Source organism: Aulostomus chinensis, chromosome 19 (genome assembly GCF_037954235.1).
Source record: "Aulostomus chinensis isolate RoL2024-O1b breed Wild chromosome 19, RoL_Achi_v1.0, whole genome shotgun sequence".
Lineage (NCBI taxonomy): Eukaryota > Metazoa > Chordata > Actinopteri > Syngnathiformes > Aulostomidae > Aulostomus > Aulostomus chinensis.
The window spans coordinates 3,739,198-3,855,170 of NC_141338.1; the positions used below are offsets into that span (position 1 = coordinate 3,739,198).

The 115,973-nt window shown below is 44.2% G+C and overlaps 7 protein-coding genes across 9 annotated transcripts; 4 read left to right on the plus strand and 3 right to left on the minus strand.

Annotated features, from left to right (window-relative positions):
• The first annotated feature begins 17,454 nt into the window (after positions 1–17,454).
• On the plus strand, positions 17,455–27,334 carry LOC147243696 (aquaporin-3-like). Its single transcript, XM_086188233.1, has 6 exons — positions 17,455–17,562; positions 20,161–20,287; positions 21,987–22,124; positions 24,515–24,633; positions 26,727–26,944; positions 27,148–27,334. Exons 1-6 carry the CDS (start codon positions 17,455–17,457, stop codon positions 27,332–27,334), a joined length of 897 nt encoding a protein of 298 aa, XP_086044359.1.
• Positions 27,335–41,488: 14,154 nt separating this feature from the next.
• On the plus strand, positions 41,489–47,162 carry arid6 (AT-rich interaction domain 6). Of its 2 annotated transcripts, none has more exons than XM_086188020.1 (6): positions 41,489–41,662; positions 42,640–42,796; positions 43,317–43,369; positions 43,561–43,658; positions 43,738–43,894; positions 45,640–47,162. In XM_086188020.1, exons 1-6 carry the CDS (start codon positions 41,585–41,587, stop codon positions 46,927–46,929), a joined length of 1,833 nt encoding a protein of 610 aa, XP_086044146.1. In that variant the 5' UTR covers positions 41,489–41,584; the 3' UTR covers positions 46,930–47,162. The 2 variants fall into 2 exon arrangements, with proteins under 2 accessions (XP_086044146.1, XP_086044147.1); XM_086188021.1 differs by having other exon boundaries at positions 41,490–41,662; positions 45,643–47,162.
• Positions 47,163–47,289: 127 nt separating this feature from the next.
• Positions 47,290–62,167, minus strand: LOC147243698 (rhotekin-like). The gene is made up of 12 exons (XM_086187556.1): positions 62,082–62,167; positions 60,360–60,559; positions 57,999–58,045; positions 57,861–57,914; positions 57,634–57,751; positions 57,139–57,476; positions 56,957–57,063; positions 56,736–56,864; positions 55,550–55,715; positions 52,775–52,873; positions 50,964–51,051; positions 47,290–48,825 (listed from the first exon to the last, which is right to left on the minus strand). The coding sequence occupies exons 1-12, from the start codon at positions 62,097–62,099 to the stop codon at positions 48,819–48,821; spliced, it is 1,371 nt and encodes a 456-aa protein (XP_086043682.1). The 5' UTR covers positions 62,100–62,167; the 3' UTR covers positions 47,290–48,818.
• A 104-nt stretch (positions 62,168–62,271) lies between these two features.
• On the minus strand, positions 62,272–67,544 carry nsa2 (NSA2 ribosome biogenesis homolog (S. cerevisiae)). The gene is made up of 6 exons (XM_086187557.1): positions 67,393–67,544; positions 64,978–65,165; positions 64,728–64,878; positions 63,858–64,037; positions 63,574–63,766; positions 62,272–62,824 (listed from the first exon to the last, which is right to left on the minus strand). The coding sequence occupies exons 1-6, from the start codon at positions 67,393–67,395 to the stop codon at positions 62,757–62,759; spliced, it is 783 nt and encodes a 260-aa protein (XP_086043683.1). The 5' UTR covers positions 67,396–67,544; the 3' UTR covers positions 62,272–62,756.
• A 229-nt stretch (positions 67,545–67,773) lies between these two features.
• Positions 67,774–73,290, plus strand: gfm2 (GTP dependent ribosome recycling factor mitochondrial 2). Its single transcript, XM_086187550.1, has 20 exons — positions 67,774–67,967; positions 68,054–68,138; positions 68,667–68,712; positions 68,798–68,895; positions 68,970–69,095; positions 69,188–69,276; positions 69,373–69,461; positions 69,546–69,606; positions 69,784–69,969; positions 70,059–70,139; positions 70,222–70,370; positions 70,988–71,128; positions 71,245–71,344; positions 71,417–71,603; positions 71,687–71,763; positions 71,843–71,981; positions 72,069–72,257; positions 72,592–72,707; positions 72,790–72,972; positions 73,052–73,290. Exons 1-20 carry the CDS (start codon positions 67,959–67,961, stop codon positions 73,178–73,180), a joined length of 2,280 nt encoding a protein of 759 aa, XP_086043676.1. The 5' UTR covers positions 67,774–67,958; the 3' UTR covers positions 73,181–73,290.
• A 57-nt stretch (positions 73,291–73,347) lies between these two features.
• On the minus strand, positions 73,348–79,766 carry hexb (hexosaminidase B (beta polypeptide)). Of its 2 annotated transcripts, none has more exons than XM_086187552.1 (14): positions 79,452–79,766; positions 79,136–79,287; positions 78,719–78,784; positions 78,422–78,468; positions 78,219–78,329; positions 78,026–78,127; positions 77,786–77,918; positions 76,934–77,114; positions 76,762–76,848; positions 76,562–76,634; positions 74,852–75,032; positions 74,447–74,537; positions 73,755–73,859; positions 73,348–73,643 (listed from the first exon to the last, which is right to left on the minus strand). In XM_086187552.1, exons 1-14 carry the CDS (start codon positions 79,706–79,708, stop codon positions 73,580–73,582), a joined length of 1,650 nt encoding a protein of 549 aa, XP_086043678.1. In that variant the 5' UTR covers positions 79,709–79,766; the 3' UTR covers positions 73,348–73,579. The 2 variants fall into 2 exon arrangements, with proteins under 2 accessions (XP_086043678.1, XP_086043681.1); XM_086187555.1 differs by lacking the exon at positions 74,852–75,032 and adding an exon at positions 75,456–75,630 and having other exon boundaries at positions 79,452–79,765.
• A 3,406-nt stretch (positions 79,767–83,172) lies between these two features.
• enc1 (ectodermal-neural cortex 1) lies at positions 83,173–95,712 on the plus strand. Its single transcript, XM_086187551.1, has 3 exons — positions 83,173–83,489; positions 88,411–90,226; positions 93,752–95,712. Exon 2 carries the CDS (start codon positions 88,417–88,419, stop codon positions 90,190–90,192), a length of 1,776 nt encoding a protein of 591 aa, XP_086043677.1. The 5' UTR covers positions 83,173–83,489; positions 88,411–88,416; the 3' UTR covers positions 90,193–90,226; positions 93,752–95,712.
• The last annotated feature ends 20,261 nt before the right edge of the window (positions 95,713–115,973 follow it).

Consider the following 115,973-nt stretch of genomic DNA (forward strand, 5'->3'; position numbering starts at 1 on the left):
TAAGTTAATTGGAGTCACATCGGGGTCAACGGCGTCTGAAAACTTGGGTTGGCATCAACTTCCATTGTGTTTCTTGCCCTTCAGCTTTCTCCGGGAAGAGAACAGACTTCTCTATCATCCCACACAAAAAATGTCAACTTCTGTCTGAACTTCATGCAATGTTATGCTGTATTTTTAGCTTAAACTAACAGTTTCAACATTATTTTAATGGTTCACTGACTCCCAGATAACGGCACCGCTTCCAAAATCCTTATCCGGCACAATTTGACCTGACTGGAAGTCTTACGCTGCTTTCAGGTGCTAAAAGCTACTTTGGAATTCTCATGAGGGAAATGCACAGGATGTTTAAAGAGGAAGCTAAAAAGAGGGAAAAAACTAGACAGTAACCTCCTCCAAGTCGATGAGCGATGAAATAAAATGCTGTTCATGACAACAACTGTTTTTAATCCGGTTTGACGGTCACATTCATGAAATCACACAAATGAAAAGGCATTTTTGCATCAAACGGAACCCGTTTTTCGACGGTGTCGTTGCGAAAAAGCAGTTTAAATCATGTTGCAGTGCTTTTATGCGTCTCTGAAAAACGCTAACAAGCGGCAAACATAGGGGAGCAGCAATTTTTAAGGACAATAAACATCATCACGCCGGACACATAGAAGAGGACAAAAAATATGAGCCTTCGTTGTGGTGAGGTTGAAGTCACGGCGTGTGCTGTGGGTCATTTAAAGCTGACCGTTAGCTTTTTACCCCGAGCAGTTGCATTCATGAAGATCATCTTGCTGAACAAAACACTTCCATCTCATGAATTTATGTTTACAATCTAGCTTTTCTCCAATAATCCAAAATTCAGTCTTACTCAATGTACCGTTTCCACCGTGTGTGCCTGACAGAACCCTTTTAAGATATGACATTAATAACAATGAAATAATTAATGGCAGATGAATGGGCAAGACAAAAAAAACCCCGATGCCTCTGGTCCACAGCTGTTGCTGGCTCAGAGGCATTAAATATCTCATGGGTTTCAGGTTTGACCTTAATACATCCGTGGAGCACTCCATAGTGAGGCACTCTGCTCATTGTCAAAATCAACAGAACTGAATTTGTCAGTGTTTTAATTGGCCACTGGAGGCCACCGCTGCTCAACAAAATGACATAATGTTGCTTTGATATGCTGAAAAATCCAGTTCCAAGTGTTACATTTAGCATGTGTGGTGTAACTGGATGATGTCAGCACCGCTGGTTACTTACCGGATCCTGATGATCCAGTCAAATATGAACATGAGTATTTTATTAACCCCTTCAGGCTCTTTTTTTTTTTTTGTCCTTCTGGGCAAAAAAAGAATTAAAAAAACTGAGTCTGACTCCTCTCCAACAGAAACAGAGTGGGAAAAAAAAAACAAACACATTTCTGCTCACTCCTGTTTCAAGTCCATTCCGACTTGAGAGGCTCTGGGTTTTCCTGGTGATGACCTCACTGCTGCTCCCTACCCTCGCTCCGATACACCGATCAAGGTCACCTGCATGGTCAGAACCTCACACAGACTGAAAAACATACAAACAGCCAGTTCCAGATGTTTGGGTCGTACAGGACTGATTACTTTGTGGAAAAACTCAGACTTATTTTTCTTAGGTTTTTATGACATTTCACTTGTTGTGACGTCCTAAACACAAGTTAGCAAAAAATGTGTTGTTGTCCCCCCCCCCCCACTTTGTGTTTATGCTGCTGGACTCAGAATCAGTTTAATTTTTTTTTTTTTTTTTTGCCCAGCAGAATAAAAAAAAATGTGGGTCTGAAGGGGTTAATGTTTGCCAAATACTGTTTATGAGCAGATTGTCGTGCGCTCTGAAAAGAAAACATTCAAGCATTTTCTGTTTTTCCACTTAATTACACCACAGGTCAAACTGGTTCCATTTGCTTTCTGAATGGCTTCACTTTGATTCTCCTCATTCAGCGCTTCCATTCAGAGTGCACAGAATGCCCCGAGGTATTGATTGAATTAGACAAAGAGCAGAAAAAAAAGAGAGAATGCAATCATATTCCCATTAGCACCAGGCTGGGTGGGAGAGGCGAGTGCTGCCTTTTTCTTCTAGCCTTCTTTATTCAACATTAATTACCGTTCGTTACACACAGTGCGTTCTTTCGCTCCCTCCTCCGCTGCAGACCATTCTGAGCCCATGAAAATGAGGTTGGTTTCCCCCAAATCCTTTGAATTAAACAACGGATGAGGTGTCAGTCAGTGGTCAGTCAATTAATATTGAGGGGAAGTCAAAAATTAAAGGTTGAGATGAATTTAGTTGCAGAGTGAGGTTTCAAAGAGGCTGTGGTGAGAAATACTTTATTAGGGGAGCGCTTACATAATAACTGAGGCGTGTTCTTTTACTCCTCCGGTGACACCGAAACCTTTTGTCTTGGAGACATTTTCTGGCCGCGTTTTCATCACTGTCGCATAGCCTGTATATTTCACCTCAACCTTCCTTCTTCTCATGCATGACTCATATTCCAAACACTGCCTCGCTCCTCTTCTGCTGGTCGATGCGCCGCAGGTTTATGTAGCTGAGGGTGAAGGTGGAACCGGGGACGACATGAAAAACTGGCTGGGCCGATGGAAGCCCGAGATAAATCCGTTTGTGGAGCAAATTACTGGCAATGCACGGGTGGTGCATGAATGCGGAATGAATCATGTTGTAATTATCGTGTGTAACACTGCCATATTATAAATACATTACATATCATTGATCATTTCAAAATATGTATTTCTTGACGGACTTATACACTTGGGGAAAAAAAAAACCAAAAGGCCATCATTACTGTTTCAAAATATGATAATATGAATAAAAATAATTAGGTTTTATCAATTAAGTAAACTGAACTAACAAAATGTATACATGGAAGAAATTATTTATGCATACAGTACTCATTAGACGTTTCTGCAACACTGGTTGTTCACAGTAGTTTTATTTTTCTGCAGTCAGACACTCACCAAGGCTGACACTGAGATTGTGATTCAATAAATCATGGAGCGCTGGAGTACACGGGCACTGAACGTGAATTTGCAGCGTGCGTGCCTTCACCTCGCTGGACAGAAGCCACAACATGATTGACAGTAAGACTATCATGATAAATGTTTAAATTCTGTCTAACAGGACCCCATAACGAGAAAAAAAAAAAAGAATAGTCCGTCCAAAAATGAGTCATTGTCAAATAGACTGCACAAGCTCAGCTTTGAGAACATCAGCCACCCTAATGGCCAATTTATACTTTTTCTAGGAATTAAGGTTTCGTCAGGAGGGTGGCTGGCGTCTCCCTCCGGGAGGAGGTGAGAAGTTCAGTCATCCATGAGGGACTCTGAGGAGAGCTGCTGCTCCTTTGAATCAAAATGAGCCAGTTGAGGTGGTTCAGGCATCTGGTTAGGATGCCACCTGGGTGCCTCCCTAAGGGAGCTGTCCAGCTGAGAGGAGGGCCAGACTGAGGACCGGGCGGAGGGACTTCACTTCCGCACTGGCCCGGGAACGCCTCAGGATCCTCGGAGGTGCTCGACGCAGCCACGAAAAGAACGGTTTAGGGGTTCCATGGTGGACCTGCGACCTCCACCACCCGACACTGGAAAGGAAATGCAGGCTTATAAGAGGGTGACCTGCTTGCCTGTCTGACGCAGATTCTGTGCTCCTGAGGCAGCCGCAATAATCACTTGCTGCAGCTTTGGTTGATAACTTCACTTGTTCTCCTCAACACAAATTAACCGCACTTACAGCTCCTGCTGTTTCCCTGCATTGTCCCTCTTAGAGGCACACTTGGTAACCGCTTACTCATAATGCCTGCTAAAGTTGGCAGAACTGAGAATGATAGTTGCAGAAATAACAACAACATTTAATAGTTCACATTCAGCCAGACGACAAGTATAAGTCAGGGTGGGTCAACGGCTCTGGCTCTGGCTGCAAAGCTCAGGACAAAGAAGAAAAGATTGCCAATGGATCCAGCTTTTCATTCTGAAGTGCCGATGTGAATCATTTTTGTTAACATTTTCTATCAGGCTCTCAGTCGTGGTCTAACACAGATCCAGCTGAGGTTAAAATATCCAAACGGTCCAAACCACTGGCCCAATCTGGTCCTGACGTACCGTGGCCTCACCCTCCAGAGATCCATGCCGATTTTAAAAAGGAAGTAAATCCAAGAAATCGCTCGGACGTTTCATCCGGGACGGACAGTCCTAGAATCAAAATGTATTTGTGGTCGCCTGTCACCGCAGGTCACGGAGAAGCGAAAGAAGGTGTTTGGTGACGGAGCTTCATGGCCACATTGTTCAGTCACAAGCAGGCAGGGTTCATGTCTGAGTGTTGGGAGAAAGCCAACAATCATCTGCTGTGATACCTACTTCACCTCGGGTCTGCAGAAAGTGGAGAGCCCATTACACCTGGTGTAACAAATGAAACTGACTGAGGTTAGGGGCTCAACTCCCTTGTGTGCAAACTACTTGTTTGCCATTTAACTTTCTTTTTTTTTTTTTTTGGTGTCAAAATGTCAGACATATTGAGAATATTTTTTTTATCACCCCACCTAATCATTCAATACCACCCACTGTTCACAATGTCCAGCTTCTTCCTATATTGGCCATCCATCCACTTACACCACTTATCCATTGAGGGTTGCAGGGGGCCGGGTGGGCGGTGGAGCCTATCCAAGCTGACGCTGGGCAAGAGGCAGGGTTCACCCTGGACGGGTCACCAGTCAGTCGCAGGGCCGTCAGGAGCAATTAGGGTTCAGTGTCTTGCTCAAGGACACTTCAACATGGTCACCGGGGGAAGTGAGGATCGAACCAGCGACCCTTTTGTTGCTAGAAGGCCACTCTACCTCTGAGGCACGCCGCCCCTCTTTATATTGTGTTCACAGCCAATTCTCTTCTTGACAAGGTGAAAGCTTGTATCTGGCTGACGGCTGCTCACAGACACAGCGCGCAGCCGCTCCCTGCTCCGTAGACGATGAGCTGAATGTAGAGGACGTGTTTCATTTCATACGTACAATGGCAAAAACAACCTTTTCTTCTTCAAATGGCAGAACTCTGAGGACTGCGTTTCTAAAAAAGACAGTGCTTGACTCGAGATTCAATGCAGCATTTACTTCACTTTGAGAGCAGTCACAAGTGACAAGCTGCATCTGACTTTGAGTGACACTGAAGCAAACAGTCCAAGCTTCCAGCAGCCATACGCGTGTCTGTAATGGCTGATGTTAACATTATGCGACTGACAACCTTCTTCCTGGCAGTTTGCAGACACCTGCTTCATAATGGACCAGACATTTGTTATGTAATTTAGCCAGCATCTATAACCCTTTCACAGGATGTAGAGGAGGCAAAACATATAACTTCAAAATATATTCCGTGTGTGTGTGTGTGTGGCATGCACGTGTTTTATTTTTCGGAGTAATTATCATTGCCATGAGGCTTTCCATCTTGGGAATGAAACATCTGCTGTTTAGGTTTTTTTTTGTTCCACTGTCAATTATCCATGCAAAGATGTTGTGTACAAACATTTCTCATATTCCTCCTCTCCCCCACCATCGAACATTTATCATTCCTGGAAGTCTACTGCTGCAATATTTCAAGCATATCAGTCATATAATGCATGCGCTACTTTGTTTTGCTTTTTCTTTTATGCGCACTATTTGTCATTCTAAATGGCTCTGATGTTGCGTGTGACATTTTTTATGATAAACAACAGTGAGATTGGCAGTAACCTTTAATGACTGTGAGCTCAGAAACAGTAAACTACAGCTGGCGTGAGCAAAGAAAGACAGACCTGCAATTGCATCATTATTTCCTGTGATGCAAGGAACGAGACTGCAATGTATTCCAATTTAATCTCTATTATTTGCTAGCAGATGTCACCCGTGTATGTTACAGGACAGACGCTGTTGCCAAGTATTCTGATGTAGCAGGAGATTTTTTTTAGCGATTGAGACGTGCCCAACATATTGTATAACTCTGAAAGCATTTTAACGTGACATCCCTCCAGAAGAGAATGACTTTTCTCTTGTCAATTTGTCAGTGCTTTGAGAGGAGTGAGACTTCTAATGAAATGAGCTTTCAAACAACACAGCGTGGGTTTCTCTCTGAACAAGTGTTGACTTGAGCGCTTGGCTGGTGAGACAAAACCTCGCTGAAGTGGAGTTTCGTGCGATGAAGGAATTCGTCAGACGCAAGAAGCAGGCCGGAGACTCTGAGATGGTTTTCATTTTCATGGACGTCCATAACAGGAGGTACAGGGTTCGCAGTGAGATGAGGTTGAGTCAGCCCCCCCCCCCCCCCCCCGAGCATCCGCCCCCCCTCTTAAACAACCATACTTCCATGTGTCAGGCACCACCCAGTATCACAACATCCTGCACAAACGTGAACTACTCTTGGTCTGGACACAGCTATGCACCGGAGTAACACTGGCGTCGTTAGCGTCAGCTTTACTCTCAGTGAGAGTTCTACCAACAAATTTACGGTTATCAAAGAACTTAGGGAAGACGCCACAGGTTCACCCCCAGCCTCAGGTCAAGACCCGGGGTCACATCAGCTCTTAACCTTACAGACGAATTATGAGGATAAGACCAAGAAAGTTAAAGCAAAGATGAAATTCCCCATCACTTGGCTGGCATATTTGTGTGTAGTCAATAAATAAAATGGCTCGGATGTCAAGAAAAAGACTCCCTGGATACTAAAAAGTGAAGGAGGGACACTCAAAAGCCCATTTCAATGAGCAACCCACATCAAAACCCTTTAAGATTGATTTTACCCTCATTTCGGTTCACCAAAAATTATACATTTAGATTTTTTTTTTTTTTTCCCCCCCTAAGAAATATTACCAACTTGGAATTCACAAAAGGATGTAGTTTTACTTCTGGACCTTTGTCCTCATTTAATGTGTCCATATAAAAACCAGCCTTTATCCTTGACTGTTTTGCTACATTCACAGAACAGTGTTTGAAATTAAGTGTATAAAAAAGTGGTAAAAACCATCTCATGGCTGAGAACCAGTGAGCGAGGTTTGACCTTGGCACCAGAGGCATTCAAAAAGTAGACGTTAAAAAAAAATAAAGATGATTCCTACTTTGTCTCTTTTGATTAGTATTTTTAGATTCTGAAATGTAGATTAAAGACCAGTTAAGATCAAAATCAATCGGTCTTATTTTTAAATTGCTTTCATGACCTTTTGAACAACAAGACTCGATGAAACTTGGAACCACTTGCAATCATTTGCAATTACTTGTAACTCCTTGCAACGAGCAAGTCTGAAACCTCCCCGTTTACCCTGCTGCCTTTTACACACACACACACACACACACACACACGCGCGCGCGCAGTGTTTGCCTCCTTCCTGATATCTTATTTTCTGCACGTTTGTCACACTTAAATGTTTCAGAACAAATTTAAATATTAGTCAAACACAACACAAGTAAACACAAAATGCTCTTCTTAAATGAAGGTTTTTTTATGATTAAAAGGGAGAGAGAAAAAAAAAATCCAAACCTACACGGCCCTGTGCGAAAAAGTCAACGCAATGAGGCTTCTACAGCACTGCGGAGGAACTTTGGCCCCCTCGTCTTCGCAGAATTGTTGTAATTCAGCCACACTGAAGGCTTTTTAAGGTCACACCACAGCATCTCAGTAGAGTTCAGGTCAGGACTTTGACTAAGCTGCTCCGAAGTCTCCATTTTGTTTTTCTTCAGCCATTCAGAGGTGGACTTGCTGGTGTGTTTTGGCTCATTGCCCTGCTGCAGAACCCAACTTCACTGCAAGCAGTGAAACAGTGCCTCCACTGTATTTTACTGTTGGTAGGAGGTTCTTTTTCTGAAACGGTGTTATTTTTAAAACGCCAGATGTAATGGGACACACACCTTCCCCAAAGTTCAGCGTTACTCTCGTCAGTCCATGCAGGATTTTCTCAAAAGTCTCAGGGATCGTCAAGATGTTTTCTGGCAAAAGTTGGCACTGGGAAGGTTCACCGCCGCTCCATGTTTTAGCCATTTGTGTATGGTGGCTCAAACTGTGGTTCGCTGGAGTCCCAAAGCTTTACAAACTGCCAGTGCTTAATTTGTAAATCATAAAAAAAAGGTACCAGAACGCAAAGTACATATGACACCCCAGCGGTGACGAGATGGACACAGGTCTCGGAACGCACAGAAAAACAACATGTAAAACCATTGCTTAATTTGTAAATCATAAAGGTGCCCGAATGCCAAGTACATATGACAGCTCAGGGGTGAGAGAGGGGCACAGGTCCCGGAACGTACACAGAATACAACATACAAATGCCCACTTGCCATGATGTGGGACTTACAAGCCTCCATTTCAAACAATGTCCATAGTATCAATGTTATGACGATAATTCACAGTTATTTAGCCTCCTCTGCGCAGCACAGGTGAGGGCCCACATCACCACAGGTGGGACTTAGAGTCTACAGTCAGCAATTCCTTCCTCAACAGGTCCAACTTGTAAAACAACCAAAAAAAGAGCTCAATAAATCACAAATCTTCCATTATTACGGTATTTAAAGATTGGCACGGCGGCCTTTTATTAGACGGTATGCTCACCATTTAGTTGTCCAAGACACCCCACATCACGTTAGACCCGGCTTGGCTAGCTGGAGGTGAACCTGGCTAGCTGTGGCGGCGCTAGCCTCCAGCCCCGGCTTGGCTAGCTGGAGGTGAACCTGGCTAGCTGTGGCGGCGCTAGCCTCCAGCCCCGGCTTGGCTAGCTGGAGGTGAACGCTGTGGCGGCGCGAGCCTCCTGCTGCAGCCGATTTTGATCGTCGACATGACCGCTGCAGCTGCCCTCGTCGCCGCTTGTGGAGGCTTTTCTGACTCGTTTTAAGCGTCATGCGACTCTTGCTTCTTTTTCAAAAAACAGCAGATTTAACCGTCTTTTTGACAAGTTGGCGTTGAGACACTAACTGTTTATTTCCTCTCTGCTTGCTCTTCAGAGGCGGCGGATTGTTTGTGTCGGGGGCGTGGCTTGTTGGCATCAGCGCATCAACAGATCTCCGACTCTTTCAAATGAATCTTAATAAACAACGTGAATTTCTCAGGATTTGGTCTGTAAATTGATCTATGCATATTATTGTTGTATTTTAAATATTTTCAAAACGTTTTCATATTTTCTTTTAATACAAGATGTACCGGATCTGCCCAAATAATTACCGAGGTACCGGATCTGCCCAAATGAGTACCGGAACACAGGGAGGCCAAAATTCAGAGGTGCCGGATCTTGTTCCGGCAGGATCCGGCTCAAATTAACCTCTGCAAACTGCTTTTTAACCTTTTTCCAGACTGATAGATCTCAATTGCTTCTTTTGCATTTGTTCCTGGAGCTCTTTGGATCACAGCATAATTTCTCACGTTTGAGGATGTTTTGGTCCACTTCACTTTGTCAGGCAGGTCCTATTTAATTGATTTCTTGATTGAGAGCAAGCGTGGCAGTAATCAAGCCTGGGTGTGGCCAGAGAACTTGAACTCAGGTGTGATAAACCACAATTAAGTTATGTTTTAGGGGGGGGGGGGGCAAACAGTTTTTCACACAGGGCCGTGTAGGTTTGTTTTTTTTTCTTCCTTAATAATAAAGACCTTCATTTAGGAACTGTGTTTACTTGTGTTGTCTTTGACTAATATTTAAGTTTGTTTGATTTCAAACATGTAAGTGTGACAAACATGCAAAAAATAAGAAATCAGGAAGGAGGCAAACACTTTTTCATGCGCGTGTGTATATATATATATATTTTATTACTACTTATTTTGACAAGCTGAGCTGCAGGTAGCAAGTCGAGTCGGGTCAGTTTACTCTGCTCTGACTTGACCAGCATGAAACGTCGGGATTTAAGAATTGCAAAATTCCACCAGGCTGTTTACCTCAAAGTCCGATTGGGTCACTTTAAAAACATGTTTTTTTTTCCAATTTATTTTTTTTTCTTAAACCAAAAGTCTCTGTACAGCTGATTTGCCGGCGTGATTGCTGTGTGGAGGTTTGCGAAAATGAATTGTGCCGGGGGGGGGAACAAATCAGAGTTCAATTCAACGAACAAAAGAATGCAGGCTTGAAAACAATCTTGACAGTTGCTTTTCAGTCACAACTCCTTTGGCATGAAAGATTAAAAAGTGTAGCACAGGCGTTTTGCAACTGCTCTTAAAAACCCCTTCAGCATGAGTTTAACCCTGCATGATCTAAATTGATAGATATTTTACTTGAAACTTCCACCGTTCATTATGGTGTATCATCTAAAATCTTATAGCTGAAAATCCATCACGGAAAACATTACTGTCTTCATCTGGTTTGAACGATGCCTGGAGTAAAAAGGTGTTTAGCTCTCGCCGCACTCTCCCTTCAAAGTGTCAGAGCTGAGAGCTCCATCAAACCCCGATGGGCCTTATAATAGCATTTCTCACAAGGTTAAATCTTATCATGTAGCCTTATATGCGCTGAGGTCAGTTTAACACAATAAAGTTTTTCATTTCCACTTCTCTTTATTCGGCTCCTGAAAGTTCCTATAGAGTGAAATCGCGTTAAAGAGTTTTAAGTGCAGAAGAATGGACTTTTGGTCATCACGTAATGTTATAAGGGTTTATTTACAGCTTTTATTACCCATGTCTAAACCACGTGCTCGCTGCCCTGACACTTTAATTTTAGTGGTTTATTCCGTATAGAAGACGTGTAACCTCTTACCCAAGTAGTCGTGAGGATAATGAAATGCTACAACCTGAAATTATTAAAAATTTTACCCAAGCTACATTTGAATCAATGCTGTCCTCTTTCCTGGGAGGGCTGGGTATCGTTCAGAACATTCTGACGCAGCTACCTCGACTCCATCCTGCTTCCTGATGAAAAACAGCTCACAAAATCAAAATTACATCACGCAGGACATGAGAAATCTTTGATTTTATTTTCCCTCGGCATTCTCACACGTAAGATAGCATCCTATAAAACGACAACATGCACGGTGATATGAATATAAACAGTTTTACTGAAAAGTAGATTCACTTAATTTTTCTACAATTCTACAATTTCATTTAGCGGACGCTTTTGTCCAAAGCGACGTACAACACAAGCAAGAATTCAGACTTAATTAAGGAAAAGCCCATAGGAAGCGCAAAAGTGCTTCAGTTGTGATTTGGTCACAGGTACTGCCATCTAGTGGCAGAAGAAGTGTCGCCCCCCCCTCCCTTTTTTTTTTTTTTTATATAACAGACATACAACATGACACAACACAGTTAGTGCTACATAATCACTAAGTGCTGGGTCTTGGACCCTCTGACTGATTCTACCCCACAGGACAAAGAGGAGAAGAGTCAGGTTCAGTGCCTGGGTGCTCTCTGAACAATTGAGTCTTCAATTGTCTCTTAAAAGTAGAAAGGGACTCAGCAGAACGCACGGAGTTCGGTAGTTCGTTCCACCATTTGGGAACAACAGAAGAGAAGAGTCTGGCTAGAGATTTGGAGCAGCGCTGGGCTGGAAGCACCAGGCGTCTGTCGCATGGAGAGCGTAGTGGGCGAGAAGGAGAGTAGACCTGGATCAGGGATTCCATTTCTGTCTCAGCGCTTTAATTTTGTGGAATTCTCCAAAGCAGTTTTACGACATTAAAAATTAATCCCCAACTTTCAGAATTGAAATTGGTATTCAGTGGAGAAGCGTCTTTCCATTCTCAGTAGCACTGAAGCAATTCGGTCTGTGTTGTATCAGTATTGATAACCAGCCATATGGATAGGTCATAAATGCTAAATGAGTTGAATATTTGATTCAGCGCTCCCACTAAATGTTAGTTCCCATGCAGATGTATTCCATCATCCACCTCCAGTTTGCGACAATGATGGATTGACATGGACAGATTAAACACTGCCTGTCAGAGAGTCTCAGCAGAGGAGCGTCTCTCCGGCGTTTTGCCTCCCTGCCTCCGTCGATTCCACAGGTTGGAAAGAATTAAACCTATAATTGATATCAGTTAGTGTGGCGACATGTTCAGACTTTCTGGTCTTTCTTTAGAGTCCAGTAAAATACTATATTCTCAGAAAGACTCCCATGTTGATGGCCAACAGTTTGCCCACATTCACGCGCAATAACGCCCTCAATCTACCTTCAAAAGTAATAATCTACCTGTAAAACTTTCAAGCTGAGAGGAGTCATTTGCTCCAGTAACCTGATATGATCCATCCACATATTGTGCCTTTGCAGCAGGTGTCAGATATACTACATGTTGTGTCACTTAGGAAATTAATTGTTTTATTATGTGCCAACTTTACTGTGAAAAGATCTGCATGTTCAGTCTTTGGCTAATCTGAGTAATCAACACTTCCTGTTTCACATTCCAGAGACGGCAGCCGTTGTCTCACCCTGTTGAGAGAATCAAGGAGATGCTAACTTCCTTAGCATCAGCTTAGGTTTAAGCATAAGCAGTCAGTTCACTCACGTGTGGCGATTAGCTTTGAGTCACGGCTAAATGAATGAGACTGACAGATGATAACTAGCCTGAGAATTTTTTTTTTTTTTCTCAACTGGCTCTTTTCTCAGCAGCTGCTTTGACGGTCCGTGGCAGGTTAAACACAGGTGTAATTAATAACGTAATTATTGGCCTCATCAATCGAGGTGGGCCAGGGATCTGGTGTGCTGTGTGCTCGCTCATGAGACCCTGATTAATGACATCAGTTACACCCCTGTTTACCTGCTAGGTCCTGTCAAAATGGCTGCTGTAGAAAAAATTAATCAGGTGACCGACACAGCCCCCCCCCCCCCCCCCCCAATTTGAGCTCAAGTTAAAGTTTAACTGCTGAGCATATAAGGAACATGTTGATTATCCTGGATGATGGACTTTACAAGAGGACATTTTTGGACTTTATGCAGTCAAAAAGAAGCAATGCAGACGGGAAAAGAGCTTTTTGTTAGCTCAAGACATAAATTCTAAATACTTGGGAGGCAAAATACACTTATTGGATGAAGTATAGCATTAAGCTTAAATACTCTTAGTGAGGGATACAAATTTGCAATTTTCTTAACGTTTATGCACTTAAGACACAACTTCTTCATCCGTATGAAACCAAACAGACAAAATGCAGCTCGGAGGCTCAAAATTTCATTTCATTTCCGGCATTTAAAAAGGAACAAAAGTTTCTATATTGAATCTATAGATCAAAATCCTTCTTTTCGTTGGGAAACAACAGTAAAAGCTACCCTCCGTATCGCTGTCTTTCATGGTCACTCCACTTATTTCTATGGGGAGCATCAGCACATTGCCTGGGGAAAACTCTCATCTTCCTCTGAACGACACTTGCTGGAGATCTGCCGGGAGGATAAATAACCGTTTTTGTACTCACAACGCCGTCGTCTCACGGTACAGCACCTTTTCCAGCCTTTGCTCATTTTACCCTCGAGGCCAGCAGAGTTGCGTTCTTGTCTTTCTTTCTTTCTTTCTTTTTTGACTTCATTGTAATGTGTTACCGTGGCACATCAAAACACGCCTGATACTTGTATATTTTATATTCTGCCTGCCAAACTAATTTGACAGCAGGAATACTGATTACCTTGATTCAGGGATGTAAACCTGACATTGATGTTATGCTAATGCAGAGCCACTCTCCTGACTGTGTCCACACACGGAGCGCCTCCCAGCATTGGGCGCCACGTGATTCAACGGCAATGGAAATCATTTTAATCAGAGGAAATGGAGGAAAACACCAGGCAGGATCATGGCTATGTAAATAATATTCTTACGCCGATTCGTCTTTGTCTCTTACCTTTTGTCTCATCCACATTAACATGCAGCGGCCCCCTTGAAACATATTACACCTTGTTTTACAAACCACAAAATATGACCTTTGATTTTGCACACAGCAGAAGATAATGCATTATAGATCTGGCTAAGGAATATAAAATATAAATCATCAGCTTGTGTGTTTAATATTTAAACTGGAAAGACACGATTAACCCTGCCTTTACTCTGTCCTGAAGTGGTTGGTCAATATCAGAGAGACAAATAATTGTAATCACTTTGACACACGCCTCACCGGGGTGACCAGAGAGCGCATCACCGTGATTTTTATTTGAAACGTCAATTTATCTTGAACACATGGGGCTTTGGATAAATAAACCATGCTTTTATTGGAAAAGACAGCCTTCTGTTGCTGTTTTTCTCCATCTAGCTGCAGCAATAGAATACAGGAGAAGAGGGCGTAGCTCCTGTTTGGCTTGCAACCACACCAGGATGATTGCGCTTGTTTATTATTTATAGTATACAATCAGTGTGACCATATGTGAGCAAGGAAAAAAAAACACATCTTCAATCAATGTTCTGCTTTTATACCATAACAAAAGTGCACTTTTCTCAAATTTTTCTCTGAAAATAAGAGTTTTACAGGAAAGCGAACCTCATTCAAACATTGAGTGAAAAACAAAAAAAAGGAATGGACCTACTTGCACGTAAATGGTTTTGTTAATGAAAATAGAGGCTTTGATCTTACATATGATGTTTTTACACTGTTTTTTTTTAATATCCATAGCACAAATTATTCTTGAGTTATTAGAGAAAATGTTCCAAAAACGCTGAGGGGGTGGGGGCTTTAACTAAATGCAAAATAACCCGAATCCCCCCCCCCCCCCCCCCGTGCTCTCAGAACAGTTGGTCTGGTCCTTGGCTTGGGCCTCTGCATGAAATCAGGCTCCACCCCCAGTCCAGGAAGTGCTCCGCAGGTAAGTGTCAGGCAGGAAACTCCAAAGAACAGACGAAGGGATGAATAACTTAAACCACGTGGCACTGTGACAAGGATTTTAATTAAATGTGCCTCCGAAAATAAAAACCAAATGACTAACAAAGCAAACTCCCAGCTCAAACTTGTGTGCTGTGGATGTATTGAAGTGGCTGCAAATGAAAACTGAACATGCGGCGATGTGGCCGAGATTGAACTGAACTTTTACTGTGCGGCTCTGGCTGGAGCCGTCACAGGGGGAAAGGGTGGGGCTACCTTGTGATTGACAGATCCATCCAGGATACAGACCCTCCACTGCCGGTCCACCCTCGTCTCTAAATACCCCCACAATGGCGGGAGGCTACGTCTACTTCCTTCAGAAGCCTGTTGTTATTTTCACGCGAAGACCATATACTCACTCATGAATAAACAACATCTAAATATGATTTCTGATAGACGTCACCTTCCATACCTCATACTCCAATTACTCCATGTCTCGGTTGGCTGACGGTCAGCCGCAGAGATACGATCACTCACTGGATGTTGCGCCCTTTGCACCTCCTCCTCAATGAGATGAATACAGAGGAGCAAACACAAAGCCGCCTCAGGAGAGATGATATTGTGAAAGCAGTGGGAGGGGAGGTATTAGATAAACAGCTTGATCAGTAAATAAATCAGTATTTGAATAAATATGCAAATTAGGGTTATCATGGGAGTTTTTGTTTCTGTTTTTTTTTTGTTTTTTTTTTTGCTTTAGCTAAAACAGCAAGTCGGTGCGATTTTAACTAACCTTGAAGATAAACCATCAACGCTCTCCTCTGGCCATTCCTGTCCCGCTAATACGCTGAACTCAGCAGACAATGTGAACATCTTAATTACGGAGAGATAATGATAACACTTGCATTAGCCTGTTTGGAGAGGGCTGCAGAATGATAACACACACACACACACACACACACACACAGTGGTAAAAGGTTAAAAGTGCAGCAAGGTGAAAACATATCCTTAACACACATTTCTGTTCAACACGGACAGGGAAATTTGATCACTTTCATCGGGTTAAATAACCAGACTAAACAGATTAGTCTTCAAGGTCAAGCTCAACCTTCATTACTAGCAGCCCAGACTTCCTCTAAATCTGCATCAGCTGGAGCTCTCACAGCCCCTCTGTGTGCCCAACACTCACATAAGGGGCAAGAATATAGGCTACAATCTGCATCCTTAATAGAAGCTGAAGTAATGAATGCAACACAGGACGTGCTGGTAATTGAGAGGCCACGAGTGAGGCAGAATTCTAATTCTTGCTGAGCAAGCAATCCTCGTACAGTGCATGTTCTTCTACTGCCACGGTTATTTTGCGCTGTGTGAATGTTATAAAACAGCATCAGCCTGAACCCTCAATTACCAAATAAATAAACAGCGGGGCCGGGCGTTCTTGTCCACTCCACAGTTTAAGCAGGCTTTCGTAATCAATTTCAAGTCAATTCAGTTTTAATTATGTACCACCAAAGCACAACAAAAGTCACCTCATGATGCTCGACAAGTGGAGCAGGTCTAGAACCACGGGGGCGGCCATCTGCCTCGACCAGCCGGGGTGACAGAAGCTCACTGAGATCTGATTTGTGTGGAAATTTCCATGAGCCTCATTCAATTTATCGCGTGTTTGCCATCCCTGCACATGCTTTTTTTTTGCCCAATTTTGCAGATCTGCAATGAAGAAAAGAAAGGATCCCTTTAAGAGAACGCCAAGTACATGACAACGGTCTGTCCTGAGTAATTTATCAGGTTTCTTACTCAGAGAACCAGACCGCAAACACTGTAATTAGATGTCCTTTCTGAGCTAAATTCTTTCACCTAGGGGAGACCCGCCTCGTAGAAAACCTCAGAACCACGAAACATTAATTGATATCGTTAAATAGTTTGAAACCAGGGGTTTCATATTTTCATGGTCATTTCATGCATTTCTGTGTGATTCCAGGAACTCAGACTGAGCCTGGTTTTAGTGCGAGACCGTTGCCCATTCGGCAGCGTGGTAGAGCCGACTTATTGAGCATTGCTGCAGGAACAGAGAGCAGTAAGTTGACAAAAGCAGTCGGAATAAATAGCGTCGCCTCTTTGGAGAAGCCTCATCATTTGGTGCAGACAGAGATTTACGCCTGTTCCATTCAGTTTTCAAGCTGCACGTAATTAGCATTTAACTCACTTAGACTGTAAATACTCACGCAATCACCGCTAGTCCCATTCCGCCAGACGACTCCAACAGCTGCAAGCAGTGCTAACCAGTGCTTCTTGCTCATTGTGGAGAGACATGTGCATCCTATATTCTACCTGTTTATTTATACATTCTGCCCTGGATGCAGAGTACCCTCCGCAGCTGGGAGTCTGACTTATGAATGAGGGGGACTTATGAATCTGTCAGGACGAACTCTTCGCTGGATAAATCATGAACAGAAAGGCTAACATTTTTGGGAGTGTGGTGTAATTTAAAAGTAAACTTTTGGAAATCATTTTGCCCCTAAAATGAAATATGTGGTCTCGCTGAGCTAATTCTCATATTTGTGTGAGCTGAAGGGAGTGAAATTCTAAAAGTGTCAGTAAGATTGGTGGAAATGTGTTTTGGATATGAAGGCAGTCCAGGGGAGCACTTTTCTTCCTGGGAGGGATCTGCAGAGGACTTCTTAAAGCTGATGCACAGACACTGACATCCTCTGTTAGAGAGCCTCCCTCCAGGTAAATCCACTGTAACTACATCATGGGTAAACAAAGAGACATTTTGGAGAAACTGTCTGGGACCCTTCAGATCCGTAACGTGCTCCTCCGCCAGGCTCTGGCAGAGTGCCTGGGGACCCTGATTCTGGTGGTGAGTTCACTTTTCTCACGGGGTGCTGAAGAAATCTTTTTATTCAACTTAGGGAAAGAAATTATTGCATAATGTACGTAGCGTTTACTTTTCTTCTCAGAAAATCGTTGGCTCAGTGTGAAGTTTAATTAGATATGCAAGCAGTGATAACTGGAGGGAAGCGTAAATTTAAGAAACTGGTTATGTTTGCTTTCTGGTGTTAATTTTTGTGGCTTTTTTTTTGTTTGTTTTGTTTTAGTCCTTTGTCAGATATCCTTGTTAGTTTTGGTCACATCTAGTCATCGCCATCCTGTTACTACATGTCAAGTTTTAGTCAGCTGAGTATTTTAGTTGAACTTTTTTTTTTTATGAAGTAAACCTCAACCATTGTAGCCTCCGGCAGTTTCAACCGATGAAAACTCTTGATATTTTAGGAAAATCAGTAAAAACTGGACCTCTCCCACACTTCTCGGACAGCCGATTCTATTCTTTTTCTTAACTGACATGCACATTTTAGTGACTCAGTTCATATTTTTATTATTCATTTTGTTTGTCTGTTGAATCTAGTTTTTTATTACAATCCAATTGATCGGAAAATAAATATTGATTAAAAACTAAGATAACAAAAAAATATTGACGTAATTTTTTTTTTTGCCTCAGCCGTTTACGTTGCATATATCATTCCTAAAAAAAAAGAAAAAGAATCAACAACTGCAATGACATCTTTTTTTCAAATCACAAAATAATCAATAACATGATTTGAATACACTGATTATTCGTGGCCTGTGTCACTGAGTTGAAAAGCTACTTTAAATTGCCTGAGATGCGGTGAAATCTCCGTATATGAAACGTGTATATGACGCTAAACCAGCCACGTGAGGGCAACACACACGTCCGACATCAGGGAGATGACAACAAACATTCTCAATAATCTCAGCAAGTTAACGAATCAAAAGCCCCTCACAGCTTCGCCGCTCAGAAACAGGAAAGAGAGGAAATGATCTTTCGAGAAATTCCCGGGGGATTTGGTTTTCTTCTTGTCGAACATGTTTGTGCAGAGAGAGAGGTGAGGATGCTATCACGCTGCCAAGACTTTAGCTTTCATTTGATGGCAAAACTGTTGTTGTTGGGTGTTTTTATATATATATATATATATATATATATATAAAGTTCTCCAGATCTTCCTTTCACGAGACAGATTTAATGTTCAAAGAGAATTTTTGTCGTAAAAAGGTAAAGAAAGTTTAAATGCTCTCTTGTCATTAAATGGCTCCTCCGTTAGATGTCTGAGTCAAAGAAACCGAATATTTTTAATTTCATTCTTGAAGTTGAAGCACCAAAGGCAACTTCATCAATTATTCCCTGAATTCATCTCCTTCAAATTACACACACACACACACACACACACACTGAACCCTATTACTTAATATCCATATTCCTTACTGAGGAGAACACTTCTTACAGCAGCATAAGCGGTCCCAAATGAGACCTATTTAAACTGACTGGGAAGCTGCGGGATTCTTTGAAATGAAAAGAAAATGACTTGAAAGGCGGCGCAAAATAACCTTGTTAAAAACGACCTTTCTCCTGTTTCTCCTGGTAACCCACAAACAATAATATGAGGAGAGGGCACCAGCGGTGAAGCGCCAGGCCATTTGTTATTCTGATCTCTCGCCGTGAGCGATCTGTTAATTTCACGAGGCCTTTTTCTCTGCTGGCACCGGGTCCTCGGCGCGGGGAGTCTCCGCAGGTGGAGTCAGATCTGGGACCGCATCAACAGTCCCACCCAAAACATACATATGACCTGCGAGGTCAGCAAGACACACCCCGGACCAGAGGAAAAGCAAGGCTCAGTTAGACGCCTGACCCCAGGTCAGCGCACTGCGGGCCTTTATTATTCTCTTTGATGTATTTCTACAACCGTCTGTCAACAAAAACAACTTCATCTGGGTGTTGTTTTGACAGCACGTTTCTGGTTGGATTTTAAAGAAGTAAAACAACAACAACAACAACAAAAACCCTAGAATATTCCACACCCCTCCTCCAGCCAGGCCGCTTCCAGCTCACATTAACAAATCAAAAACAAAAGTCTCAGCTGAGATGACGTTGAATATGGTGTCACTTTGAAGTTAACCTTTGACCTTTTGGATATGAATTGCTTCATTATTTGGTGTCATCAGGATATTTTGTTGAATTTTGTAAGAATTGGCATGTGAATTCTAGATCATGACCATGAATGCCCATTGATGATGTCACAGTAACCTTTGACGTTTAAACTCTAACGGAGTCTCGGTGAACATTTGACATTAAGATACGGCGCTCCAATGAGGTCAAGGTCACAGTGACCTCTGACCAGCCTAAATCTTGTCAGGTCATCAATGAGTCCAACTGGAGCTCTGCGCCAGACTGAAGAAATTTGCTCAAGGCGTTAACGAGATATTGTTTTCTGGTGAGGTAACAGTGACCTTGACCTTTGACCTCCAAAAGCTTCCCTTTCATGGTGAAATCCAACTGGATTCAAGTGGACACAAACAACATTAAGACCACGCAGGAACAGAAAAAAAGTGAGATTTTAAAAGTGTCCAGAACTTTTATCAGGTTTTCCCCTCCCTTATCCAGATGTTTGGATGTGGTGCCGTGGCGCAGCTGGTGCTCAGTGACGGGTCACATGGCACGTTCCTCAGCGTCAACTTTGCTTTTGGACTCGCCGCAACTTTGGGCATCCTGGTCAGCGGACAGATCTCAGGTGAGCGCACACAGCGTTTACCTGACCTGATGATGCTGCGGTGATGTCACAGGCCTCAGCTGTAACGATGTGGTTTTCTGTTCTGGCTGTCTTCAGTCTAATTACCCTCTAAAGAAATAAAAGGATTATCTACGACGGGTGGGACTAAATATTGATTATGCACTCATTTTTGATTGTTCCTCTTCCAATATGATATCAATCCAGTGTTTTTGCGGACTGACGCAACAAAGCCTCTGAAGAGGAGAGTTTTCATCTCCAAGGAAACATTAAGAAAAGAGAAAATCTTTCTCAAGGAAAATAAAGTCTTTTTTTAGATGCATCATCACACGGGGTTCAAAAGACAGTCGGTTACCAAAAGCAACCCTGAAATGTTTGAATCAGCAGAGACATTTGTAGCAAAATATTACGTTTGCTAGATACGAAAACAATAGCATGAGGCTTGGGCGCTTCGGCTCCACAAGGACATCATCTAGGAGCAGCTGCGAGATAGACCGCATCCCTGGAGTCCCAACAGCGGTGGTGCTGGCAGGGGAAGTTGGCTATGGATGAGACCGTAGGAGATGAAGGAATCAATGACCCCGCGAGGGCCGGATAGCAGTGAGACGAGAGCTGCACACCCAACTTCCCCTCAGCTTCATTTGTATCTGCAAGCTCAGTGTCAACAGGGATCGGTGGAGATCTTGAAGGCTCATAAGACATCGTTATTTCTCAACCATGATTTTTCACAATTTCTTCAGTCGCTTTACTCTGAGGGTGCAACAAACCGACCGTACAGATGTTGGGGTCGGTAACCATTGTTGTCAGGAATTTGTCTTTGCCGTCAATTCCAGGCTAGTACACGACGATCAGCCCTTAATTTGAGGAGCAGTTGAGAAAATCTCTCTGTGAGGCGCAACAATCATTTGCATCACTCTCACGAAGCACCGATCATTCAAAAACTGCTTCCAGAGGACTCAGCTTTTTTTTTTTCCCCCCAACCTCCATCAGTGAATCATTATTATTGACAGCCTGACAGGCGCTAAATATCACCAAAAGGTAAACTGGCAGTTATCTAAAATGCAGTATTTACCACACTGATGTGTTTGCCAAACAAATGACAGGAAGAGGCTGCAGCGGAAGCAGGAGAGGAGGCAGCAGATCGAAGAATGAAAAGTTTAAAAGCTACACATACGCAGAGGGATGGGGGCACTTAACCCTTAACTGGGAAGCTATGTGGGCTATAATTGAAAGGAAAGTGAACGAGTCATTTCTCAATCCAAGTATCCGCTGTCAAAAGCAGCAAAGCTACAAAGGGTTCTGCAAGTTCACTCATGCTCACTTCTTCAGTGCCTTTAATGAGGCTGTCCCCCTCTAATACACAGCTGCAGCCGAGAAAATGAGTCTCTATAATTAGATAGCGCCTATCACATGAGGAAGGTATGAATACAACAAGCAGGCGCCCACGAGCGTGCCCTCTTCTGCCTTCAAGGCTAGAGAGAAGAAGACTTTTCTGAATCCTCCAATTTAATTTGTGTCACAAAGACTGTCCATCCTAACAGAAACCAAGATAACTAATGTGCTGCAGAGCGGCCTGCATTGTAGTGGAGCAGAGATAAAGCAGCCTCCATGCATTTGTTTTCCCAAGGTGCATCACATAGAATCTGATCATGGAGAGATGCACAGAAGTAAACCGAGGCTTGCTTTCCCCCCACATCTGTAGGTGGCCACCTGAACCCAGCTGTGACCTTCACGCTGTGTTTACTCGGGAGAGAACCTTGGAGGAAGTTCCCATTGTTCTTCTTCTTCCAGACTCTCGGAGCCTTCCTGGGTGCAGCCATCATCTTTTGCATGTATTTCGGTATGTAAAGATAATCAGCATAATAAGTTAGAAGAAAGCACACAGTTATTCTTAGATACATTGTCTTCTCAGTGTTAAACTTAACAGGGTGTAGGAGGTGACAAAAGCTTCCTGGACCCCAGGAGACAGAGACGATTATGAACCTTCTGTGTACTCGGATAACACACCTAGAACACATGATGGTTCTGTTTTTTAATTCGGTAAAAACTACAACCATCTTCTCAACTTACTGCTGTGCTGTACGTTTGCACAACAATCTCCCTTGAGTAAAAAAAAGCAAAACAAAACAAAACTGTATACTTCCACACAGGAAGTTGTGATGTCCAGCTAAGGTTCCTCACTGATGGGTTAATAATCAAAAGTTGGAGTGGAGGTGCAAAGTTTTTTATTTCAAGCACTGTGACCCCCCAGCAAGAAGGTTGGAGCCCCGGCTGGAGCACGGGGTCTTTCTGTGTGGAGTCTGCATGTTCTCCCTGTACCTGTGTGGGTTCTCTCTGGTACTCCAGCTTCCTCCACAGTCCAAAGACATCAAGAGGGGACCAGGTTAATCCAGACTCTAAATTGACCGTAGGCATGGCTGGGAGATTGAATGGTTGTCTGTGCTGACCTGTAACAGGAAAAGCAGTAGAAAATGGATGGATGGATGGATGGATGGCCCTCAGAAGGGATGATTATTTAGTTCAGCATTTGTTTTGAGTAAAATCATGAAGCCAAGCTTGTTGCAAATATTCTTCAACATTAAGATCAGCCAATAGATGTGTAGAACACCCTGTGACACATGCAGGCTGAACTAACTACTTCCTGTTAGCCTACTTTGCTATCTTGAACGTTGATGGGTGTTAAATCGTGCAGCTCCTCTGGACTTGTCGGATCAAATGGATCAAATTCTGGAGGTGAAAGTGATGAATTTCACTGGGTTGTATGATGCTCAAAACAATATGTCCACTGTGCTACAGTTACAAAACAAACTATGAAGCATGCTAACACTGGAGATGGCTACATCTGTTTAGCCCTCTGGTAACCTGGATATCAATAACTATGTAGCTCTTTTAGAAATCCCCAGTGGATCAAAGTCTGATATTAAAAATTGTATTGTGTAATTGTATTGTATGAAGTTCAAAGCAATTTATCCATAGTTTGATAGCCGCATCAATAACGACAGAGTCATTTAATGGTAGCCCTGGCTACATCCAGTTAGCCATCTGCTAACTTGAATATGGATAAATAAATGGAGGGCTCCTCTAGACTTTCCACATGTTGTCAGACAAGTGGAACCACTTGTGATGCTCATAATAATTTATCCAAGTTTGTAGCCTCAACAGTAACAACAGCGTAGTGCAATGGTGGAACTGGCTACTTTCAATTAGCTTCTCTGCTAACTTGGATGGAGATGAATAATTTAATTGTGCAGCTCTTGCAGACTTTCCAAATGTTGTCAGTCCAAAATGGATCAAATTCTGACAGAGAAAAGAATCACTCCTCTGTTTCACACTCATTCTTTCTCAGTGCGTTAGTTTCTCAAGTCTTTTTTGGCTTCAGCGAAAAACAAAAAAATCCAGTAAATCATTTGCGTTGGAGGCAAAATTAGAACATACCCCTGATGAGTCATCAAACTTTTACAGCAGGAGGAAAAAAGACAGCGGAGCTGATTTTTTTGACACATATTTGGATTATAACCAGACATGAATTAACAGTTAACACAGAGACACAGGAGTAAAAGTGAGGGAATATAATTTTTATTTCATGGGGCCTCTAAGAAAGTTCCATGAGGGGAATCTCCTACCGACGCCATGATGTCGATCTTCTCTCACAGCCGACATCCTCGCCGTGCTGCCAACATTCTCACGCTTGACTGGTTTCTCAAGTCGGTCCTTAAGTCTCTATAATGCATTGGTGTGTTCATCCATGCTTTCATGTTACTGTTTATGTGTTCATATCATGTCTTGATTCCCCGTGTGCAATGTGAAAATATGTTTATTTGTTTGACAATCTGTGTGTGCGTGTTGCTGTGGCCTCTATATGTATATTCTCTTATTTGCGATGCTTGTATGCGGGGATATCTTCATGCTTCCCCCAACCCCCATCAGATGCACACGGCTGCTGCATTACTGCTGCACTATAAGAGAGGGAGAAGAAGAAAGTGTATTGCCAAGCATTTCCCTGTTTGCACTCGCTGTCAACTAATTTTAGAATTGAATCTATTAAACATACATCGGTTATTAAATTATGTGACTGCAATAGAAGCTCTAAATCTGAGTGTTTTATCCTGACCTGAAATGGATGCATATCCTAACTCAGTTGAATTTTCAGACTTGTTTCTTATACTTACACATAAAAAAAAAAAAAAAAAAACAGAAATAACAGAAGAAATCTCTGCAACCCTCCACCAGATGCACTGTGGGAGTTTGGCCATGGGGAGTTGGTTGTGGAAGGGAAGAATGCCACAGCTGGGATTTTTGCCACTTATCCATCCGAACATCTCAGCCTGCATAATGGACTCCTTGATCAGGTATGATGAACTTGATTCAATACTTCACCTCCAGTCGTGCTCGGCAGGAGTTGCGACCGTGTTTTGTGGGTCACAGCAACCTCGAGCTGTCATGACACGAGCAGTTGTGTTCCCATCAGTGGGTTTTGATGTGTATTTTCAAGTATTGCATTGTAAAAGATTAACGGAAACAGCAACAACAAAAAAAAAAAACAACCTTTGAAAATGAAAAGTATATGGATGGAAGATGGAAGTGCCATTTCCTTGACCTCACTGACATGCTGTTTCCTGCTCCCTGAGTCCTTCTAGATATTCCCGAACATGCAGGAGCCGCTCAAATGCGAGGACGCATTCTTTCATCCTTCCTCAGAGTGATTTACAAGAATTTACCACCATCGTTTCACGTTTTTGTTCATTCTCGCTCAGACACAAACAAAATCCATCGGTAGTTGTTGTCTAACAGATTCTGCCTTGTTTATGACTTTGAAGACATTTTCAGCTTGAATACATAAATTACATTTAAAAATGTATATTCACTGTGCACTTGATGAGGTTAAGATTTGACAGAAATCATGATTGTGCAGCTCGTTTACTTGTTTCCATGGTGATGGGAAGTCTTACTCAGCAGCTCTGCCATATGCAAAAAGTAGAGAAATTTAAAGTGAAAATGTGTGAAGGTTCCAGCGTGACACACCGTGACCTCAACCCTGGACAGGATGCAACGTGGCCGCGAAAGCATTTCAAAAGTTTGCTTAAAAATTTCCTGAAAAGACGAAGAATCACCTCGACCTTTGACACCAAAATCTAATGTGACCATCGCTGAGTCCACGCAGACGTTTGTGCAAAATGAGTAGAAACTCCCTGACGGCGTTCCTGAGATGTTCACCACAGGATGGAAAGACTGAGCTGCTCCAAAAGAACTCAGATTTGCGTCACGTAGCTCACCTGAGGTAAAGCACCGTAGGGAGCCAGGTTGTAACCCAGACAAAAGCTTCAATCCATCTAAAATAATTTCTCTGAACACGATTTCAAGACTTGTTCCTCAAACAGCATTTTGTAGCTCAGTTTTAAATCCTCTTGGCCAGTAGTATAGCCCTGTTGCATGTGGACTGATCTGAACCAGATCCACTGAGTGCATGGCTGTGTGGCAGATCTGTGGGTCCCCAGCTGGCGTGTTGCAACCTTGCGAGTGCAAGTAGAGAGAATTAGAAGTGAACGTGTGTAGCGTCACGGCCTCACGGCAGGTACTCTAACAGTAGTTCCATACCGTCCGGGTTAGCAGAAGCTATTTCTGAAGCAAATAAAGGTCTGGATAAGTATGCAGTAGGTTATGAAATGAATGAGCTGTCACTTTATGTATAAAAAAAAAAAAAATCCAATTTTATGTTATTAAAAGGTCGCAGTCACATTGATTATTCTCAGTAACAATTACATATTGAGCAGCAGGCGATTGAGAAAGTTAACTTCGCAAAGTTCCTAAGGATATTAATTAAACTGTCACGGCAGCACGTGACCACAGCTGCCTCACGTGCAAGATCACGGGCTTCCCCTGCTGTCCTAAACTGGCTTGAGTATCAACAACGTAAACTTGTAAGATTGTGTTTGAGGTTGTGTTTCAGTGCTAACGGATTTTCTGGAGTTTTCATATTTTTCATTCATTGTTTTCTGGTTAAGTGGCGCTATTTTGTGTGATGGAAACCTACAAGTTATCCTCGAATGTTTTTTTATCACTAAAATTGTGTTATTCTCATATACAAACAAATAAATGATATTCAAAATTATGGTTTGTACGATGAAATCCTCTGAGCCTCTCCACGGAGAAACTAGAAAGTCTGCACTGTGGCCGCCCGCCTCAGTGACCTGTGACCACTGAGATCTTTCTAGTTCATCCTCGGGTACCAGTGGACATTTGAAGAACTGTCCTCTAGCGATTCCTGTGACATCGTGACGGAAACATGGATGAACAACCTCAGAACATGCAGCATCTGGCCAGCGGTGGCAGAGGCGTTCTTGTCACGCTGAAATAGTCAAAACTCTCTCTCCGATCTGTTCAAACTGCTCTCACAGTGATCAAATTAATCTGACTCACTACTTGTTCCTCTTCTCCATCTCAGATTATTGGCACTGCCGCGTTGATCATGTGCATCCTGGCCATAGTTGATCCACACAACAATCCCATCCCTGGAGGTCTGGAGGCGTTCACTGTCGGCCTAGTGGTGTCGGTCATCGGCATGTCGATGGGGTTTAACTCCGGCTATGCCATCAACCCAGCCAGGGACCTGGGGCCGCGCATCTTCACCGCTCTGGCAGGCTGGGGCGCAGAGGTTTTCATGTGAGTCCGTTTGAAACATTCACCTTGAGACGACAAAGGGACATCGTGAGAGGGCCGGTAGTGGAGGAGGGCGCCCTATAACCAGACAGCATCACAAATATTTTTATTTCATTTGGACCAACTTCAGTAATTACAACAATATTTGAACATATTTTAATTATAACAACACCAATGCATTATGTTTTCCTATTTTTGCATCGCAGCGCAAACTCCTACTGGTTCCTTGTGCCCATCTGCGGCCCATTTTTGGGTGCCGTGATGGGCGTGATGATGTACCAGCTCATGATTGGATGCCATCTGGAGGGAGAAGCTGCCGAGAAGCAGATGAGGGAGGAGGAAGAGGAGGAGAGGTCCAAACTTTCCAACGTTCCAACCAACCAGGAAGCGTGAACTTGTCTGAACTCCTGTGTGAAATGATGTGATTCTTGCGTATGCTAATTCCTCTGTCTTATCCAGCTCATCTGCCCTCCGTCCTCTTGTCACAGATTCGAAGTTTCCTTGAAGTTTGTCACATTTTCCAGTGTCCCCCCCCCCCTCAACACCAGTATGTGTTTCGTCTCTTCTTCAATTACAAAACTATTTGCTTCCTGCTGCGTGTTTGACAAGACAAATCCATCAGCTCTTGAGACAAAAGGCTAAATAAAACGGTTTCCGTTGAAGGGCTTCTTGAAAGGTGCCTTGTTTATTTCACTTCATCAGAGCAAATAACGGCCTCTCCTCCTCTTCTCTCCCACCACCTCCTTCACTTGCATCCTATATTCTACATTCCTTTTTGTGTTTACACTCGTTAACACCGTGTTGTACGTGCTGCCTGATTTTTTACTTAAATAAAATACCTTGAGAGGGGGAAAAAAAACAGTGGGATTCCATCTGTTACTCAAAAAAAAAAAGCAGTTTGCTCCGACAATAATCCCACTTTCTGATATTTGCTTTTCCTGAGGCGTCGCTTTCTACATCTCGAACGGATTCACTTCTCAAAATGATGTATGTGCTGATGTCGCATTTAACACATTCATCAGTCAAAATGTGTTTTTCGTCTTGTTTGTACAGTTGAGTGATGGAGCCTAAATGGACGTTTCCCCCAAAAAACTCACCGAAGATCGGAGCGTGACGTGTAACATCACGATGAGTTTTGCCGCCTTTTTGTTTTTTTTGTTTTTTGTTTTTCTCTTTTTGGCAACTAGAAGCTTGAAGCCTCCTTTGCACTGCACTTTGCACTCCTCCGCTCAGCAGTGCAGGTTCATGTATTCTGGTTTTGTAAAGCCCCATTGCGTAGCATATTTAGCTTAATCTCAGCATCAGCGGAACTTTTTAAGCGACACCGTTTGTTGCACAAGGATGGGAAAAAAAAGGTTTTATCCGTCACAGAGAGAAGAGAGACTCGTGTCACTTGACCCGCGTGTCTAACACGGTCAGTATAGCTGCTCCAATTGATTCCAGCGATTCACCGCAATGGTCGACGCTGTGTTAGGCCTCACGAATGGACTCTGTAATTCAGTCCTAACAGTTTCTACATCACTATGATGCTGCACTGACTTAGGAATTAAGGAGAACTTTTATCACCCCTGTTTCAATTACTATGCTGGTACTATTTGAGCTGAAACTGCCTCTAGCTTGGAGAGCTGCATTCAGGTACAAGGAGCCGGCTCAGAATTCTCAGTGCAGGACAGCGCAGGACATAAATGATGGAAGCTGAGAGGGGAACAAGATTTGAGGTCGATGTAAACGTGCTTCTCCTCTGCCTCAAAATCCTTTGTTTCCTTTACAAGCTTGAAATTTCAAAATGTGAACATCACTTTTTCTAACCTTCCAACCATTAGCAAAGGCTACTAGGACAAAAAGGAGTAGTACTTCTGCTTTAATGAGGGAGAAGGCGAAGTGTAGTATCGGCTTAATTGAAACTTTTCTGCAAAAAAAACCCCCAAAAAACATGTCACACACATTACATGAGACTATATTGTAAGTCCTGTGAGTCTTAATACATTCATGGAGGAGATATTTTCAAAAGTAGTTAAATTATTTCACAAAATTCTCAGCCCAGCTCTGCCATTTTAACAAGCTCAAAGCAAGAAGTTGTGGTTTAAACTGAGCAGAAGATGGAACTCAAGTAGCAGGCAAATGGTGACATCTGACACGTTTTAGCCACCTCCCAAACTTTGAATGTGCCCCTTTCGGTCTGGAGGGCCTCAGGTGAGCGTTAGAAATTGGATCTTTATTTGAGAGAGCACTAAGGACAAAAAAAAGGCAAAGTAACACTCCCACAAGCGTCACACAACAGAGAGCAGACAGAATAAAGCGACACACGTGCACATCCGGAGCTCATGTCACAAAACCAACGTGTTTCACATCCGTCAGCGCTCAGCTCCCATTACTTATCCGCGCCGCGAATGTATATTCTGCATCAAAATAACAGTTGTGACATTTTTAGGGACTGGAAAAGAATATCAATCCATCAGATCTCACAAAGGCTTAAACTTCAGAGACAGGCGTTTGACATTTGGAGTCCCTCTTTGGCATGACCTTTGCAGCCGATGACAAAACATATCTGGTGTCAATCTAACCATTTGCCTCTGAAATTATAATTTCCCCTCCTGTTGACTTGCAGAGGAGAAACAGTAAGGAGAGGCAGTCACAGCAGCGGAAGGGAAATCTGTTGATCTGAAATAGAAGAAAGCAAACCTGAACATGCTTCCTCATTACCTATGCGCTGAAGTCAGGCTGCCAAGGATGCTGGAAGGTATGGAAGACATGAAAATAGTGTGCTTGCATATGACAACACAAGAGGAAGCTACAAGAATAATAAAATAACTCAGTTCACTAATTAACACACGTACTTTTTCCTGACCCAAATGAATGGAAACATTCTTTATATGGTACAGTATAACAACATGTGCCCACGAACGTAGGTGTTTGAACAAAGGGAATATTACATACTCTGTTCTGCCTGTCCTTGAAGTTGCGCTACGCTTGTCCAGTGCTACAAAAACTGGTTGAGCCACAGCGCCACTACGTGGCAGACGAGTGAATTACAACAGTCGTGAGGAGTATTGTCAATAAGTCTCACTGTACCAAACACTGAAACACCTCTTGAACATCTCTCTTATTGGATTTGTGACCTCTTTTTTTTGTACAATAGCACACTTTATTAGCCTCCATCATTTCAAAATCACATTTTCTAGGAGAAAAAAGAGCCAAATTAAATAAATACAAATTTTGTATATGATAGATGACCAATATAATAAAAAAAACACTTTTTTCTCATTTTTTAAAATTCTATTCAGATTTCACCATATAATTCAAAGGTAAAGTACAAACAAGATAATAAGAACATATTGATATAAATACAATATAATATTAATATATGCAAAATAGCATAAAATACCCTGAAACTAATAAATTCTTCTTTTAATTAACCTATCATTGTTAATCAGCCCTGGTCCCGTGTTGATCAATTCAGTTTTCTTTTTTAATCTGAGTCTGAATAAATATAGTTGCTATGTGCTCGGGCTTGTTAAACATTTATAAGCCACATTTGACCAAATGTAGGGGGGGGGGGGGATATTGTACTGTTTCATATAATTAAAAAAAAATTTAAGATATCTATCAAAAATGTATGCTGAGTGGAGAAAAGCAGCAGTTCGCAGCACTGCAGCCAGTGTTGTGTTCACTGATTCATGTGTCTCGCAGGTTTGCTTGTGCGTGTTTATCAAAACCATGGTGCGCAATGATTCTGATTCCAGTGACTGAAGCAACTTACGACAAATTCCTATCTGTTCCGGTCTTAAAATACCGTTACGGATTAAGCCCCGCCCACATCTGTATCAAACCACACACAAACTTCCGGGTAGGATTACGGATACAGATGATGAAGTAGGTTGAGCAGACAGATTTAGAGACGCGGATAAATGCGCACTTTCTCATCCATAGCTTTTACAGAATCCTTCAGACAAACAAATCAGCGTTACTGACGTGATGGCAGAGGAGAAAAAAAGGGGCCGCCATATTGTCCTGCACACTTGCACGAGGGAGGTGAAGGGTGGCTTCCTGCAGCTGAAGTTACTGCTTCAGTTGGTCCCGAACACTAGGGTTGTCTTTTAAAATAATGTTCAGTTCATGACTGATGTGAATGATAACAGTGTTTTGCCCGTGACGCTCAACAAATTGTAATCGAAACATGCATGTGTGGTTCATGTGTCGATCGAATCGTATTACGATCCCGGGCAACAGGTTATTCCAGCAACTGACAGCAAGGAAGATAAGAAATGCACATTGTCTTCATGCACATTCGCCACATCACATCAAGATATGAATCAAATTAATGTCCTTCCTTGACCTCCTTCCATTGTCTTGCATCACAACATTTTGCACAATGGGTGACTGTAAATGCTTGTTTCCATTACCACACCGGCGTCCTGTAACGGAATGCGATCACACCAGGAAGGTACACGCCGACTGCACCACTCTGCAGATAAACACCCCGATTATTGCCTGCGCTCCAGATTTCATGCCACATTCTGATGACTCTGATTCAAGTCACAACACCCCTTTAAGCTAAGAGAGTGTCAGTATTTCATGCCATCTGGTTAGGAGGCTTGGGAATATATCTAAACTGTACGTAAACAACAGCCAGACACACTGAGTCGTACTACAGTGGAACTTTGTTTTCTTGAGTGGCACAGAATAAGAAGAAGTGAGTGATTGAAACCAGCCTCGGGCAATAACGTGTATGTTGTTCTCTCAGGTATTCACAAACGCTGTGAAGCAAGTTACTCCCCATATTTTCGATTTACTAGTTACTTTCATTGGAAAGTAAAGGTTTACCTGACTGTATTTCTTTCTGTATGGGTAATAATTTGAACACCAGTTACACTACTTAGTGTTACTTTCACCAAAAAAAACCCCCACAGATACGTATGTGGGTATAAAATTGCATAATTCACAGCCACGTTTTTGGATGTTTTTTTGTTTTTTTTTCCCCCTAAAAACATGGAAGAAGACGTGTTTTCTAAGACTCTTCAACTTGGCGGAATTTTCAGATTCATGAAGCGACGAAGAGAAACATGTAAACACAAGTGACTCCAATACGGCAACAGAGTAAAACGAGTTTTTAACCCTTTCCATCCCAGTCACAGCACCTGCAGTGCCTCATCGTAGATGAGCAGTCACCGGTGGAATAATTTACACCATTTCTTTGAATTCCTTTGCTTGTATACAATTACATATGGCGTATTTGTGTGCATGTATGTACGCGTGGTAATATTCCTGCTCATGAACTCATACAATGAAGTGAAAAACTAATGCGTGCAATCAGTTAACTAGAGTCAAACTCTGATTGGTGTCATGTGAGAAAGTATGGCAGCCTCAGGAATGAACCAGCGATTAGCTGGGTGTTTTCAGCGCCCCCCCCCCCCCCCCCCCCCTAAAAAGGTTTAGACTCACAAGCAACATTCAGTAACCTCAAGGATTTCTAAAGCAGAACAACTCAAAGTCACCGAAGCTCCAGGTTGGATTATAAATCTTCTGGGAGGGATTACAAAACCCCACAGACCAGGCTGAATACGGGAGCTTGTTTCCCTCAGTAAACCTGTTGACATTCCATTGCAAGATAAAGGTATCAGGAATAACATTTGGGTGGTAACGTTGTGCGTAGTCGCTGTAAAAAATTTGAGAGAAATTTTTACAAGAAAAGCATTAAATTACTCTGTAACTGCTTAAAAGTAACAAATGACTGATTTCTGTCACACGTTACCTCCAACACGGCTCACAAAGAGGTTATTTTCCCCTCCTGCATCACTTTTCTGCCACTCCAGAATGCACGGAGCCAGCCTCCAAAGTTTGACTGGAAGCAAACAGCGACTGACGTCGCTCAGGTATCCGCGAACACTTAGGTTTGAGCTGAGGCAGCTTTAACCTCTCCGGTTCCACCGGACACCTCTTGTTCTGTTCGCCTCTGCTCACTCACTGGAGCGACGCTTCGTTATATTTTGTCTGATTTGAGGTCAAATCAAATTCTCGGTGAATGACTGAGATCCCTGGGTAATATCGATGTGCATGACAGCCTGTCAAGGGAGAGTTTTGGGCGGTATTGTTGCAGTTGTTAGCTGTCAGTCGCCGTTAACTTGAAGCTAAACACATGTTGCTGGCTCTTTCTGCACTCAGGGTTTGCTGTGCAAAGAAGAAATGCAGGAGGGGGAAACTTGTGAGTCCGAGACACCTGTTTTTTGTGAAGATGTGCTTTTTGTGTGACATGCTGCTTGTATTTGCTCAGAAATTGCTCAATTTATTTTAAAAATTGTCCATCCCTCCTAACTGTGACCACGGCGAGCCAGCTACCATCGTCGGCGCCAGGTGGTTGGAGGCTGCGTCTTCTCGCAAGAAGCAGCTGTATCTTGGATTTTTTACATTCCTCTTTACATTCCATTCCAATTTCGACAAACACACGTTGTGCTGTGCATGTTGGTGCGGCGGTACACTGCCTTCCCTGAGCTGATATCACATGTTAACATGCCTCTGCTATGCGGTCGTCCCCCCACCTACATAAGGGTGCCTGCATTTCAAAATCGCAGCGATGCATCGTGACAAATGATATCATTGTTATGGCAAAAACACCACAACATATACACACACAATGAAAACTTATCAGGATGGTCTCTGGAGGAGGCGGCTCAACTGTTTTTTTTAACCGTAAATCAGATAACAATAATGGCGGCACAGCGTGAGCGCAAGTTCTCCCTGTGCCTGCGTGGGTTCTCCCACAGTCCAAAGACATCAAGAGGGGACCAGGTTAATCCAGACTCTAAATTGACCGTAGGCGTGGCTGGGAGAGCCAATGGTGGTCTGTCTGTATGTGTTGGCCCTGCCATGGACTGGTGACCCGTCCAGGGTGAACCCTGACTCTCGCCCGAAACCCGCTGGGATAGGCTCCACCCCCCACCACCCACCACCCTTAACGGGATAAGCAGTAGAAAAGGGAGGGATGACTGGATGTCACTTGTAAGAATGTCCTTGTACAAAATGTCCACGTCTTCATGAACATGCTTCCTCTGCCTGACTTTATGAGTGTGTGTGTGTGCGCCCGTCTATGTTTGTAACCTGACCCTGAACCTGCTGCTGTGTGCTTTAGTATACAATATAAACAGACATGTCGACATTTAAAGTGACACCAACAGGTAAAGACGTTCAGTAACTAATGGTGACCATGACATCATCGATTAACACATTTCAACACCCCAAATTATCCCGAAGGTTTATTGAACATGTCAGCAAATTCTTTAAAAACTGCACTGATCAAGAGCCTAAGTGTTTGATTTGTTATTGTTGAACATGGCTAGAGAATGGATGCTTGGTGACTGGCTTTTGCTTCTCTTTCATATCCAGTAAACAAATCTCTATCTTCAGGCAGTTAGATATTCTTCAAACTGGTTCTCTGACTGTAATTAACTGTCTCTCAGGGTAATACAGCATCTAAATTTACTTTCCATCACTCAGCAGTGAACTCAGCATTCCTTGTTTGATAGGTTCAACGGCGACAACCAAGTGTGTCACTTTTGAAGTGCAGGTGAGACATTTCCTTCATTTACAGGAGGATTAGAGAGACATTTGGGGACGGAGGGGAAATGAAGGAAATGCAAAAGGAATTTTTCTTCAAGAGAATGACAAGGATGTAAATTGTCGTCACAAAGCTCACGCCGCGGCTCACGTGATAACAATCCACCGAATGTTTGATTCACCATGTTTGAAGCAGCGCGGCCGTTTGGTGGTTGAGCAGGTCTGGCTCTGCCGCCACTTCTTGCTACTTGGGCGAAGGAGGCTGTTTGTGCTGTTGGTGTGTTTGTCTGTTAGCAGGATCGACCCGGGGGTGGAGAACAGACCCAAAACTGAACCTATAAACTTTGGGGTTATAAACGTAGATATGTTCATCTCATCTGGTCAACTTTATGCAGTATGACTGCATTTCTATTTGTTTTATAGACACAGACAGAAGGCTTAGGGCCTTCTACAGTGCACAGCCAACGTATAAACATTTAACAAGATATACAACTTTTTTAAATCAATGTCCCGGAGTGTAAATTATTTCCTCTGCTTTGATTTGTGATGATCAAAACCTCATGTTTTATGTCCAGTATGTTGGAGTCCGTGAAGTCAGTCATGCATATGCATGTGACTAAACAAATAAAGGAAAGAAGCATGAACGATTAATCAGTCAAGGTTTGACCTGGACGGTCTCCTTCTGGGACCCACATGAAGACCAATTCATGTGAAACGTTTGTCCAGAGGTAAAAGTGGGCCGTGATTAGTTGCAGCTCCTCTAGTAGGTAAGGATTTTGTCGTTCCATTGACCAAAGTTTTGAGGTGCTGCATGAAATCACTACGCCCAGCCAGGAAAGTAGTCCCAGCTATGTGTCTTATTCTGAAATCTCATAATTTTAAATCATTCCATAAATATTACACACCACCCAAGTTCCTGCCTGTTAAAAGGAAGGTTTCGTCGCCACTGTTGCAGGATGTGCTTGCTGATGGAGAATTGTTGGGTGGAGGTTCATTGAAGGAGCGTGGTACTGGACCTGCTCTACCTGTAAAGTGTCATGAGAGAACTTTTGTTGTGATTTGGCGCTATACAAATAAAGCTGACTTGGCTTGACTTGACTTACATTAAAGCAGGCGAAGACTGATTTGGATAAACTGTTGTATGCTTAAGCTTCCCAGCTATTGTTCATCGTGCTAAGCTGTCTCGCTGTCAGCTACTGTCTGTGGGTCTCCAAAGCAGCACAGAGGAGAGACGGGTCTCCATCTTCATGTCTGGCTCTGCGGAGGAGGAGCAGTAAGTGTATTTCCCAAAAGAATGGATGTGTTTCTTTGGTAAAACTCACTGTGGGACCATCTGTTAGCGTGCACAGTCGGTGCAGACTTTGCTTTTCATCCTGCACCCGCTGAAGATTCGGATGTGCGTGTCATGTATGACAAAAGACAGGCTCAGTAACTGCAGACATAATGACAGGAAGTTCATTATTCCCACGTGTCAACACAGGCTGACTGAAACGATGCAGACATATTTCGGATGTCTGCAAAGGTGAAGCTGTACAATGCAGCTGTGCAGTATGCAGCTGGATGATGTTTATGCATGTGATTGATTGTAATAACGACATGAATGATTTAAGGTCAATATGTACCTGCTCATTAGATCGTCTGTTGTGAGTTGCAGAACTACATTCTCCGCAGTGAGATTATCTGCTCCATCTTTGTTCCAGACTCAGAGGGTTGCATTCCTTGATTAACAAGTAATGTACCCAAGCAGCATGTTCATGGAATTTGAGCAATAAGCTCTGTTTTTTTAAAAAAAAAACACAACCTGTATGCACTTAATTGCTTTTGTGATTGATTTGTTTTATGATGTGTTATTACATTTAATTAACTCAATCAAATTAATCAAAGAGGCAGCCATCGTGTGTACACGAGCAGCTTAGGGCAAGTTCATGAAAGAACCAAATGATTCAGAGCGTTATGAAGAATGAGCCATAGATCGACCCGTACAAGCGACTGATGCCCCCTAGTGGCCATAGCAGTTATGACCACAAAAAAGTAGGAAGTCACATGACATGACAAAAGACAGAGAATCTTGCTCTCACTTCTTCTTAGGAAGAAAAAGAGTGACTCAGACTTTCGAGAGAACCATGCAGCCCTGCTACCAATTTCGCCATTATCGTTTTTTGTTTTTTTTTATGGCCTTGCGGGATTTTTTTTACGAAGCAGTCAAACAGCCAGGAATCTGCGATAAATCCTCCCTGCATGATCTTCACCCTCTGGAAATAAACCAGGCACTGGGGCGGAGAGTTCCTATTTAGTCAAGTTTTAAATAGGGACAGTTTGTCACTTTCTTTACTTCATTCTGTCTTTTTGAGGCATCTTGTAAATATTTGGTCCCGCTGTCGTGACCATCAGTGCTGACTGAAATACGACAACCAGAAATTCTTCATCTTGTAAACTTGACGGTGTTCATGCCTTGTGAGCACCAAAGTGGATTCACCACACAGAGAGGAAAAAAAATCTGCGTTATTTATTTCTCCAAGTTTGTAAAGTCAGATTGAATATTGATTGACTGCCTGGTAATGTTTTGATCGAATAGGCAGCGCGCAGAGGCAGTCCCAGTCGAGCGCTGTGAGGGGGTAGCAAGTAATTCAGCACATTTCCGTGAATTTAAGCTGCACTGAGGAAGTTTTGTGCGCTTTGTTATTTGAACAGAAATGCGATGACCTTGACATTCGATATCATCGCGGTGACTGTCTGTCCTTTGTGCTTTTCGCACTGTTACCAAAGAGGCTGTGTCTTGGCTGTCATGGTTGACTCTGAGGAATGACAGGGTTGAGCTCAGCCCCACCGCCTGCCAAAAACTGCATGTTGGTATGTAAACGTGGTCAAGGACCATGGCGGAAGTTGAAATGTTAGCATCAGATCCGGGAAGAAAGGAATGGTGTGATTGCTGGCGGCAGGCGATCTGGCTTGAGCGTCTCCAAAACTCCGACCTGCTGGGGATTTCCAGCTCAATCACCTCACAATCATCCGAAAAGAGAATAGAAACATCCAGAGAGCAGCCGGTCTCAAAGTTAAAAAGGAGTCTTTGTCTTTGTCTCGTTCCTTTGTCTTAATGAAAAGGCTGTGCGTGTTCTTGGCTGGGAGGGTTTGAGGCTCTCTCAGGGTTCTTGTGCTACTCATTTTTAAGAAAAGTGCGATGAAAATAAAGTTTGATCGATTACTATCCTAGTCGCCTCCTTGGAGGAGGGAGGGGCGAGCCAAGTTTTACAAACAAACAAACAAAAAATGGAAGAGTATTTGTTTTGAACAATAGTTAGTATATATACTTCAGATTGTTGTGTACCTGTGAAAAGAAAAACAGAACTTCTACTTACGATGGTTTTGGAACAATGACCAGAAGCAGACTGACGCCGCCCGCTGAGGTAACCAGCCACCGCCAAACACCGATGAAGAACACAACATCCAAGGTAGCTTGAAACAACTGAACACATGAGAAATAATCCTGAACTTCAATGCCCTTCAATTTAAAAACGGCACACTTCAATGAAACCATACAATTGCGTCCACTTGTTCAACATGAACCTTCCTCCAGTAGATTTGCCTCTGTAACCTTTGTTTCCACTGCACAAAGTACATCCGTCTAAAGGTTGTTGTTTTTTTGTTTGCAACACTTTTTAAGATCTTGTTTTCAACTTTTCAAGCTGTTTTATGGGCTCAACTTGCCCCAACATTGGTGGCTCATTTCACCCCACAGCCTCCATGTTGGAAAATCAGTTCCCCGCAGTGGTTCAGACAGTAGTTTACATCAATCCGACGAACATGCACGTCCTTGAGTCGTGGTCACATGACGACTCTTGTTCCCAGGGTTGGGTCAGTTTCTCCACTAGCTCGCCTTGCCCTGTTGTCCCCTATGTCTCAGTATCATGCTTGTAAAAACAGACGAGACAACACAAAGAATCTCTCGTCACAACATTTCTCAATATAGAATTCCAACCATCCAGCTCAGAAGAGGACGAACTCAACTTTCCTGTTCATCTTTTCTTTTTTAAATTATTATCTATCGGAACTGCTATGCGAGTTTAAAACAATGAAGCCGTTGTCATATCATGTTGTGTGTTTATTGAAGAGCACACCCAGAGACTTACATGAACAAAGAATAACAAAGCCAGGCTGGAAGGCCCCAATCACAGACAGATGCCATCGTATTCCAAACACAGCGTCTGCGTCTCACAGTTAATTCTGACAACAAGAATTACAACTCCTGTTACGTTGCATTCATTTCTGAGGCCTCACCTTTATTTTTATGTCCATGAATAATAAACATGTAAGGCACAAACCCCACACTGACACACATAATCACACATGCCTACCTCCTGTCCCATAAAAAAGTACACACACTCACACAGGTGACAGATTCAAGTTTCCCTAAAACCACACATTTCCTGGTGTGGACCGACTCTGGTGGCACAAAGCCGGTCCAACTCCAGGTCAAAATTGATTATCCACTCAAACTCACAACTATTTTAATCTTTGAGCGCTGTGGGCATTTTACGGTGTTAAAAGTTGAAGTGTCGTCAGATGGGACGTGAACCGTGGGTGAGGGTGAAAGGGCGACGGTAAGCGGGCCAGGGTAGATGAGGACAACGCTGAGGGAAGAAGAACTCGAGTCACTTGGAGAAGCACGCAGGGTTTTCCTGGTGTTCTGGTGCTTAAAATAAGACATGAAGGGGTGACGTGTCAAACTTATCTGAGCTGTTGATCTGTCAGATGAATTAAATAAATGAATAATTTCACACCAACGTCATTCCTGGAGTCGGAGCGAGTAATTGACATCCTCCAGTGAATATACCAGTCAAGGCTCATCTTCTGCAGCCCACGTTAAGAGAAGTACAAGCACAATTTGGCTGCTTTTCCGTATGCAATATTTGTTGTTGACAGAAATTAAAATCTGCTGTTTTATAATCAAATACTTGTGGATTTTTCCTCATGGAAAGTCGTATAAATCAGGCTCCTCACACCTGAGAGACATGGTTACAGAGCAACTTGCAGGTTGACTTTTGAAACATTTACATGTCACAGTGGCTGAAATGTATCGTTTGAAAGGTTAAAGCAGACCTTAGGTAACTTTGACACAACAAAGTCATAAACTGAGGAGGAAATGGCTGCTAGGAGCGTAACTCTTAATGACCTCCTTTTTTTTTCATAACAGACTATTGAATTAAATGGGTGTTACCCACCACTTGAGGTAATTACAGTTCCGTTCATCACAAAAGCTGAAAGTAAAACGTTAATTAGAGGCCTTGCATTAAGTGCGATGTGGCCTAATCCCATCCAGGCTGCCATAAGAATGCCACAGTTTCTGCTTCAATACGGATAATCACCATCCTCAATATGACCTTGGGGCGGCCCGGTGGAGCAGTGGTCAGCACTGTCCCCTCACAGCAAGAAGGTTCTGGGTTCGAGCCCTGGCTCCATCACAGGGTCTTTCTGGGTGAGTCTCCATGTTCTCCCTGTTCCTGCTGGGTTCTCTCTGGTACTCCAGCTTCCTCCCACAGTCCAAAGACATCAAGAGGGACCAGGTTAATCCAGACTCTAAATTGACTGTAGGCGTGACTGTGAGAGCCAATGGTTGTCTGTCTATATGTGTTGGCCCTGCCATGGACTGGTGACCCGAAAGCTGCTGGGATAGGCTCCACCCCCCACCCCCCACCCCCCACCCCACCCCACACACACCTCCAGTGACCCTTATAGAAAATGCATGGGTGGTTGCATGGATGGATGGATGGAATATGAACTTGTAGCAGTGTGATGATAAATTTAAATTATGACATATGTGTCAATTGTTACGTTTGTATAAAATTTTCTCAATAAGAATGTTGTTCTGGTGCTTTTCGTCAAGTCAGTTCAGTTTTACTTGCATTGCACCAAATCACAACAAAAGTTCCCTCCTGACTCCTTCCAAGCAGAGCAGGTCCAGCACCTCACTCCTTCAATGAATCTACACCCAACGGTTCTCCATCTGCCAGCACATCCTGCAACAGTGGCGATGAAAACCTTCCTTTTAACAGGCAGGAACGTGGAGCAGATCCAGGATCAGTGGGGACGGACATCTGCTTTGACCGGTTGGAGGGAAAGAGAGCAGGAGAGACAAAGACGGATAATGGAGGAAGACAGATATACAGAAGGAAAGAGAGGGGCAGAATGATGGACAGACAGGGACGTGAACAGGTGACGCTAAGGGCAGCAGCTTGAGCCTCTTCAGGTCTGTAGCCTCCTCCAGAAGCACCTGGGATCTGGGAAAGCACAAAAGCTCTGGAGAAGAAGATGAGTTAGTTACACATGTGAGTATGATTTATGTAGAACACATACAGGAGGACGGAGAGGAAAGAGAGAGAAGCCCAGTGCGTCATGGGAGATCCCCCAGCAGTCTACGCCTGTAGCAGCATATCTCAGCCCTAAGCAGTCCTGACTATAAGCCTGATCAAAAAAGAAAGGTCTTAAATCTGCTCTTAAACTCAGAGAGGGTCTACTTAAAATAATAAAACAAGTCTAAATTTTCTCAAGTTTTTCAGTAAACCCAAAAAAAAACTGGGAAAAAAAAAAACATCAAAAGGAGTTATTTTTGGGGAGAAAAAAATTACCAAAAAAAAAAAAAATGACTTAGGCAATTATTTTAAGAAGGTGACGATACAAAGGAGCCTGAGTGCTGGCAGGTCTGTGTGCTCGAAGAAGAATGTTGAATTCTATTGTGAATTTAACTGGAAGCCAATGCGGAGAAGCCATTAGTACAATGATCTCTAATCATTTCCTCGTTTAAACCTGAAAACCTCCTCATCGGTCTTGTGAAGAGTCTGTGAGGACATGATGGACACCCGTTTATACCAGGCATCCTCATTGTTCTAATTTATGTGGACTATTTCGACATTTATGGGCAGATGTCTCGAGCAGGTCGAACTGGTCCGACGATAGAAATCTAATCAGGAAGACACTGAGGTAAACACCCCCTCCGTCAGTTTCGCACATTTCCAGCTAGGCAATAGAGACAGATATGTGACTGACGTGACACCACGTTACAAACCGCCTGCTCTGATTTCTTTTATACCACACTGGATGAAGCACCGTGCAGCCTATGAGCACCGGAGCCTGGAGTTAATCAGACTCATCCTCATGTCCTCAATGGAATCACAGGTGAGGAGCAGTCAACCAGACAGAATTAGAAAATAATGTGTGATTTTATTGAATTGTCACATTGCGTGACTTAAAATTACATCATTTTTCTCCTGGATTTGCCACCCTGCACTTCTGATGCATCTCGTTATGCTTGTGAGTGAATGTCACTCACTTTGGGGACTTGCACTTGATCTGCTAAACCCCTAATCTGGAGGAAATAGGTGATTTTATTTCGGAAAGCAATATGAGCAGCACCTCATTGCCCTCGTCTGCTGAGCTGGAGGAGTTGTGTGTCTCATCTGGAGCTGGGCGGGTTCACGTGGATAAGGTCAAGATAATAAGCCTGACTTACTTTAACAGCCTCACCACTGTCACAAACATCTGGACTCGACCCCAAGTCAGTCAGCCTGTGCTAGCGATGACTTTGAGTGTGGTTTGTGTTTGTGGAGTGATTCATTATTTAAATTTATTCAACAAGTGGTTTGTAAATGTTGAAAACCCCAAATGCAAAACAGAGTTTTGGAGGAAAGCTTGACCACGCTCCCCGTACGTCTGGAAATTTGGTGCTCATAAAAAAATGAAGCAAGAACAACAAATTGCACGGTAAATTGTGCAACATAGTTAAAAAAAAAAAACTCTTAAAAAAAACAGTAACAGTGTCTGTACGTGACTCTAATGCGTCTTCTCTGGGTATGAAAGGGTGCATTGATGCCATCATGGAGCCTGTCATCAATGGCATGCTGTCTCCACCTATACAAACACACTATTAGTCTATATGATTTACAGTCACAAGCTACCTGGACATGTTTGACAATCATCAATCAGGCAAAAGTGACCTCCTGAGTCATTGTCACCGGTGACGCTCAGGTGTGGAGGTGTGTTTGGTCACACGCACTTTCACACTGTAGGATTCAGGAGCTGTCAGAGCAGTATCGTCTAATGACCTGCAGCTCTTGAAAAGCTGATCTGCTGAAGGACCCTCTTTACTTTCCCAGACCCACATGGAGGCGACGCACCGAGGCGTCCAGCAGAGGAGAAGCAAAGAGCCGATGGAGAAGCTCACCGAGGAACAGTTCCTGAAAGATCTTTACCTTTTCATGAAGAATAGAGATACGCCCATCGAGAGAATCCCACATCTGGGCTTCAAACAAAGTACTTCTCATGAACTTTTCATCTGAAACTACCGGATTAAAATTGTGTCAAAAGCCTTGATGAAAACATGCAGTTATTCAAAGCGTTACAATCATTTTATGTGCTAAAAATACACTGAATATCGGCAAAATAAAATGTACATTATTATTGATGGCTGTGTGGGTGTGACTGACTCTTGTCCACACACACACACACACACACACACCATGTGTAATAATGACAGGAAAAAGCAAAATCTAAAGAAACGTTCACAAAATGACACGTGTTTTCTTCACGTTTAGACGATTCTTCATTTGATTGGACAACAAGAAATGAATCCGCATCAACATGTGGGATGTGTTGCTCTTGTCTTATTACATAACCGCGGCTGAAACTTTTGTGGGGGGGGGGCTCACGATGGACATTTTATCAGAGGAATAATCGATCAAATACGACAGAAAATAATCAGCTTATTAATTACAAGTAGAATCAAGCCTTGAAAACTATTTGATGATGTATATTTGCACTCTTTTTTTCCCAGTTGATTTGTTTGTGATGTTCAAGACTGTCAGAGACTTTGGAGGCTACCAACAGGTACACACCCTTTTATCATTATTATTATTAATCATCAGTGACAGTCGAAGATGTCGAAGAGGTCCTGTGTACTATTCCTATTGTTTATCACTGTATAAGATGGTGATACTGTCTTTAATTCTGAGGTCACGTGGGTAAAGTGAGTGTCTGCAGCCTGACTAATGACTCCTCTCACTGACACACTCTTCCAGGTGACTATGCAGCAACTGTGGAAACAAGTTTACAATACACTCGGCGGAAACCCTCGAAGCACCAGCGCAGCGACCTGCACCCGCAGGCACTACGAGAAGTGAGCTCAGTGTCATTTGTGTTTGTCGGCACGTCTGTGGGTGGAATGTATTTTTAACAGCGTCGTGTTATCTGTGAAGGCTGCTGCTTCCGTATGAATGCCACAGGAAAGGAATCATGATGAGCAGCGTGCCCCTGCATCCTCCCAAACTCTACCACTACACCACGTACAGCAAAGGGGACAATGACAGTCCGAGACCAGCCAAACGCAAACTGTTACACCCGCCGCTGCACCAGGTGGGTGTTACACCCAAATGCACAGATGCAGGAAGAAGAAGAATGCTCAGAATGTCCCTTTACTGAAGAGGCTTTATTGGGATACATGATAAACTCCATCCATCCATCCATCAGTTTTCTACCGCTTATCCTGTTAAGGGTTGTGGGGGGTGGGGGGTGGGGGCTGCCTTTGGGTGAGAGGCGGGGTTCACCCTGGACGGGTCACCAGTCCTTGGGAGGGCCAACACTACATATTCCCAGTGACTTTAGCCCCTTTCAAGAAATTTTCATGGAATGTATTGTGGTCCCCAAAGTGGGGTCTGTGGACCCCCATGAGGGTCTTCTGGTGGGTCAGCAGCAAAAGGAGAACTAGCATTTTTATTTCTTAATCATATTATATCTACTAAATATCTATAAATTTCTATAACATGACTTTGCAAAGTTTCTGTTCCTTTTTTTTGTGTTAAATTCTTGCAAATGTATTCATGGTTTCTAAAATAAGACAAGTAAATTTGCACAAAAAAAAATCAAAACAAATTTACAATTATATATATGATCCATAGCCTGAAGAGGCAACATTGGTCCCTCCTTCAATGGACTCACCACCGATGGTAGGGGCCAAAGGGGTCGGGTGCAGCCAAGGGGAGACCTTGGTGGTCCGATCCTCGGCTGCAGAAGCTGGCTCTGAGTACGTGGAATGTCACCCTCTCCAATGGGAAGGGAGCCTAAGCTGGTGCGTGAGGTTGAGAAGTTCTGACTTGATGTAGTAGGACTCACCTCAACGCACGGCTGTGGAACCAGTCCTTGCAGTCCAGACTCTCTTCCACTCTGGCGTTGCTGGCAGTGAGAGGTGACAGGCAGGTAGTCGTTGCCCCTCGGCTCAGTATGTTGGAGTTTAACCCAGTGGATGAGAAGGTTGTCTCCCTGAACTGGACAGTGTCCTCTCTGGGGAAGCCCTTGTTCTGCTGGGGGACTTCAGCGCTCACGTTGGCGACAACAGTGAGACCTGGAGAGGCGTGATCGGGAGGAATGCCCCCCCCGATCTGAACCCAAGTGGCGCTTTGTTATTGGACTTTTGTGTCTTGGCAACTGGTCGGGATGCCTCCCAGACACCTCCTTTGGGAGGTGGTCAGGGCACGTCCACACATTAGGAGGCCTTGGGGAAGACCCATGACACGCTGGGGAGACTGTGTCTCTCAGCTGGCCGGGGAACACCTCGGGATCCTCCATGAAGAGCTGGACAAAGTAGCCGGGTAGAGGAAAGTCTGGGTCTCTCTGCTTAGGCTGCTTCCCCCGACCCCAGATAAGCGGAAGAAAATGGATGGATATATGTTATATATATATGGATATATATTTATTGCTTGATCTTTTTAAGGGTCATAAGTGTTTAGATGCTCCTCTGACCACAGCTGCAACTAAAATATCTCTAGATTTGAGGGTCTCTAATGAGCAGAACCACTTCAACTTGCGAGTCCAGAACATGAAAAGTTTGAGAACACTGCTTTTTAGTTTCAAAAATTGTTTGGCATATTGAGAGGTCCACTGGGTTCCATGCAGGGAAAGAGAGAGATGATAACTGATAACGGTGGCTGATGGTGTGTAATGGACTTTTTCACACTAACAAGAATAAAAAAATGAGATTGAACATGATAATTATTTGACTTTAGAGGTGTTTGAGGGCAGATGTTGTCGTCCTCTGACACAGCTAAGCTATTTCCCACATTTATGCTAAGCTTAAGTACTCAACTTCTCCGTTTTCCTCCCAGCAGAGCTCTCACAGCCTCCAGTCAGACCTGTACCCTCTGACTCTCCACCACCCTCACTACTACCACCCGAGCCACGCAGTTCTGCCCTCCTATCTGCAAATGTCCCCCTCAGTTCTGACATCACACAGCCCCCCCATGGCCCAGTCCCAGTATGCCTTCCTCTCATCAGGTCTAAACCCAGCAGAGAGGGTCAAAGAGCCACTGGAGCAGCTGCGCTACCTGGCAGAGCAGTACAAGTGTTCATCTGGACTGCAGGAGCCACTGAACCTCAGCGTTAAAGCTTCCAGCCAGATGACCCACAGCAAACCCACATCCTCGTTCACCCCGCCCACATCTGGTAAGAACCCAAAGTTTCTGAACACACCCTCCCCTCTGTACACTGCCCGTTACCCTCGGGTGGTGAGAGATGAAGGAGGTGAGACAAAAGATGATGGGGCAAGTGCAGAAGTGCCAGTGCATCATTCGAGAGCCAGGGAGGGATTCGTCATTGATCGGAGATCCAAAACAGCCCCAGGTAGTACTGACTCTCCTCCAGCACTGATGATAGACGAGAGCTCCCCTACAATGACACAACCGCTCAGTTTGCCAAAAACAGAAGATCAAGAGGGGAGCCCAGAAGTCAAGAGGCTCCATCTCAGCCACATGCAGCCCAGACCCCCCCAACAGAACAAGATGGAAATTGAGATACCTCTCTCAGTGTTTCACAACTGGCTCAGGATGTACGGACCCCAGGCCATGATGCACAGAGCAAAGCAGGCAGCCCCTCACATCCCGGAGGAGTTCTCTGGCCTACAGAGTTCTAACAAAGACATCGTCCCGTCCAACCTGACATTTCACGGTCCTGCCCAACGCCGCAGCTGTAGCCCAGCAGCGGAGGATCTGAGGTGGAGGAACGCCCCCAGCCCTACATCAACGGTCCCGACAGCTGATGATCAACACAACACAAGCCAACAACATTTCACCAGCCACAAGCCTTCTAGTGGCTTTCTGAAAACTGCAGCCAGCCAGGATGTTTGTCTGTTTGATCAGCTAGATGTCAATGAGTCCCACAGCTCCAAAGCCCCAAAAAGCTGGAACACCTTTGACCAGGGGACTCGTGGTCCCTTTGCGGTCCCCCAAGATCTCACAGTCCCTAAACCCAGTAATGAAGTCCCCGACCAGGGCGGGACCAAGGCACCGGAGACGAGACCCTCCGCTGTGCTAACGCTCAATTCAGGCTCCGCCTCTGTGTTACAGCTGACGTCTGAGGAGGTGATGAAGCTGAAGAGAATCATCTTGAGCTCCTTGTGATGATGGCGGGTGGAAAATAGCTCAACACCACATTAAAGCTGTTAAAGGGCCATCTCCTCTTGTAGGTTGTCTTTGATGCACACCGAACAACCGAAGAAGAATTCATTGCTGTCACAACTTTGATTTGAAGACCACGTGCACTCTTGACCTTTGTAAGATTTTGTACAGTAAGATATTAAATGCTTTAAATTAATATCATGTAAATTACACAAATTCACATGATTAAAAGACTTCTGATCATTTGCTGTTGAGTCCAGTCATTTAAAATCTATTCATATTTATTTTTATCAGCTTACATGTCGTCTCAAAGAGGAAACATCATTTTTGACCACATGATAAAAGGTTGTCCCCACGCTTGTGTGGCCCGAACTTAGGAGAACAAGTTGGAAGCTGTACAAACTGCAGGTCACGCCACCTCCCCAGCACACACTTTCATCTGAATCCAGCCTCACACTGAAGAGCAACTTCTACTGCACTGAAATTCCTCTTTTAATAACCACAACATTCCACGGAACCTGAAGCTACATTCAGGAAAGACAGGTTAATTATTGTCTTTTAACTTCAAGGTCACGCAATTTTTCACTGCCAGATCTGAGTTACAGGCTCAGACCGTGGAGATGATGAATCAAAGAGACACACGTACTGAATATCGAGAACAAAATAACAGCGTTGTGTAATATGGAAGTCCTGGGCTTCTCTGCTGTTCTTCATGGAGTCGATGAACGCGGGATGAGTCACGCCAGATGAATTCAAAGCCAGTGTTTACTACAGGGGTGGCAGCCTGTACTGAAGACGCTTGATTGTTTGTTTGCCTGATCTGAGGTTTTGTTATTGTGTTGGAATTTAGGTGTGACACAAGCATGTACACTGCCAACAGTTCAAAGTTCTTTGAAGAATTAATTGCAAGCAAATTGATAATGATCATCATTATGTGCCAGTAACTGCAATTCCATGTTTGTGTAATCAAAATGCACATCCTCAAACACCTTTAAACGATTACGAGAGAGAGAATCTGTGCAGGAACTAATAAGAGTTTCTCAGCAGATGTTTGCATGAATTATCTGGCTGCAGCTACAAGAGGCTCAGGCAGTAACGACGTCCAGGTTGTTTCTTCGCTCACATTCCCCTCCGCATTCTGTAATGCGTCACTTTATGATCAAACACAAGAAAAACACAACCACATCCGCATCAGTTCCTGGTGCCGATGAGGAGGATTTATAGTTCTACTTATCAAGTAAAAAAGACTCAAAAAAAATTCAGATCATTGTTGTCTGTCTGTCTCTCTCTGTCTCTCTCTCTCTCACACACACACACACACACACACACACACACATCAATTGATGACATTTATTTGCTTTTGCTTTTTTCCATCATAAAAACACACTCGGCCAAAACATTGATTAACACTTGACAATTGACCCAGCAGAGCAGGAAAGAGAGGGAAAACACGAGCTCTAACTTGTTCCCACACTTTTTCTAATGCGTGGCCGCGTCATGATTAATTTGAGGCCATGTCACGCAACGTTTTCCCTTGATTTGATTAATTTTTGGCCACAAAATAAGACAATAATAAATGCAATCAAAGAGAGGGAATAACTCCAATCTTATGGCTGGGATTCTTTCGCAGCCCCTCTGAACACGCCGCTGCTGGTACAGTGAGTTTCTTTTCCGTTTAGAAAATTGTCTACTATTTTTTGACTCGCTGGCAGCGATGATTCATGCTGCAGAGGTAAAAGAACGACAAATAAATGGCGTTACGCTAAACTTGGAAGATTCTTCAGTGGAGTTTGAAATGGCACATTCATCATGTCCAGGTCGGTTTCCATGCTGAGGCTTGTTAACCACAAGGAATACGAAGCATCTCTCACTCCTCCAGTTCTACTGGATCGTCAATAACTGCGTGGAAAACACAACAACACAAGAACACAGTTTTTTAAAAAAGTGCTTGTTCTCGGCAGTTTTTCAGTTCAATCTGTTTTAAATTTGGAATCTCATTCTGTTCTGTAATGAACTCAAAGGCACAGGAATACCGATGTAGAAACTTCATTTCTGTGACATGAACTCGGCCATTTTCAACATTCCTGTCAAGAACAAAGTGCCAGAGCTTCTGTACCACGGGCTTTGTAGAGAGCGCTGTGGTTTTTACCTGGACGGCATTGGTAAGAGGATGTAACTGGGTCACATTTATCAGAACACTCACGATTGCTAATCATAGAACGGAATTATCATGGCTGTCTTGCAACACTTCTAACACACACGATGAGGGGTCCGAGCTCTGCTGTCGACAACATACACAGAGGAATGAAATCTTGTTGATGTCTTCCTCTACGAGTGGCCAACTTGACCACAAGTTCAAGCAGCGAGGCTGTAATGTCATTCAGTCGGAGCTGAGTCGGTAAAACAGGTAGCAGCCGATCATACGACAGAAACGCTGTCACCGCCCTCCACACTGCTTTTACCACAGCTATCAAAGATCGCACTGATGTCACAGGATGATGGCGGTTTGATGAAACCCATCACTTCTTCCCAGATGTCTGTTCCCGCAATGTTGAACGTGACACGTACTGTGGATGCTGTGTCTTACAGATGGAAATAATCTCAGAAGGGCTGGTTGATTTCAGCAACCTCATCCAACTGTTGTCATACACAGACAAAGAGAGACGTGAGGAGCGCTCAAAGTGAGACGAACCCGCATCGTAAAAACTCAACCCCGTCATCTTCTTAGATTCTTCTTTATCACCCGTCGAATGTCTCCAGTATAACCAGTTCTACTGGACATCTTTTTGACCAATCTTTGCCCTTTCTCTGCACACACACCATGATCCTCCTGAACAATATGTGTAGGGGCGTTCATTATGAGCTGCCTTAAACCAGACACGTGGACTATTTGCTATTGTAATACATCAAGGTTCCCAGGTTTGCCGTATAATAGGGCTATTATGTGGTTGGGTGTTAGAGGAATTCATCTTGCTTAGCGGCTCTGTGTCTCATGCAGTCGTGACACTGCATTGACCTACATAGAGGAATGCCTTGAAACTTTTTCAAACTCAAAATTCACCACCAATTTATAATAACAACTTGTTAATTAAGCCTGAGCTGCATTCAAAAGAACCTCCCAGGTTAATTGCACTGTAATGTCACAAACTCATTTCAATAAAATGTTTGAAATGTCATGCATTTCTTACGAATGCTCAGAAAGATTCAGGCGTGTCCCTCCTATATCCATCATCTCTGTTGACGTATTTCTCTCTAAGAATAGGCACGGCAAAAAAGATAAATGTTATCTCAGCCTACGTGGGCAGTATTTTGTTTCCCACTCAACACTTTTTGTTGCTGTCATCCGAACAATTCAGTTGGTATGCTAATTTCAATGCCTCAGAGTCAATAGCACGTAGCCCTGTTTAGTATAGAACCACAATGCTTGCCTTGTTAGCCTGTCACAACAAACATATGAGGATGTGAGTCTTGAGTATGAACATTTTGTATTTAATATGACAAGGGAACGCAAATGCTGGACCCTCCTAACCCTGAACTAACCCCCACTGAGCTGCAGGACCCTGCGAGCGCTTTTGATTAAAGACTCCACTTTGACTCGGAACTCACGTGGCGTGACTCCTGGACTTGTGGTGTTTGCCACACATTCATTTGTGGCATCATTTTAGATTCCCTTTTACCTTCTAGTCGCAAATACTTCACGGTAGGTGCAGTCTTTCCTTCTCCACTGAAAAAAACTCGGCAATCTACGGCGCTTTAACCATCCATTTCATGGTGCATTTGAGTGCATCTCAAAAACGCTGCCAATTTGCATGGCTTTAACCATCTATTTTATGGTGCATTCAAGCGCATCTCAAAGGGAGATTCACAAGTTAAGATGGCACCAGATAAAAATCTAGATCTTCCTACCCATCGAGAACCGATCAGAGTTCCGTATGACTTGTGACTTGCTTGACTCTAATCATGGTAACTTGAAGGTTCCCTCTTGTCCACGACTAAGACTGTAGATACGTGAATCCAGCGGAGACACAGGGGCCTACCTCTCTTTGTAGTAGGAGGACAGTAAAGTGCGGATCTCGACAGACAAATCTGGAGCCAGTGGACCTTCGCTGGTGGAGCAGGGTGTGACTAAGCAACAGGAGGAAGAACAAAAACAAAACGAAGGTGTTAATAAAAAGCAGTATCATTATCAGACTCAAACATTTCCCATCTCCCGACGTGACTGGAAAGGTTTTGACCAAGTTTCACAAAGCAATTAAGAGCAAAATCCTGCTTGTTTCCTTTCCTGACTTGTTTTTACACCCTGCTGTCAGATTGACTGATTAAAAACGGAATATTTTGTCCACACACACAAAGATTCCCCAGTGCTGCTGCTGGTTTTATTGGGATCAGAATGGTTTTTGTTGGCAGGCGGTGAAGATAATCTCCATTTCACTTCTCATTGACTGACTTGTTGCCGTCAGTCACTGTTAGTATAAATCATTTATTTCTTTTCGTCAAAGTATTTCCTGAAACCGGTTTGTCCGCTTGCTTGTGTTATTCTGTCTGCGGATGAAACCCAAGTGAAAGCTGAACATGCAACCATAATTCTGTGATAAAAGGCCAGTGATGAAGCATCCGTGGGAATGTTTTCATGGGAGGTTTTTGATAGATGTTTTCCTTCATTTCCAAATTATACACAATCAACTTGTAGTGTTATAAAACCTAAAGTAAAACAGCTCTTTTCGCTGTTTCTACTGTATATTCACATCATGAACTCTGCAGTTTCTTGTCACCTTGCATCTTTCACCTTTGACTTCTCTCACTCGCAGCATTTGGAGTCACTCTAACTTATTTCAGCTGCACGGTTTTGGACTGAAAAGCTGCCATACATATCAACCAATGTTTGCCTCCCTGTGCCAAACTGCTACAAACCCAGTCAACATTTAAGAGCTCAAGATATTTCCCACAGGAGTTGGTGGAGAAAACATGGACGGCAGGCAGAGCACGCAGCCCTCCACCCAGGAGGAAATGCAGCTGCAGAATAGGAATTGTGCATCTTCAAAATCTGCTCGAACATTTTCTTCCTTTCCGGCAAAATAAGTCTTCCAGATCACTGATGACGAGCAGGGCTCATGCCATGTCAAGAGCTGAATACGTTCATTCATACCCATCAAAAATGTCATTAAAATATGTTGACATTTTTCAGACATATCGACCACTTTATAGAAAATAGGTCTTCTGGCAGGCAGATCCAGAAAACACTCAAGATAAATTCAAGAAATGTCACATGAGCGCAAGGAATTTGATCAAACTTCATCTTCAGGACCCAGGATCTCCGACCAAGAGTTCATCTCGTCACCATAGTTGAGTGAGGCCGGCCCTTCTTGTGTGGACAGATTTCAACGAGCACTTTGGTAGAAATCTGGAAATTAGCAAACTAGCAGGCGATGAAAGTGAGCAGATGAACTGTGGGCTCTGTTCTGGATAGCAATTTTTGTTCAAACCAGTTGAACGTAGCATTCCAGTGCCGGTGTCCATGTATGTGTCCATGTATGTGTGTCCATACGTGTGTCCATGCATGTGTGTCCATGTATGTGTCCATGTATGTGTCAATGCATGTGTCCATGCCGGTGTCCATGTATGTGTCCATACGTGTGTCCATGTATGTGTCCATGTATGTGTGTCCATACGTGTGTCCATGTATGTGTGTCCATACGTGTGTCTGTGTGTGTGTCCATGTACATGTCTGTCTATGTGTGTGTCTGTACATGTTCCCATCATGTGGTGTATTGATTCGGGGATCATGAGACGGTGGGAACTGATGGGTGCCCCCTGGTTTGCCTCCCGCTGTCTCTGCGTGCTCCTCTACCTATTTCATGGTATAGTGAGCCCTGCTTCACCATGATGGATTTCTTGGCGTTGTGCATTTCAATCTTCATGAAGTCTTCACAGCACTGCTTCCACTGACCTGCAGCAAGCGAACAGAGCAGGAAAATAAATGTCAGAGCTTTTATCGGCAATGATTTCCTATCAGCCGCTGTCACTGTGCAGTTCAGCTGTCATATTATCGTGATGTTGGCAAGCTGGCAGAGCTCACAATACACGCTGTCAACCTAAAGAGATGATGCCTCAGCCGCGGCGCAAAGAGTTCACCTCTCATGTTGGAGGATGGTTCTTTTCGGTTGCTTCTATGGAACAATTTCCTACCACAGCAGCTCAGCTTTCAGCACAACGGCCGTCAGCCAGAACAAAAGCAGAGTCCAGGACGACCTTTCATCGTTCTTGTCCACAATTTAGAGATTAAACTAAATCAAATAAAGACTGAGTCACACTCAGTTACCTGAGTATCATGCTGTGGTTTGTTTTCCTCTACAAAATCACAGGTAAAACTGCTAAGAACGAGGAGATTGTCCTCCACACTGGAAACATCGTGAGCACACAAGTAACTTTTCTGTTGTTGTTGTTGGACTTTTCTTCTTAAGTGTATTTAAAGATGTATATAAAGTCAATGTCTTTATGTGTGGGATTAACGAGTGACATGTCCTCCTAGTCTTTTGTTTTCAGAGACCGTCGTCTCCTCCACACAAATGTTTTTATCAACAACAACAAAAAAAGCCACCTCAAGCAGTCGTAGCTCGGAACAAAGATGCCGGTAAACTAATAATTGGATTAAGCTAATTTAATTTTAAGTGCGTGTTTGGTAACATCAGGAGTGGCGCGTCTATTTATAGAATACTGGTGTGACAGCAGGGCTGCACGGTGGTGCAGTGGTCAGCACTGTTGCCTCACAGCAAGAAGGTTCCGGGTTTGAGTCCCGGCTCCAGCACGGGATCTTTCTGTGTGAGTCTCCATGTTCTCCCTGTGCCTGCGTGGGTTCTCTCTGGTACTCCGGCTTCCTCCCACAGTCCAAAAACATGCAATTTGGGGACTAGGCTGATTGATACTCTAAATTGACCGTAGGTATGAATGTGAGTGTGAATGGTTGTTCGTCTCTCTATGTCGGCCCTGCGATGGACTGGCGACCTGTCCAGGGTGAACCCCGCCTCTCGCCCGTTGACGCTGGGATAGGCTCCAGCCCCCCCGCGACCCTTACTAGTAAGGAATAAGCGGAAGATGACGATGGATGGATGGATGGTGTGACAGCATGTCCCAAAATATCAAGCCTGTTCTGTCCAGCATCAAATAATTGCACACTTGCGCCCTCCTATTGATGTTCCATTATTCAAGATTTATTTCACATCCTGCTTAACTCACTCAGAGACAACAAGGCAAAAAGAGATTATCATAGTAACCGAAAGGCGCACGTTAGCAGAGGAATGCTCCATATCTAGGTTAATGACTTTATTCACAGCGTTGACGTGCCCGTGTTAAAAAAATATAACAGCAGTCATTGCGCAGGTTTCACTCAGTATTTTTTGCCCCTTTACAAGACACAAAACCTGATAAACACGCCTCCTGACCGTTTCAAAGTCAATGAGGCTCAGCAGAGGTTGTGTCAGGAGTGTCAACTTCTAAACACAGTTACAATAGGCTCACTGACAGCTACGCAGGAAACACGCAGGCGGAGGTCACCACGGTGCAGACATGCAGCTGGAGCATGCTGACAAGTCTGACTGGCACCAGCAGTGGAATAGTCATTAACCGTGATTCCACTGATAATGGCTTTAATGACTCTAGAACCCATGGTTCATATTGGAGAACACACAGTGTGTTCATCGTGAGTTGCCTTCAAAAGATTTAATCACAACCAAATTATGATGTGACTGTGACCTCAACCCTAACATCGTAAGGTTCACACCCACATGTCCCAAGAATGGACCAAGAGTTCATGAATGTTTTTGATTCGATGTCCTTCCACGTGAAAAGTCCCTCGGACATCGCAGTGCGCTACGGTCCCATCGAGTGGGAGGGACGTGTTTGGATTTAGCTCTGAGGAACGGACGATTGTTGCACTGTGGAGCAAACTTCACTTCCCGCACTCACTAGGCGGCGCTACATGACACACGCTTAACTATACATGAAGTTGCTGTACATCACGTGAAGACGACACGAATTCATTCTGAGGTAATCACACATTTGTAACGTCAGGTTTACTTTCTGTAACCACTAGATGGCACTGTGACTTGAATCCAGCCCTTAGAGGTCTTCAGGTTGGGATCCAGCATCAAGAAAACCTCCGAGCACAGTAACACAATTCATCATTTTGTGTTGTTTGAGCAAATATGAGAAAGATCTGGTCAACCCACAAGAAACAGGAAACCAATGTATAAAAATTGCGTAATTGGGTGTCACCACTAGGTGGTGCTATGACTTATCTGTCCGAAAATGCAACAGGATCCTCTTGGCCCGTCCTACACCCCTCCAACAAGAGTTTGCCAAAATTGTCAAAAATTGCTTCTGTCAGACACAACAGAGGTCATAACCTCCTTGATGGAGGCACTAACATTTATAGTGATATCACCAGTTCATGACCTCTGGACTCTGCCTTCTCCTGAGGCTGTTGGCAACTCGTCTGCCGACCTAATCTAACCGAAACTTGCTGACATGTGATGAGACACTCGGCCAGATATTTTGGAGTGATCAGAGGTGTCAGGGTGTTGCAAAATTAAAAAGAAAAATAATATATTGAACATGCCGTTCACACCCATATTGTAGATGTGGTGCCAGAGGGCCTGGATCCAGCGCCGTGAGTCATCAGCTGTGTGAGTCACAAGGGTGGCTGTTACATCCTCCTCTCCCTCCCTCTGTGTACTGATGCACACGGTCTGGCTGTGGACCGCGTCGGCCTCCGACATGCAGACTATCGTGTCCTGACGGATCAAACACACTCATCATCAGGATGGACTTGAATACAGGCGGTGATACTGCAGCTGAATCACTGAAGTAGTCTAAATATAAGAAGTACAAAGTACAGATACTTGTGTTAAGATGTGAAGAGTAAAAGTAAAGATCGGTCAGTAAATTAGGTAAAGTACAGATGCCTGAATTTCTACTACGCTACAGTAATATTTGTACTTCCCATGTGAGACTAACAATACCTCTCACATCAGAGTAGTAGAGTAAGAAGTGCAAAATATCTCCTGGGTGTAACAGAGGAAACCCCTTTGTGAGTAGTAGTATATGAGGAAATACTCGAGATTGGACCCACGGAGCAACTCACGATACGAGATAGAATCAAAATGGAGTCATTCAGCAATACTCATCCTGCATTCAATGAATCTGTTAAACGTCATAATATTTGTGTAACTGAAGAAAAAAACTGCTAAAAAGCCTGACTTCCTTATCAAACACACACGCTACATGTGTCAAAAGATGTTTGAATATTGATATTTCATACGGATTTTATTGATATTAGTGTACCCACATTGTATTATGACTGAGAAAGTACCTCAGTATATTTCAGCGTTGATATTTTGTCCCAGCCCAGGACAAAAATACTCCTGGCTACCGTATCTTGACTCTTGTCTACCAAGTTGTGCCTCAGCAAGATTGTTGTGGGACAGAATTTCTCAAATGCAAAAAGGTCCAATTTAGTTTGGGATTAAATCCATTTTTGAATGAATATATTTAAACAGGATGTGACTGAAATTAATCTGAGATTGAGTGTATGATGCTATTAAAAAGACAAATACATCTGACAGACAAGAGCTGGGACACTGTTTAGACTAAAGTTTCAAGTCAAGGTGTGGACTTTCATCGCTGGGATCTCAGTCATCACGGTTGGTTTCATCTCCTAAGAAATCAACTCACTGCTGCCCTCCAGTGGCGCCGCCTCATTATTGTAATCCCTGAAAACTGAATTAATGAGACCACACTCACTTGGAACTGACCTTTTTGATAGGGATTACAAGTAAGGGCTTGTCCTCAGACTCCAGGTGGTCTTGACTCTGATAGCAGACGAGACTCTGTCCTCTGAGGACACCGTAGACGTCCTCCCAGCAATTGAGGTCCTCTTCAAACTGAATGAGAGCAGGGAGTGAAGCCACGCTGCGAATGATAATGCGATGATAAAAGAACTCCGATGAAGAATAATAGATGAAAATCTATTCACCTTAACCTTGAGCTGTCCACTGATGACTGGCTCGGCCATGCACAGAGGCTGAGCAACCAAGCGACAGCACATGTTTCCATAGAGAGGCAACCAGAATGGACTCTCCTCTAGGATAGAACAACAGAGGAAGTGCTGATTCCAGGGAGGAGAGGACAGGAAAGGAGAGAAGAAGCAGAGCTCACCTGTTGCTGCTAGAGAGAGATCATGGGTCTTAAAACCATCCTGAATGTGTTCGATTCTCAGAGTTGTGTGAGCCAACAGGTTGAACTTTGGCCCCTTTTTGTTATCGGGGGAAGCCGGGGGTGACACACTCACAGGTCTCACATCTCCCCCGCTGGACATCGATCCACAAACAGCTGCAGACTCAAACGCAGCACGGATCTTTTTCCCAGAAGAACATCCCAAAGATCCCCCGAGACGGCTCACTCTCCTGGGTCCTAGAGCCCCCGCGGAGAACTCATCCACCACACAGCTGCTGTACAGCTCCACTTGAAGCTGAAACCCCGGGCCTACATCATTGCTGCCCACACACACACACACACACACACACACACACACACACACACACACACACACACACACACACACACACACACGCGCGCGCACACACACAAATACTTGCTCTTTAATGTCTTCACAGTGGGAGAGATGCGCCTTTAAAAAGCTGTCAAACGTACAATAAAATGGTGTCTTCAAAACAAATGTCAGTTAAAGTCCTGTCGACCATCACCAGGTCAGTGTCGCGTATCTGTGTGCCACACTGAAGCAGGCAGAACACGGCGCAGCGATGCAGCTCTGCAAGCACAGAGAAGCAAGCGTCATAAACGTGTCTTTGCCCTGGAAACAGATCCACCTGGACAAGTCTAAGACAGCAGGCCCTCTCATCATCCCGATTAAGACTCACCTCCTTTGTTTTTGAAGTACTCCGAGTCTTTCCACATGAGAGGAATTCTCAGGTCTATCAGGTAAAAGCCACAAAGTTACAACTGTGTTAACCATTTTCAGATGTCGGGAATCAGGGCTGCGGCGTGTCAGCGCTCACCTGAGAGAGCTACTTTTCCTGTGCATGGGACTGCATCTTCAGACGGCCTGCAGTAAACACAGTACAGGGTATAGTAAAAGAACAGAAACACGACTTCAACCCACAGCAGTACAGCGTTAACGACCAGAACTGACAGTGACTTTTGACCTTTGACTACCAAATATTTTCAGGTCATGTTCAAGTAGCGGTGGATTTTTGTGGCAAATTTGGGGAAATTCCTGAAGACGTTGTGTTCATGTGGGTGACAGTGACCTTTGACCTGCAACATTTTTCCAGCTCATCTTTTAGCCTAAGTGGGACATTTGAAAAACTTAACTCAAGGCGTTCCAGAGATACTAGTAAGGGTGGAACATCGGGTATATCGCATGCGTGTTAAATTAGTTTGACCTTTGACCTCCAAAATCTTTTCATTTCATCCTTTAGTCCATGTGGACGTTCAAGCCAAATTTCAAGAAATTCCCTCAAGGCGTTTCTGAGACATCACGTCAACGATAACAAATTGACAGCCCAGAAACACGGCCCTCGTTCACCATTCACGCCCGGAAACCAACGCAGGTCTGAGCGTGGAAATCTCACGATGAGGATCACGCAGGACGCAGGAATCCAGGCGTGCCTCAGCGACCATAGTGTAAGACACATCTGCCAATGACAAACGCAGCCGTTCATTTGAGTATCACACTCCAGCATGTTCCGTCCTTCGTTTGATAAATGAGGGCCTCCGGTCTCTGGCCTTCGACGTTTGCTGGCGTGGAAGCATAAAAATCAAACTCAGGCGACACATCTGAAGAGTCCCTCCCACGATCTCATCAAGACTCACTGTTTCTCCATCACTCCGAGCTCATTACCATGGATCTACTGCATCCCTCCATCCACCATTAACTCATTCATATGAAGAATACGCGTGTGTTAGCAAGAGCACGAGTCGGGAATTCCGTCTCATAATGAAAAAGCTACTGTTGAGCACCGTGTAATGAGCAGGAGACCTCAGACGTGGGCTCGTTACGATAACTTTTGATGAATACTGACACGAAATTCATCACCTCGGTCTTGGCTCATAGCCAGACCTCACATATATGTTAATTGAAAATGTCTGTTGACATGTTGGACGTGTACTGCCGACACTTTACTTCTTACGACTTAGCCTGCGGCCACAGGGGGTAGAGAGGAGTTCAAATAAACCATCACCTGCATGGACGCGCTGCGGGTACATACTGGATGCATGTTACGTTGCATACCTGTGTTTTATAGACATGAGTACCGCCGCAAGCAGCAATGTTGCAGGTTCAAAACATTCATGCTTATGGAGAGCAAGCAGCTGCAGCCACAGACAGGAACAAACAGGTTTCAGGCTCTGAGCAAAGTCACGTCGCCTGGTCATGAGTGAAGCAGCGGCCTGTGTTGATCCGGCTGCTGTTCGCCCTCCTTCAAGCCACGATAAGGAATCTCAGCACGCGCGCTCAGGACAAACACCCTCGCGTCTCTGGTGCGTTTGATTTCCTCAGATATCTGGAATAATGAGCTCAGCATTAGTGCCGCCCATGTTCCTAATCACGGGATGAAGTGTTGTGACATGACTTATGATGATGGTAAATGAGAGGTGACCTGCTTGTGCTAAGCCACGCCCCTTGAGAAGATACCTAGGCCGTCTTGTTTTGTTTCTATCTCTCTCCCTTCTACCTACAATAGTACAAAATTCCATCCCTTATACTCTGGACGCAGTGCACGGGAAAATCCCACTGTTCGCTCCTTGACAGGTAGCCGGCTGAGCTGAGGAGGCGCGAGTGCTGCCGCCCTGTGTCATGGATCAAGGCGTTGACTGAGTCAGAATCCAAAAAGAAGAGGTCAAATATCTTTTTTTAATCTGAAGACGTTCAACCACAATCAAATGTGAAACCAGGTTGGTGTGGGGGGTGTGGCCCTTGGCTCTTAATTGCAGGGCCAGCACCTGTGCCAAAGGAATTCGTGTTTCCAGGGGTGAACTTGTGCGTCATTGCCAGCGTCACGTGAACCTTCTCCAGTTCGTGGTAATTCGACTTGAGGCAGGACGCACGAGATTAAAGCAGCCAAACTATAAATAAACAGGTTTGGAATGAGGGTTGACATGGCTCAGAGGTAGAGTGGCCATCTAGCAACTGAAGGGTCGCTGGTTCGAAGTCCACTTCCCCCGGTGACCATGTTGAAGTACCCTTCAGCAGTGCAGATAATGCATGGATGGGAGGTTTGGAATGTAAACATATCTGACCTCTAGTGTCTCTAAGAGGTATTGCAGTCCGCAATCACCTCACTGGCATCCTCTCTCACCGAGCTCGTTCTTCTTCAGCGTCTCTGCACACAGTAATCTGACGTTACACTCAACCTCACCTGCGTCCCGCTCTTTGGAGGACCTGAGCTCTCCTCATCCTCTGGAGTTGACTGAGCAGGGCCAGAATACGCGTGTTACAGGTCAGCAGGCTCTTGGAGGCCTCCAGGGCCTGATCCCTCTGGGAACAAGCAGCCAGGAGCTTACTGGCCCCCTCACGCATCCGCACCTCCCTCTCGATCTGCTGCAGCACCTCCTCATCCTGTTGGGGGGGGGGGGGGGGGGGGGCGGACTCAAAATATTCAATAGATTCGTTTGAATAAAAAGACATAAAAGCTTTCCATATATATATTTTAGAATATCAGGTGGTTCACAATGGGTTGTAGTTTCAGCTGTATTTTGAAATATTCAGGAAATTATCTCAATATTTATTGTATCGTTTAAGGACAATATGATATTGTGACCCGTGTGTGGAGTTCCTGGCCTACTGATCACTGATCTACAGAAAGAAAGATAAAGGGCATCAGGTGCTATTCAGAGTCTCACGCAGTTCACATGTGACTCTTAGCGGCTGCAGGCTTCAAGTTCACCAACTCAGACCTGTTACATAAGAGCCTTGAACCCATGAGGTGACGGCGTTCACCGCCATCACAACAATCCTGAGCAGAGTCCTGCAGTCAAGCCCCGGCATCATAAACACTCCATCATAAAACAATCACTGACTCATTTTAACCAAGTAGTTCAACAGAAGAGTGACCTTGAAGGGGCAATGACAGTTTCCAGAGCAGCTGATGGAAGTGATGATCCACTCAGAGCTGTTCGCCTCGTGATTGCACCACATGGACACTCTAGTGACAGCATTCCTGAAGTTCTCCCTCGAGACGCTGTAAAGTCGCCACGAGTGTTTCATTTACCCGGAATGTCTCTTTAGGCAGAGACGTCGTGATGATTTACTTGAATGGGCCTCACCGTGACTGTTGCGTTGTTGTTTCTGGTGTCAGCGGGTGACAACACCCGAAACAACAACACAACAGGCTCTTGTGAGGTCCCCCAGCCGTAGCCTTACAGGGATAAGAGGGTTGTTGCATAATTCACTCTTTTCACCAGTCTAAGTATTGTTGGAATGCTGAGGTTTGTTCCCATCAGATCCGGAAGATTACGCAACACCCGCTTCACTTCTCACTCAGCAACGTCAACTATCTGTGATTTATTAAATTCTTTTCTTTCCAGGCCGCATTGTTGAAGATGCTCACTGGAACACAGAATCGTTTCTGATCTACAACTGGTTTTTCAAACAAAACACAGTTTGGATTCCAGTTGGGTTGCATGGTAAAACCAGCAAGTCCTGGTCTTTGTTAACGTATCGGCATCGCTCAAAAGGGTACGGCCCAGTTTCACTCACTTCTCTTCCCTGCTTGTCATCAATGGAGAACAATAAATGTGATTTGAGAGAACATGTTAACATGCATGTGTAAAATGGAACTCGCACACAAACTGGTCTTTACCCTGATAAACACCATCCAAATCAGCTGGAAAAAAAAAAATCAGACATCAGCAACCAAAGTGTCAAGCAGCTCCATCTTCCAGATTTCATTCTTATCTTATCTTTTCAAAATTTACTTTAGAAGATAAAACCTCCAAAACTTTGCCAATAAAAAAAACAAAAAAAAAAATCACAAATGCATTAAAAACCTGATTGCATGATGACCACCAGTGATAAATTCAGTAAGTTTCCTCCTGTCTCTCCCCTGGGCCTGGTACCTCACGAGGATCTGGTTTCTCACCTGGGTCGGGTCGCTCATGGTCCCGGTGTTCAGTGAGGTCTCAGCTGGTCTCTGGTCCGTCGCTCCAATGAGCCACCGGAGCAGTTTGTTACTCAACACAGCTCAAAACCGTCTTAATCCTAATTACTAGAGGCTGCAGAATGACGGATTAGAGGCATCACACACTTGATCTAACACACACACACACAGATTCACAACTGATATACTGAATACTTTACTGCAAAATTTGTTCATATTGTGCAAAATGGATAGCTTTTCCAATAACAGCCACATCACATGACCTAGGAACTCCAAATCAGTCCCAGATATCAGTACTGGACTGGAAGTACAGGACACACCTCTTTTTTTTTTTTTTTTAATTGTTTCTTATATTTTATATGGAAGTTTTACAGCAAAACACTCCAAGATGGTAGATTGGATAGTTTACACCAAAACTGTCCCATCCATCCTAAAGGAAGTGGCTCATTACATTTCCATAAATGACGGAAAAAAAAGACAAAACACAGATCCGCTGTCAGATCAGCCGTTTATATCGAATGTGGTGAGCAGCCCAGGTGTTCTCCTCCTTAACACGACGCCGAGTGCAGCGATCGTCCTGGGGGTCCTGAGGTTTGAAGCGCCTTCCTTGAACCAGCACCAAGTGAGAGGTGACAGTCTGTGACGAGGCCAGGAGCCTCACACCAGCAGAACGGCATTGATGCAGCCATCGTTCTCGGGGTTGTTCGTCACCTGAGCATATTTACCTGAGAGGAACAGCAAAACATTTCATTGAGAACATCAGCGCCAAATCATCCGATCCATGTAATAATTACCACAACAGGATTCTATTACTCCAGCAAGTTCATCCCACTTACACAACTGGAATCTTCTCCATGCACACACACATTCTAAAGACTTTTGTGAGAAACGGCCTGCTTTCTACGGAGGATCTGCTCTGTACTACGCCGTGTATCCATTTCCGCTGACAACGGCAGCGGGAATTCTTGTTCACACGAGTATCAATAAACAGCAAAGAGACAAAATACTGTGGTGCACATCACACGTCAAATATCTGGACTGGGGATGCGCAGGAGTTCTATTTTCTCATCTCAAGTTACTGCAGGAATTATCGAGGGCGTCAGCAAGGAACAGCAACCACCGTGACGGCTGCCAGTTATCAATCAAAACAAGGAATGGATTCACAACCAACAGAACATAACAAAAACAAATCCCCGGGACATGTCAGTCTGTCAGTGATATAAACACAAGACGAAGCACAAACGAGAGCCAGCGTTAGCTTAGCCACCTGCAAGCTAGCTGTGATTTCCACTGGGATGTCTCCTTCCAGGATAAAGCTCTCATCAGCTGAATGAGATCTTTGGAGGGAACTGATCTGGGATCAGGTTTTACAAGGCAGACGGAGCAAAAAATCTGAGTTTCCTCATCACGGAAGAGTCAGTTACTCTCGTCCAGCACCAAAATGGGTTCCCACAAAATCTCATCAGTGACTCACCCCAAACAACTTTTCCTCCCTGTGTAACCAATCCCAGCTCGCTGACATTGACCTCTACGACCGTTCCCTTGGTGATGACACCCAGAGAGGTGTAGAGGGGTGACGAGGGGTTCTTCTTGACTCCAAGGATGGGAAGACAGAAGGTGGCCTTCAGCTCTGGATGTGTGACATGAGCTTTCTTAAAACGCAGACCCTTAATGAGACGGGGGAGAGAGAAAAATCACGAGTTTTCATCACAAGTGGACATGAAAGAGAGAGGAGGAGGTTCCCACGCGCGGTCTTACCATGGGTCTGATGAAACGCTCGTACTTAGGAGGTTTACGAGTGAAGCCGTCGCCGACAAAACACACTTTTGTCACCATCCTCTTCCAGGCTTTCTTTTGTCTCTTTCCAGTTCTGATGACTTTGAGCACTTCTGTCTCTCCCTGGGCTCGCACCTTTGGCAGGGGCACCTCCCATTTACCCTGCAGAAAACACACAATAGTTTGGTGAATGCAACGTTTTCGATGTCACACACAGGACGACCAGTGAAAAGCCCCTTTCACACTACACGCAGGTGAACACAGGTGTTTGGGCACTCTGAAGGGGTCGACTCAGTATTTTGACCCGCGTCGACCGACTCGCCAAGTGACACGGGTGTTTCGTGGCGCGGCGCGGCTGCAGTGTAAAAAACGCAACCCGTGTTGTCTCATGGTTCAAGCGACCTTCCTGTCGGATTCTAATTTAGTCACTGTGCCGCCTGTCAAGCTGTCATTGTGAGAGCGACCGTGTTAACAAACAACTTGTACAGCGATCTTGCACATCTTTTTTAATCAATCATGGCAGCGCACTGGAAAGATTGTGAAGTCCGTGAGCTGCTCATCATCTGCGGTGAAGGGGAGATCTGGCGGCAGATTTCTGGAACCGTACGGAACACGGAGATTCATGGGAACATCACCAGTATTTTAACATTGCCAGCGCAATGACGTACGAGAGAGAAAAACACAGGCACGCAGCTGTCACAGCGGGAGTTCAGACCCACGTCTGCTGGAAGCTTGAATGCGCCCCAATGCCAAGCAAACACGGGTAAAAAACCCACGTTGACACACCTTTTTCTCAGTGTGAAAGGGGTAAAATACAGGGTTGTCGACGGACAGTTTTCCTTCAGTACTTACAGCCTTCTCTTTCCTCTTCTGTTTGATCATGTTGGAGAGGACCTTGGCCCGGGACTGTCCCTCTCTGTCCAGCAGGTAGGCTGGCACTGCTCCCTCTGGGGTCTTATCATCATTCTTCTGCTTAGTTTTCCTCTGTTCATGCATTTTGATGCTGCATAGATACAAGCCAGGATTTGTTGGCAGTTCATCAAACAACCAGCTAAAAGAAGCCATCCAACAAGGCAAAGCTGCTGCCTGCTGTCATACTCACGTCTTCTTCATCTGGATCTTCTCCGCGTGTCTCTGTTTGTGGTACAGTTTGGCTTTCAAGCCGATCATCTTTCTGGCTTTGTGGGACCTCTCGTGGACCTCACGGCTCTCCTTCTTCCTTTTCCTTTCATGATGGTCCAGGCGGTAGCCGTGCCTCTTGCGGTGCAACTCAATGTGCTCGTTCTGAGGCTAAAAAGGAATCACACGGGGAAAAAAATCTAATTATCTTTATCTTAAAACATGCAACTATTTTGTTTGTTGTACAAATCTGTTGGTTCAGATCCTTCTCAATACAAAGTACCACACAGGAAACTACAGCACACAACACACTAGGATACTCGACCACACATTGTTCCTGATGTTAATATACCAAGCAGGATCCATATAAATATGTCCTCTTTGTTGTTTGCAAATGGGAAGTTATGTTCAACATTAACACACAGCAAAATCTCCCCAACTGAAACATATTAACCTCCTTTTTGTTTCTACCTCCTTATGTTGCTTATTACAGCTCAGAAAAAAACCCCTTAGCATGGTTTCATTTGGAAAAACAATCATCGAACAAGATTTAAATAAGGCGATACTGCCACTGATGTTCAAAAGTTTAGAAAAAACTGCTCAAAAGAAGTAAACATTTTCATATGTGTCCTTGATTTGAATTTCATTGCAATCAGGAAATGAGCAGGACACAATGATTTACAGAACTTTCACTGCAAGACAAACTTTTGGACGATGGCGGTAAATCTCGTTTATATCATCTCAAGGCTGACAAGCAGACATCCGCGATTCCAGTGTTCTACAATTCTACAATTTCAGCTAGCAGACGCTTTTGTCCAAAGCCACGTACAACACAGGCAACAACTGTGACTGGAGGCAAAACCTTAATAGGTATGACAAAGCGCTTCAAGTTTGATTACCTGCAGGTGCTGCCATCTAGTGGCAGAAAAAGTTTCCTTAATATAATGTAACCACAGTGGACTACAAAGAATAATTCAACATCAACTATATCTTTCAAGACTCAGCACATTCAATATTCAACATTTTCAGTGCTAAGTATTCACTAACAACCGGGACTTAATCCTTCTGACTCGTTCTACCCTGAGGACAAAGAGGAGAAGGGTCAGGTTTAAGTGTCTCAGTGTTCCCTGAACAGTTGAGTTTTAAAGCACTCTCAAAAGTCTCAAGGGACTCTGCAGATCATATGGAGTTGGGTAGTTCATTCCACCATTTGAGAGGAGAGGAGAAGAGTCTAGCTGGAGACTCAGAGCCATGCTGGGCTGGGAGCACCAGCCGTCTCTCACGGACAGAGCGTAGCAGGCGAGGGGGAGTGTAGACCTGAACGAGGGGTTCCAGGTAGGCAGGAACCGTTCTTGTCAGTGTTTTGTGAAAACCAGAAGGTTTGAATCTGATTCACGCTGCCACTGGAAACCAGTGAAGAGACATCAACAGTGGGGCGACAAGTGCAGTATTGGGCAAATTAAAGAGCGGACGTGCTGCTGCATTCTGGATCATCTGCAGAGGTTTAAATGTACAGGCAGGGAGGCCTGCTAGGAGAGAGCTGCAGTAGTCGACGTGTGAAATCACAAGGGCCCGCACCAGAAGCTGAGTGGCTTGTTGTGTCAGGTTGGGTCTGATCCTCCTGATGTCACAGAGGGCATATCGACAAGACCGAGCACTCGAGGCCACATGTACCTTAAAGGTCAGCTGGTCATCAATCATGACACCATGATTTCAGGCAGAGTGTGAGGGCACGAGTTGATCTGAATCAAAAAGTGTGCTTCGAAAGTGAGAAACTCACTAGAAACCAAAATATGTATTTACATATACCACATTCTCAACTTGTATACAGGACTTTGAACCTGCGCACAACAGACCAGCAGTGTCACGAAAAATTATTATTTTCATATGTTCTCTTGCCCCATGCACACTCTCTAAAAACCTATTTTGACCTTAGAGATTTTAACAGATGAGATAACGAATTGATAAATAATAGTCACATAACCTGTTTGTCGATGCATCAAAAGTATGTTAAATTATAAAATTTCCACTTCAGTTGGGTTTTTAAGAAAAAACAACGCTGAAGACAAGGTGACCACACCACTGAGAGACTGTAGTTCCAGTAATCGTGACTGTTTGACGTTTCCTACAAGTAACTTAAGTCGCATTCTATCCACAGTAGATAAATTTGCAGTTATATTTCCCCAAGAATAGCATGTCACGCTATTCCACTGAATATTCTGATACTTGTTAGGTTGGGAAAGTCACAACCTGTATACTTTGTACACAACACCGTGGCGCAGCAGCAGCACGTCCCCCCCGCCACATGTGAGCTCCAGCTAGCGATAGCACAACATGCTAAGGCGCTAAAATGCCAGCTATAAGTGAAACACCGCAGATATTGAGGTTGCCTTCTTACCATTTTGTGTTTCGAGAGCTAGATGTTACAAAGAAAGCGTCTGAGGTAGGGTCCGCCGGTACAGGGGTAGATAATTTGATGTTTTTTCTCGGAGGCTCGGGTCCTAAAGATGTTGTTTTCCCAGAGCCGATACTTAGAGGAAATACCTTTCTGTGACGTACAGAATTGTCCGTCAGAAAAACATGACCGGCTTAACGACGAACTCAAGTCAGACGCGATTCCTTCACTTTCTAGCCAGTTTAAAATACGAATAAGGCCCCATTTTTTATAATGAATTATTCAAAGACATTTGCTCAATTTTTTTATTTGAAATTTCGACGGGAACTTTTATCAATATCAATAACCGGAACTATACGCCTCACACGCGTTTTATGTCGGATGTATTTCAGAGCTGTGCTTGATGGAAGTGTAACGTTTGTAAAAATAAGCTGTTTTGTAGGACGTTTCAATACATAAAGCCGAGCCGACGTATTTTCTCAAACGTGGCTGACATGGGGATTATGAAGAATTCATTTGGAAGATATTTATAAATATGTTTGTGTCGATTCCTTGAGGACAGTAACAGGATGATTTGGGTAGGATTAAATCTATGTACCATCAGTTACTGATACATTATACTAATATCATGGTGGCTACGTGACGCTTTCACTGTCATTTTCAGGGAAGGTGTTTATTAAGCACTGGGCTTCAGAGCTGCAGACGGAGACTGAGATGTCTCTTTAAACGACATTACAGTTTTCTTCCAGGTGTGTTGTTTTCATGACCTGATTTGTTGAGTGCTTTAATTGGGTGATATATATATATATATATATATATATATATATATATATATATATATATATATATATATATATATATATATATATATATATATTATATATATTTATATATTTATATATTTATATTTATATATTTTAAAATAAAATACAGATGAATTCTTTGAAGATGTTGATGAGTTTTTGCAATGCAAATAATGATTAATCCTGTATTTTCCTTTCTTTTTTGCATGCATGTAATATTGAGGGGAAAAGAAGTGAAAAATAGAAAACCTTTTGCACTTCATTCTTGATAGTTGTAATAATGGAGTAATAGCTTAATATTTGACAAGACAAATGTGTCAAACTGAAAACCGTAAAGATGAACCTTTCAAGACAGACAGTTTTGATTTGCATGAATCATTGTATTTGCCATAATACTGACTTATTCATCTTTACATTAAGATGATTAATAACAACATTGCTGATTTAGTTGTAATCAATGTTCTCTATTGATAGATGATGTCAAGTCACTGCGGGCTGTGGCCAACCCGGATGTATGCAAGTAAGCAACTGCTTCCTTTGCTCACATCTTCGCACTGCTGTCTGGATTTTGCCACATTTCAGGATGCGTATGATCTTGTGCACAGGATCCGAAACATCGGCATTATGGCTCACATTGATGCAGGAAAGACAACGACCACAGAGAGGATGCTGTACTACTCTGGCTATACCAGAGCACTGGGAGGTGTGTGCAGGGACATTGGTATTATTCCCCACAATTCCAGTTTATGTCTTAGTTTATTTCTGTAAATGTTTCAGATGTGGACGATGGGGACACTGTCACAGATTTTATGGCTCAAGAGAGGGAACGTGGCATCACCATACAGTCGGCAGCGGTCACATTTGATTGGAAGAGCCACAGAATAAACCTGATAGACACCCCAGGTAGAAAATCTATCAAAGTGAACTCGTCAAAATACAAAATCTCAGCAGAAATGAGAAAAGCTGCCACTGCACGTGAGCTCATGTCGTTCCAGGACATGTCGACTTCACTCTGGAGGTGGAACGGGCGCTTCGGGTTCTGGATGGGGCCGTTGCAGTGTTTGATGCATCCGCTGGTGTCGAGGTCAGAGCTCAACGTTCACGCTGCATCTTTGCTTATGCAAGGAAGGATTTGTGATGCACACTGAACACACAGCACACTTGGTGTTTGCACCCACAGGCTCAGACTCTGACCGTGTGGAGACAAGCAGAGAAGCATCATATTCCGTGTGTTTGTTTCCTGAATAAGATGGATAAACCTGCAGCCAAGTGAGTGACTCACTTCTGCCAAACATGATTTTAATTGCTTTCCTTTCAATATCAACTTTAAATTGACTTTTTTCCCTCCCACAGTCTGAATTTTTCCATAGAGAGCATAAGACAGAAGTTGAAAGTAAATCCAGTCGTCCTCCAGGTAAGAATGCAGAAAAAGAAAAAAGCAGAATCTTTTCAAGCAGGTAAAACAGATTAAAAGCAGAAATGCAGACTCAAGCTCAGCTCAATGTTATTTGTGACTGTGCCATTTAATAACGCTGATGTATCAAAACTGAGCTGCTACCATGGACTGATAGCGAGCTACCCTGTTTCACAGATTCCCGTGGGCAGTGGTAAGAGCTTCTCCGGTGTCGTTGACTTACTAACCCAACAGAGTCTGATCTGGAAGCCAAAGTCTCTGGAGGATGATGGTCGCGTGTTCGACATCAAACCCGTGGACCAGCTGGACCAACCAGATCTCCTGCTGGAGGTCAGTGATGCCAGGACGGCTTTAATCGAGCAGGTAAGTGTTTGAACGTTTTGACAGCATCAGATACGTTGACTTAGATTTGAAGTTTTAGCAGGTTGCAAGGTTTGTGTTCTGAATCGCAGGTTGCAGATTTAGATGATGAGTTCGCTGAACTGTTGCTGACTGATTTTGGCGACAATTTTGATGCTGTTCCCTCCATCAAAGTAGGTGCTGTGCAGAGTGACACATCGATCAAACTACAGTAACGTGTGAACTCAGACTAAACCGTGTTGATCGTGTCCTCAGCTCCAGGAGGCTGTGCGGCGGGTGACTCTGGCCCGTAAAGGGGTCCCGGTTCTCTGTGGGAGCTCTTTGAGAAACAAAGGTGTTCAGCCTCTGCTCGATGCCATCACTGCCTACCTGCCGTCTCCCAACGAGCGGCATCACGACCTGGTGTGAGTGGCCTCCTTAACCTCTTACGAACTCAGAACACAGCAAGTGGCGTGTTTAGAAAGGTCCTGGTTTTACGTTTCTGTTTAATTTTCTTGCCAAACATTTGAACAAACAGAAAATGTCAGCTAATGTTGGAACATTTCGTTTGGAAATCAGCTACGAATCGGTGAAGTAGACGAGCTCAGTAGCTCTAGTCCTGCTGTGTTTCACATGATTTTCTGCATTTATGATCTTGTTGTTGTTTTCTTTTTTGTTTTTAGTCTTTTATTGTATTGCACTTTATGACTTCCGAGCTAGAGAGGTGCAATATAACATCCTAAACTTACTGTTCATTTCAAAGTTCAGAGGCTGAAGTAGATGTCAGCGCTTCTGGATTGCTTTCTGTTCCCCTGCGGCCAATCAGAACATGGAGGACTCAGACTGAGACTCTTAACAGCTCAGGTTTAGTTGACTAGGGTGCAGACAGGTTTCTCTGATGTTGCAAACCATGAAAAATGCAGGAACACCTCCAACCTCTTTGCAGAGGAAGTTGTAAAACTATCACAAAATGGCATTTTTTTAATACCTATGAAATTAGTTTTAGTGATCTAAACTGTTCTCTTCACCATTCATCCTGCAGCCGCTGGTACAAGGACGACTTATGTGCTCTGGCCTTCAAGGTTCTCCATGACAAGCAGCGTGGTCCTCTGGTTTTCCTCAGGATCTACTCTGGTGCTCTGAAATCACAGACGGCGATTCACAACATCAACAGGAACAGCACGTATGCGGTTTCTGTGTCAGCCCTGATTGACCCTTTGACCCTCGCAGCAGCATCTGACCAGATAGTCGAGTTTTATTCCTGCATGGGTGAGAATATTCTGCGTCTGTGTTGTCTAGTGAGCGGATGAGCAGGCTGCTGGTGCCGTTTGCTGACCAACACGTAGAAATCGGCTCCATGACAGCGGGAAACATCGCTCTAGCTGTCGGACTCAAGCAGGTAAACCATCACACTTCTTCTGTAGTTGCTATTTCAGACTTTCTCCACAAAACTTTATGTTTTTCATTTAAGACAGTAACAGGGGACACCATCGTCTCGTCCAAATCTTCGGCAGCTGCTGCAGCCCGCCGAGCCAGAGACGATGGCAAGATGGGGAAGAAGCTTGGCGAACATGCCAGTGTGGTCCTATCAGGGGTGGAAGTCCCTGATCCCGTCTTCTTCTGCACCATAGAACCCCCCAGCATGTCCAAACAGGCTGGTGCGTGACAGCGATTAGTTTTGTTACACATGCATCTGGGCTGTTGCTGCATTGTAGTCACATGTGGTTTTTGTTCCTGAAAGACCTGGAGAATGCACTCAACTGCCTCCAGAAAGAAGACCCCAGTCTTAAAGTCAGGGTTGACCCCGACTCTGGGCAGGTAACGGCATCTCTGGACGAACCAGGACCCTCTTGAACCAAAGCTACTTCTGAGACAACTAAATGTTTCCCCTCCTCAGACAATTCTGTGTGGGATGGGCGAGCTGCACATCGAAATCATCCATGATCGGATCAAAAGGGAGTACGGCATCGAGACTCACCTGGGGCCCCTGCAGGTGGCTTACAGGGAGACCATCCTTCAAGAGGCCTCCGTTAAAGGTACAGTACACAGAAGTAGAGTTGAATATTGACAATTGCTAACTGCAGATGTCCAACATGGCTTCTCTTGCTCTGCTAATGATGCAGATATATTGGACCGCACAATCAGGGAGAGAAGACACGTGGTGACAGTGGAGCTGAGCATCAGACCCTCTGATGACCCCCCCGCGACCACTGAGTCATGTGAAATAGCATTCAGAGAGGAACTGGCTGAGAGTCTGTCAGCGGAAGTGAAAGAAGCAGTGGAGAATGGAGTTCGCAGCTCGTGCCTCCAAGGTAAACTTGATCTCAACCACGTCGTTCTCTCTTTGTGCTCGTCAACACTCAGTTTCAATTTAAAATCTCTCAAACAGAGTCACATAATCAGTCAAATATGTGACTGCACTGAAGTTCCTCTCATGATCCCAAAGGAGCGCACATGGATTTAAAAAAGCCCAGAACTTATCAACGTTTCCATGTTCAGAGAGCACAAGTGGAAGTGACAACTGAAAACGCATCTTTATGAGCTCAGCTTACGCATTTGTGAGGAAAGGATAAACCCAAAAAGAAGTCAGGCTTTAATAATATTATGGAATAACAGCTCACCTTAAACACTTTCCTCCACCTTCAGGTCCGTTGCTAGGTTACCCTGTACAGGGTGTTTCTACACTAATCCAGAGTGTCAGTGTGGAATCGGGAACATCTCCCGCCATGGTGTCAGCCTGTGTGTCTCGCTGCATGCTCAAGGTAAACCAGTTCCATGTCTTCACTGTAAACTAGAGCAGCCTCATCAATGGTGATGTCACAGCATGGCTCCTGCTGCTCACAGGCCATGACACTAGCAGGGGGGCAGCTCCTGGAGCCCCTGATGACAGTGGAGGTGACAGTGGCGGAGGAGCACCTTAGCTTGGTGATGGGGGATTTAGCCCAGAGACGGGGGATGGTCAGAGACGTTCAGAGTCGTCATGGCAACAAGGTGCTGCTGGCAAATGTGCCTCTGGCTGAGATGATGGTGAGTTGAAGGAAGATCCGGTACAAACATTCAGCCTGTGGCTCAGTTTAACGTGCGAAATGATTCTTTCCCGGTAAAGGGCTATTCTACTGTCCTGCGGTCACTGACGTCAGGCAACGGCACCTTCTCTGTGGAGCTGGACACCTACGAGGCCATGAACACCCAGGACCAGAACAAAGTGCTCAAAAGAATGGCTGGTCTGTTGTGATCAGGGACGTCGGACTCTCCCAGGACAGAGCGACCAGACCACTGAGTATTAGTCTGCTACTTACAGTATGAAAATACAGCAAAATAAAATAAAGAGGCTTGTGTGTCCAATGTATCGTCCCCCGCAGCTTCGACTATTGTTGAGTATCAAACGCCACAGTAAGGACCTCAATGTCAACATTTTTATTCACAATCAATTATACAAACATAAAAAAAGAGTGCAGTCATAAATTCAAGATGTTTATGGCATTTGATGAGTTCTGTGGAGCAGATTTGAGTAGATTGATTCTGTACGGTGTGCAGAACAGCGAAGTGACACGAAAGCAGCTTCACATCTGATTCTGTGCTGAGGAAGAGAGCGACGGTGTGTCTGTGTCCTTCTGTCTGCCGCCGGCAGCGTTCAGATGCCCTTGTACTCGTGAGGACAGAAGCTTGAAAACAGCGGCTCGGCTGGGATCCCGCGCCTTCAATGACAACAAGGAGTTTTACATCAAACTTTTCACTTTTTTGGCTCTAGCATGAGAGTGTCGCATGATACATCGTTTGCAATTAAGCAAATGACTTCAGATACTCACTCGACCATACGACAACGGTGCAAGGACAGTCTGCTGAAAGCGTCGTTAATGTCTGTCACATCCTTGGCGCTCCAAAGCCGCTCTGCCACAGCACTGGCACGAGGCCTGGGAGGGAAAAAAGATTTATAGAAAATAAAATGTGACATTTTGATCACATTCAACACCACTGGGGGGCAGCCTACAACCTGAAAATAGCGCTGTGTGATGGAGGTGTACAAAGAACGAGCAACAGTCCTTCGGTCATGGTTTGATGTTTGTATGAGCTACGGACAAAGTTGGTTGATGGCCTAACGTTAGTTTTATACTTCTAACAGTTGACTTTACACTTCTAAAACCAATAAAGGCGACGTTCATTTATGGAGATTATCTCACTGAACAAAAGTTGTTGTTGTTTTTTTTAAACAGTCGTTTACCGCACAGCATATTTTCAACAATAATTCAAAATCCAGTGCAAAAATCCCAGAGGTTTTTGGCCGAGGGAACCCACGCTGATGCTAGCTCCCACAAAAATATACAAAAACAAAAAACAACAACCAAAAACGTGCCATCAGCAGTCACGGTGGTGCCACTCAGTTGTGTTACAGTGACCCATGATCTCGAACTTTGGATATCAGACACTCCCTCCTCTCAGACTTGGACTTCCTCTTAAGTTCCATGATACCATCAGTTTGAAGACTCCAAGCGAGTCCTACCAGAGTCTCGGTGTCAGGTTGGTGGCGTCCACGTACTCTCCCCACAAACATGCTTCTCCTCCAATCACAAGCTTCTTCTGTTGGTCAGTTCCTGTTTTCACATGTTGACGAGAGATGAAATCACGGGGCATTGCAACAGACCACGATCACATTTCCTCCGTTAGCACATTCCCTTTTGTTCATTCAACAGGCTTACACATAATATGCACAGGAGCGATCATAATGTTCTACATCCCAAGAGTCAAAAAGGCAGCAAATAAAAACGCAGTCAAGCCAACAAAAAAAGCAATAAAAGCATCACGAGTGAAGCGAAGTCCCCACACCTTTACATAAAGCTGCTAAATACAATGAATATAAAGAGGACTATTTCCATCCAGAGTTACAAGGTCAATCTTGCAGACAAACCCTGGAAATCCTGTGGGTCGGCCTTGTAATGGCCCTGCCAGTCCTGGCCGTAGGCGATACGGTTCAGGTACCAGGGAGTGGAGAGCAGGGTCCGGTACCCTGACGATGTAACTTTTGCCATCTCACTCTGGTATTGCTGCTGGTTTCCCTTCCAGACGTGGATAAGTGTGTCTGGTTTCAGCTACACAGCACACAGAGATTAAAAAAGGAAAACGAGCGGAATGAAAACAAAATTGGCCAAGAAAAGTTTCTCTTCTGTTTACTGCACATTTGTTTTAAATTATAATCACAAAAAACAAAAAAACAAAAACCTCCTAGTCCGGGTATACGAAGACTCAAACCTGACGCGTTCACCCTTTATTCATATCTTACTTGAGAATTTTATTTTCATTTTGAAATACAGTGGGATTGGTTAACAGGTACCAAGAAAGAAACACCTTAAACCACCAACCACGCTGCCCCATGTTTCTGCACTTAAGTGTCTCGCCTCATCACAACTGTGCAGTTGTAAAGCGTAAGCCTGTTGAACAAAATCAAGGCCCAAATCAAAGTCCCTCCCAAATCAGTTGATCAGGCATGAGACACCGTTAGTATGCAAACTGACCGTTGAAGCTGAGTGGCTCAACCTTGTAGTACTTCTGCCAGTCCTGTGCGTAGCTAATTAAATCTAGGTACCATGGGGCGGAGAGGATGGTGGTGTATCCCGCCGCCGTCACCTTGCTCATTTCCTCATTAGCGCCGCCGCCGATCCACACATGTACTACTGTGTCTGGCTTTAGCTGGAACGGTTACAGGCCAAGCTAATGTACTTTATTAGATTCTACATTAGTTTGACATTTGGGCAAAATATGCTTATTTGCTTTTGTGTTTACTGCTCATGTTTGTACAGGAAATAAGGAGCTACCACCACCTGCTAGTTAGCTTAAGCTCCCATAATGTTGTGTTAGTTAAGAAAAAGAAGAAAAAAACCCCCAGCTAGCTTAATAATGTCCTTTTTAAAAAAATGTCTTATACGTTTGAATAAAACAAGAACAAATAAGAAACAGGCCCCTTCAGATGTAGAGAATTAACTTCTAAGAGGACTGGACAAGGTTAAGCTAGCTCTTCCCCTGTGTTTCCAGTCGGTGTGCTAAGCTACGCTTCGCTAAACACCTGCGTGCCGTGTTCGTGACGTGAGGGGTAACGATATTATACACCAGCAACTTTCAGAAAGACAGCCCATAAGCATATTTGTCAAAAATGTCAAACTGTTCTTACATGAGGACAGAATGAAAAAGATTTTTAATATCTCTTCAAACAAAGTTGCTGAGAAATGGCAGATAAATTGTCACGTATTTAACACAGACTCGCGGTGCTCCAGGCGCTCAGCACAGAGGCAGAGCTTCCATCCAAACTAAAGTTTGACTGAGGGATTTGGAATATTAAGAAGAAAAAAAAAAAGACATACACTTTAAAGGACATCCTTAACACTTTGAAATTTGTATTTAACAGTATTCTGGGAAGAGCGCTTCAGTAAATTCAAAAAGTTGAGATTTTTATATCTAAATTTTGATCCAGACAGAAACCAAAAAAAAACTGCCTGGAAGTAAAAAACCTCCATGGTTTTAACGTCCACAGAGGCACAGTAGAGGCTTGTCTGGAGCACCATGGGTCTACGTTACTTAACAGCAACTTAATTCAAATGTAGTATTGTTGTTTCTCCTCAGTTACCTTCACACCATTGTCAAAGACCTCCTGCCAGATCATGTAGCCCTTCTTGGTGGTGGTGACTATATCCAAAAGTCTGCCAGATCAAAGATTAAAATTAAAAACAAAATCTTAATCCGTCTCTTGTGAATAAAGTATTGAGTATCTTTACTCGCAGATATTCAGATTAACATTGAAGACTGGCGTCTAAATAAATGACAAACCTTTGAATATAAAAGGATTCCAGCTTGCTGTAGTCTTGTCCGAAGCCTTGTTGCTCCATGAACTTCTGGATGTCCGGGTTGGACTTCCTGCAGGACAGAACACACGCAGCAGTCAGCCGCAGACGGCGTCTTTTCCTCTGAGGCTGAGGATCATCTGTTCATGAAACCTCACCAGCAGGTAAAGTCCACTTCATCGCCTCCAAGGTGAATGTAGGCATCAGGGAACACGGTGCTGATCTCCCTGAACAACTGGCCCATGAAGTCATACGTGGTGTTCAGAATGGGGTTGACCGGTCCAAAGCTGCCGGAGGGTTGGGAACCAGCGTAGCAGGGAGTGAGCAGGTCCGGCTGGCCTGAGAGGGAAAGGGGTGGAGTAGATGAGGGTGGCTTTGATACCTCAGAGTTGCTCTTCAAAGACAAAGAAATCTAATTTGAATGAAGGGAAATAAAACTTGCCATTCTCCTCCAGAGCCAGACAAGAAGTTAAGACACGCCCCTCTAGCAGTTAGCGCAGCACCATGAATGCTAGTGGGTGGAAAGTGTTAGCATACCTACATCTCAAGTCATCAACTACAATTTTCGACGAAATGGTCTTTGCCTGAACGACCACAACTAAGGTTTTCCATAACATCCATTTTGGAATTACATATACAAACTTTCAGACAGTGTAATTTTAGAATCAGGCACGGTAGGAACTATTTTTCTGACTGGGCGTAGTGATTTGACGCAGCACCTCAAATGCTTCATTGTAACTTTGGCCAGCAAAACAAATTGCTGACCGCTGGAAGAGCCACTGCTACTCTTAACCGTGGTTGAATTTGTCTCTTGACGGAGGAATGCTAACCTCCCCATCCACTTCCATTCACTGTGCTAAGCTAACTAAAAGCAAGCTGTGGGACTCTGCAGTGGAGAGAAGGGTATCCATCTTCTTGTCTGGTTCTGGGGAGGTGGGACAATAAGTCTAATACCCCCCAAAAAGTTGGCCTGTTCCCTGAAGACACAGGTGAAGCTGGTGAAAACTCACCTTTGCCCCAGGACTGTGTGTGACCTGGGGTGTCAAACTCTGGGATGACACGGATGCCTCTCAGACGAGCAAATTCAATCACCATCTTCACGTCGGCCGGCGTGTACACGTGTGTGTACGGGTGGTAAGCTCCCTGAAAGAAATGAAACCATCAAACTACTCCGGAGCGTAGCGTCTTCGTCCCTAAACAAAAAAAACAAAAAACAAAAAAAATCTAAATTCACTGAAATGTGAGCGGACCTTCTGGCTCAGCTGTGGGAAGGTTCTGCTCAGATACGGGAAGGAGGGATCGTCCACGATGTGCCAGTGGAACACATTGAATTTGTTCATTGCCATTGTTTCCTGTGAGAAAGAGCAAAAGGAAGAAAAACAAAACAAAACCTTAAAACTGAGGTCGATTAAAACGATAAAAAGAGAGGTTTTACCAACATACCAGAGTAGCCAAAATGACTTTGATAGGCAGGAAGTGGCGAGAGCTGTCCAGTAAGATTCCTCTGTGGGTAAATCTGGGGAAGTCGCTGATTGTAGATAAATTGACGCTTTTCTAGAAAAGCGAAAAAAGACACAAGCAGTTAAAGTGTAAGGACTTCACACCTCAAGCATTTATCATCGAGTTCGACGTCATCCCGCACTTACAGCTCCGTATTCATCCTCATACACCAACTGACTGAAAGTTTCCAGACCTAAAAAAAGATGGAGACTTTGGACGATCGTGTCAAGAAAGAAATCTTTAAATAACAGCAAGCCTTTGACAACACGTCTTCAAATAGTTATGCACATTTGATTTAAAACACATACTTTCAGAAAGAATTCCTTACTTTCTTCCAGTTATTTCATACGGTTCGGCTCTGATTTAACTTCAGACGTGCGATTTTAAAACCTTTTTGTTTGGGATGCAGGAAGAGGAAGTGAACTCCCTGGAGATTCTCCTACCGTGCAGAGCTCCCCAGACCTTCGGCGCTTTCAGGACAGCGAACGGCTGATCCACCACCAGCTCATCTGGAAACAGTCAGGTCACTTTTAGTTTGGTGATTGACAGCCGGTTGATAATGAGTTGAAGTCAATGTTGTAAGCACTCATGGGAGGGGGGGGGGGGGGGTTACACGTCTAGTCTGGATTAACAACAATCCCATTATCTACTAGCCAGGTAATCTCAGGTAATCTCTAATTCCACAGCCAAACCAGGAGTTTGGGCTCTGGCAGAGAAATCTGATATCTCAGGAATCTAAACTCCGCCAGTGAGGTGCGTCCCTCTGACGACACTTTTGAGGTTCCTCTCTACGTTCTGATGCGTGTCGTAACTTCCACCGCAGCGCCATCAGGCACAAACAGGAAGACAAACAAGCTCACATGACTCGTCGGAGGTCAAACTGGGGTAACCGTCACATTCCGCGTCAGGAGATGTGATCCACACCTGCAGCCCCGTCAGCTCCGAGGGGCCGGCTCGCCAGCCCCTGCTGAGCCCCTGCTTTTTAACGCTGCCAAAGATGTATTCATAGTACCTGTTGACAGGGAGACAACATGGGTTCCTGAATGCAGCACGGAATGGAGAGGTTTTTTTGTTTGTTTGTTTTAGCAGGATGCTAGGATGATAACAACAATAATAATCGTACATAAAACACCAACAATAATAACACTAAGAACTGATTGGGATGGTGCCCATTACCTCCTGAAGGCGTCCTGCAGGAGGCTGCAGCTTGGGCCAGCCGATGACTCTTTGGCGTCCACTATTTGAAAGCCGGCGCTGGTTAACTTGAATGCATCATCGGATGTCTGCACTTTCTGCGGCAGGGGCCATAAGGAGCCGTATTTCGAGGCGCGGGCGGCGGGTTCAGCCTGCCGGTCCACGTCGTTGTACTGCAGCCCCCGGCTGGAGGAGAGGCTCATTAGTAGTAGGAATACAAACTTCAGCGCAGTGTCCATGTTCCCGGGAGGTAGTTAAGTCACGAGATCTGACGACCGGAGAGGAGCATCGTAATAATAGTTGGAGGGGCGGGGCGGGCGTGACGTAACGAGGAAGTGAATTTTGTGCAACAACTTAAAGGGGAAGGACGTCGTAAATCTATTCGCACACGACACGGGTCGAGCAAGGACAGAAATAAACCTTGATTGATCAGATATACACATAAATATTAGGAAACAAGGAGGAAGAAAACAATAAATTAATAAGCAAACAAATAAGGGGGGGGGGTCAGAGAAATAATTTGAAGTAGTGGAGATTACTCGAGTGTAGTGATGAGCAGTATCTGTACTTCGCTTGAGTATTCAAATTTTTGGGGGACTTTACTTTTTTCATGAAATAAACCTTTTACTCTAATACATTCATCTGACCTCATCAGTTACTTTTCACTCTGAAAAGACTTAAAGATGAAAAAAATATTAAAGGGAAACAGGGCAAGTTTGAAGTCTGCACACTCCAAGAGGACATAACTGGAGCAGACACTGCTTTGTCAGGACATGTACGGGTCGAATGTCCAAGTACTGAACGGAACAATTTAGAGGGCATACTTTTACTTTGATTCTTTAATGTCACTCATGATGGGGGCCAACCAAAAGGTCACGAATCCTCAGGCTATGTGGCATCACAATGCCACAGGTGTCACACGCTGGAGGGCAACTGGCATCCTGCTGCTGGAACTGATCTTTTTTCAACAGTAAGCCTCCTCAGAAGGTGGTGTCAGTGGTTCTTCCTCCTGCTCGGCAGTGGAAGAACTGCAGTGAGCGAACACACGCCATCACTGAACTCTTGTTTGTTGGAGAGGTGACTTCCTCACAGATCACCTCCCGAAATTCCACATCCCTCATGCGAATGAGGAGTTCTGATCTGGCCATAGACTCGAGACACAGGTGTCACGAACGGCGTTGCACACCAGGATGAGAGGCCACATCTCATTGTTGTGTCCTTTGTCCATCAACACTGTGACTCTCCACTATGACAGACTGACTAGATTGTTCACACGGTTTCTGGAAGCTGAAAACATCTTTGTTCTCCGGTAGCATCTCTATTCACCTGGCAAGTCCACCACTGAGCATCTGAGGGAGGTTCTAGACCGTCACGTATGTCAACATGACCCTGGAAATATCCGGGAACCCCACACAGCTCCTGTAGAGGACCGGAACAAACGTCCACAAGCCTCCAGCAATAATCTCACTCAGTCTATCTTCATTTCACAGTTTCTTCTGTTCGTGTAGCCGCAACAGCTTATCTTTTATGATCATATTGTCATAACTGAATTAATTGACTATGTATCAGAATGTCTTTTCTTAATTTTCTGTTCTGTTAATGATGTCACGACCACTTAGATTTATCCTGTGAACCTGTATATGAAACAGCTTTATTTCCATTAAATGAAATAAACCCATTTGTGAGATGAACAGAAACCTTAACTTAAGTGGCTGTTGACTGCAGCTCTCCACTTAGTCCTCTGGCTCTTGCATCTGTTTTTCTTCTTTCAGTTTTAATTTTAATTGACTCATTTGAGTTATTGTAAATTATTTTATTCTATGAATGCTCCTTTAATGTCCTCTTAACGCTGTTAATTTGTTGTACACCCTGAATGGTCCGGCTGTTTCCTTTAGTTCAAGCTTCTGTGTCGTTTTCACTTCGTCCACTGGGTGTCGCGCTTGTTACAAAAATAAAGCATTTCCTGCAGGGATGTTTTCCTCTCCTCTCCCATCACCTCGACTTTCCCTGCGAATCTGAGTGTTTATCAGCGCGGAGCTGAAACTACACGCAGTATTTCCGGTGTTGAGAATGTTCATGGAACGATTCAACAGCAAGGAACTGTGATAAAGTTACCTCAGAATTATTTGGTACTTCAGAGTGAATTAAAAGGATTTTGAGGGAATATTGTAGTGTGGGATATTATTTGTTCCCACAAATTTATCAAAGCATCGGAATGAGTTACCGCATCATTTCGAGGCCACAAATGAATCAAACTGCGGGAGAAAGTTGTATGTCATGGCAAAAAAAAATTCATTAAATTGAGGAGACAAGTTCTATGTTGAGGCCAAGAATACCTAGATTAAGGAACCGAGTTGCATCCCAAATGTTAAAATTTTGGTCACAAATCAATTGAAATGAAGAAGCAAGTTACATCCGTGACTTAAAGCAACTAAACTGAGGGAACAATCTACACATTGTGGTCAGAGTCCCCCCCCCCCCCCCATCTTTCTCTCTGGAGCGCCGTAAATATGTCGCAATCAAAAGCAGCTGACGGAAACATAAAGAGTGGCTATGTCACAGCTCTGTAAACACAGCGTCATACGCACAACACACAGAGAACAACATCACAATAAAACCACAAAGGTCTGATGAGTTTAGTCACAGCCAAACCAAAGCCGCTGTCAACAGGGACCACAGTGGTGACTCACACCATATGTCCTCACATAAAATTGGACTTCCCGCTCTGAAATACTCCCACTATAAACCACAACGCCGCTAAACCCACAGGAGATGCAGTCCTCAGCGGGGGCTCAGTCCAACTTTACAGTATTTTCTACTGTAGATGGTTTGGTTTCCCAGTGTCGCAGCGAACAAAACAGGAATCCACGCAGTCAGTCTTGAAGACTTGATTATGTCCCTGTGACGTGTTCAAGTGATGGAGGAGAATAAATGCAGTGCATTGGTAATCAGGCCCAACCTGAGGGACTGTGAACGAGGCTGAGTGACTGATGCAGATTCAGATCTCATATTTTAGACTGCAATCGTCGTACGTTAGTAGTAGTAGTAGTAGTAGTTGTGTGGTAGTAGCTGAAATGCAGACAAGTACAACTCTGGAAAGAGTGGTAAGTACGGTGGTTCTGTCAATGCACAGATCCTGGAGCAGCTACAGGGAAGACACCAAACTATTTTGAGACCAGGAGATATAACTTGGTCCTCCAATCTATTTATTTTGCATGGACAGATGTAATTCAGTCCCACAATTCAGTTCTTTAGACATGACGCATGACCACATCTCATGGCTACAAACTGAGTAAAGCGAGGGGACAAGTTGTATCTCGTGGTCTCAACATTTCTATTTGTTCTCTCTACACCCACACAGGAATGTTTCTCTCCATATCCACTCCAGAGCTCCCTGGTGGTACTTGTCACCACCACCGTCACGAACTGGCTTCCTCCCCGCACCATCTGGGTTGCGGTTCCACATGGTGACCCGAGTCAGAACAGTAGAACTAGACTCTTAGACAGTCCTTAAAGAATCTGCCTCTCCATGACACGACGACGATGAGTGTTCATGTGTCTGGGGAAACTCTTGCTTCAGAGGATCAATTCTACCCTCCACATGTTTTCTGCCTCCCCCTGGGTCTGCCTCTCCCTTCATTTCCTACCCGGGGTGACGGCCCTCCCCCTTCACACTGTAAACACACCCACTGGTTAGAGAGGGAGGACTGGGAGCGCTGGGAGCGGAGCGTCACACCGAGCAAGCCGAGCACCCGCAGCGCATCTCCGCTCATCCTCACAGATCGCCTCTCTCGTCCGACGCTTCCATATTCATGCGTTTAACTTCGGGAAGTAGCAGGGAAGACAGTGTAGAGAGTGATCCGAGGACGACAGCCCGTCACCGGCCAGCTTTACTGAAATAACCACGGAGTTATCTTCACGCTCCAGCCCGGGCGCAAGGCTTGCATCGTGGCTCTTTCACAAGTGGCATGTTCGAGGGATACAACGGGCTCGATTGAACTCCTGCTTTCACCCAAACAGGTATATTTGATTCAATCATAGCGGCAGCCAATTCCGACCCATGAATAGACGAGCACATGCGCGTCTGCTGCCGGGAAACACGGAGGAAGCTGCAGAAAGCTAATGAACAAAAGATTGCTGCTGATATGCGTGTCATTATTAGATCATCGGTTTCACCAGCACTTCGATTCAGCTGGTGGAAGATGCCACTGGAGAGGAGGTCACGGGTTCCTGTGAGCGGGATGAATTAAGCCGGGGTCTGGGTAGAAGTGAGCAGAGCCGTGGTTGGAATCAGCCTGTGGAGGACAGCTGCTGACACCTCTGATTGTGGTAGATGAAGATTGATGCAGAGGCTGCGTCCTCCAGTGTTTCCTCCCAGAGTAGAAGATGCATAGCACAGAGCAGTGTTTACTTTTGAAGTCTCCCTCCCCTTCCTTCCCCCTGAGTCCACGGTTGATGGTGAACACCTGGTAGTGATTTGAAAGCCAGACCTCAGATGCAGAGTCCAGTGGCTGCTCGGCTTTAAGGGAGGTTTCGGAGGGGTGGCATGTAGGTGCTTTCCGGTATGCGCCTGTGGCTCTGGTTCGTGAGGTCGAGCGGCCAGACACACGTTCTCACACCGCTGGCATCCCCATCTCAGGGAAAACTAACGTGCAACAGCAAATAGCTCAAGAAATCAATCAGAAACCAATTACAAGTCATAATGTTTTGCACGATGATTGTTGATTATTGATAATTGATGGTTTCTGGGCTGTAATTACCGTCTATTTACAAACTAATACATTATAATCAGTCAATTTATTGAAAACTAAGCCACAAATTACTGCTGTTTTGTTTGGTCAGTGTGAAATAACTTTGAGATTCACAGGGACCCGAATAACAAGAGCTAGTTTGGTTGAATCGGAGTTCTCTTCACTCTTCAGTATTAAAACACAAGAAACGTGATCCAGCATCAGCCACCTGACCCTTGAATATACCATTTAATAAACAATTACATAGAATTTTGCTGTGGTTTTATGTGCTTTTGCCGTTGTTGTTTTTTTTTCAATGTGGTCTTTTGCTTCTTGTCATTGCTCTAACTTGCTAAAAGTGTGTGTGTGTGTGTGGGGGGGGGAGGTAAAATTTGTATTAAAAAAAAGGAAAATATGCAAAATGATCAGAAAACCCATCTTAAAAAAAATACAAGAAAATTGACTCCCGGTAATTATTAAAAAAAAAATATGTATACACGAAGGTCGAATTAGCGATGCTGTGTCAGATTTCACAAGCTGTTGAATGAGCCTGAAGCCGAGCTGCTCCTCGTCCTTCTCAGAAACCTCACTTTGTCTTGGCTCCTGCAGCCGGTGCCTGTATGAGTCTGTATGGCAGAGGAATTAAAGGAGCATTCACACAATGACAATTATCATTGATTGCAGGATTAAAAAGCTCTGGTTTGAACTGCAAACCTACACACCGTCATTCCTGAGAAGAGGACCGTGTCATGTCGAGATGAGATCATCTCTCTTGACTCATCGCAGAGAGAAACCTTTGGAATTCAGATCAGATAACTGATAGAAGCGACAGTTTGGTGAAAGAGTTGCAACATGTTCCTCTCATCATGGTTTCAGGTCACTGGGAGGATTGTTTACCATGAGAAACTGCTTCTGTTTACATTATTCTTACCTCCCAAACTGGAAATTATCATGCAATTAAGAACATTGACAGCTGCAGATTTCATATCATGTTCAGCTGAGCTCCTTGACAAACTCAGTGTCGCTCTTATAGACTAATTGAAATGTTAATTTGCCACTGAGCCTCAGATCTAGACCACTGATGGTTATATAAATCAAAACTAATTATTATCATCTGAAAAACCTCTCCGATTGAGAGCGTGATTTATTAGGACCACTTATTCAAATCGAGCCACAAATAACTTCCAATTAGAGAACATGAGTTGTAATGTTGGTGCTCTGTGTGTGTGTGTGTGTGTGTGTGTGTGTGTGTGTATGTGCGTGCACGCGCGCAGTGACGGCGTGCAGGTACGAGCGCATGATCAGATATTCTCATCAGAGCTGAGCCAGAGGCCAGACAGCGACGGGTTGCGAGTCACTGCTGGAATGTGATACATCCTGTTGAACCAAGGTTGCAGTTTGTTTTATATTTCATCAAGTTGAGATAAATAATCTCCTTCCTCCTGCTCAGCTCACATTTTCACGTGCACTACATTCCTCGTGCAGCATAACAGAAAACTTTGAGGACGCAGGCGACGTCCTTCCCTTTAAAAAAATGGGTCTTAAATTCTTTTGGCATCCGACGCAGGTTCAACATTAGCACGTGAGCTAAATATGCAAAGTCTTGTCCATCCCAAGAGGAAGGCATTCGAAGGTGTTCCTCGTCTCCACGCTAAGCTATAAAATAACCAGCAGATGACTGAACCTTTGCCGTATAAAGAGAAGAGTACGTTGTGGAGCAAGCGCTCGACGAGAAAGTGACTATTTCCTTTCATGTGAAACTGTATCTTCGAGCGAACAAATTGAGCTCTTTTGAGGCTTAGATTGCAATATGTGGCAAGTAGTTTGAATGCATTACATTTAATCAGGTTCCAGGAAGCAGCCGTCCTGCTGGAGGCAAACGTCTAAATGACTCTGAACAGCAGAAAGTGCTGGACTTTGCGGCTGCAGGCTTCAAGCCTGATGGTGTGTTCTTGAGAGAGAATAGAGGGGCAGATGATGCAACTTGAAGAAAATACAAAACTGTCCCTCTCTTCTTAGTTGTGCAGGAAGAACCGGGGAACTTTTGAACTTCTCCTGTTGTGATTAGAGAACATGACAAGTTTTCTGTGCAGAGAAAATAGGCAGCATTGATGTAGTACTGAACCACCACTGTGCTGGCTCTGCTGGAAGTACTGTAGCCCAGTTTGCAATCCAGAGCATATCTATGGACAATAGAAGAAGAATTTTTTTCAGCCTTGAAAACTCTTGCGTCTTTGTTGAAATCTATTGTTCTCAACACAATTCCAGTTGACCGCAGCTGCAACTCTCAGCTGTCAATGAGGAAACCACAAACTGGTTACAGCCACCACCAGCCATTAAAGTGTTTTTTTCTCAGTGTTTTCTATCGTTTTTTTTTTTTAATTAAAAAAAAAGAGCCTGAAACCATGTGGGCGTCCTTCATCAGCTTTGACGAGTGGGCTTCCTTCGGCGATGCATATGTTAACTTTCACACTAAAAACTTGTTGCCAGAGGGCATCTGCTTGTGCTGCCAGTGTGAGAATCACTAAATTGTCTATAAGCATTCCTACACTTACAATTATTTGTTTGAAAACTTTCCTGCAAACTTCAACACGTCCAAAACCAACGCTTTAGGAGTCCCTACAGTGTCGTACTGCCACGTGTCAAACTGTGTATCCTCTGCTTTTTTTTTTAGCTCTACAATTTTTTGACAGACATCATTCGGCTATTTGTCACAGCAAAGGAAAACAAGCCAGAACGTATCATGACTCCTTGAGTGTTAGTCAGTTTTTCTTAAGAGGAAAACAATGGAAACCGAAAGGTGACTATAAAATAAGCTTTACGAAGAGTTCATTTTGTTTATCTATTGTAGTTCAATGTGGACGACACCTATGCCTGGAAACCCTCACAGCTGGTTCATGTCTGTACATCTGCCGAAAGTATCTGTCAGCTGTGGCTTTACGCCAGAGAGAGAGAGAAAGAGAGAGAGGGACTGTATCTCTGGAAATAGAGAGAGAGAGAGAGAGCAGGAAGCACTTGACATCTCCAGAAATTGGGTGGAATGAGATTGAGCCCTGAACAAGGGCAGGACAAGGACAGTTAAGACGGGAGCTGAGACTTTCTCGAGAGAAGTAAAGTCATTGCTGAAAAGACTTCTGCTGTCTTTTTCCTTCTTTCTCTAAGCAGCTCTGCAAAGGGATTCTAAATTGTGGTATTACCAAAAGAGTCTTTTCAGTTAGTTATTTGTGGAAAAGCCTCCTGCTCAGTGCAGACGTCAGTGGTTATCTATTCGACCTTCATAACTCACACACACAGTTTAGTAACTTCCAACCACTGGATCTCCTCCCAAACGTCTCCCTATCTTGGAAGGGGAGCAGTACTCACTCCAAAAAATTAAAACAAAAAACTAGCATTATTCATCATATTCTGAATGAAAGGGCTGAATTTAATTTTTCAGCAATTACATGTTTGTGCAAGTCACTGCTGCAATTTACTCAGGCAAATTAGGCCCAATTTACTACTTGATGTAAAAGGGAAACAGAGAGAGAGCCAAAACAGTCTAGTCTATGATAAATAGCGTTTTTAGCATAATGCCCAGTAATTACACACAGTGCAAAACACTACATGCGTATTCTTTTTTTATATATATCATCCAATGAAAGCCTAAATAATACATCTTTGTGAAACCACCTTTTCAGGCTTCAAGTTATATCCAAAACAGATCAGCTGGCATCGATTGAGGAGGTATGGGTGCGGTTTAGTTGTGATGACAATAAGAGGCAGCTATTCAAAACTACAATGGCAGCTCCTGAAGAGGTTAGCTTAGATGCTGCTCTTGGGGGCTTCCTCGAAAAAGAAGATTAATCTCATTGATCTGATTGGTTGAGACTGGTTTATCCAATCACCTGTGCCTAGTATTTTTTTGGAAAGTGTATAACCTTTTCCCAGTAGGTTCATTGGGTGACTCCAACAATTTTGTAAAAAGCAAGAAAAACACAGTGCTCTCGAGGGTATACGGGACTGTTAAGACGAAGAAGCTTTGAGTCGTCTGTGATTCGAATATTAGTCATGTCTTTACACTCCTATAATAGAAACTAGCATTCATACGGTATCCACGGTTAGTTGCATCATAAATGACAAAACCCGCAAAATAAGCCACAATTCATGAACGCACGTAGATCAATCTTTCAGCAAAGGACTTTGCATGACGGACCTTCTGTTGTCTTTTCCAGGATTCAATGAAAATGTCCGTGTGCGTCCATGAGAATCGAAAATCCCGAGCCAGCACCGGCTCTATGAACATCTACCTGTTCCACAAGTCCTCGTATGCCGACAGTGTCCTCATGCACCTCAACTCACTGCGGCAGCAAAGGCTCTTCACAGATGTCCTGCTTCATGCCGGCAGCCGCTCCTTCCCTTGCCACCGTGCCGTACTGGCAGCTTGTAGCCGTTACTTCGAGGCCATGTTCAGTGGTGGGCTGAGGGAGAGCCAGGCCAGTGAGGTTGACTTCCATGACTCCATCCATCCAGAAGTTCTAGAGCTCCTACTGGATTACGCCTACTCCTCACGTGTGGTCATCAACGAGGAGAATGCAGAGTCACTACTGGAAGCTGGAGACATGCTGGAGTTCCAGGACATCCGGGACGCTTGTGCTGAATTCCTGGAGAGAAACCTCCACCCTTCTAACTGCCTTGGCATGTTGTTGCTCTCTGATGCCCACCAGTGTACCAAGTTGTCAGAGCTCTCCTGGGGCATGTGCCTCAGCAACTTCCCCGCTATTTGCAAGACGGAGGACTTCCTTCAACTACCCAAAGATATGGTGGTGCAGCTGTTGTCACACGAAGAGCTAGAAACCGAAGATGAAAGGTTAGTTTATGAGGCGGCCCTGAACTGGATCAACTACGACCTAGATAGGAGGCACTGTCACCTCCCGGAGCTCCTCAGAACCGTGCGTCTAGCACTTCTGCCTGCCATCTTTCTAATGGAGAATGTCTCGACTGAAGAGCTGATCAACGCCCAGGCCAAGAGCAAGGAGCTGGTGGATGAGGCTATCCGGTGCAAGCTGAAGATCCTTCAAAATGACGGTGTCGTGAACAGCCAGTGTGCTCGACCAAGAAAAACCAGCCATGCCCTCTTTCTTCTGGGAGGACAGACTTTTATGTGTGACAAGTTGTACCTGGTGGATCAGAAGGCCAAAGAGATCATACCAAAGGCTGACATTCCCAGCCCCAGGAAGGAATTCAGCGCCTGTGCCATCGGTTGTAAGGTCTACATCACAGGAGGAAGAGGCTCAGAGAATGGTGTGTCCAAAGATGTATGGGTCTATGACACCGTCCATGAAGAATGGTCCAAAGCAGCACCCATGCTCATTGCCAGATTTGGTCATGGCTCTGCGGAGCTGAAACACTGCCTGTACGTGGTAGGAGGTCACACCGCAGCGACTGGCTGCCTCCCAGCTTCTCCATCTGTATCACTCAAACAGGTGGAGCAGTTTGACCCGGTCGCTAACAAGTGGACCATGGTTGCTCCTCTGAGAGAAGGCGTAAGCAACGCAGCAGTGGTCAGCGTCAAGCTGAAGCTCTTTGCCTTCGGAGGAACCAGTGTCACCCACGACAAGCTGCCCAAGGTGCAGTGCTACGATCCGCAGGAGAACAGATGGACTGTACCGGCGTCCTGCCCACAGCCATGGCGGTACACAGCTGCCGCAGTACTAGGAAACCAGATCTTTGTCATGGGTGGTGATACAGAGTTCTCTGCGTGCTCAGCTTATAAGTTCAGCAGCGAGAGCTACCAGTGGACTAAAGTTGGTGATGTGACGGCCAAACGGATGAGCTGCCAAGCCGTGGCGTCGGGGAACAAACTATACGTGGTGGGAGGGTACTTCGGCACGCAGCGGTGTAAAACTCTGGACTGCTACGACCCCACGCTGGATGCGTGGAACAGCATCACTACTGTGCCATACTCCCTCATTCCCACGGCCTTCGTCAGCACCTGGAAACATCTGCCTGCTTGAGTCTCCAAACCTTCGACCTGCCGCTTGCCCGAAGGTATGGTGAACCACTCTGTCGTACCTTTAAAATTGATATCTGCAGCCTTTTACTTTGTTCTAACTCGTTCTAAAAATAGGGATGAACAACATTTGATGTTTTGCTGATAGAACGATATTTTCACAACTGGTTTGGCCAATAGGTGATGTTTGCCAATATTGATGTTAACTGTACAAGAACAAGTTCTTATGGGAGAGAATCTGATGAGGCTTAATACCTACTGACGCAAATGCAAAACATGTACTTCACCCCTTCTGAAGTTTTTTTTTTTTTTTTAGATATTTACATTTTGTAAATACTGGAAATGTTTCCTAAGCTTTTCTTTATTTCCAAAATATTTTGAAAAGCCAATCATGTACCGTGTTCACCACGTTTCCTGAACATAAAAAAAAAAAGATGGTGAGCCCAGAAAAGGAGACTTGAGCAAAACTGGGCTGAAATGAACGTCAGCCATCAGACGGATACAGATAAAGTTGAACAATATAAATTTACTATAAAAAATGACAGTAGCAATGACCAAATAAAAACAAAACAAAACAAAACAATCACAAATGACAAATAGATGCACAAGTGCAATAAAAACATCCTAAACTTGAATCAAGAAGAACGTATAAGCCGAGACAGAGTGATCTCCTGCTGGAGGGCTCAGAGTCTCGCTGTCGTCTCTCTGGCTTCCTGATTTTCAGGATGAGTGACATGATGGAGAAAGATTTCTCAGCAGAAAAGAGAAGAAATCTTGAAGAGGGAGGGGTTGGGGGGATTGATAGGGGCTTGTGTGCATTAGTTAAGTGAGTTATGTGGCTGTGGGGATGGGCGGAAGGACAGAGAGGATAATTGAAAGAGAATAGGATACTTTTATTGCTCCTGTGGGGGGAATCTCTCTGAGAGGGGAGAAGGGGGTCTGCCAATTAGACAAGCCACACAGCAGCAGGCTACAACACCCTGGCGAAGCTAATCCACTCTCAGTCGCCTTCCTTTGATGAGGTTATGGTCTTTATGCTGGGTGAGAGGGAGGCAGCCAGCGACTCACGCAGTGTCGGAAACCATTCATCATCAGTTACAAGTAGAGGTGACTGGGAGAAGTGGCAGGAGGGGAAGTGAGGAGAGAGAATGTCAGCCGCCACTCCCCCCCACCCACCCCCACCCCCTACTGTCCAGTCAGACACACTTCATCCTTGACAGTGGTGGTCTCTCGCTCTGAGAATTTACTGTTCAGCCTCTTCTGCATCTATCTATGTCCTCTTGTCCTCATTCCGAGTCCTGCGCGCCTGCTCTGATGATAAACAGCCCAGACATAAGTGGAGGCTGGCTAGTCAGCTAGCAAGGGCTGCAGGGTCACATCGCATCAACCCCCCCCCTCCCCCCCAAAAAAAACCTACACACTCATGCAGATGGTCCTCTTTTTTTCTTTTTTTTTGATCGTTGAAAAGCCCCCACCCTCTTGAGGAACTAAAGCCGCAGCACAGCACAGTCTCCTATCTGATAATGTCAGGAAGCCTAACGACACTACAGCCATCGTGGGATCAATTATTTAGACGCATTATTGCCTTTATTCTCCACCGGCTCCTCTCTGAGACGTCAGACTGAAGGTTTCAAACCAGTCTAACACACAAGGATAAAATCCCAACACTAATTTTAATATAGAATCAGGGTTTGGGTTTTTTTTTTTTTTTTTTTGAGAGCTTGTCTGTCATAGCACACTGAAAATATCAAATGTGAAGGAATGGAGAATAAAACTGTCTGGGAAGGTTTGAATCTCTCATCTGACTGGAGCAGAGAGACGTTTTTCCCAGAGGAGCGACACAGACTGAGATGCTGCCTTCTTAGATTTTATTTCCATGCAGAGCTTTTAAGTAGATGAACGATTCTGACAAAATTTCAAATTTTGGACCTCTTTTTATGTTGATAATATAATCACTTTTTCACGATTTTTGATATTTAGATGCACGAAGAAGTTATCAGAAACCATCCGGAGCAATGTGCATGGAAGTTAGATGCACTTCAGACATTTTCACCCTGCAAGTTTTTAATTGGTTAGTTACTCATAAGAATAGTTTTTTCCATTCAAATTCAAAAAAATTCATATGTATATTTACACATCGATCTGTAGTAAAATCGGAGAAAATTTCCGTACAATCCAGAAAAAAAATGACTGCATTGTGAAGAGTGACGAATTAAAATACATCTAAATTTACTGAACCAATATACACAAAATTGCACAAATCTCCAGAACAAAGAGAACAAACATCTGAATGTGGGATGTGAATGTTCTGATACTCTCTCGTTACCAGATGATTCAAAGTTGCATGAATGCAGCAGCTCGGCGTATGAAGCAGCATTTCCATCCACGTTTGACTAAGTTAAGCTTCACTTGGTTCCCAATTCCCACAGAATGAATGATGTATGGCGCCGTGTGCAGTGTTGAGGGAATAGTTTGACATTCCAGGAAGTCTGCCTCTCCACTTCCCACTGAAAGTTAGATGAAGCAATCAGTGTGAATATTATAGCTGAATGAAAAAGTAGACTCCAGGTGGTGTGGACAAACTCCAGTTCATCGTCCTCAGTCCTTGTAAGAAGCTCCAGCTACGTGCAGGGACACGGCACATCCCAGCATTGATATCGATATCGGCCTGTGTTGGTGTCCAATGACAAGTTCTGCTAATCATCACTTATTAAGAAAAGAAAAAAAAACCAAACCACGATGAGGAAACAATGCGGTAAATTTATGATTTGTGGTCTTTTTAAATTGTTTTGGAAATATTTATCTAAAAATCACAAGGTTTTCATGCATTTTCCAGAAAGAACAAAATCCAAGAAGCATATGATCTTGTTTTTCTACAGACAATATCGACGATCCATTTTCACAAGCAGAGAAATAATTCACCGTTGTAAATTTGAAAAAGTATGACCGCACATCCCGACTTACAGGCATCCCAACCTGTGACAAGCAACGAGCATCTCGCCGAAATGCCTGATGAGTGGAAATAAATGGAACTCTGACCGTAAGCTTTAATTCTTACAGGTTCTAAGTGAAAACCCACTCAGATGTGTAAATGTAGTAGTGGGCTGGGAGGAGATACAAAGCTGGACAAAGATGAGACAACAGCGAGGAAACGGAGGAGGTGGATTTACCAAATCTGTTCGTCTCGCAGGAGACAGGAGGCGGACAAAGCAGCCGAACCTGTGCGATATTAACCTGCCTAATGGCTCTGTCTGTGCTGCTGCTGGGTCAGAGAGTAGAATGCAGAGTAATCGAGTACCACAAGGGCCTCAAAAATTCCCATAAGCTGAGTCACGAAGCCATTGCATTGGATTGCATGACATTGCTCAGATGCCGCTCTTTGTACATCCCTCGCTGTTAAAAAAAAAAAAAAGCACTGAAGAAATGGCGCCTCGTTTCCGGGAATCTGTCTTATTCCGAGACGTCTTTCATGCTCTGAGCGATTTAAACAATCACCTTTAAACTGTTTTATTTGCTTTGAGCTGAACATCTTATTAACTTCAGATTTGTATTTTTCTCCTCAGATTTCACTGTTTTGCATCATCCACTGGACTCCGACTGTGAACGAGCGCACATTCTCTTCCTCCATAAAGAGACAACGAGCAGTGATGTGGACGCAGAAACAGCCGGATGGACACGTTAACCAGATATCATCTCCCATCTCTGAGACGGAAGCTTTGACAGCAAACAAACCAAACAAACTGCTGCTTCGCAAAAAACAACCCCTCTGACCTTGTGTACATGTGGCTTTGTGCTTTCATGCTGCCGACTGAGGACTGCAAACATATCCCACAACCTGTACTTTTACCATTTAGTCAGGGCAGGCTTGTGAGGGTCTGTATTGATATTTTTATCGATGATAAAAAGAGAAAATCCTTGAGACTGCGATGTATAGCATGACTCTGTGTAGGGTGGTGGGGGGGTGGTGCAATGATTTACTACAGCAAATGAAGGAGCGAATCTCCCTCCTCTGTCCTCCAATCAGCTCCCTTCTCTGACCCTCTTGTGTCTTTTATTTTGTTTTCTTTCAAAGACGAGCTTCACACAGCTCTCCTGCGGTCCTCTAATGACAGCTCTGCTGTCGCCGCGAGCTGCCAGGTGTTGATGACCAGCACCAGCTGAGGTCGAGGAGGGGTGGACCGGAGAGTTCAGAACCCCCCGCCCCCCCCGCCCCAGGTCACAACCTTGTTTGCTGTTTTGCAGCTACACATTAGCGCCTGCAGAGCAGCGGTTTAGCTCAAACTCCAAGGCTTCACGTCGAGCTGTACACTAAATGCTGTAAAAGACTGGCTTCTGTTCTCCTGATGAAAACAGCGTCTCGCTCGCTGAGTCATAGCCGAGCCCTTTTCATTTTTTCGAGCATGTCAACTCATAGTGATTCAGTAAAACTGGCATGAACTCTTCTATGTGCTCACAGAAATCCTGTCACTGAAACTTATTTTTCCGCTGCAATGTACTTCCTCAAGTCTTAATTTATATGACTTCTCTGTTATTCTGTTAATGTGTTTAATCCTATTTATTTCTGCTCTGCCTGCATTCATATGTGAATGTATTTTTGAGGTATGTCATGCATGGCCAGGTGATGCATTTTTGTTTGATAGGCTGCATTTTGCACAGTTAACACGGAGGAGGAACGTTTAAAAGGGTTACTGATGGTGTGAAGCAGTTAAGACCACCGGGTCACTGCCCAAATACTGAATGAAGCTGTACTTTTCATTTGACCTCTGAACGATTCTCTGTTAGCTCCAACTTGGGTCCAGATCTGCCTTAAATCAGCCGCTCTAAACAAAACAAAAAAAGGTATTAAAGAGACGAGGCCGCAGGAACGGTGTCACGTGCTGCACCATTCCTCCAGTGACCCTGAGTCTTCGCAGCTGTCCGCGAGGACAGCTGGAGGACTGTCCAGTGTGCCAACTCAGGGTGTCAAACTCCCACCCCACCCCACCCCCCCGCCCCCCAATCGTTCTAGTCTTCTTCACTTTGAGGTTGAGAAAGTGTTACATCCAGTAAGCTGTGCATTGATAAGGGCAGACACCGCAGTGCTTTTCACCATTCGTGTCAATGATGCACATTTAGAAAAACAAAACCGAAATAAAAAACACTGCAAGTTCTTCAAGACCAAAAAAGAGAGAGTGTCTTAACTTACTTGCGTTGTGAGATATCTGGTGACTCTTATCGGTGTTTTTGTCCGTTCGTCCCTTGAGGTGACCTGACTTTTTACAATTGAATAACAATGCAGATAATTGAATTTCAACGTAATGTTTTGGTGGAATATGTACGTATTTTTCAAAATGTCCTTGTGGATTCATGAACCAAATCAAATCTTCAGGAGGTCAACTGGTAAACAACCTTGTAAATTCCTCCTCAGCTTATAGAGACCCTCTATAATGTCCTTCAACCACACACACACACACACACACACACACACACACACACACACACACACACACACACACACACACACACACACACACACACACACACACACAGCTTCGCCCGGCCAATCAGATAAGAGCATTTCTTTCCTATAGAACACAAGTTTCCCTAGAAACGGCGAGTAATGAATGACCCTTCATTTTGTACCTAATTGCCTCCTCTTATCCCCCCCTTTTATCTGCCTCTGAACCCGGCTTGCTCACCTCGGAGCGCAGGATCCTGCTTCACATGTAAATTAGACCGTCCGCGTGAATCCGTTTCATTTGTTGTCATGTAAGAGTTTAATTTCTATTTTTATGGCATTATTTTGTACGTGTGATTTTTTTCACAATGTGAAATTCATGGCTAATAAACATAAGAGTTTTTTCCTCTTGACTGTAAAGCCTTCGTCTGCCTCTTTTCTCCGTGAGCCGAAGCATGACAGCGACCCCATGCCGCGCCAGGCGAGCTTTTAACGCAGCCAGTAACGCAATAACTTATTGCGTAAAGCAAATTATGAAGTTATGGTTTGTACATTTTGGTCAGCTGCGTTAACCATCAGTGTATTTTTGGAGCGCACTACCTTACTGGCAGCCACACACACACCAAGACTTCACATGATCGGGTTGTAGTTCTCTGAGCCGTTCTACGTAAAACAAAATGGGACGTTACCACATCACAACAGACTTTGTCCTTCTTTACTTGCAAAATCCATCCATCCATTTTCTTCCGCGTATCCTTTTAAGGGTTGCGGTACTTGCTGAATGATTTAAAAAAAAAAAAAGTCAAATTTGACGCAAATGGAGCAAATAAATAAATAAATTAAAAAAATTCTTCAGCTCTCTGATGTTAAACTCATGTTTAACGGGGAAAATGGCACCCAGAGAATAAATAACCTGAAGAATAATTCAGTTCTATGTCACGCTCAGGCTGTTTCAGTTACTGGACGCCTTCAGTACTCTAACGTGAAACTTTTACTGTTGGAACATTTTTCATGCTACCAGATATTTTCTGGCAATAAGAATCCACACAGGAACAAGGTAAACAGATTATTGTCAGGGTATTTTAAGCTTGTGTGTCGCCGTCATGTGAGTGTGTCTTGATATCACACAACCACTCTAGATCCTAACATTTTATGCTATCGCGTGATCAGTTTTTATTTTCTACGTCGATGAAAGAGAGAGAGAGAGAGAGAGAGAGAAAAAAACCCAGCAGCTCATTAATGCATGTTTCACATATTTAGGCAGCTTTGGAGTGAAAGCAGCAGCCCCGTCAGTGTCCTGAGGTATTTAAAGCAGTATATCATGCGTACAGCTTTTGTTCTGTGGAGGAGGGACTGAAATCATCTTATCTGTGCCTCTGGCTTCTAAGCTTCCTGCACAAGAACAGGCAAAACACAGCCAGATACTTTCTCTTTCTCTGTCAAGTCACCTTGGCAACGGCAACCATTATCTGCAAACTGTGGGGGCTGGAGGAGAACATGAAATCTTAAAAAGCACCTCTCTCTCTCGCCTCCCCTCCCCCCCGTCTCTCTGACTGGCCTGCCTCCCCTCTCACTTCCTCTCCCCCCCCCCCCCCCCAACACTCCTCATCAGTGAAATGCATTTCAAAGCCAGTTGTGGAGCCCTCCCAGCGTGTAACAAGTCCTAACATCCCATTAGTGAGTGGCAGAACTCACCGCTGCATTCCTCCTGCTCCAAGGAGTCCAGTTCTGTTCTGTGAACATTCTTCACCCTGACACCGCTCAATGACACGAGGTTGAGACACACCAGTTTGTCTGGATTCTGACCCTCACGTATTCACAAGCCCTGGAGGAAGGAGGGGCTTGGGAGGGAAACGCATCTTCGCTGTGACGATGTGAGATGTTTTAAGCGAAGGTGGGTTTTCCTCCAGCCCTCCATGACTGAGAGGCAGGTCTGACATGACATGTTGAGTGAAATGTAGGAGCTCTCGGTGTGTGTATGTGTGTGTGTGTGTGTGTGTGCGCGCCGGCGCGCGGGGGGTCTGTGTAATCCAGCAGTCCCCATTAATCAAGACAGGAAGTTGAATTTCCTGTCCACCAGGAAGTAGGTCTTACACCCCCAACCCCCCCCCCCCCCCCTGAGTCTCCCAGAGCAGAGACCTGATGGCTCACCCCTTTCAACACTGTGAATCCTTCGGGTGCTGTTAGCTTATGCAGAGTTTGGCCAAGCAGACTAAAGTCTAGTATTTTTGTGTGGGCAGTCTCTATGTGTGGCCAAGTGTGATAAAAACAAAGCACCTACATGTCACTGTCGCCTGGCAACGCAGGAATTCGCTGACACACACACACACACACACACACACACACACACACACATGCAGGACATCCTCAGGGTTTTATCGAATAAAACGTATTATAACATCTGAGGATATAAACTGCAATAATAAGGAAACATTTTCATGTACAATTAAAAACATGCACTTAATTAAATATGCGGCTCTTTTAAGTTAACTATTTATTTAAAAAAAAAAAATTTCATATGTGTTTTATTTTTTCTACACACATCACTGGCACATTATGACAGGGACACCTCGTCTATTTAACGTGTCACACTAGCATCGTTGCTGCATTTGTTACTTGTTAGTATTTGAGCTTTACATATTTCTCTGAACATTGTCAACAAAACCCACAACACACAGTACTCACTTAAGTCCTCTCTGTAGTACTTCTACCTGACTCCAGACCACAGTACTTGTATCATTAGCACTGGAGACTGACAACAAACTACAGCAAAACTGCCCAAAACCATGAGGCTACAAACTTTTAAGGTTATAATCTGGTATAATCCAGGTCATATACTCTGTAATCTAAACAAAAAAAATGTATTTGAGTTTAAAATAAACAAAATACAGCACTTCTGGCTCATGTTTGTTCACAAAACACCATTGTGAGCCCAAGAGGTCTAACTTTGAGCACGTCAAAGGCAAATTACATTCCAGGGTGAAGAAATGCTGAATACATTGGGACGTTTTCTATTGTGCACAGTTTTTAGTCAGATTCCACAATATCTCCTGACCTAACCTTTAATAAAAATTCAAGTTAATCCTCAAGTGAAACTATGAGTGCCAAGCTGTTGAATCCAAAGGGCAACACATGAATATTGTGTCATACGTTGCATCAAAATAATGATTTATAGATGAAAAACTCAACTCTTTCCCCAAGCAGTTGGAGAGTTTTGACATCTGGGTGAAGGAGCAGTTCAGTGGTTACGAACAGGAGATAGCTGCACCTCCTCTCCAACTCATCCCAGGGTGGAGCTGGTTTGAACCAATCCAAACATGCACACACCATCAAGGTTCCGCTGACTCTGACCTCAGAGTTACATCAGTATTCGAGCAGGCAGCTGGAGACCGCCCCGCCCCGGGGAAGGGGGCTGTGTCCCTGCCACACATCCCAAATTTAAAGCAAATGATGACATAAACATTTTTTACCTCAAACTGAGATTTTCAGTCAGTTTTAATACAAAGTCCTGTCTCATCTTCCAGAAGTTCGGTACTGGAAACATAACGACAAGAGTTAAAGATGTCCTAATTGTCATGCGTGACTTACTTAAGCCGCACTCCTGACCCTGGCTATCTGGTGGTGAGAAACTGAGGTAAAACACAACCTGAGATCACACAAGATCTCCTAAACACTTCCTGGTCAGAGCTGCCTGTAACCTGCAGTGCATTAGAGAAAAATGTTGGACTGCAGGGATGTTTACTGGTTCAGGAAGGTAGTTTTTACTGTTGTTTGTCCCCAACAGCTCTTATTTCTGCTCTTCCACTGGGTTTTTCTCCCAGTCCGTCTTCATTAGGGCTCTATTTATCTGGAGCTCAATGCCCCCTGCCTTCAGGATTATCATGCAAGAGCTGAATGGAAATGGGTGAGAGGTAATTAAGTCTAAGGAGGTCTTCTCCCACGCACAATGGCTCCTCTCTCTTCGTCCTCGTTTCATTGTGTGACTTCGTCTCTCACTCGTGTCATTTAACCGCCTGCCTGTATAATGTATAATCTTGCTGTCACACACCCCGTCCTTAGAAAAAAATTTGTCCCAGGAAAGATACCCGGCTGATTGGGTTACTTTGCAGCCATGAGTTAATTTAGCACTTGAACATCGCCTGAAGTGATTTTCAATCAGAGGAGGACAATTAGAAAAGTGCTGTAATTAATCGAACACTTGGGAGCAACAAATACGTGACTGACCTTGATATTCCTGTTCAGTGCTTTGGGAAGAACGCCACAGACTTTTCAAGTTGAACCAAGGAGACTTTCTTTGTTCATTATCTTTCCTTAACTTTTCACACAGCCAAGCTAGCTGTTGCCACCATGTTTCCAGTTTGCACTAAAACAAGCTAAGCTAGGCTAAGCTAAGCTAGGCTAACTGCCTGCAGGTTGTATCCATCCATCCATCGTCATCTTCCGCTTATTCCTACACATTAAGGGTCGCGGGGGGGCTGGAGCCTATCCCAGCGTCAACGGGCGAGAGGCGGGGTTCACCCTGGACAGGTCGCCAGTCCATCGCAGGGCCAACACAGAGAGACGAACAACCATTCACACTCACATTCATACCTACGGTCAATTTAGAGTATTCAATCAGCCTAGTCCCCAATTGCATGTTTTTGGACTGTGGGAGGAAGCCGGAGTACCAGAGAGAACCCACACAGGCACAGGGAGAACATGGAGACTCACACAGAAAGATCCCGTGCCCGAGCCAGGACTCGAACCCGGAACCTTCTTGCTGTGAGGCCACAGTGCTGACCACTGCACCACCGTGCAGCCCTTGCAGGTTGTATCATATCTGAAAAAAGGTTACAAATATTGATACTGGGCCTATTAATAAAATGGCCATCAGCAGGTCTTCCATGGCTGTGGTGACGCTGAATTTGGTTAAGGTTTGTGGAGATGGTGGTGTGACACAAAACGTCAACATTAACTTGATGAAAGCGACACAGAGTCGCCTCATCCTCTTAGGAACACTAGCTTCAGGAGAAGTTAGCCGTCTTACTGGATCAACTCCTGAGGCACTTGCCTGTTGCTGCTAAATGCTCCGTTCAGCTCACCAATTACCTGTTTTTGCTGAAAATGATGTGCTAAATTTACACGGTGGCACTGATGCCAGTGGAAGTCAGTCAGGATCCCTCTTGGTGGTGGTTCAACAACATCCATCCTGACACGGATGAGGAGGAGACGGGTCCTCGAGTGCTGTTCAAGTCCCGTTGTCATTATGAAACGGACCCTGGTTTCCAAACCTTAACCTGGTGTTTTTATGTTCCAAAACCAAACCGAACCTTATATGTGTTGGCATATTATAAACCAATACATTCTGAAAGTGAATTTATAATAATATAACAGTGAATATAATTTTTCCAGGCTCTCATTAGTCAATATGCATAAGATAAAGTTTCCTAAATCACAAAACAACCTCAACTGCCACTGTTGCTGAACCAGGGACCACAATTAACAGTCTTTCGGCATTGTTCGATTGTTATTCTTCACTTTTTGCTTCTCCATAACGATTGTTTTTTGCCTTCTCTGACTTTTCATTAAAAGTATGTTCTCATAGAGTTCTAGGTATCCTTGTCTTTGCTCTCCTTTTTGCGAGTCGTCTCATTCAAGCTCTTTTTTCCCCCCTCGTCTTGTTTTTCATGTCCGAGAGTGAAAATATTCTTATGTTGCTATTGTTTCCTGATGGAAGTGGAACTTTGTACAAGCTCTCTGGGCTTTGTTCACTTCTGGCACTATGATGTGACAGAACAAAATAAATCATTGTACAGATGGTCCAGCTAATGGTGGCCAGTGCTAAAGCTGTGATGTTCCTGGTTGTGGGAGCCTCACTGGCATCCAAATGTGACTCGTGGAACACGTTTGTGCTGCTTGCTGTGCTACAGTTTAATCAATTTATTGGAGTACCAACGCCCTTCTTAATTGCCCTCTGCTGGACTCATCATCTGAGTACAGAAAAAAAGATCTTCAAAATGGCTAAATGGTTTTAGACAGGGTGGGATTGTGAAACGAGGCTCTGCTCAGACTAATATGCTTAGCAGCTGCCTGCATGTTGCAACTGCTCTGAAAACGTGTTCTCATTCTTTTTAATCAATGCAGATTTATGAGCCCTGCTCCTGCTGCCCAACTCAAAACACCACCTCACCCTTTGGATAAGCTTTATCAGGCCTTTTCATGTTGATAAGATGTGTTTGGGGGTCATTAGTACATACTTAATAACCGCTTAGGGAGGCTTTTAGGGCCACTTAGCTTACCTCAGCAATCTCAAGCTTATCTCACTGCTGGAAAAACCACAGGAAGATGAAACGCCGCACGGCTTCATAAGGTAGATGTAATAACAGTTTGGGGCTGAGTCACTGCAGGCAGTGTGCTCATAACATTGTTTATGTTCTCTTTGAAATGGGTTTGTTGGCTCTTTTAATCAGCGTGGCTCAAAGGCATTTGCCCTGCAATTTCTGCTGTTCGGTGGATTTTCACCCGGGGTGTGGTTTGAGGTTGGGTGAGGAAAAGGGGGAGGTAGGGGGATGACGCGGGGGTTTCAGCTCGCTTCAACCTTAAGTGGCATAGCTCTGCTAACGTCTGTTAAACAGTAAACATTATTCTCTATTGATGTGAATGAGAAGCCAAAACAATCAATTAAATTCAGCCTTCTAATTAAGGAGGAAACTCACAGGAGGGATGGTGGGTGGAAGTCTGCTCTGTTATCTTCTTTCATTGCTTGTCAGCTGCCCTTTTCAAACCGACAGCACAAGCGTGGCAGTACGTCAGTGTTGACCTACATCACTCTGATAGTAGATGCTTTTAGAAACCCCCCCCCAAAAAAAGAAAAATCAACATATGCAGACCTGTAATTGCTCTAATGAACTTGATTGAACCCAAACCGCTCATCACAGCATGCAAACTTTCTGGAGAGGAAAGGACGTTCCAAACTCTTTACTTCCCCGCCGCGCTCAACAGACTGACCCCGAATCCCCTGAAACTGCCTGTCAGATAAAGGTCACCTGTGCTTTCACCCTGACAGGCATGTCCGCGCAAACAAGTCCGACCTTAAACTGCAAACAAAAACAGAAAACTAAAAGAAAAGCACAGCACAAAGTACAGGTGCCACGATCTCGACTCTAAATTGGACACTGATTGAAATGACATTTTGGCTCCAAGAATCAAATGGATGGCGGATGATTTTCCGGTGTTTTCTTTTTTTTTTTCCCTCTCCGCGTTGTCCATCTGGTTGGCATCCAAAGTAAAAGGATGACAACAACAAATACACACAGACACACAAACACCACTGCAAGAAGGTTAGCATGAGCATGGCTGCGGCACACCCACCGCCGACAACACATTTTTATTTTTTAAATCTGTCACTGCCTCATCACTAAAAGGCCCTCGAATCATTTTCTGGGTGGTTTCTATGCTGTCTCTCATCCTCAAATATTTACACTTTTCTGACTCGTGCTTGTTTTCCTTTTGTGAGTTTTATTTGTGGGTTCTTTTTCTTATTGTTGTCTGAGATGATTCTTCATGTTCGTCAAATGATAGCATGAATATGGACTGTTGGCAACTGTAAAACCAATGATCTTGGACTTCTACCAATCAGGACGAGCAGTGGCATAGCACATCGTCTCTGTCTGTTCAGATCAAATCTGACTAAATCAAATCTTAATGTCACCCTAAAACTGAAAGTACAGTCAATCAATTCGTCGAGGGTTGCGACCCCCCTGCAGGAAGCACGCATTACTGTTTAGCGAGGCTGGTAAATGAACGTTAGCTAGCTGAGCAGCAGCTAATGAATGAGTGCGGGAGGTGTGCAGCACTTTAGCATCTCAGGCATTTTTATAGGCTCTTCAAGTCAGTTTGAAGTTGCATTTTCTCCCTCTTTCCCTCAATTAGGAGAGCCCCCTTAATTAAAATTTGGGCTTGCAGATGGAGCAGAGGTGGTGCTGGGACAGATGTAGGTGGGGAAGGGGGGGGGGGGCCAGGAAGCCCACTGAGTTTGTAATTAGCAGAGTAATGCAGGGTGGCGGACAGCTGGCTGGGATCTTTACAGTTTTATCCTTTGCCTGCCTTCCCCCACGGCAGGTTGTTATCTGTGCCTGACAGAGATTTCATTGACTTCCACTGAACCCCTGATGGGTGCTTCCAAGTTACATCTCAGGCCCTGACAGCAGGGGACCCTGAAACTTTTAGTATTAATCACACAAAAGGATCCCCTGCTTGACTCAGACATGTGGTCCCCATTGGGGTCTCAGCAAGCATGAGCGGAGATGAAAGCAACCTCTCTGTTCTGCTCTGAATGTGCTGCGCACACGCCAACTCGGCTGATGAGTGTCCGCTTTTGTTCTTGCACTGGACCACACACACACACGTACATAAACACGGCGCACCACACATGATCACACGTCCAAACGCCCACAGACACGCTCAGTTAGCCGCAGTCACTTAGACACCCAGTCCCCAATGTGCTGTGAAAACTTTCCTAACCACCCAAAGCGAAATGATGAGAAGTGGCAGACGTTTCACAGGAGCTTTATCACACATTTGCTCGCGTCTGTAGTCATCACATCAAACTCCGGTCATGGTGTTGTCCTCACAGATGTGTTGAATATTTTAGTTTGTATGAACTAAAAAGAAACCAAAGATTACTTTTCTACTCTCATCACATGATCTCTATGAGAAAAGTAATCTGTTCAAAGCGCAGAGGAAGTGATGTAAAGTTTCTGTTGCGCCAACGTTGCCGCACGGACTGCAGCCAAGCGAGCAGGAAAGCGAATTCATGAGCAGGTTCAGCGGCTCCACCTGTGGCACACGTGGACAGGGTGGAATCAGAAAGACTCCGTTATCATGCATTATCAGTGGGTGTGTTTGGAGCTGTGACAGTCACATTTTCGGCTTTTCAAAACACAAGTACAGTGTGACCTCTGAGTGTGGACGGTTAAGCCAGAGTTAAATTGCCTTAAACCTGCGCAGTTCTAATGATGGCCAATAGGGGGCAACTGTATTGAAACCAGTGAGAAAATTAAACCTACTTCTAACCTGATTAACGACAGAAAACTGTTTCCGACTGAGTTGATAGTCTCTCTGGGAGGGTTTCAAGTCTTCCGTCTATGCAGTTCACTACCATCAATCAATCAGCGAGTCAATCAGTATGAAGGCGTAGCTCTCCATCTCCACCCTCCTGTCCAAATAAGCTCTGGCAATGAAAAGCTACATACGTCAAAAATGACCAGATTTATGAATAATCCCATTAATGTCCAGCAGTAGCTGTGTAGCAGTGCAGCAGTAGCCAGCAGGTACCTCAGCCCAGCACCCTCAGAGACGTCTTGACGAAAGAAACGAGCACACAGGAGTTTTTGACCTACTTCCCGGCGCATCCCTCGCACATGTGGTCATGAGTTTGGGCCCGAGCTTCTCTGAGCTAACGGACAAGACAAAAGAAGCTAAGACTGCAGTGCTATGCTGGATTGGAATAACCACACAAGGTCATAACCTCAGTGTGGTCCAGGAAAAAGTTGCTAAACATTTGAACCGTTGAAGAGATGCTTTCATTTGCTTACAGTTACAAAGCTGGCATTTCAGCATGTGTATCCTAAAATGCACAATCATTTTAATGTAACGTGGGTCATAGAGAAGATCTGTATTCCACTAAGGCCGAGCCACATGTGGAAAATGTTAACCGGTCAAGCACCGTAAACTCTAAGCATCCTGTTTACGGCCTGGAAGGACAACCACAACAATCCGAGCAGAGCACAAACAGACCCACAGTGAGGAAAACAAGGTGAGATGCTGAACTTCACTGTTGAATAATACAAATCCTGAAGAGAAATTCCAGTTCATGCAGTATCCTTCAGTTACAGCCGTGCTTAATTCCTGCCGCTGCCGGGTTTGACTCACAGCTCATGGAAGCTTCGACCTGAACAGGAACTGCACAGCACCGTGTCGCCTGTGTGAAACAGCCAGCGGTAAAAGGTATTAGCTAAATAACAGTTTTGGAGCAGAGCAGATCCAAACACAAGCCCTCTAGTGACTGGATTAGCCACAGTCCACTTTTTTGTTCGGGCAGTAATTATAATTGGCCTATGCCAGCTACTTCTCCATCCCCAGACCTTGTCATCTTAATCTCTGCTAATCCTCCTTTGTGTTTGCAGAAATTAGTTTGTGAAGTGGGCTCAATCTAGGTCAATCCTTCTGGCACTTTGGAAGGAGTCGGACGGCGTTTGTTTAAGTCCCCCGTGACAGATTTGATGGGAAGTTGCAAGAGGGGAGGACGGAGCAGGGGCGCAGCGGTGGGCACTGAGTTGGGCAAACACCTATTATCACCATTTTAATTGGAGATTAGTGGGAGGATTTAACGGCGCCGGCGGGGAAGCAGACAGCAATGGGTGCTGGCAGAACTCTCTGTGGTCATGACTTTGTGTACGGCTGCAAATCTGTTTACGTTCTAGAGGAAAAATAAGAAGAGCCTATTTGGGAGGAGAAGAGCTTTTTTCTCCATTTCTCAGTCTCGAAAGACGAGATGGTAAGAAATGACAGACAACTTCAATGATGATGCAAAATGACTTTGGCCCTTGACACAGAGGATTCCTGAGGCAGTGATGGAAGTAGGTCAGATCACGAGCGGAGAAATAGTCCTGCTGGGCAGCCTGATGGTGTATGAATAACATGTCAGTTTCTTAAGTCATTTCACGTGTTATCACTATGCGTGTTTTGCGTGTCAGTCTGACTTATGTTGCGCAGAGCCGGCGTGTCACTCCATGCGTGTCACTTCAGGCGTCTCACAGAACAGAACGTATGTGTTTATTTTCGCCTAAGAAATTGTGAACAAATATGAAGGTGTGGTTTCTGTCAGAGTGCATTTTGTCATTAACGCTTACTCACTAACCCTCGCCGTCCTCACGATGACGGGCAGCGCACATCACCTTGATGTTCTCCAGGAGTTACAAGGCCTTGAATTCTAAATTTGTCTGAACCTGGCTGAGTGTTTTTATGTCAGGCCTTCACGTGGAGACGTCACTAAAGATGACGGTTTTCTTCTGGCTCACTATTCCTACAGACTGCATCTTTGTGAGCTCAGGACAACGTTTTGTGAGTTCTTGAAAGGCAAAAAACACATTTTTTTTTTGTGTGAAGTATCAATTTCAGGTAAAACAATTCCTCAAACCAGCTTTAACGTCTAAATGAGTGAGGCTTGTGAACTTCAGACTGGCTAGGTTTTCCCAGTCTGCACACTTGATGATCCATGCAACCAATGATTGAGTCTTATCAGCTGATGCTGCGTATCTGACAGCAAACAAACAGGCTGAGTCAGCAGCAACAGTGCAGGTCCTCATTGATAAGATTTTTATTGGAGTTATCTTGTGCGCAGCACCTTTGGGTGTTACTTTATGACTCCAGTTCCAAGGTGAAAAGCAGACTCTGGTTAATCTGGCATGTTTAAACTGTGTGCAGCCATAAACATGAAGGGCTTGGTCCAAGTACGCTGGAGTGTGATAGAACACACGGCCCTCATTGGTAATAGTCAATAGGCAGCAGAGGTAAGGAGGGTGTAGCATGATATACTGTAGCTTAACGGGGTTAATGTGCTCGCGGGAGTGTCTTATCAAGCTTATTTTTCTGGGTTCCCACGTCTGTCCCCTCTCCAGAGCTCTTTCCACTGCGCTGCGTCTCATTGCTCACTGTCCTCCCGACTATCTGTTCCTCAACTCTTTTGTTTTCCAGCTGTTTGATCATTTTAAGCCTGTTGAGAAGATTACAGGCAACTCACTGAATAGGTGTCTCTTCTATTCACCCGGCATTAAATCCAACTGCAATATTCTAAGGGATATTTTCTGGTTTTTTAAACATTTTTGAAAATATGGTCATTGCAAAACATGAGATGAAACAGATTGCTGGACTGGTACCTGAATGCTACCTAAGAGGCGACAGACAACAGATAAGTTAGCTTAGCATAAATGCTGAAAACACTTCTCTGCTGAAATCTTGCTAAATCCTTCCAGAACCTCTAATCCTCACACGCACACATATGTTGTTGTTTTTCGCCAATTTTTAAAACGAACCGGAAAATGAAGTGCATTGCATCAGAAAAAAAAAGATGGCCTTTGGTATGATACAATAGTAACTCCTGCATGCATTTCTGCATGTCCAACAGAAATGATGCGACAGGAAATGTGTGTTACTTCTGGAAAAATGTGAATATGCAAAAACTGGACTCCATGCTGGCACAAATATCCCATGATGCTTTGTAGAAGTGCCAACCACAGCAACTAGAGTAAGAGACAATGGTGGAGGCTGGCAGGGACTCACAAAGGCAGCTCTTATCCATGACGCGTCAATCTTTCCGGATACATCTTCACCTAAGAGGGCCAGTTTATGGATCATCATGTGACCCCTTTATGGGATACAGCATAACTTCACACTGGTATTACATCCCAAATTATACACCCTAGTGTTTACACCAAGGTCCATGGGAAGTTTGAGCCAATACTGAGTATGTAGCTGGAAATGAGCAAGTCTGGAGGGAAGACTGTGATTTTTTTTAGATGTACTGTCACTGTGGGGTTGCCTGGCAACCCGTAGAGACAGCCAAGAATAAGTCCAGGATGTAACTGAATACAGAAATACAACTTTATGCTAAATTAAGCTGAGTGGGTTTAATTATATCGAGCTCTTAGACTTTTTCAAAATTCTTTAAATGTTGATCTGAAACTACTTTTGGAAATTTTTCACGCTCCCCTTGACACCCCCCTGCCTTCACATGACAAAAGCCCACTTACACAACTTCCCTCTGGCAAGAAAGGATATTACCCTCACAGCTTCAGGTGGCCATTGAACAAGGAATCATGGGAATTTGGGGTAAATCTAAGTAATTCTGGTACTTTCTGTAGATGTGTGGCTGCAGAATAAAGACATCCCCTGTATAAGATCTTCCCCTGGAGCTCTGAAAGCTTCACACCCGTTAATCCTCAGCATGTAGAAACTGGAGCATCTTTTATCACCCGGAGAGGAAGGCTGGGCTGCAGCAGAGTTTGAAAAGTACTGGATAAATGCTCATTTGCAAATCATCCCTCACACAACTTGTGGTTTATTTTGCAATTTATCTCTCCTCCCCTCGTCTCCCCGCATTCACAGAGCTGTGCGGTGTTTCAGTTTTACTTTTCATGATTCACATATCGATTAAACATCATAGGCAGCTGTTATTCTTTCACCACACACCTTTAATCTATTTCAAACTCGGACTCTTTTATTTGCTCTGTATTTCTTTCCGCCTTTACATCCCAAGAGGCACTGACCCTCCTCTCAACTTTCAACTTTTCTTGACTTGTGAGAGAGCAGCTGAAACTCTCCATCTATCAGATCACATGCAGGGAGTACATGCGAGCCCGTTCCTCCCTCATGACTAATCAGCTGGAACACTTTTCATTCCCAAAACCCTGCACACCACCCAGTCCCACATTTGGAATTAACTGACCCGAACGTCTTATACCGCGGAGGGACGAGATCACAGCTCCATAACACTCTTTTAGAAAACATGGAATTACAGACTGACCTTGAATACACCACATACAAGAACTAATCACCAGCCGACAAATGAATCCGCATGAAATATAATCCAACGTTACGCAATTTTGACACATTTTGAAGACCAGATTTATTCATTTATTAAAGTAAAAGAGCCCGGTCTACCCACAGTGGCTTTTTCAACCTCCGTGTAGCCGTGATGCTGATGCTGATGGTGATGACTCCATTTTGCTGACAGAGCAAACTCCATCTACTTATAATGACTGAGATTAAACCCAGCATTTTCTCAATTCCCCCAGGAAAACTACGAATGCGTTTATGTAAGAGAATCCTGAGTGACTGAGTCAAGTCTTGTTTACCGAGTCTGAAGTTTCAGATGAAATATTTGCAGGAAATCACTTCCTCGATGTGTTTTCTTTCTCTTTTTTTTTTGTCTCAATACATCAGCAAAGTGAAAATTCATTCTGAATAGTCTTGTTGAGAAAATGATAGCTCGACAAATCAATCGAGGGTGGCTTTCTTTGGGGCAAAACTTGAGGTAAAAGTTTTCTTTTTTCCGGCCTTTCTGATGTCACGCAAACTGGGTCGGCTCCTTAATCTACAACCCTCTTATAAGACAAAAGTCACAAAGAGAATTTAGACTTCTTGATATTCTGATTATCAAACTCCCTCTGATGTCCTCTGCCTTTCATCAACAGCCATATCCAACTTTTCCTCCTCCTTGAGAGCGTGTCTATTATTCATCTGTTCATCACTATAGACGCCTCCAACTTTCGCTTCATGGCTTCAAACCAGCATGAAACAAGTTCAGAATGAGAAGAAAATATTAAAAATTTTGATTGGAAAAGTGCGCAAACAAATTTTGGATCGCTATTTTGTGGCGATAACCTTCATGTTCTGATGGTGTTTTCAGTTCTTCCACGAAACAATGGAACTCTGTATCGAAATCGCAGTGAAAAAGGACAATGAAAACAACAATTTCACACGTCTGTACTCGCTAAAAGGTCAAAAGACGGCCGTGCAGAGACCGACATCACATCCGAGTTGATCACATTTGATCTGTTCATAAAACTGTGAATATGACTGATTTAATGTGACGCAACAAAGTCGTAAGAATTAAAACTGATACATCATCAAAGCACTCGCAGTACTGATGCGCGGAGAAGCCATTTTGAGCCGTGATCGCCAGGTGCGTCAGCTATCAGCTCTTCTGGCTCCCAAGTTCAACTGTGACGCAGCATCATCCCACAGCAGGTGAAAAGAAATAGCCTCAGAACAAAATACCAACTTCGCACCATAATTGATGTGCAGCGCAGCCGTGCTGGAATCTCTCCTCTCCTCTCCATTAGCCATCTCTAAGTAATGCTGACCTGCTGACTGAGTCACCACTTTGGCTCCGGCCCAGTCCAATTGAGCCCACTTTGGCCCTCGTTCCAGCACGGATGTCTCTGGCTTGGCCCCGATCCATTAGTAGTGGGACAGGCTCGCTACCTCAGAGATCGCTCAAGGTCACTGTTTAATACGAGCATCTCTCTCTCCCCAGGCAGTACTGTGTTTTTCTTCACGTCTTGTTTCTGACCATAGAAAGAACATTTTCACAAGCATGAAATATCCTCGAGCCAAAGCCTGAAGGCTGACAGTGTTCCAGGTTTTATATTCAGGCAGTGAGGCCGGTTTGATATGTTCAGGCTCTGTGTCGTGAGCATCTGTTATCCCAGAATGCCCCTGGGGCTCTTGGTCACTCTCTGTGAAATGACGCTGGAATGTTGATTGGCCAGCAAATCACTGGGTGTTTTTCTGTTCGGCTCCAGAGAGCCAGAGGGAGATGGACAGGCAGAAATACAGTACACAAATACATTTGCATTTTTATTTAAGCCTAAACGACGTCCTGTTCCAGATATGGTGATATCAGTTCTAGAGAGATAGTAACTGCCCAGTACAGGGAGTAAAACAAAATAAGTTATGGAAGAAAAATGCAATTATTTCAAGTCCCAGCTACAAATTCTACAAATGTTCTATCCCTTTGCGATTGTCGATGAAAGAGCAAATGGAGAAACGTGCCAGTTTGACTCACCAGCCCATTTGTTCCTTCAAACATGAAGTTTGAGAAACGCTCTGAAACAGAAGTCTCCACCGTTTTCGAAAGCTTCTCTCTAAAGCAGTACGCATTTGTTTCATTAATATTTATAATGGTCGCATGTGGGATCGACTCAAAATAGGATTCAGTGTTCATTGTCATGTGGATTTGAGCTCCGTGGCACAGAAAAATATGTTGTATCGGGCTTTAGATTTTGGCCTTTTCCAGGGATTTGTTTGCCATGCTTAGCTGAAGTGGCAGAGTAATAAGACGCCTTTTGTCAACTCCCAACTTTATGACAAATATGCTTGTTGGCCATCGCCCCAAAACCTGACAAGAAGGTAGATACCCATCTCTCCTCTGAGCTGCATTAGGGAGCAGAGACTCACAGAGACCTGCTAACTGCTAGTTAGCCCATTAGCATGATGAATGGTAGTGGATGGGAAGAGTTAGCATACTTCGATCAAGGGTCACCACATACAGTTTTCTTCACGACGATCTCTGCCTACGTGAACAGAACCAGGGCTGCGTTTGACATCCACTTTGAGATGACACCTTGAGCACAGAACCTCAAAACGTCCACAAAACGTTTGTTGATTAGCAGCAGAGCGACTGCTGCTACTAACCAAGCCCGACTTTGTAAGAGAGGACGAGGAGGATTACTGCCGGACACACCGACACGCTGAACCTGAGCTGTTTGAGCCGTCTGAACTGCATGTTTGGGAAGCTGCGTAGACAAGATGCAGGTACGCTAACCTGCCCACCAGCTACCACCGCTTCATCGAACAAGTCAGCGGAGGAGAGAAGAGATCGAACTTCAGCATCTTTGTGTAAGGGGTGTTATGAAGTTTTGCGAAATAAAACATGACAAAATAAAAGACAAAGACGCACAAAGTAAAAATCAATGTACCAAAAATGCGAAGCAGCGCCACACACCACTAACACTGATGATATGTGTGTGTGTGTGTGTGTGTGTGTGTGTGTGAGAGAGAGAGAGAGAGAGAGAGAGAGAGAGCTTTACATTTCATTGGTCCTGTGTTCAGACAAAGTTGACGTTAGCGGCCTCTCTTCTGCCATTAAATCTAAAATGCGCCCACACCGGTGCTGTGGAATGAGGCTTTGAAACCAAGTTATTTAGACTTAATCTTCCAAACTTTCTGGATGGATTATGCAGGAAAAACACCTATTACCCTGGAGCAGCGTTATCTTCGCCTGTCACTGTCTGCTCTGTTTATTTGGAGGAGCTGCAAAAGCTGACTTACTAAAATACCGGTGACTTTAATTCTTAAATAAACACTAGAATAAAGATGTGGAGTAAAATTAAGGTCAGCAAAAATGATCATGTCCTTTTATCATACAGGGTGTTTGATGCTATTGGCCATCAGTCACGGACTACAGGGCTGTCAGCTCTCTGTTATGGGACAGATAACCCCCCCCCCCAAAAATACTTTCATCACCCATCAACAATGTTTTCACTATAGCACTAACTTTCACCACAGGAATGCCGGTACACGACACTGGAATGTGAACTGACCCAAATATCAACGGGTGTTTATCTGTTAAGCAGTAAATATCCAGACTCACACACCTGCCAATACGCTTCAGGCGGCCGCCTCGTCCAAAGATAGAAACTCCAGCAGTCACGTCTCAGATGCAAATCAGCATGTTTAGCTGCTGTTCAGTGGCTCAAAGCAGACCAGAGGGCCCAGGTTACAGTTTAACCCCACTTGTTAAAGCAGTCAGGTAGTGGCAGAACAGCAGAACACACACACTCACACTCACACAGCTCTCTCTCTCTCTCTCTCTCTCGCTCAGTACATTTCCACACTAAAACCCTAACAAGCCTATTGCAATTCAGGAGAAGGCATTTAATTTGCCCTGGAGCCAATATTTTTTCCAGCATGTGTACACTGTAATGAGATTTCCACTGCATTTCCCTGAGCTTTGAAACCATTCTCGACACATTTGAATAGAGAGACACTGCTGCAATTCCCAAGAAATAAAACTTTACGGTGAATAACAATAAGTACTGTTGGTTGGTTTTGCATAATTCTCTGCGCCTGTGTCTGAAGCCTTTGAGGAAAGGACTCGGTAATGTAATGCCTTGTTTACTCATCACTGGTAATCTCCTGTTGAGGAGAAATAATGGGCTAAAATGAGTCACACTGCAGCACCGTGAGCAGGCCAGCTCATTTGTTGTTTATTGGCTTGTTTGATGTTGGGACTATTACCAATTCTTGCTCACAGTTAAAAGGGAGGTTAAAAAAAATGTAACAAATCAAACAGAGCGAGGAGACTCCCGTACTGAGGTACATTACATGACATTATCAAGAGAAGTTGGCAAACACGCTTGTAGATGATATCACAGTGTCAGTGGTTACGTATTGTAGCTTCAGACGCGACGAGTGCATTGTGGTGAGGCAGTTCCTTCAAATCTGACGCAAACGTCCGTCCACTGGGACTCCAGGATGAATTGAAGAGATTTGGCGGTCACAGGTCAACCTCAATGCGTCAGGCGTACAACCAGGACGCGATGTTTCCAGTCTAATATTAATCAGTTGAAATGATAATATTAATGAATTCATGGGAAACGGTACACTGACCTCTCAAGTATTGCAAAGTGACACCCTTGCAACAAATGACAAATACTCTTCCACAAGCTTTAAAGGTGGGTTGGGCCTTCGGGCCCACCTACTGCAGCTACTGACCTTGCTGCACATCCTTTTCATTTCTCTGACAGAAATCTGCTGAAGAAGATAAGTCAACCCCCCGTGGAAGAAAACGAAATGGACATTGAGTGGCCATTGATTTTTCAAATACCCTCGAATATTAGCATCTCACTGGCTGCAAATTATCATTGATCGCTGAATGGGACGTAGTTTTTCTGGTTGGGAACTACACCAATAGTGTTCGACATGTACACGCATAACCTCTAAAGCTGTGACTTCAAAGAAAGTTATGTAAAAGTAAACCTTTATTGCAAAATGCAATCGTATATGCACGGTGTAAACGTCTGAAGTATGTCGTAATGAGCTGTAGTCATTAGTGGCGAGTAAATGTGGCTGTTTTAAAGATTCATACGTGTATTCAAAGGGAACAGAGCAGAAATGTGCACATCATAATGTAATGGGACAGTTTCTGGAACTATGGTAATTAAAAAACGATGGTAAATAATGAATGAGATTTGATGGTTAAAAACAGTATTTAAGTGGGGGAGACATGTCGCTCTCAGTCTCTTACATATGTTCCCAGATGTATCAGAACACAAAGCAGGAAAGAAAAGGCTTGGGGGGGGGGGGGGGTGCAGTATGGGCTGAAGTACTGTCAGAAAAACAGACTCCCAGCAGCTGAATAAGTCACAAAAATACTTCAGTCCAAAAACATGAGGAGTCATTTGAAAGGACCCCTCGTAAACCTGACATTACCGCCTCACATCGCCCTCCTCCCACTTCTGTCGAGGGCCCCATCTGTCATAATCGCTCCTATATGTTTTTGGAAAGGGCCTGGGGCCGACCTCCTCTGATGAATCCCCCACAGAACAGACACACGGTATGAAGCTTGACATACTAATGCCACGGCGCTTCTGATTGGCCAAAACTGAGGACACAGACACCCCTGCCCCACCCCACCTCAACCCCTACAATATGGCTGACTGAAAACATTGACACGTGAGAGGATGTGCTGTAATCACACTCAAACCTGTTACGTTTTCTGCGCTGTGTCGCTGAGCAAAGCTGTTCTCGCTGAACTGGTTTAATAGGTTGAAGGTACAGACGCTCCTGCTGCATCCACATGAGAGGAGGTTAAATGTTGTGTTTGCTGTCCTCAGACCCCACTGCTTTCTCTCACACACACACACACACACACACACACACACACACACACACACACACACACACACACACACCCCTCCTCTTCCTCACCTCTTCACCTTTCTGGCTCTGTTGCTCACAGTTACCCGCTGGGGGCGACCATCCTGGCTTGTTAACCCCTCGCAGGGCACTAATTCAGGCACAACACAGGGGGACGGTAGTGGTTTCTGTAATTTAGAAATCCCCCTAAAGAGGCGGATGAATAACGCTGGAGCCGTGAGCCCCCAGCTCTCACTGCGACCGGCTCTCTCTTGCCTGTTTCTGCTTGGTGCTTCCGTCTGTATGCTCATTTCACACATACACCAGCCAGAGTTATTGCTCTCCATGATCTGATAATAATTGTCTTATTGCTTCGAGTGAAATCCTGTCCCGAGGCTAACACCACCTCTCCACTAGTCGCATTACCAATGCATTAGAATAAAAGATGGTAAATGAGCTTATACTTGTACAGCACCTCTCTGCTTCATTCACACACCGATGGGGGAGCTGCCACGCAAGGGGCCGACGGACCCATCGGGAGCAGTTAGCGGTTTGGTGTTTTGCTTGAGGACACTTCAACACAGTCAGCAGGGGAAGTTAGGATTGGCCACGCCACCTCCGAGTCACGCGGCCCCACAAAGACAACGGCAACTGGAATGAAATGCTAAACGCAGATAACCTCGTCTTCTTCTACTCTGTTTGTTACATCTGCGTGCTGCCTATACTGCCATCTCCTGATATAAGTAGTCGTAGAAGTCCTCGTTTATCTGCTCCACATGTGGCTATTTCAAATTTCCTCAGTGGCATGTCCTTAAAATTCACTTGACAATTAAATAGAAACACAGGCAACATTTGGAAACTCCTACTTGTGGTACTGTAAGATA

Bases quoted from the DNA above. Each gene is read 5' to 3' on its own strand.
- LOC147243696 (XM_086188233.1), top strand. From the start codon at position 17,455: ATGGGTAAACAAAGAGACATTTTGGAGAAACTGTCTGGGACCCTTCAG. The intron at 20,288-21,986 runs GTGAGCGCACAC...CCACATCTGTAG, and splicing joins GGTCAGCGGACAGATCTCAG to GTGGCCACCTGAACCCAGCT. The intron at 22,125-24,514 runs GTATGTAAAGAT...ACCCTCCACCAG, and splicing joins CATCTTTTGCATGTATTTCG to ATGCACTGTGGGAGTTTGGC.
- enc1 (XM_086187551.1), top strand. From the start codon at position 88,417: ATGAAAATGTCCGTGTGCGTCCATGAGAATCGAAAATCCCGAGCCAGC.
- arid6 (XM_086188020.1), top strand. From the start codon at position 41,585: ATGAAGCACCGTGCAGCCTATGAGCACCGGAGCCTGGAGTTAATCAGA. The intron at 43,370-43,560 runs GTACACACCCTT...ACACTCTTCCAG, and splicing joins ACTTTGGAGGCTACCAACAG to GTGACTATGCAGCAACTGTG. The intron at 43,659-43,737 runs GTGAGCTCAGTG...TTATCTGTGAAG, and splicing joins ACCCGCAGGCACTACGAGAA to GCTGCTGCTTCCGTATGAAT.
- LOC147243698 (XM_086187556.1), bottom strand. The intron at 57,752-57,860 runs GTGAGTCTTAAT...CTGTGCTTGCAG, and splicing joins GTACTTCAAAAACAAAGGAG to AGCTGCATCGCTGCGCCGTG. The intron at 57,064-57,138 runs GTGAGCTCTGCT...GTTCTATCCTAG, and splicing joins TCTCTCTCTAGCAGCAACAG to AGGAGAGTCCATTCTGGTTG.
- nsa2 (XM_086187557.1), bottom strand. The intron at 64,879-64,977 runs GTGAGTATGACA...GTATCTATGCAG, and splicing joins AAGATCCAGATGAAGAAGAC to CATCAAAATGCATGAACAGA. The intron at 63,767-63,857 runs GTAAGACCGCGC...CGTCTCATTAAG, and splicing joins AGCGTTTCATCAGACCCATG to GGTCTGCGTTTTAAGAAAGC.
- hexb (XM_086187552.1), bottom strand. From the start codon at position 79,708: ATGGACACTGCGCTGAAGTTTGTATTCCTACTACTAATGAGCCTCTCC. The intron at 78,330-78,421 runs GTAAGTGCGGGA...TCGCTTTTCTAG, and splicing joins ATGAGGATGAATACGGAGCT to AAAAGCGTCAATTTATCTAC. The intron at 76,849-76,933 runs GTGAGGTTTCAT...TCTGTCCTGCAG, and splicing joins GAAGTGGACTTTACCTGCTG to GAAGTCCAACCCGGACATCC.
- gfm2 (XM_086187550.1), top strand. The intron at 68,139-68,666 runs GTGTGTTGTTTT...CTCTATTGATAG, and splicing joins ACATTACAGTTTTCTTCCAG to ATGATGTCAAGTCACTGCGG. The intron at 69,277-69,372 runs GTCAGAGCTCAA...TTGCACCCACAG, and splicing joins ATGCATCCGCTGGTGTCGAG to GCTCAGACTCTGACCGTGTG.